Source organism: Clarias gariepinus, chromosome 18, assembly GCF_024256425.1.
Source record: "Clarias gariepinus isolate MV-2021 ecotype Netherlands chromosome 18, CGAR_prim_01v2, whole genome shotgun sequence".
NCBI classification, from domain to species: Eukaryota; Metazoa; Chordata; class Actinopteri; order Siluriformes; family Clariidae; genus Clarias; species Clarias gariepinus.
In genome coordinates this window covers 22281101-22425279 of record NC_071117.1, presented here as the reverse complement: position 1 = coordinate 22425279, position 144179 = coordinate 22281101, and the positions used below count along the sequence as shown (strand labels likewise).

At 38.4% G+C, this 144179-nt stretch overlaps 5 protein-coding genes across 5 annotated transcripts; 3 read left to right on the top strand and 2 right to left on the bottom strand.

Annotated features, from left to right (window-relative positions):
• Positions 1-52399: 52399 nt before the first annotated feature.
• On the top strand, positions 52400-59501 carry spry2 (sprouty RTK signaling antagonist 2). The gene is made up of 2 exons (XM_053476589.1): positions 52400-52628; positions 57364-59501. Exon 2 carries the CDS (start codon positions 57422-57424, stop codon positions 58400-58402), a length of 981 nt encoding a protein of 326 aa, XP_053332564.1. The 5' UTR covers positions 52400-52628; positions 57364-57421; the 3' UTR covers positions 58403-59501.
• Positions 59502-81200: 21699 nt separating this feature from the next.
• On the top strand, positions 81201-101323 carry ndfip2 (Nedd4 family interacting protein 2). Its single transcript, XM_053476828.1, has 8 exons — positions 81201-81474; positions 91469-91625; positions 93315-93445; positions 93589-93676; positions 93789-93913; positions 94909-94975; positions 95150-95255; positions 100303-101323. Exons 1-7 carry the CDS (start codon positions 81445-81447, stop codon positions 95251-95253), a joined length of 702 nt encoding a protein of 233 aa, XP_053332803.1. The 5' UTR covers positions 81201-81444; the 3' UTR covers positions 95254-95255; positions 100303-101323.
• Positions 101324-109392: 8069 nt separating this feature from the next.
• LOC128506833 (FERM domain-containing protein 7) lies at positions 109393-123958 on the bottom strand. Its single transcript, XM_053477431.1, has 12 exons — positions 123830-123958; positions 120891-120995; positions 119384-119426; positions 119166-119244; positions 117645-117742; positions 115916-116030; positions 115312-115459; positions 115111-115206; positions 114216-114379; positions 111276-111344; positions 110532-110607; positions 109393-110457 (listed from the first exon to the last, which is right to left on the bottom strand). Exons 1-12 carry the CDS (start codon positions 123956-123958, stop codon positions 109429-109431), a joined length of 2151 nt encoding a protein of 716 aa, XP_053333406.1. The 3' UTR covers positions 109393-109428.
• Positions 123959-126646: 2688 nt separating this feature from the next.
• cnpy3 (canopy FGF signaling regulator 3) lies at positions 126647-135288 on the bottom strand. Its single transcript, XM_053477718.1, has 6 exons — positions 135071-135288; positions 134702-134828; positions 134262-134358; positions 129656-129778; positions 128856-128973; positions 126647-127687 (listed from the first exon to the last, which is right to left on the bottom strand). The coding sequence occupies exons 1-6, from the start codon at positions 135168-135170 to the stop codon at positions 127434-127436; spliced, it is 819 nt and encodes a 272-aa protein (XP_053333693.1). The 5' UTR covers positions 135171-135288; the 3' UTR covers positions 126647-127433.
• Positions 135289-140578: 5290 nt separating this feature from the next.
• LOC128506685 (OX-2 membrane glycoprotein-like) lies at positions 140579-143633 on the top strand. Its single transcript, XM_053477250.1, has 5 exons — positions 140579-140711; positions 140882-141220; positions 142204-142497; positions 142633-142737; positions 143185-143633. Exons 1-5 carry the CDS (start codon positions 140672-140674, stop codon positions 143214-143216), a joined length of 810 nt encoding a protein of 269 aa, XP_053333225.1. The 5' UTR covers positions 140579-140671; the 3' UTR covers positions 143217-143633.
• Positions 143634-144179: the final 546 nt, after the last annotated feature.

The following is a 144179-nucleotide window of genomic DNA, read 5'->3' as shown; positions in this document are numbered from 1 at the left end:
AAAAATGTATATATTCAGAGTAAAGAAAATGTCTCAGAATATCACCAGCTCATCCATTATCTGTAATCCTAATTTTGACTGTCCCTTCCTGGTACACAGGTGTCTTGAAAATCAGGCTCTGAGCCATGCTTTCTCAGGAGATTGACTGAGAGGAATATTCAGTCCTACAGTATATGCCATTTGATGGCTCATACCAGCAAAGCAAAAATATGCCTGTGATTAAGCGAGAGGCTCGTCGCCATTAACTAAGCTTTAAGGAGCTGAAACTTTCATTCTCCTAAAAGGGATAGCAAGGTTTAAAGACACCTCACATTGCAGAATCTGCTTTCTCATTGCGGACTCAAAGTGATCCAGAGGCTTCCCAAAATTGGACAAACCCCTTAACAAAGCCCTCTCCAAAGCTTGACCTTCTCTTTGGCTTCCTCATCTTCAAGCTTGGCGAGCCCTGCCTGTTGATAAACCTCCACCTCCCGCTGCTACGTCTTGCAACCTTTGCACCAAATCTTCACTAACGTAACTCTCCTCCCCCAATGATTTACCACATTCCTTTTTACTGTTGCTTAAATAATTCACATCTTATTCTTCTCTCTGCTGTCTACATGTCTGTTTTCTGTCCTACCTTGCTACAACACTTTACAAGTGATTTAATATGCTTCAGCAAACAACAAGGTATTTAACCTTAACTGATGAACTACATGGCTTCTCATGTCTTAAACAACCATGTAGTGCAGTCACATAAAGGGTTCATTTTAAAAGGGCAGGAATTAAGCTGAGGATTGATTAAATGCACATGCGCCGTGAAATGTAGCCGATATGTTTTATTTGTTCCAATTACTGTGTTTTGGACTCTCACAAGATAATCGCGAGAGGAAGCCCGATGATGCAACAGGGTAATTGTCACGCTCTCAGCGCGCCGCGCTGATCAAAGACCGCTCTCGTCTGCTGACATTTCTCTTCTCACGCTGTCATGCTCTCCACCACGCTGGATTGTTTTCCCACGCTGTCATCTCTCCTCACACACCCCCGGACCGCCCCGCCAGCACACCGCTGGATTATTGTGTGTTTTTGCCTTAGTTTTCTCGCGTTCAAGTTCATGATTTCTTTTTCACGTTACCGACCACGCTTTGTCCCCGTTTTTGCCTCTCGCCTCACGCTTAGGATTTATTATCACACTCGGATTTAACGGCTTCAAACTTTCGCTTTCGTTTTTCGACTACGGCTCTGCTTAGTGTTTGTTTTGGCTCGTTGCCCCCGCTGATGGATTACACGGCTTTGGACTTCCGCTCTCGCCCCTCGACTACGACCCAGATTCGCCCTTCTACTTCGACACTGCTCCTTATCTCTTTGCTCTGCTCGCCCAACACCTCACAGAACCACCTGCCTCTCTGCACCTGGATCCATCTCTCCGCCTGCTCGTTCTCACCTCGTGACAGAATAATCCAGCCAGTTATGGATCCAGCAGAGTACGACAGGATGAGAGTGGCTCTGGAGAACCAGGGCACTCTTCTCGGGAAGCAGCAGCAAGAGCTCCTCACCACCAGGCAGACTCTCGCCAACATCACCACGGAGATGCAACATCTTCATCACCCTCCTTACAGGCAGAGCCCGAGAGTGGGGCACGGCCCTCTAGGAAGTTCGCTATCCATGTTGCCATGACTTTGGTGCCTTCTCCAAGGAGATGAAGATGGTTTTTGACCGTTCTCATATTGGCAGGGAAGCTGGGAGCAGGCTGTTGAGGCCTGCTGAGAATTTCGGACCCTCGCTGTCACCAGTGGGTGGAACAACAGGGCCCTATCTGACACCTTCCTCGAGGGTTTGTCGGACACAGTCAAGGACCAGCTGGTCTCTCAGGAGCTTCCTACCGACCTCAATGAACTCATGGACCTCGCCGGCCGGGTCGACGCGCGTCTCCATTCAAGGCAAGCCTCCAGAGGACTACTGTCTGCTCGGAGACCCTCCTTTCCCAGAACATCTCAAGAACCTCCTTCTCCGAGAGAGCCCAAGCAGGAAGGGCCTATGCGGCTAGTAGGACCTATATCTCCGAGGAGGAGAGACGGCGCCGCCGCCAGGAGGGAGCCTGTTTCTATTGCGGGTCCTCACGACATGCACTCAAGACCTGCCCATTAAAGAAGAGACGTCCTCTAGTCAGACTGGGAGCACTAGGAGGCTTTCCTCCAGATAGACTCCCAGAACCTCGTCCCCTACTCCCCGCTATGCTAATCGTCGGCGGCAAAGCTCATGGGATTCAGGCGCTCATCGACTCCGGTTCTGACCGTAACCTTATCAGCACCGCTACAGTCAGTAAGCTAGAGGTTCCCTGCGCTCCTGTTGAACCTCCACTCTCGGTTCAGGCCCTAGATGGCACTCCCCTACCCGCCATCACACGACGCACCCTCCCATTTACCCTAAGGACCTCAGGTAACCATTTTGAGGAGATCAGTCTGCTGGTCATTGATAGATCCCATGCCGCTGTGGTTCTTGGTTTGCCCTGGCTTCCCCTTCACTGTCCCCAGATTGACTGGACTAACCAGACCATCACGGGCTGGGGCTCCTCATGTTCCAGGTCTTGTCTTCTCTCTGCTCTTCCTTCTGCTCCAGCTAAGCCGGAGGACCCTCCGGACATCACCTTCCCTCCAAAGGGCCGTCTCTACTCCGCGACGCGCCAAGAGCAAGGAGCCATGAACGAGTACATCACGGGGGCCCTCGCCGCTGGCATCATCCGCCTCGTCCTCCTCACCCGCAGGTGCAGGGTTCTTCTTTGGCAAAAAAGAAAGACGGGTCCCTTCGCCCATGCATAGATTACAGAGGGCTCAATGAAATAACCGTTAGGAACCGTTACCCCTTACCACTCATGTCCACAGCCTTCAAGCTTCTCCAGGGAGCCACAATCTTCACTAAGTTAGACCTGCGCAATGCATATCATCTCGTCCATATTAGGGAGGGTGACAAGTGAAAGACCGCCTTCAATACCCCGACCGGGCATTATGAATACTTGGTAGTGCCTTTTGGACTCACCAATGCCCCCGCTATTTTCCAGAGCCTGATTAATGACGTACTCAGAGACTTTTTGAAACTCCATGTATTTGTCTATTTAGATGACATCCTAATCTTCTCTCACGACCTGGAGGAGCACCGGTGCCACGTTCGCCAAGTGTTACAGAGACTTCTCGAAAACAACTTATACATCAAGGCGGAGAAGTGCGAGTTCCACACGACAACTACCACCTTTCTAGGGTTTGTCATCTCCCCCTCGCAGCTGGAGATGGAACCGGCCAAGGTTCAGGCAGTCTCCAACTGGCCAAACCCAGCCTCGCGACGAGACCTCCAACGATTCCTTGGTTTTGCCAATTTCTACCGCCGGTTCATTCGAGGATACAGCTCTGTCGCCGCCCCATTAACCTCTCTGACTTCCTCCAAGACGCCCTTCTGTTGGAGTGAGGAGGCAGAGAGAGCCTTCGCCAAGCTCAAGAGAAGGTTCACCTCAGCTCCCATACTAATCATCCCCGACCCTTCCCGCCAATTCATAGTGGAGGTGGATGCATCAAACACCGGTGCTGGAGGGGTTCTGTCCCAAAGGTCGCCACAGGATAACAAGCTGCACCCCTGTTCCTTTTTTTCCCATCGTCTATCCCCGGCTGAGAGGAACTATGACGTGGGCGATCGAGAGCTACTAGCCATTAAGCTAGCGCTAGAGGAGTGGAGGCACTGGCTGGAGGGAACCGAGCTCCCGTTTCTAGTATGGACTGATCACAGGAACCTCGAATACCTACATAAGGCCAAGAGGCTTAATGCTTGACAGACTCGCTGGTCCCTTTTCTTTTCCCGGTTCAACTTTGTCCTGTCCTACCGACCAGGCTCCAAGAACACCAAGCCTGATGCTAGTAGCGAATAACATGGCTCCCATAGAGAGAACAGTCAGTGGATCACATTCCTGAACCCCCTCTCCCAGCATGCATAGCGCCATCCTGATAACCCTATCTGGTTCGCTATCTTAAGGGGGACGTCTGTAAAACTAAGAAACTCCACAAGGCCAGATGCTTTGAAGTAGACCCCGAAACCGAGGGTGTAAATTGGCGATCCAGTAAACAAAGAAGACAGTTTTACGGCTTCACCCCGAGCTGGGGGGGAAGAGGCCTCATCACACCTGGACACTCTCTTGACCTCCGGAAGACATGCCTTTCCATAAACAAAGGCATATGGCATGGACACTATTTTAAACATCTTTAAAGTGTGCCAGTAGGGCAAAACGTATTCACATATATTAACTCAGTTCCTTTTATTCCTGTGTATATGTTTAATTATTCTGCATAACTTTAAAGGTGTAATCAGCATTTACAAACCTTTTTATTAGATAAAGGAAGGAATGAGTGGGTAAGATATGTAACGTTTGGTGTCAATCTCAAGCTGGCTTTATTTCAAGAATGTTGGTAAACATAGGTAATTGGTAGCATGAACAGAGCTCATGCAAAATCACTTTTTATAAAGTATTAAAACTCCAACCGGATGGGTCACACGTGACAGCCAGAACACCTGGCTAATTTATGCATGGAAGGAGGAACCACGTGAGGCGTGGCTAAGCCCTGCAATCACATCCGATTGGATAAATCACCTGTGGGACGGACTGACCCCCAAGGGACAAAAACCCTCAGGAAGTCCACAGTGTAGAGAAGAAGAGAAGTTATCATCACAACTGCAACCTACAACATCTTCCAAGCAGCTCGGGCTTTCGCCCTTGCGGGCGCTGCGCCACCACTGCTGGCGTCATCCGCTCTTCAAGAACTCTCAACGAGACTTTGTGCCAGAACTCCAAAGTCCCGCAACGAAGAAAACCTCAGGAGAAGTGCCAGAGCGCAGCCATCGGTAACCAGGCAACCAACGCCTCACCGAAGGGCTTTCCCGACTGACGTCATCTCTACAACAGCGCACCAACCAATCAGCAACGCCGTGATTCCCTTCGCTGAAGGTGAACCAAAGGATGAGAACGAAACAAAACGCAAGTAAACAAACAAAGCTGCATACCTTGCTGAAGTTGGTGCTCGTTTCATAACCAAACCGTAAGATTAAACCCAAGACTCTGCTCTTGTGACTTTCGTTGATCTAGTAAACAGTACTAGAATAACTTCATTCATTTTCACTTGCCAAACTGTTTGTGTGTATGTGTGTGTGTGCGTGCGTTCAAGTAGTGTAGTTTTATGTATCGTAGATTAGTCAAATAAATCCTTGTTTCTTTATAAAGAACTGTTGTCTTGGTCATGTATTTTAAAGTCTAAACATTTGCCCAGATCTTGTTACCTTGCTCAAAATTGCTGAATACTAGATTTTGTGTTATAGCCATTGGCCATGTGATAACCAGAACTGGTAAGATACACTAAATTGTGCTAAACGCTGGACGGGTAGTCGATAAAGTGTACGTTATAAATTTTGATTCAATTAATCAAATTAAACCGAATCGTTAAAGATTCGATACAACTCTGACCCAGAGCTAAACATTACTTATTAATGATGAAAGATGCGTTGGCATTGTATCCACATTAAAATGTCTATATTTATTGGTGGACAATGCAACCGTCATTTGTTGTCTTTATTATGTAAACCCTACGTATTAATGATGAAGAATGCCTACGCTCCCAGGTCCTGGAATGGGGCCATGGCTCCAAGCTGTCCTGTCACCCAGGCTCTGCTCGGACACTCTTTATCCTTCAACAGCGCTTCTGGTGGCCTACAATGGTGAGGGACGTTTCCAGCTTTGTGGCTGCGACATCTGCACCCGCTGCAAACCCAACAACCGCCCACCGGCCGGCCTTCTTAGACCCTTACCCATACCTCATCGGCCCTGGTCGCACGTCTCGCTGGATTTCTTAACGGGCCTACCCTCATCTGATGGGAACACCTGTATCATGACCATCGTTGACCGTTTCTCCAAATCCGTCCACTTGGTTCCACTCCCCAAGCTTCCCTCCGCCAAGGAGACTGCTGAGCAGCTAATCCTTCATGTTTTCCGTCTCCACAGTCTCCCCTCTGACATAGTATCAAATAGTGGCCCTAAGTTCACCTCCCGCTTTTGGAGAGCCTTTTGTAAACTCATCGGGGCCACCCCTAGCCTGTCTTCCGGCTTTCATCCCCGGTCCAATGGCCAGACAGAATGCAAGAACCAAGCTATGGAAATCGCCCTCCGGTGTATGACCAACCAGGATGCTACTACCTGGAGCAAGTTCCTACCATGGATCGAGTACGCTCACAACTTTCTGCCGTCTGCCGCCACAGGGCTCTCCCCTTTCCAGTGCTGTTTAGGCTACCAACCACTGCTGTTTCCCTCTCAGGAGGAGGAGGTAGAGGTCCCCTTGGCGCAACATTTTGTCCGCCGCTGCAAGCGGACGTGGTTACGAGCCAGACGATCCCTACTGCAAGCGTCCAGATCGTACAAGAGACAGGCTGACCGCCACCGCTCCAAGACTCCCAGGTATCATGTGGGAGACAGAGTCATGCTCGCCACCAGGGACATCCCCCTAAGGACACTTTCACGCAAGCTCTCTCCACGTTTCATTGGCCCATTCACAATAACCAAGCTAACGAATCCATGCGCTGTCCGACTTTTACTCCCTTCATCCACGTGACGCATTCATCCCACCTTCCACGTGTCGCAGCTACGACACATTGCAAACTGTCCTCTAAGGACATCCGCTTTTGGACTTCCCCTCTCGCCCCTCGACTTCGACCCAGATTCGCCCTTCTACTGCGACACTGCTCCTTATCTCTTTGCTCTGCTCGCGCAACGCCTCACAGAACCACCTGCCTCTCTGCAACTGGATCCATCTGTCCGCCTGCGCGTTCTCACCTCGTGACAGTAATATTATTCCGTTTAAAGCGCAAGCAGGGAGAAGCAAGGAGGTGAAAAAAGCATGGTGGATCAGCGTGCCGTTTACATCGCCATATTGCAAATGGAGGTATCTCAGCAGAGATATGCAAAGACCTGAAAATACCGGTGTAGCGCAGCCAATTAAGGGGTTAGTTTATTTCTAAATATAAAGTGTTAAATAAAAAGTAAAACCACCAGGCCTTTTTAAACAACCTTAAATGGTTATTTTGTCCCTCGCACTTGTGGCGCGAGGGAAACCCAATGACCTATTGGGTCACGTGTGCCGGTATAAAGCCGGAACTGGCGTAACACTCGGGGTGGAGAGATGAAGTTGGCAGCGCTGCATTTGGGATTAGAGAGAGCGATTGATTGCGGTCACTGAGGATTATTGTTCCATGAGCGGATTAATCTTCATTGGACACATTCAATACCCATCTCGTTCCGTTTTCTCGTGCTCCCGGATTTACCATCTTAAACCAGTGAGACGGAGCCATCTCTTCCGTTCACCATTACACACTTACAATAACACAGACTTGGACTTTTATACATATGCACTCACACACACATGCATACACTACTGACATTGTTTATATTTGTATATATTTTGTATATATTTGTTATTGGTGCACCTTATTTGTTTGTTTGTCTGTTTAATACACTTTGGTTTGGTTTGGAACTTGTTGTCACGTGTCTTGTCTTGCTCTGCGCAACACCGGAAGTAAGTAATATTAGCCCGTATCTAATTTTAAGACCCCGTTTTAGTGTAATTAGCTCTAAAATAAAACCTGAGCATTACACCGGCAATGGGTGGATTATCATTCATTAGATATTCCCTATTATATTCATATTCACAGGACAGCAATCCCTCCAATATCATGCTCCCAGACTGTATATATGAACAGGTGAGGCTGATTCAGTGTCCTGCACCCCCACCCACTCATACAGTACTAACAATAAACTGAAACTAGGAATCGCATTACATTTGCCCAGTCTTCACAATTATATATATTTTAGTAAATATTGTTTTGATGCACCTTTTGGTTTTTTTTTTGGTTTTTTTGTACAATACTCTTTGAGTTTGTTTAATGGTCATTGTGTTTGTCATCTTTTCTCTTGAGTTAAAAGGAAAAGAAGAATAGAAGAATGCAGAAGATGCAAAAGAATAGAAGAATGCAACATCTGCACTAAAGATCCAAAAAAGATCTCAAATAGTGTAAACTCTCTTAATATTTTTTTTTTTTTTATCAGAGCGTTACAACCATGTCTGAAGACATATCTTGTGGTCGTGGCAAATATGTTATTCTGAGTCAAATTACTGGTCTGCATCAAGCACAGTAAGCAACTAAGGAGACTGCTGAAACTACAAAAATTTAATCAAGAACTGTAAAATACTTTATTAAAACCTTCAAGGAAGAAATGTGGTCAGAAAACATCCTGAATAAGCCTTATGGGAGATCTCTTAAAAATAAAAAAAAGAAATAGTGGAACTCCCGGAAATGTTTAATAATAAAAGTAAGAGCATTGCTAGAGCCACAATTCAAGAATCGGGACTCAAGAATATCCAATACTCAGAATTAGGTTGTATTAAGAAACCCACTTGAGGGAAGTGAGGGTAATCTAAACAAGTGTGTCAATTTACTTTGCAGCATAAAAAACAAACAATGTAGCATTGGAAAAATGTCATGTGGTCTGATGAGTCCAGATTTACCCTGTTCCAGAGTAATATGTGCAATAGGATAAGAAGAAAGGTGAATGGCATGAAATATCTATCATGCCAAGTGGCTTTTGTAGAAATCTGTCGAAGCATTTTTACTATCACGGGTTGCCTCTGTTGGTCTGTTCTAGGTGCAAAATGTGTCCAAAAATTACTACCTGTCCAGGGTGTACCCGGCTAATGCCCCAAGTCCCTCAAGATAGGGTCCAGGCCCACCACAAAATGAATAATGAAAGATATTGCATCGTAGGCACTAAATAAATGGGCAAAAACTGAATAGTAAAAATAGTATGAATAGTGAAAAAATAATAACATCTACAGCTAATTTCAAATAAAGACATTATCCAAATTATATAAGACCATTTTTATTATTTGCTAAATAATGTTTAATTTTTTTGCTTTATTTATTTTAACTGATTTGTTTAGATTTTTACAGTATGAGTAGGGTGTCTCGACCTGCCAAGCCACAGCTCCGCCATGATCACCTGAGCACTCTTATTATTACTTATTATTCCACGTTCCCAAACACTCCTTACATTTCACCGCCTCATTCTCTGCTCTCCACACACCAGTGTGTTATCACTAATTATCTCCCTTACCTATTTAAACCATACTCTGACACTACCACGTCGCCAGATTATTAAGTGCATTTCAAAGCCCTATTGTCCAGCATTTCTTTATGCCTTGCTTTCTTGATTCTGACCATGTTTTGTTTTTCCCAACCTCACTCTTGCCTCACATTTTGGATTCCCAAGCTCACGGATTTTTGTGTTATCAACCACTGGATTTGTTTGATGACTATGAACTTGGATCACAGACTCTCTCTTGTCTTTCTGGCTTTCGACCATAAATAATTTCTGCAAAACCAGTCACCAAGCTGCCTCTCACAGGCTGTCATTGCGGAGTTTAACCTCTCGCCGGCTCTCAGCGTTTCCGCATTCCTAAACGAGTCATGCTGCACACAAGGCTCTCTCGCTGCGCTTCCGCATTCTTGCCAGGATCACTCTGTACAACATCCCCCCATCAGGGGATGACTATATTCTCTCTCCTGCCCTGAGAGAAAAGCTATGAAACAATATATCAATGCATCACTTGCAGCAGGGATACTTTGCCCATCCTCCTCACCTGAAGGGGCAGGATTCTTTTTGTGGAGAGAAAAGCTAAGTCCCTCAGACCCTGCATTAACTACAGGGGACTAAACAAGATCACGGACAAGAATTGCTACCCTCTTTCACTAATGTCATCTGCCTTTGAACTACTTCAGGATGCCCATATGTCCACCAAACTTCACCAAACCTACCACCTGGTCAGAATAAGGGAGGGTAATGAGTGAAAGATACCCCCACTGGCCTGTTTGCCCTGTTCACCCTAACTAAATCCCCAGCAGTCTTCCAGGCATTCATCAATGACGTCCTCGGAGACTTTCTTAACGTCTTTGTTTTTGCATACCTCAATGACATCCTAATCTTCTCACGCTCTAAAAAGAAACCTAAACTTCACGTGTTTCAAGTCTTGCAACGAATGCTGGAGAACAAGCTGTATGTCAAGGCATAAAAATGCAAATTATTCTGCATCCCAACCTCCTTCCTAGGTTACTTTATCTCACCATCCAGCATCCAAATGGACCCCACCAAGGTGAAGACGCTCACTGACTGGCCACTACTATCATCCAGATGCAAACTTCAATGCTTCCTGGGATTTGCCAACTTTTATCGTTGTTCCATTAAGTATAACAGCATGATGGGTCCTCCACTTACAGCAGTAACTTCGACCAAGACCCCCTTTCATTGGAACCCCCTGGCAAACAATTCCTTCAAGGAGTTTAAGAGCCCTACAGTTTTTCGTAGAAGTAGGTGCTTCTGAGACCGGTGAAGGGCCCTTCATTTTGCAAAGATCGCCTAAGGACAACAGGTTTCACCCTTTCTCCTTCGTCTCTCACCAACTCCAACATCCCATAGAAACTTTGACACTGGGGACCGGGATCTCTTGGGAGTCAAACTGGCCCTTGAGAAATGGGCCAGTTTGACTGCCAAGAGATCTGGCTGGAGGGAGCAGAATACCCTTTTCTTGTATGGGCAGACCACAAGAATCTTGAGTATTTAAAGCCAAAAGACTTAATTCTCTGGTTTTTAGCTTGCAACCTTGCACTCAAAACCACCTTTAGGAAACTCTCGCCAAGGTTCATTGGTACATTCCCTCCCTTGAATCCTTCCTTGGTCCTGGTAAGAGCTGCAATTTTGGTGTAGCCCTGACTCAGTTGTCAACACCAAAACCATCTTTCTTGTGGAATGTTCCAAAACCTACCTACCAAAAGTATACAAAAGAAGGAAATCTGGTGAACTGGCAACAGGATCATGGGTGGCCAAAGCTTACTGATGCACATAGGGGAAAAGGCAGGTATAGTTAGATCCAATAGAACTGCTAAAGGAGTAGATACAAGTGGAAACTGTAGGTGTTAGCAAGGAAGGTTTAACAAGTTAACATAAGATCCATGAAGAAGAGAATTAACTTCTTTCATATAAAATAATTTCCTTATAAAGGGCTACTTTTATGATGAGGTTGTTGTGCATGTGTTTGTGTCTGAGTATGAGGCACAGAGCTCAACACTATTCAGTTTTTTAATAAGTGCTTGTGTATAATCACAACAACCACCTGTTGTCATGCACACTCAATCGGCGACCGGCACTAGGACCCGGAAGTAAAGCGGTCGCAAATCAGGAAGTATAAGAGGAGTAAACAAACCACGATTCAGCGCTCAGTCATTGAGTTCAGCCCATGTCGGTTCTGGTTGTCCATCATCAGTTCGTGAGTACTCACTTTATTTGGGTTTCGCTTTCTGATCTTGAGTGTGTTTATAGGACGCGGGTTAAATTTGTGTTTTTCCCTTGCTCCCCTTTTGTGAGAGTCCTTAGACTAACAAGCGTGGTTATCCTATCTACTCGCTCTCTTCCGCGTTTGGGTTCACCATCCACGCTACATTGGGCTAATCGCTAAAGCTAAGTCATCTGGTCGCCTAGGTTAGTTCATCCTGACACCTGTAAAAGAAATCCAGGGTTTTTTACCCAGGGGGTGGAGAATGATCGTCTCATTATAATCTCAAAGTGTAATAGTTTGGTTGCAGACTTGGGTGTCATTCTAATTTCACAAAGTCATCTTCTTCAATATAAGGAGGGTTGCTCTCTCCTCTTATAGTGCCAATGGTGTGAAGCACAACACAAGCCACTATGATGTTGCATGCCCTCTCTGGACTGACCCAGAGCCCAAGCAGACACTGAAACCTAGACTTGAAGATCCCTGTGGTCATCTCCACCTTGGCTCGTGTTCGGCTGTGAGCCATGTTTTAGCGTGGTTGAATCTGTGGTCAAGACATTAAATTAAGGCAGACAAGGGTATCCTCTGTCCCCCAGCAAGTAACCATTGTACTGTCCTGTAATGATTCAAGTGTACAATACAAATATAGTAAAAAGGAAAAAAAAAACATTGTATAAAGCAAAACATACCCTGCTGAAATGTCTGGCCTAGTGATGACTCGTTGAAAATTCATGCACAGATCCTGGCCATTATTAATGATGTGGGTTGCCTTACATATTACCTAAAGTTAGTGGGGAAAAAGTAATGAGTTTAATGATTTTAACAAGGCAAAAAATTAAGGACACAAAATTAAGTTGTTACCTGTACATTGATACTATGAATAGATTTCCTATTAACATGGTCTTCCTCATTTATTGAAGGAGCCTTAATAGGAATGTGGGTGCCATCAATGAACACAATTAAATTTGGAAACCCTGAAATAGAAAGTCATCTATGGAAGGATCAAGTGTGTGTATGCAGGATAAATACATGTATATAAATAGTATGACTACATATTAAATATGCGTCATCAATTTTACTGCAAAGGACAAACCTGCCACTCTGTGGAATTCCTCTAATAACATGCAGAAGTTTATGTTTAGGCAACTGTACACATGTGTGTAAGAAGTGTTTAAGTGCCAGACATACAGTTGCCTTTCCCACATGCTCTGCATCACATGCCCCACGTTGTACAAAAAATGCCCTGACGTCAAAAAACTAAGTGCTGTGCACAGAATGTTTTTTTTAAGTGCAGACCCGCCGTTTGTGACATTTGCAATATGCGGTTTTAAGAGATGTGTTAAGTAAATTAACGATTCCATTGAAAACCAATAACGCTCTTTCAAATAAGCATTAGGAAATGAAAAACATCAATTCGAGGTCTTATAATTCTCCCCCGGCGAAAAAAAAAACTTATAGAATTTGTGCCTCCACGCGATCATCATCAAAAGGGCCGTCATGCTCAATAACCTTTTGAAACAAACTTGCCCTGAAACATAACCTCCTACCGAGCAGGTTATCTTTTGAGAGTAAGTTGCTATTACATACATACCCAGAAAGTTACCTCAGTTTTTGGAACCAAAAGTGGTAACACTTTATTTTGATAGTCCATCTGTTGACACTCTACTAGTTACCAGTAGTCATTTAGTAGCATGTCAACAGTGCATCAGTTGACATTCAACAACATTGTTTCAACAGACAAGCAACATACAATCAACTAACTATCTGTAGATTATAAACTGCATTTTACTTTCTATTCTATATATTTTATAAAAAGTGCATGTTGACTGTCAGCATGTCTTTCTCAACAGGTTATTATCTAATAGTAACTACTCAGAATTAATCAGTTAATAGTCTACAGCCATGTCAACATATGATCAAGAGCATATATCTTTAATCAAGGGTCTCAAATTCATCAGATAACTAATTACTTAATCATCTCTTTTTTTATTTTCCCAAAATCACTAGTTTATTATCTGTTTATAGTCAACTAAACATTAGTTGCACATCTGTTGCTTGTGAACTAATGTACATTTTACGTTCAGCAGACTATTAGTAGGCATTCTCTACTAAGCATATGTAGATACATTTTAGGACTGTCCAATTAAAGTGAAAAACAGTTGATAACTGTAAAAAGTCAATAAGCTATCATACAGCCATCCATTAATAATATACAACAGATTTACCGTTTAAGATAAGAAGTCAGTACCAGATGATAAAATACAATAGACAAAACACTACAGGCAGGATATGAGAGAACGTTGTTTTATTAACAATATGTTAACACAAACCCATTGTTCACTAGGGTATCAGATCATAAAACAAAAAGAAAAACAATAAAATAAACATGCTGCACTGGCAGCACCATGTCACCGTATAGGGGTCACGCAACTTCACCATCAGCACACCAACATTTCACATTATGAAAAAATAAAAATTGCCTGTTTAACAATCAACTCAAAAATATCCTGCTAACATCCTGTTGCATACATTCAGTCTTTCTTGGCAGAAAAGGGGATGGGCTGTTTGTTGTTTTTCATTTCAATTATCTTTTCTGCCAGCTCACCAACTATTTTTTTCTGACAAATTTGTGCTAGCTCAGAAGTGTGTACAGTATTTACCCTTGAACTGGCTAAGGAGATTTTTGTCAGCTATGTAAATCTCTGCAATTGCTGCTGTCTTTCACATTTCTTGAAACGCGAGCTTTTCCTGAAAGCTATGGTCATCCTGAAGCTTCTTTGCACATGTTTGAGGACACGTCGATATCTTTTCACCACATCCGAGATTGAGGCAACTGAAAGAAAAAACAATGTGAAGAAATCACCAATGAGTTCTGTTTTGTGTCTTGTGTGGTGTCTTAGTTGCAGGGTGAGACACAGGGTGAGACTTAGTTGCACAGTGCTTCCCAAAAAGCTGCAACTTGGATGAAGGTGTTTATCTTAGATTTAGAACATTTATTGTATTTTATAGTAGGCAGTGTGAGAGCAGTCTGCCAATTAAGCCCATGCAAGACTATTTGCTGATTACTGGTTAAAAAACAAAGAAAGATAAAAACTAGTCAGGATATTCTTCATATTCAACTATTAATTACAGGTTCACCTCATCCAGACATAATAGGTAAGTGCAGACAAATTGTTTCTCTATTTACTTAATTCGAAACATTTTTAAGAAACCTGTAATAAAAATACAAGTTGAATGCAGATCGTCACTGATTGAAGAAAAACAAACAGCACAGAATTCAGAATTGACACATTGATTTCATGTAATTTAAAAGAGAGATCCAAGATGGCGGCGCGGCAGTAGCACGCAGCGGCCGCTCCGGAGCCAAAATGGTGCTACGTTGTTTACGTTTTGTGTGTAGCGCGTTTATTTTTCTATGTGTATGGATATCTTCGCAACTGGTGTCCGTACATACAACAGCCAGACACTTTTCAACCTAAATAACCCGGTTAATGATATCAACGATGAGCTGCGGGAAAAGCTACGCGACCTCAGCTTGCTGCGTGAACCAGGCCTCGAAGCCTCAGCATTGCCTGACTCGCGGTGGGGGCTTATGTGTTTACATCAACACGAAATGGTGCAAGAACTCTGTGCTAGTTTCTAGTTATTGCTCATTGCTAGTGGAGTTTGTGATTGTTAGATGCAGACCTTTTTATTTACCACGAGAATTCACCACTGTTTTCATTATCAGAGTGTACATTCCACCTAGCGCTAATGCAAAGGAAGCGCTATGGGAGCTGTATACAAAGATCAGTGAACTGCAAAATACACACCCGGATGGACTGTTTATTGTTGCTGGAGATTTCAACCATGCAAATCTCAAGTCAGTGCTTCCTAGATTCCATCAGTATCTGGACTTTGCAACGAGAGGGGAAAACACGCTGTATCTTGTTTACACAAACATCCCCGGCGCATATCGGGCAGAGCCCCGCCCCCACCTCAGCTACTCAGACCACATTTCTGTTATGCTAATTCCAGCATACAGACCACTCGTCAGGCGCTCAAAACCGGTTCTGAAGCAGGTGAAAACCTGGCCAGCAGGAGCCATCTCTGCTCTTCAGGACTGTTTCAAGAGCACTGACTGGAACATGTTTAGGGAGGCTGCAACTTACGGCGACTTCATTGCCTTGAAGAAGTACACGTCATCAGTGACCAGCTACATCAACAAGTGCACCGATGACGTCACTGTCTCCAAGAGCATCATCTCACGACCCAACCAGAAACCGCGGATTACTGCGGAAGTGCGTGCACTTCTGAGGACCAGAGACTCTGCCTTCAAAGCGGGAGACAAGGTGGCCCTCAGAACAGCAAGGGCCAAACTTTCTCGGGCCATCAGAGAGGCAAAGCGAGAATTGTGAGAATCCACAATTACTTCAGGCACAGCGTCGACACACGGCGCATGTGGCAGGGCTTACAAGCCATCACAAACTACAGGACGACATCACCTGCCTGTGACAGTGACGGCTCCCTCCCAGATGCGCTGAACAAATTTTATGCTCGGTTTGACAGGCAGAACGACGTGGCGGCGAGAAAGACCACCCCTTCTCCGAACGACCAGGTGCTGTGTCTCACTACGGCTGAGGTGAGGAAAACTCTACGCAGAGTCAACCCACGTAAAGCTGCTAGACCAGACAACATCCCAGGCACAGTGCTCAGAGAATGTGCTGAACAGCTGGCAGATGTTCTCACTGTCATCTTTAACATCTCTCTGAGCAGCGCCGTTGTTCCCACGTGCTTCAAGGCCACCACCATCGTCCCCGTGCCCAAGAAGTCTACTGTGTCCTGTCTCAATGACTACCGTCCCGTTGCACTCACACCCACCATCATGAAGTGCGTGGAGCGGCTCGTCATGAGACACATCAAGACCCTGCTGCCCTCCTTACTGGACCCACTGCAATTTGCGTACTGTCCTAACCGCTCAACGGACAACGCCATCTCCACTACACTACATCTTGCCCTTAGACACTTGGACAAGAAGGACACATATGTTCGAATGCTGTACATAGATTTCAGCTCAGCATTCATCACTATCATCCCCCAACAACTGATTGGGAAGCTGAACCTGTTGGGCCTGAACACCTCCTCTCTGCAACTGGATCCTGGACTTTCTGACCGGTAGGCCTCAGTCAGTACGGATCGGAAACTGCACCTCCAGCACCACCACACTGAGCACTGGGGCCCCAGTGTGCTCAGGCCCCTGCTGTTCACACTGCTGACTCACGACTGTGTAGCAACACACAATTCGAACCACATCATTAAGTTCGCTGATGACACGACCGTGGTGGGTCTCAATAGTAAGAACGACGAGTCAGCGTACAAAGAGGAAGTGCAGAGGCTAACGGACTGGTGTAAAGACAACAACCTGTCTCTAAATGTTGACAAGACAAAGGAGATGGTTGTTGACTTTAGGAGGACACGAGGTGACCATTTTCCGCTGAGCATCAACGGCTCCTCTGTGGGAATCGTCGAAAGCACCAAATTCCTGGGTGTCCACCTAGAGAAGGACCTCAGCTGGTCCCTCAACACCAGCTCCCTACACAAGAAAGCCCAACAGCGTCTCTTCTTTCTGAGAAGACTGAGAAAGGCCCAGCTTCCACCACCGATCCTGACCACCTTCTATAGAGGAACTATCGAGAGCATTCTGAGCGGCTGCATCACTGTCTGGTTTGGGAATTGTGCCATATCGGACCGCAAAACCCTACAGCGGATAGTGAGGACAGCGGAGAAGATCATCGATGTCTCTCTCCCCTCTATTCAAGACATCTACACCACACGCTGCATCCACAAAGCCACCAGCATTGTGGCTGATCGGACACACCCCTCTCACACACACTTCACACTCCTGCCATCTGGAAAAAGGTACCGAAGCATTTGGGCACACACATCCAGACTGTGCAACAGTTTTTTTCCACAAGCCATCCGTCTCCTCAACAAAAAGGGACTGGACTGATAAACACAAACACACACACACACACACACACACACACACAAACACAAACATTATCACACAGCTTAACTCAACTACCTCAAAATATTGGGACTGGACTGACTAATCAACACAAGTGCAGACACACTGACCTACACCACCAAATTATCGTACACACCAACTTGTAAATGCTTCACTGTTTATCTTTTGCACAATGATCATTACTGGACAAATTTTTGCACTAATTCCTCAATTCTGGCTGCTGTTTTTAAAGAATGTTTATGATTACCCACTACCTCAACACCATATTTTATGTTCTGTTATGTCGTGGTTGCGCACTGTCACTTCGTTGTTACTCTTGTTTGCACATTTGCACGTGCACTTTATGTTGTCTGTAAAAATAGTTATACTTAGCTAGTTAGTTTTTTGTTAATTTATGTTGTAATTTATGTTAGGTCTCTCTGTCCTGTCTCTGCTAGCCAGTTAACTAGGCCTCTTGGTTAGCTAGTTTAGTGTCTATGTTAATTTATGTTGTAAATTTATGTTGCATGTAGCACCTTGGTCCTGGAGGAACGTTGTTTCGTTTCACTGTGTACTAACTGTATATGGTTGTAATGACGTACTTGAACTTGAACTTGAGATGATAAGATTAATATTGGCGGATAGTGTATGAGCAGAATGTCTCAAATCCTAAACAAATACAGCATGTCTTAAGAGCCTACCATACCTCGCTCTCCTTTTCCACCTGACCTCTTTGCCTTTTTGTTTTCCTTTTTTCTTTTTTTGCTTCTCTTCTTGCCATTCTTCTTTTTATACTTCTTTTTCTTCTTTTCCTTATCTGAAGAGTCAGAGATAGAGCTGGAGCTGGAGTCAGTGCTGGAGTCAGAGCTTGAATCAGTGCTAGTGTCAGTGCTGGTGTCCATCATCATCTCCTGTGGCCCCTCATCTCCAGTGGTCATTATCTCAATGTTCCTGTAAAGTTTTTCTAAAGTTACGTAGTAGGAGAGGCGAGTTGCTCGGTCTGTCCGCTGTGCTTCGGTAAGCTTCTCTGGCGCCAGGAGAGACTCAGTCAAACACACACACACGTTGTCTGTCAGAAAGGTCTCTGTTTATTAACAGCAAAAGATGGGGTTTATATATGTTTGACCAAACGCCTGTGCCATAGACATATGTTACTACAAAGAACATGAACCATTGTAAATGTCCTGGTAAGATCCTGAAGAATCAAAGGAGAGGAAGATAGAGAGGTGTCCGTCCAGAGACAGATCACAAGATGTTGGCTCGAGTTAGGGGGAGAGGGGGAAGGAGACAGAGGGGAGAGAGAGAGAGAGGGGGGGAGAGAGACAGAGAGAGAGAATGGGAAGGTGAGCGTGGGAGCGTTCACACCTTAAGGAGCAGATGCAAGAGGAGACAGGAAGATAGCAACAGGAAAGATTTAACACATTAATATCAGATCTATGAGGAAGAGAGCAAGAGAGTAGAAATATCTCCTTTATATATATAAAATAATTCTAACAGTTGCCCCCTTAAATTCTAAAAGAATTTGTGAATGTCAATTAGTTAACATAGCAAGAGATATTAACGTGAAGAAGCAGAGATTCATAATTAGTAAAGTCAGCAAAGATGATAAGAAGGATAATAAAGAGAATAGATAGAACAGTTATAGAGAAGATCAGGATTAAATCACTTCTAGAATCACAATTAGAAATGAAATTAACAGTACATAGGTCATCAGGCGTTGGCACAAAATAAAATAAAATGTGGAAAAAGAGCTAATACAAAGTTGAACCTATATGTGTATGTGAAAAAGGTGAGAAGCGACGAGAGCCCCCTTTTGAGGTGTCTTCAGGACGTGTGTCGCTCCACTAGCCCCTCGGTGCGGGCTAGGAGATCTTGTGAAGTAGTGGTCGATTATCTCAAGCAGTCAGAGTTGTCTGCGGTGCCTTCTTCACACGGCTGGTGTGAATCCACTGTGGCTGTGAATCTGTGAGAACAGCTGTGCGAGTCACTGCAATTACAGTTGTAGGTGTACTGTAGGCAGCGTCCCCCACCTTCCTAGGATTCAAACCTTTTACCAGCACTGTATCACCTGGGATGAAAGAATGAGTAGGCTTGTCTGTAGGCAGAGGGAGAGAAGCAGAGACATTACCATGAACACTGTTCAGTTTTTCAATGAGTGCTTGCGTGTAATCGCCGACAATCACGTCCAGATCACCTGTAAGGGAAACACCAGGGTTACCTTTTACCCAGGGGGTGGGGAATGGTCGTCCCATTATAATCTCAAATGGTGAAAGTTTGGTTGTAGAATTGGGTGTCATTCTAATTTCACAAAGCACAGACGGTAACAGGTCAACCCAGTTCTTACCTGTATCCATCATGGCTTTGGTCAACCTATCTTTGATTGTTCTGTTCATCCTTTCTACCACACCAGAACTTTGGGGATGGTAGGGGATGTGAAATTTCCAATCAATGCTTAAAAATTTACACAATTTTTTGTGTCACTTTGAAGATGAAGGGCGTGCCCTTATCACTGTCAATAGATGTTGGAATACCATATCTAGGAATGATTTCTTTAGCCAGAATTTTAACTACTATTGTTGCATTTTCTTTAGAGCATGGAAATGCTTCTACCCATTTAGAAAATCTGTCCACAATTACAAGCATGTATTTAAGATTTCTGACGGGTGGCATGTGTGTAAAGTCAATTTGTAAACATTGAAATGGTGCAATAGGCATCGGCAAGGCATCATGTTTAACATGTTGTCCTTGTGTATTTGCGCGAGCACAGATCAAACAGGAATCTAAAAGAACAAGTGTAGCCTCTTTGATATTGCGAATGCAGAATCTGTCCTCGATCATACGGATTACCCCCCGTTTTGCGACATGTGAAATACCATGAAAATGTCGCACTAATAACGGGAGGACAGATGCTGGAAGAGCTATACGGCCAGTCTCATCCCGAATTAGCATATCGCTGCCAGGTGAACACTTACGGGAGGACCAAAAATGTAGATCTTCGGGTGATGAATGGGTTTGCAAGAAGGCTATGTCAATGTCAGATGACAAACTTGGGACGGAGACATGGGACGTCAGAGAGAATACTGTATCCCTACAAACCTGTGGGGACAAAGGTGCTTCTTTAGCGGCCCATTTAGCAACTTTATCAGCTAAACAGTTACCCAAAACCTCTTCAGAGTCACCAGATGCATGACCTTTGACCTTCACTATAGCCAATTGTGAGGGAAGCAAACTAGCTTGTAAAAGATCAGTTACAAGAGTAGCATGTGAAATAGGCTTTCCATCGGCTGATTTAAAACCTCGCGAAGCCCAAATCCTTCCGAAATCGTGTGCGACACCATAAGCATAACGTGAATCTGTAAAGATAGTAACAGGTTGATTTTTAAATAGTAGGCATGCACGAGTAAGAGCGGTAAGTTCAGCAGCTTGCGCTGAAAGAAAGGGCAAGGAATAAGCTTCTAATACAATATTGGGCAGTCGACAGATAGAATAGCCGCAATATGTCACATTAAAGAGCCATCAACATAAATATGGGTGCCATGCTCTAAAGGAGTGGTAGATAAATCGGAGCGTACTGCCGAGGTAGTGGTAATCTCATGCAAACAGTCATGATCATCCCAGTCTGGTTGGGTCTGATCGGGGCCACAGAGTGTCATGAGGCGGTGTAAGAGTACAAGAGTGTAAGAGTGTTGGGTGTTGATATTGGTTTAATAGTTAGATTATGTGTGGCACAAAGAATAGCTTCGTATCCTGAACGACGTTGAGCTGTCATGTGCTGTGTTTGAATATTATTAAGGATCGTTATAACTTGGTGAGAAGAGTGTAATACTAAGGGGTACGAGAGAACAATTTTTTCAGCATCCGTGACAATGAGAGCAGAGGCAGCCACCGCTCGCAGACAAGCAGGAAGTCCTGATGCTACAGGATCCAGGGTTTTAGATAAGTATGCAACTGGCCGATAAGACCCGCCGTGATCTTGGGCTAAGACCCCCGCTGCGACTCCCCCGCCTTCAAAAACATACAGGTGAAATGGCTTGCCATAATCAGGTAGACCCAATGCCGGAGCTGAACTTAGAGATTGCTTGAGGTAACAAAAAGAGTCCTTCATCTCAGATGTCCATGTGATTTTGTCTGGTTGAGTGGAGGAGCATGACTGTCGCAATATCTTGTCATAGTAGGAACAGTCAGGAATGAACTGCCTACAATAGTTTATAAGTCCAAGAAAGCTCATCATTGCTTGCTTTGTGGCAGGTGGACGAATCTCGACAACAGATTGAATGCGATCAGCAGATAATGTTCTTTGTCCCTGCGCGATTGTGAATCCCAGATAGGAGACCTGCAGTAAGCAAAATTGAAGCTTAGTGAGTGAAGCCTTGAATCCAACATCAGCCAGATGTGTCAGCATGCGCAGTGAATGTTTGCGACATAAGTCCTTAGTTTCAGCTGAGAGGAGGATGTCGTCCGCGTATAACAGAAGGCGGACGTTCTCAGGCAGGGTCAGGAAAGCCATGGCATCTCTTACAACAGAGGAGAACACAGCTGGAGAGTCTATAACCCTTGAGGAAGACGAGTCCAGGTCAGTTGTTGGTTTTTGAAGGTGAAAGCGAATATAGGCTGCGTCTGCTCACTGACAGGGACACTGAAAAAGGCAGAACACAAATCAACTACTGTAAAATATGAATGATTTGGAGGTATTAACGTCAAGATGGATGGGACTTCTGGAACAATAGGACTGGCAGGAATTACAATATCATTAATTTTGCGCAAATCTTGGGTAAATCTCCATCCTTTTCCACCTGCCTTTTGTATAGGATTAACAGGTGTATTGTATGGAAATTGGGTAGGAACTAGGACACCTTGTTGTATTAATGACAAAATCACTTTCTCAATGCCAGCCTCTTTATCTGGTGAAAGAGGGTATTGTTTACAATATACAGGTGTCAGTGTTTTAAGTCTTGCTGTGTATGGTGTAGTGCAAACTGTGCCCACTTCATTAGCATGAGTCGACCACAACCTCGGAGGTACAGAAGACAAGTAGGATGGGATGACAATAGATTCACCAGTAGAATCAACCTGTGGTATCACATCAGAGAACATAGTCAGATTATTAGGGGTCTTTAAAACAGTTTTGCCCTCTGCAAAAGATATAGAACAGCCTAATTTAGACAGTACATCTTGGCCTAGTAAATTGAACGGAGATGAGGGTATCACAACAAATCGATGACGGAAATGCAAATTTGGATCATCTGGGCTAGTTACAGGAAGTTGAAAAGTTTTAGGGCATGAAATTGGGACCCCATCAATCCCTACAGAGCTGATAGTCGATGCTGAAACAGGTCCATGGTACTGAGAACCACTAAAAGAAGAGCATGTACCTCCAGTATCTACCATAAAAGGATAAGGAGTACCATTGACATTTAACATTAAAATGGGTAGGTTTTGTGGATCCTTATTCAGTACCAAGGTCAACATACTCACTGTGGGGTTCTTGCTCTGTGGGCAGCCCTATGGGCGAAATTCCCATTGTGTTTTAACATGTGTAGGCCTGGTTCGGCTTATAGTACCTGATGGGGTGGTCTGATGCATTTGGTGAGCCTGTGAAGTAGAAGAGACATACCCATTTTCCATATCGTTCTTTTTTTGTCTACAGTCACGTGCCCAATGTCCTTCTGCCTTGCAATAATTGCATATTGTTTGTTTGCAATGCCGTTCCCAGTGCCCTGGTTTATTACAGCGTTTGCACCTGGCATGTTGTCGTGAACCATGATCATAAACAGCGGCAAGAGTTTGATTAGAGTTTCAGCTGCAGGTGGCGATAAAGGCACCTGCAGCATCCAGATCGCGCACCATCCGTCCCAGGATTTGAATGTCAGGTTCATTTCCGGTTCCTGCTAGAGAAATTTTGAGAGTTTTGGCAGAATCAGTGTTCATATTATTAACAAACGTAGTTTGAAATAGCTGTGTGAAATGTGGAGGAATATTATGACCAAAGGGAAGTCCTCCGTGTTCAGACCATGCAGTTTTAAATTGTTTTAATATAGTTTAATTCCTAAAACCTACTTCTGTCACGAATAGGTGACACAAAAGGTTGAATAAAATTCCAAATCCTTGATTATACATCCAATCATTAGGAGTAAGAGACTGTTTGGAACGACCATTACCCATTTTGTTAGTAAGTTACAGTTAGTAAACAAACCAAGCTTATCGAAGTTAAGCGGACACTTTAAGCTTTTTTTTTTTTTTTTTTATTACGGGTGGTGTGACGTTCGAACAGAGTGTATCAGAATCTATTTAAAACTGAAGAATACTGTAATTTATAAGTGTATTATCAAAATGTGCAATATCTCCGCGTTCCTGATACACTATCAGGAATATGGATTCTATTTCAAATCTCACGTGCCTCTACACCTTTGGAGATTATCCACACATTTATCAAATACCAGTATAGTGAATTAATAAGGCATTCGGCCAATCTACCCTGTTTCTGAGAACACTCTCAGAAAAATGAACCTCAGGTGCGCCGGGCTGAGTCCACACGCCTCTACGTCAGGGAGACAATAAAACTCATGCACCTCCCACGTGTATAACTGCAACTGCACGCCGCTCCCTGTTCCAAAGAACACTCTAAGGAATATGGCTATAACCAATTAATTTATTCATTTTCTAGCCACGCGCCTCTACGCCAGGGCCAGCTTATACACAAAGTGCACGCTACAAATGCCTCACTAAATTACTAATATTGTAATGAATAAATTACGTCAACAACAGAAGTTAGTGAACGTAAAACTTTTTAAAACACACCCGAAGTAGCGCGTCTCCTCTAACGGGACGCGGTTTGATGACGTAGGTACTTGCGACGACAGCGCTGTGTATGTTTTTAGCTTATTGCTAACAACACCGGTTCAGTTTCAGTTAAACACTTAGTTTTATCTATATCTTTCAATTAACCACATCCGCTACAGCCGCTGTAATTTAAATCAATAAATCAACGCGAGTAATGCCAAAAACAATGCGAGACAAAAACAAATTAACACGCATAAAGTATCTTTTTCCCAAAATATACCCCAAATATACGCCAATTTACTACGTAAAATGAACTATTGGTTCAAAAACTTTTCTGACCAAGGAAGGAAGTACAATAGCAAAAATAATGCTTAACTTACCTTCCTGGAGAGAAAAGGTTAGACGAGCCCCCAGATTGTAAAGTTTTTCTAAAGTTACGTAGTAGGAGAGGCGAGTTGCTCGGTCTGTCCGCTGTGCTTCGGTAAGCTTCTCTGGCGCCAGGAGAGACTCAGTCAAACACACACACACGTTGTCTGTCAGAAAGGTCTCTGTTTATTAACAGCAAAAGATGGGGTTTATATATGTTTGACCAAACGCCTGTGCCATAGACATATGTTACTACAAAGAACATGAACCATTGTAAATGTCCTGGTAAGATCCTGAAGAATCAAAGGAGAGGAAGATAGAGAGGAGTCCGTCCAGAGACAGATCACAAGATGTTGGCTCGAGTTAGGGGGAGAGGGGGAAGGAGACAGAGGGGAGAGAGAGAGAGAGGGGGGGAGAGAGACAGAGAGAGAGAATGGGAAGGTGAGCGTGGGAGCGTTCACACCTTAAGGAGCAGATGCAAGAGGAGACAGGAAGATAGCAACAGGAAAGATTTAACACATTAATATCAGATCTATGAGGAAGAGAGCAAGAGAGTAGAAATAACTCCTTTATATATATAAAATAATTCTAACAGTTCCCATCTGTCAAATAATAAAACAAACATTAATAAAGTTTAAAGCATAACTTTATCCTCAGCTCTGTGCCTATATATACACCACATACCATGTCCTTGAGAAGTCGTCCAAGTAAACCATGTTTACAGTATGTCTTCTCGCTAACCAGTAAGTCCACTCAATGAAGCAGAGCTGTTTTTTAAGACGTTCTTAGACCGATTCCCCCGCATACGCCAATTTTCCATCTTATATGTCTGCCACGCTCTCTCAATGTTTTGAGTGTGTAGTCCTGTTTGTGGATTTACATAATTCTGGCTGTAGTTGACTCTCACATGTTTGTAGCCCTCCTGGGAAAGGCAGGCATACGCTCTCCACTCATGACTTTCTCTTTTGACATGTTTTTTGATGATTGGAACAAGGGTCTCCTTGTTTCTTCTCTTGACAAGTCGAAGAATTGGACGTCTGCTTGCAGCTTTGATTCCAAGTATACCAAAAACCCATGTTCGCTTTCTCTTCCAGGTGTTACCAAAGCGTCCTCTTCCATACTATCAAAACAGTATGAACAGTGTTAGAAAATAATCTAAATAATCTCTTGACCCTGTGGAAATGTATTACTAGTCAGGAATAATTACATAATAATAGAAATTTTTTTACAGTCTGCATGTCACAACATCCGGCTCTGATTAGTAGCATAAAGGAATGGACAGATGCCAGTTTTATGAAGAAATTTTAAAGAATTTATTAATAAACTTAGCAATAAACGTCAAAAAAAGTTTTTAATTTATTTTTTACATTCACATGTGCAGTAGTTTTTATTTAACTATTTAACGTTTTAATTTAATCATTATTTAAGTTTTTTTTTATTATTATTATTTATCTGTTTGTAAGCACTGTGCAGTGTTAATGTTTAAACTGTGTATTTACAGTGTTAAATGTGGCTGACTGTCTCACTTTGAACTGTGCAGAGCTGTAGCTGAATAGTTAGGCCTACTGTACTATGCTACTGTATTTTAATGCTGGTCATTATAATGGTAATATTTTCCAATATTTTTGGAGGTGGTACTTGGTATAAAACATTTAAAAAACACTGATCTATCCTAAACTACAATGCACATACTGATGTCAATTCTTTTAGGTTCTAAAAATGTAACACATTTCATCAAGTGCATTGAACATTTAGATTACATTACCTTGCGTTTATGGCAGAACTTGCTCTCATCAATGCGAACAATGATATTAACTCCACCAACTTTCTGCTTCTTTTCCTTTCTGTGCTTTTTCAGGCTTTTTACACAAATTCTTCTGAGTTTCTTTGACATCATAGAAAGTGTTTCTGTGCTTTTTGCAATGCAATCTTGAAGCATGTCTACTTGCCGTAGATGTAAACCCTGTGCAAATCTACAAAGGATTAACAAAAATGATTATCATTAAAGAAGGACAGTATATTTTCACATTAAGATAGCATAATAACAAAGAATATAAATAGTAAACAAAATATAATTTGTATATTTTATTTTGGCCACTGGTTTTTTGACTGTTGACATGCTGCTGCTCAAATTCTAAACATTAAACATAAACATAAACATTAACATAAAAACACATTCTGTCAACTGTAACTGTCGTACAGAAGTAGCACTCAGTGCATCACAGACATCTCCACAATTATCTGTTAGAAGCCAGAACCTTTAAGAAATTTATAACTTAAAATTATGGTCATGTTGGGCCTCCGAGTGGCGCAGTGGTAAATTGCTCGCCCTATCATCCGGGGATCGCTGGTTCGATCCCCCGGAGGAAAGCACTAGCCACTCCTTCCGCGTGCGCGAGCTCACAGACGCCCCTGAATGGCTGTAGAGCCGTGATTAATGTGGGAGCACTCATCCCTCCCCTCTGAGAGAGCTCGGCCAATCAGCTCTCTATAGGTCTCCAGCTGTGAGAGGTAACAGCATCAACCCCATTCTGCACCCTGTCTACCAATATCAATCTTATCATCTCTCTTTTGAATAACATTAAATCAATGTGTAAATTCTGAATTCTGTGCTGTTTGTTTTTCTTCAATCAGTGACGATTTGCATTCAACTTGTATTTTTATTACAGGTTTCTTAAAAATGTTTCGAATAAAGTAAATAGAGAAACAATTTGTCTGCACTTACCTATTATGTCTGGATGAGGTGAACCTGTAATTAATAGTTAAATATGAAGAATATCCTGACTAGTTTTTATCTCTCTTTGTTTTTTAACCAGTAATCAGCAAATAGTCTTGCATGGGCTTAATTGGCAGACTGCTCTCACACTGCCTACTATAAAATACAATAAATGTTCTGAATCAAAGATAAACACCTTCATCCAAGTTGCAGCTTTTTGGGAAGCACTGTGCAACTAAGTCTCACCCTGTGTCTCACCCTGCAACTAAGACACCACACAAGACACAAAACAGAACTCATTGGTGATTTCTTCACATTGTTTTTTCTTTCAGTTGCCTCAATCTCGGATGTGGTAAAAAGATATCGGCGTGTCCTCAAACATGTGCAAAGAGGCTTCAGGATGACCACAGCTTTCAAGAAAGCTCGCGTTTTAAGAAATGCCGTGAAAGACACAGCAGCAATTACAGATATTTACATAGCTGACAAAAATCTCCTTAGCCAGTTCAAGGGTAAATACTGTACACACTTCTGAAACTAGCACAAATTTGTCAGAAAAAAATAGTTGGTGAGCTGGCAGAAAAGATAATTAAAATGAAAAACAACAAACAGCCCATCTCCTTTTCTGCCAAGAAAGACTGAATGTATGCAACAGAATGTTAGCAGGATATTTTTGAGTTGATTGTTAAACAGGCAAATTTTATTTTTCCATAATGTAAAATGTTGGTGTGCTGATGGTGAAGTTGCGTGACCCCTATACGGTGACATGGTGCTGCCAGTGCAGCATGTTTATTTATTGTTTTTCTTTTTGTTTTATGATCTGATACCCTAGTGAACAATGGGTTTGTGTTACCATATTGTTAATAAAACAACGTTCTCTCATATTCTGCCTGTAGTGTTTTGTCTATTGTATTTTATCATCTGGTACTGACTTCTTATCTTAAATGGTAAATCTGTTGTATATTATTAATGGATGGCTGTATGTGTTCTGTTGATAGCTTATTGACTTTCTACAGTTATCAACTGTTTTCACTTTAATTGGACAGTCCTAAAATGTATCTACATATGCTTAGTAGAGAATGCCTACTAATAGTCTGCTGAACGTAAACTGTACATTAGTTGATGTGCAACTAATGTTTAGTTGACTATCAACAGATAATAAACTATTTTGGGAAAATAAAAAAGAGATGATTAAGTAATTAGTTATCTGATCCATTTGAGACCCTTGATTAAAGATATATGCTCTTGATTATATGTTGACATGGCTGTAGACTATCAACTGATAGATTAATTCCGAGTAGTTAGATAATAACCTGTTGAGAAAGACATGCTGACAGTCAACATGCACTTTTTATAAAATCTATAGAATAGAAAGTGAAATGCAGTTTATAATTTACAGACAGTTAGTTGATTGTATGTTGCTTGTCTGTTGAAACAATGTTGTTGAATGTCAACTGATGCACTGTTGACATGCTACTAAATGACTACTGGTAACTAGTAAAATGTCAACAGATGAACTATCAAAATAAAGTGTTACCCCAAAAGTTGAGATTATCCACTAACTTACGCTTGTGGTGTGTGGTTAAATCCATCTCCAGTCATCTTCAGCTTTGGTTCTATACTGCTCCATGTTCCCTCAAAAAGGAGAAGATAAATCAAAAGTTGATCCTTGCTCTCCCTAGGTTACATGATTTCCTTAATGTACCTGCTACCGAACTAAGTCATCCATAAACTAACACATCTTAATACTTACCTTTGTGTGGAGTCCATCTTTGTTACAGAAAGGAAGAGAATAGAATTAACTTCTTTTATATAAAATAATTCCCTTATTATGGGAATATAACATATATACTTTCATGATGGTGATGAGGGTGCATGTGTTTGTGTGTAAGTATGAGGCACAGAGCTCAACTGGCTGCAGCTGCATTGCGACAAGTACACTGTAAAATCCAATTAGTAAACCTTACTTTAAAAAAGCATTGTTAGGTTTTAAAATGAAGAAGAATTGTGTGTCCAAGCTAAGAGAAGAAGAGTTATTCCGTGTTGTGTCCGCTGAACCTTGATACACTTACCGGTCTGAGCCCGAGCGACCGGGAGAGACAAACACACACACACGCAGGCATGATGTCTGAAGATCTCTGTTTATTCTCAGCAAAGAGAGCACATTTAAACGATGCTATGTCTCGAACATCAAAAGAACCAGTCATTAACATGTCGGTCATAGAGGGACCCGGAGACAGACAGGTGAGAGGACATACATTTGCATTTTCCTAATTAAACAAAAGGGTTCTTTGCATTAGTTTATAAAATTATTTCAAATATTCGCTTTAGGTTTTACAATTTTTAACATTATTAAAATAAAATACACACCATTCGAAAGTAAAATACTTATAACATAAAAAGACCCTGACCTGACTGTAACATCTTAAACAAAACTAATTTAATACTTCAAGCAATATCCACTGTCATAAATAATTGAAATGTATTGCATATCATCACCATTTTTACACATTTGTTAATGTTTCAGTTTAACAAGAGATCCTTAAATGACTGCAGTTTTGGTGGTAGTTTGTTCTGTCCCAAACCAAGCATTACTTTCTGGAAGAAGTTGAAAGTGCTTTTCATGTTTTTGGGGTAATCCAAATTCAAAGCATATGACAGGCCAAACAAGAGGCAAATTGCCTGTGGTAGATTCTGCAGATTGTCAATGACAATACCTCCCTCAACAATGATGGCAGTAAAAACTGGGTCATCAATGACAGTCAACACTCCAACAGGTACTTGTGCCAAGGCCTCATCAGCATCAGATGCCTGTAAAAAAAATTACAATATTACAACAGGGAAACATTGAAAAGGATGATTAATTGTCAGTTAACAATTAAACTGCTCATGCCTTTGTACATATCACATTTTGCATATTGCATGGCTGCCAATATGATTTTAATACCTCTAAAGAATATATAATAATAACGAGTCCTAGTTTTTGGTTGACACAGAAATCAGGGAGTATACTGGACTCACATTGTTTAATGAGTTATTGAGTTTTTTTGGTAAACTTATTTTCAATGGAGCACATTTGTGAAATTGATGATAAGTTATTTTTGGGGGGAAATAACCCTTTAAAATCTAACTGAGAACTTACAAAGCAGGTGTTGTAGAAGTTATTGACATCATCACCAAGCAAAACGGGCAGACCTTGGAGCATCAATGTGTGCTTTGCCATCACATCTGGTTTCTAAAAGTAGAAATATTAAAAACAAATGAAGATCATGTAGCATTCTAAAGTTACAGTACCAATCAGTTTGTTAAATTTGTATTAATTCTTCCAAAAAAAATTGTCATCAGTTGCTCAACCTGGTCATTCCACACTTGTAAGACCTTCAGATCACACCTTCACCTTAAGATTTTCACCTTAAGTTCACCTTCAGAACACAAATAAAGAAATAACAAAAATGAAATCTGAGAACTTTCTGTCCCTCCATATGCAGCCTTGACAACTAGCATGTTAAAGGCCCAGAAAGGTAGAAAATAAATAATTAGGGTACTACCCCATTCAAGGCCAAAAAAACTACCAAGATGACTGTTATAAAGCTATGAAATTTCTTTTGCACAAAGGAACCTTCCCTTCTGCATGACTTCAAGATGCAGGACTTATATTCAAGATGCATATTCACAAGAGTGAATATGCATCACTGAATGCGCCCCACGCCTGCATTGGGGTGTTCTTGTGAATACACAAGCCACAAGTGGCGCAGTAGATGAAAATGTAGATTTTTTTTGTTTTGTTTTCTTCTATTTTCTGCAAAATAGTACTCTTGTTGATTTATACCATTATAGTTAAACCACTGATGTCACATGGATTACTTTGTCAATGATCTTGGTACTTTTTTGGGCCATGAGCATAGTAGTACCTTTGCTGGTTTATGGGAGGGTCAGAAAGCTTTCTGATTTTATCACAAAAATATCTTACATTGAATTCCCAAGATAAATGAAGGTCCTACAGGTTTAGAACAACATGAGCCTGAGTAATTAATGACTGAATTTTCATTTTGGGGTGAATTAACCCTTAAAACCCTTTTTATTTCAAACAAGTGTAATTATCGTGAGTGTATCGGAAGTTCGTAGTCGATCGGAGGAGGAGGAAGCGCAACGTCCTCATAGTAGAGTGAAGGAAGGGGGAACTAAGCTCGTAGGGTGGCTCTCTGGCAGATCTAAGCTTAAAGCGTGGCTCTTTGGCAGATCTGAGCTCGTAGCGTGGCTCTCTGGCAGATCTGAGCTCGTAGCGTGGCTCTCTGGCAGATCTGAGCTCGTAGCGTGGCTCTCTGGCAGATCTGAGCTCATAGCATGGCTCTCTGAAAGGTTAACCTGGGTGAGCACTCTTTGGAGCTGTTTCACCTGCTCCCGCAGGGTTTGTATGCGCTCCAAATTTCTCTCTGCACACCACATATTGACATTCTTAGTCTGTTCACCTGCTCGCTGATACTTTTCATTTACCGCCTCCCATTGACACTCAGTTTGGTGTTCTTCTCCATCCTGGTCATCGTCATATTTAAACCTCCTAGTCCATACTTCGTGGTCGGTGTGGGGACTCACCTCAAGGTTCTTTGTGTCTAAACGGCGCATGTTGTATTGCGAGCTGGTGACCTTCGCAACTCTGCTGCACCTCTCGCTCACTTAATTCCATCTCTCTAACCTCTCTAGTGTCATTCCAAACTATGCATCTAAAGTAATATTTATTAAACACGATTTAGTATATTCTTTTTGTCATGTAGCTAATAGAAAGAAGGCTGAAGCTCATCTAACTGGAGGGGGCTCACCACCACCTCTCCTTACCCCATCTGCGTAAAACCTTGTTACTCGTAATCCGAGGTTCCACTGTACAAATGTAGAATTAAAATAAATTAAATCTTATTAGGATCAAATTTAAGCAAAGAAAACATTAACACAGTGAGCCTTTAGATTTTATCATGTGTATTTAAAAAAGCTACGCATGTAGTTTTTTTGTGAGCGCAATGTGAGCAGCTTTAATTATTGATAATTAATTAACTATTAAATAGTGGACATAAACAGGAAAAAGAACAATATAATTCTTTTTATTAATATTATCATGTTCTTTTGTTGTTTAGGTTCAGCATTGAATGGTCATTTGAAACTGAAGTGCTTCGTGTAGATTCATTGCACGAGTCATTTTATCATACAAAGATTATTACATTGTGCTCGGACCACTAAGCGTCTGTGGATTCCAAAATTTACGTTTTTACCGTTTTTTAATCACTGGAATGGAGGAGATAGAAAGTCTCTTTATCATAACATGCCTTGTATTGTTTTTAATTGCTCTATACACAACCCATCATTTTTAATGCTGTTTTACAAGGGTGAATACAAATGGAATAATTTTAATAGGTTTATTTATTTTTAAATAAAATCTAAGAAATAAAAAACATTGTAAAGTAATTAAAAACATGCATGTTATGATAAGAAAAGTATCATTCCAGGGATTAAAACGGTAACAATGTCAATTTTAGAATGTAATATCCAGAACATTTAAAATTTACACAAATTTAAGAAGAGGCCTGAAGCCACATCCATGATCCTCCCCAGTTGTGTCTGACATTGCAAAGCACACACAGTAACACTGCAAGAACAACTACCTAAAGTAAATAGAAATAAGAGGTCCTGAATAGACTGCAGAATATTATTTAGTACAACAAAATTCCTCTGCGCTCTAGAAAACGTTATGCGTGCGGTTAAGCGCTGATTAGACGATATAGGAAATTAAAGAGAAGAATTATAATGCCAGATCAAACTTTTTAAAAATAAAAAGTGTTTGCTGAAAAAAATGTTGTCACCAAAAATGTAACCGATGGGGACTCATGTCAATCAATCTGATATACAGTATGCTGGAGAAACTCCCAGGTGGGAAGACACTGCTTTGTGTAGTTAGCATTAAAGACAAAACTAAAAACATAAAATAAACACCAAGAAGTCTGGAACACAGAGTACAGGATGCATCACATAGCCGCGATATATTATACTATAACCATATTATACCTAAGATAGAAGTGTATTTTTTTTTTTTTTGTTAATTTAATGTTCTATTCTGAAGGTCTATTTTCATAGTTATTTCTATATTTAAATTTTGATGTCTTTAAATGTAATTTCTTTTATAATAACAATAAACCGATACAAACAGAAACTATATAACAGTTCACTCTTTGTACAAATAAAATCGTAGCGCTTCTTAAATTAGCTAGTCGAAATAATAAATTTTTTTACAAGCCCTTGAGCTGTTGTTGGTGCTTGTTTGGCCAGTCAGTTTTCTTGCTGTTTTCCTCGACGCATTCATAATCATTAGTCTACTTCTGCCAGTGCTGTGTTTCCCACGAGAGGTTGTGCACGCGCGGTCCACTACACAGCAAAAATGTTAGTATATTATGACTGAAATAAAGCGGCTCACATCGGCGTGCGTTTTGCACAGCGCCGCATAGACAGCGCTTATTTTACACGTATAAATGTGTTTACAAACACATTTATATGTGTTAAATAAGCGCTGTCTATGCAGCGCTGTGCGAAACGCACGCTGTACAAACACATTTATACGTGTTAAATAAGCGCTGTCCATGTGGCGCTGTGCGAAATGCACGCTGATGTGAGAGATTTCTCTGGAAAAGAGAAATCTCTTATAAATCTCTCATATCAATATGCGTTCATCTGACGTTAGATCAAAACTCGGCAAAGTGAAAGAGCGCACACGCGCACCACGGGTTCACGTGAACATTTTACATTCACTAAAAGGCTTATTCACAACCCCTTCCAGCCATTCACACACATGCATTGTGCTATGCTGTTGGTACACACTTTCACTTTTCATCTCCCCTTTGATAAAAAGGCTCCCGATATGAGGCGACACAAGCAGCTTTGTTTTACTTATAATATTTATCAATCATTAAGAGAAGTGACATATACTTGCTGATTAAACATTGCATTTTTTTCTTATTTGAAAACGCGCGATGTGAGCAGCTTTAATTATTAATAATTAAATAATAATTTAATGCTGGACATAAACAGCTAAAATCACGATGATTATTATTATAATAATAATTATTATTATTATGTTCTTTTGCTGTTTGAGTTCAGCATTGATCAAAAAGCCGCACGCGCAACTTACTTTCACTTTGAGTGTTTATTGTTTAGTGTATATTTAAAGCACATAAACACAATAAAACAATAAAGTTTTAGGCTAACATATCATTTTTGTAGTCTTTTTGCACACATGAGCGGGTGCGTTACCATAATAATAAGAATAATAACAATAATAAATTCTGAGCACTACTACTTCTACTAATAATAATAATGAATGGAAAACGCGCAGTTAAATAAGTATTATTATTGAAGGAGGGAAGAAAATGAAAAACAAAGATATATCAGTATTTACAGTTTGAGCTCGACACGTTTATGAGCTCTGTCGGTTAATGTCAATGGGACCCTAAGTGACATAACACATTTTCGGCTTCAGTAGACACACCATACTTCAGACTGAAACACGACTGCCCACTACAGGTAATGAAGGGCATTTTCTCGAAACGTGCGTTTTTAATGGCGACATCTGTAATAATGGGCGCCAATTCACCCGTTCATGAGCTGAGCATGCACAAAGTCTGCAGGCTGACGTTAGACAGAGACAACTGAACGCCGCATGCTCTGACAAGTTTTGCTTTTACATCTTCTATTTTTCTTCTTTTTCATTATTCTTCGGTGCACCGCTGCCTCTCATTGGTGCAGTAACGTCACTGCCTTCTTTGTTGCTACTTATGTGTTGCAAGTATACGTCACCAAAACTAGTAAAAAGGTAAACAGTTTTTTTCTCACTCTGCAATTAAGTGTAACTCAACAAAACCTCGTAGGAAGTATAGTTTTTTAAATTTTTGAGTAAAGTTTACTATTTATATGCGAGTCAGCAAAGCTATTGGAATTCACAGTGACAATTTATCACACTAATTTTTATTTATGATGTTGCTGTGGCCAACAGGGAAATCTCCCTGTTATCCCAATTAGCCACTCCAAAACTAACATTAAATCAAAGCTGTAATTTCACTGAATATACAAACCTATGTCCACATACTCATCTTTGCAGCTTTGCAGACCTGACACTTATTAATTGATCATCAAGCATTAAAATTGTCCAGGACACTGGGAGTTTGTGCGACGGTTAATAATGGACCTACTATCTCTCTCTTTTACACACCCACACACACACACCAGGGCCTGTTCTGGACCAGACCATATGGGGGGGCAGTCAGAAATGTGAAGGGGGCATCATGTGTACACATCATGTTCAAACACTGTTTTTTCCCCATGTGCTTATGCAGTAGTAACAGTATTGTCCTTGCTGAATTGTGTTGTTAGCTGCGTCCAAAGCCTGGAGAAGTGGATTGCACTTTGTCAGGCCTCTACCTTCAGACCTGTCCAACTTGGGTGTCCCACTTGAAGATTAAGCTCCTGCTGTCATCCTAGACGTTTTGTGCTGGCCCTTGATTGACTTCTACACCGGCGTTCGTTTGTCTCTGTCTAACGTCAGCCTGCAGCCAAATTGTAGTTTGTGTGTTAACCTGTGGGGGCAGTGTGTCGGGAACTGGATATGAAAGCCTGCCGCTACCGGGTTCACTCTCTGACTGCACAACGTCGGATTAAAGGAAGTTTTTTTTTTTGTGGTTTATGAAGAAATGCGAAAATTTCTGCGTAAGTTTTTTAACAATTATTTTTATTTGATTTTGCCTTTTTCCGCATTTCCTTATGTATAGCATGTAGGATCATGGGATATATCCAGTCCTCCGAAGCGTAAAATGAACGCGCAGAAAACTAACTAGAAGCGGTTTCCTTACGTTCGTTGGGTTTTAAGCGGCAAGAAAAAGCTGCATGCAACATTTTTTTTTAATGCCGTATAAACGCGCAGCCGGACAAACGCATGTCATCAAAGCCCGTGTGAACACTCTCATTGACTCCTATGTGTAGAAAACACTCGCCGCTTGATCCGCGCTCACCGGACGCTAGGAACGCAAAATAAACACTCGATTTTAACGCCCGTGTGAACAAGCCTTAGTCTATCCACTCCATGACCGCTGAAATCTAACACGACACTACGTTAGGCTACGTCTTGACTCATTTGCATACAGACAGTGATTAGATGTTTACGGAGGGCTCAGGGGAAGAGTGTGTGTATGTGTGTGTGCACGCACGTGCTGCAGCCTGTGAATGAATACACACAGCGGAGTGACAGATGTGAGGGAAATCTAATACCATATTGTGTTGTGTCCCTTTTTCGGCGGATTTTTCCGCTACCGCAGATCATTTTATCAACTTGTAATATATTCATTTTGTGAGTATATTAACATGTGCTTTCTCAACATTTCAAAATTTTTATTTGCGGGGGCAAGACATTTATTTAAGGGGGCGCATAAAACTACTACATACTACATAAAACGATGTAACAAAACTCTTTGACCCACTACAAAAAACACCTATTAAAAATATTTAATATATTATTCTCTTTTTGGTAAACTTGAATCTGCCTTAATCACATCATAAAAATAAGGGAATATTCTTCCAAATTACTGTATGCTATGTACAGTAGCTAAGCGCTTTCGTTATCTGTTTATGTTGCAGTTAATTTAGTGTTTTGTTTATTGTTTAAATAAAAAAAGTCTTTTACGTCTTTTAAATTAAAAAAAGTCTTTATATATGATAATGCTGTGTCTTACCTGGTTCCTTTACATGACAGTAATCTATAGACAATATATCCCTGGAATACAACCCAAAATAAAATTCATTGTATCACCCGTCTATAATTCATCATATAATCCATAGTATGTTTCACACACTTATAGTGTATACATGAACTGTCAACTGTGGGAACTTTTATAGACAGGTGTGTGCCTTTCCAAATTTTGTCCAATCAAATACCACGGTGAACTCCAATTAAGCTGTAGTAACACCTCAAGGATGATCAGGGGAGCCATGATGATCAGGGAAAACAGGATGTGCCTGAGCTCAATTTTGCAAGGGCTGTGAATACTTATGTACATGTGCTTTCTCAATTTTTTTTTTTGTAATAAATTTGCAAAAATCTTAAGTAAACATTTTTCATGTTGTCATTATGGGGTGCTGTGTGTAGAATTCTAAAAAAAAAAAAATTGAATCCCTTTTAGAATAAGGATGCGACTTAACAAAATGTGGAAAAAGTGATGCGCTGTGAATACTTTCCGGATGCACTGTTTATCTTTGAGCGGCACCCTTTCACACCCTGCACCCTTGTCTGCATGTGTGTTTGTGTTTTCATGCGAAATACATTACTCTCAGCACTAATCTGAAAACATACACTTCCACAAGAAGATTACCTGCACACATAGAGTACCCAACAAAGTTGAAACATTTTAACAATTTAAAATGTTTCAACTCTCAGCTGTGTTCGTGTTCCTGCTTTACCATAATGGAGAAAAATAACAAATAGAAGCAGACATGAATGATGTAAAAAAAAAAATTTAAAGTGTAATTTTGTGCTTGATCAGCAATAATATAAAAATAATTGGCAGTCTAGTAAAGAACTCCATATTTATTTATTTTTTTTAATAAAGTAAGCAACTTTATAACTGTTACGCTACCAGAGGTGAAAGGTAACAAACTATATTTACTGTACTTTGTTAATGTGTTATTTCACATATCTGTCTTTCACTTGAGTCATTTTAGAAGATACGTTTTACTGTGCTATATTTTACAACAAATATTTGTACTTTCCACTACACTACTTTTCTGCATGATGAAAGAAAACAATCATACAATCCACAAGCTTCTTAAATAAAACAATACCCATGTGGTGTTCTGTAAAATAAGCAGCAAGCATAGTTTGGTTAATTACGCTACTAATTAGTGGTTTGTTTAACACCACATTGGGGGAAAAAAAATAGCATTTTGCTCTGTGCTGATCTGTTCATGTTGCCTGGATACAGTGAATTGTTTTAAAAGTCACAGCATGTCTCTTTTCATCCTGTGAAGTCACTTTATATTCTCTCTGTCTTTTGAAAAAAAAAATGCTATGTTGCAGCTAGACTGGCAGACTGAAGACTTCATGAGTCATGAAGCCAAATAACTGTCTGCATGTGTGTGTGTGTGTGCATTTGTGGGAGAGAGAGAGCGATAGAGAGAGAGCATTTTCATTAAGCTAAGTCTCATATTAAACTGCATTTAATAAGCACAGCCCGTTCTGTGAGTGCACAAGTATCTTCAGCAGACATAAAACTAGTAAAAGCAACAGTATTAAAATGCAGCATTTTAGAAATCTCTTCTTAATTAGCCACTAAGAGCTAAATGTCTCGGGTTACTTTGCTTTAACCCTGTTCTTATATAACCTCAGTCAAGTGACGTCATCTGATAAAGTGCACCTGCAGGTTATACATAGGAGTGAACCAGAAACATAAAGGATGTCCAGTCACGCAAGCAGTGCGGCATTGGAGCACAGCATCTCCTTCCTGCTTTTTCAGGGAACAGGGTTACAGCAAAGTAACCCGAGACGTTTACTTTTAAAAGCTACACTCGATGCTGCGTGAAAACGCTATGGGAACGAGAATACCAAAGCCGCCGCACTGCAAGTGTCTGGAACCCCAGGGTTGTGTTGCGTGTGCGCACAATAGCCAAGGAGGTCTTAGACCTAGCTCTGGGAGGCTGACTCGAGGACCTGTTAGCCCGGAGTAGCATGAACATCTAAACTATAGAATCTAACAAATGTGTGCTGAGAGGACCAATCTGACGCATAACACAATTGATGAGGGCAATCCCCCTGGTCAAATGAGCCCTGATTCCTAGTGGCGAAGTGTGATCACGCGCCTCATAGGGTAGGGCAATAGCATCTCTCACCAGATGTGACAGCGTTTGGCATAAAAAAGGCTGCTCTGACTTACACTACTGGCTAGTGCGGTGGATGTAAATCTGAAAAGTGCGTACTGAGGACAGTAAGTGAAACCTTTCCTGCTCCGGAGCTGTAAAAGGCGGAGAACAGATGTTTCGAGGAAAACTGGGTGCATGGTCAAGAATAAAAATGGTTCGGGTGAGGATGCAGAATAGCTCTGACTAGCCCAGGGGCAAAGTCTGGGCAGGACGGGAAACTTGCAGCTCTCCAATTCTCTTGAAAGAAGTAACTATAAGAAAAAACATTTTAAGGGTCAGAAGCCAGACAGGCACTGATTCTAGTGGTTTGGAAGGAGTGTCAACCAGACCCCATCAGTCAAAACATGACAAGCCAAAATAGCGGCTACATACATTCTGAGGGTACTAGGGCATAAGCCGAAAGACAAATTTTCTTTCAGAACTCCAGCACTTGAAACAATTCGGTCTTAAATAAAGCCATCATTTCGAGGCAATTAATGTGCCACACGAGAAGATGAAAGCTCCCTTGGGCTGGACAGCCATCTAAGACCGCACTTGCAACGACAAAATGCACATAGAGTGGGACCCAAAGTCAGAAACCGGGGTCTGAACCACATAGAAAGGGTACAAAGCCCTTGGCGGGGGGATTGGCCCTGAGTAAAATCCTCTTTTTTTATATGAAAATATGCGTCTTTTTGGTTGATTGTCACAAACTAATCCCTTGTTTGGATTTGAGAACAATCGTTTTGACAGTATTTCAATATTTTAAAACTGTACTTTTTTAGATAGTGGTTGAACACACAGCGGTTTACTTTATATTTTGTGTTAATTATTTTTATGTATTTATTTTTTGGGGCTGTGGAATGAATTATTTTAAATTCCATTATTTTTAATAGGAAAATGTGCTTTGATTTACAAGTATTTTGGGATACGAGCCCCCTTCCCGAACGAATTATGCTCGTAATCCGAGGTTCCACTGTATATTTTTTTTATCCAGCTTCTGTGGCTAAACGAAAGACAATTGGTAGATCGCATGTATTACTTACCTGCAGTAACTCCTCGTTACCTGCAGAAGTGAGAGTATGGTCTTCCTGTCCATTCGCAAGAAGCGCAGAAACTTCCTTATCCGGTGAGAGCACGAGAGAAAGGGGGAATTTCATCTCGTGTACGTCTGCCAGATTGCACTGTTTAACCCAGGAATGCTCTGTGGCTCGCAGTTTCTCTTTAAAAAATGCGAGCCGCGCGGGAAGCACTCAAAACAACGGTGTGAAAATCGCGCTTCGAAAGAGCGGAGATGCGGATCTCCTAACAAACTCCACCATGAGTTAATACCGTTAAATTCGCTTGCACACATCACATGCAAACACAATACGGTTTTTACAAAATTGTTTTACTTTGTTCTGTACTGTATATTGTTCTGTTAACTGAACATTTCACTCTGTTATAGACAATTCATCTGAAGGTGCTGATTAAGCAGACTCCATAATACAACAGTGCTTTGAATTTTTTTTTCTTTTTACATTAAAGTACTGGTGAATTTTTTCACCTGAAAATCTGAAAATCATGACCCATAACTCACACTTACCGTGTACTGTACTGTATATATGAGTGTGCTGCTGCTGCTGCCATCTGCATGAAAATGAGTCCTGTTATACCTCTAAGGCACTTCACACCATTATGTTGGTTTATCTTCAGTCCGCCGTGACCACTGCAAAAATGATGCCTTTGAGTTTAAATTCAGGAAAAGACTTGAAGAGTTGTAAAGGTCAGCAGAGATAGTGTTTAATTTCCCAAAGTGACAGTATCCACTTCATCTCTCACTCTTTGTTTGGCCTTAAGTGCACTTTTACAAAGTTTGATGCCTTAATGGGGTTTTATGGGTAAAGGTAACATTATGACTCAGCAACATTTGAACCTTATTACTGAACAAAATCAAACTAAAAATTAAGCCAACCGAGTTTGTTCTATTACTATAAATAATTCATTCAGTCTGAGCATGTAAATATATAATAGCTAGTATCCACTGCTGTATTTTGCGTAAATTTATTATTTTTGTGTGTTTAGAAAAGAGAATTATTGCATTAACAATGTTTGTAAAATGTTTTGTCTAGTACATTTTTGAGCTGTAAGGTTTGACCTGAATTTATTCTCTGCTGGTAAGGTAGGATTTTTGTCTTTGTATTATTTGATATTTGTATTATTTGCTTAATACTGTGGGATCTAGTATTGTTGATTCTGTAGTGTTGTTGGAAGTTTCTGTTGTCCGATTTCTTCCTCTATTGTAGTTAATCAGTCATAGTTTTGTTTTAGGATTACAAGCATAATAAATTGTATTCTAAAACATAAGTTAAACGTAAATTAAAGCAAATTGCTTTATTTCCTATAGCAAATTGCTATAGGAAATAATAGAAATTTAAATTATTTGTTCGACAGCCCCAAAGAAATGAATACATAAAAATAATTAACACAAAATATAAGGTAAAAATAAAACAAATTAACCTGCACTTAACTTTAAAAAAAAGGTAAAAATAAATCCTGACAAATAAGTGTTTCCGTTTTTTGCGCTGTGGAGTGCATGTTACAGTATATATATGGATAAAATAATTATATATATAATATATATATATATAATTATTTTATCCATCATTTGACCATGGCTGGAAATAATAGCTGGAATGTGATGTGACGACTCGTACTTTCACTTTACAAAAGGCAGCATTTTAAACAAAAGGCTGAAAAACACAGTTGCACAGTATATACGATGCGACAGCGCGCTCAGTTACTGTAATCCCTCTTCTCACCTTTGATGTAGGTGTGAAGTTATCAAACCTCTTTCGCAGACGGGGGAATTTGCAGAATTGAGGTGTTTAAAACGATTTATGTATGTAACGACGTGGCTCGCTCAAGGGGCAGAGTCACACATAAACTGTTCAGAACGGGCTGGGTCGTGATACCGCGGCACTCGTGTGATCATTCGGTCGCACCGGTAAAAGGTGTCAGGGCCAAATACAAAGCGCGCTGAAGAAGACACAGGCAAAGCCCAAGCCTCGGTCTGTCCAGAACACCGGCGAGAAAGAGAGAGCAACACGCATCATTTTAGCGCGCGCTCTCAGGTTAAAGTGCACAAAGCACAAACTCTCTCTCTCTTCCTACTATAAATCCTCGGTAAAGGCATAAGACCCGAGAGCTTCCTAGTTTTTGTTTTAGTTTCCAGAAAAGGGTTTGTTCTTGCGTAGATGACGGAGCCCTATTTTGTGTTTTCAGTTTTCTTTTGGTTTCCTTTTAAGTTTCGTAATTAATAATCCCACGCTATCTCCAAACAGAAATGTCTTCCCCTGTCTGTCAGAAGCACTCATAACTCCTATTTCACTGACCACCTCTAAAGCCCTACGTCAGGGCTCTTATAATCAGTAAAACATCTCTTGGTGCGGATCTCTACACCGCACCCCGTAACAATATAATTAGGAGAAAAATGTAAATTAAGAATGTTTTGAAACATAATGCAGTAACTCTTTATTTATTTAAACACGGTAAAGATGTTAATGTTTTTTACATTCCTTTATTCGTCCTTTTTGTTTGCGCTTAGTTTTTACTGTTTTCCATATACATACAACGTTTGGACAACAATGTCCCGGAAGTGATATTAAATAAGGAAAATACACAATTTTGTTTCAATACAGTTTTATTAAATATAAAATATTTTCATGTTTTGCTGGCGAAATAAATTTAAGGAAGAAACGTCTGCTCGGTCTTGTTCATTTGTTTTAAAACCCTTAATTCTGTGAATTCCCCCATCTGCGAAACCGGTTTGATAACTTCACACCTTTCACGAATGTAAGGTAAGAAGAGGCATTACAGTAACTGGGGGGTTCTGTGGGTGTCACATCGGAGCGCGCTGTCTCTTTGTATTCAGCAAATAGACTAAAACAAAATCACGTTTGCTTCAGCATTGGAAATATTGTATTAGGCAACTTTATTAAAGATTATTCACTTTTGTATTCTTTGAATTCGTCTTTTTGCACACACGCGGGCATCTTTAAATTTGAACAGAAAATAATAATGGGCTGGTAGGAACATTATTTTTCATATAAAAAGTAGTGACTAGGTAATGTCCCAATAGATGTCAGGGTTTTGGAAGTGTTTTTTTTTTTTTAAACAACCAATCAATGTTGAGATAAGAAACCAATAGGGAAGAGCAGAGTTGAGCAATGGGGGCTGAGGTGTGAATGTCTCCTGACAAAATCCTTGAGTGGATTATTTGCCATGGCAAGGAATTCCTCAGCAAGATATTGTTACGAATTGTATACGAATTGGTATCAATCCAGAAGTATCCTAGCTTGGTGGAATTTGATGTATATGTTTAGTGGTACTTGTAGATACTCCCGAAAATTAGTGGTGCATACAGGAGTTTCCTAATACAGATACACCTCTTTTTATGCAGTGAGAGAGCATCTTGATGGGAAACATCATGACCTAGTTCAGAAACAGCACCATGCTGGAGAGACAAGCTTCACAGAGGGTGGTGGGATCAGCTGAGCTCATTATCCGCACCAAGCTCCTGTGCTGGACCAAGGCCAGGAAGATCGTGATGGACCTCAGCCACCCCAGCAATGGACTGTTCTTTTTGATGAAGTCAGGAAAGCGATTCTGCTACCTGAAAACTTATACAGAAAGACTGAGGAGGAGCTTCTTCCCGCAGGCGATACAGTCTCTTAATCAGTACACCATACAGTAATGATTAATTTTGCACATCCACAAATATGTTTCTTGAACTTACTCTGGACATTCTGAACATTTATTTACACTCATTGACACTAGTAATTACTGCACACTTGCACATTCATGGACATTTCTGATACAAAAAGCCATTTTAAATATTACACATTCAGGCCTATTTGCACAACCCCTGGACATTCCTATTTATATACAACTTCATTCACATACAAAAATTTCATAAATTCTATATTTTCTATATTGTACAGCTAGGTTTTTCTTATTCATCTTATATTGTTCTTATGTTTTTCATATTTTGTATATTTTGTCTTGCACAAACATTTTATTCTTTCTTAGTTAAATTTAATTCTATTTTCTTTTTCATGTTCATTTTCTCATAATAGTCTTATATCTTAAGGTCACGGGCAGTTGTCTAAGCATTTCACTGCATATCGTATTGTGTATGACTGCGTATGTGACAAATGAAATTTAAATTTGAAATGTTATATATGTAAATGAGTCAAACCCCCACATAACCAAGCTACTGTTGGGCCGTTAACAGCTCCCAAACAAAGTCTTACTCTACGTGCCGCCTATGTACACCCTCAGGCATACTAACCTTGACTCAACACCGTGAATTGGAGATACGTCCAACAACTTGTACTAGGCACAGTCAAACATAACAACACATTCAGAAAGTGCTTAACGTAGATACCTTGCAAGAACAAATCACTGCCGCAATATTTGGAAAACCTGGAAGTATATAGCATTGCCGTTACAATATAAAGAAAAAAGCCACGCCGCCGCCTGCGTCACTTCCGAGTTCTTATACTCTCATTGGTTCTCACGGGAATCACCATTGTGCTGGGAACAAAGATTGGGCAATGTCCGATCCCAGGACCTGAAAGACAAGTCCTAGACAAGAGCAAGTAAGGTTTGCGATGTGTGCGGAAAATGATAGATGATTGTCCACAGTTACCCCAAGATTTCAGGCAGTGGCTGCTGGAGTGAGCTGATTGTTGTCCAGGGATATAACAAGGTCTTGACCTGTGGATGAATCAACAGGGATGAACAGCAATTCAGTTTTACTCAAATTGAGCTTCATCTGATGATCTGCCAACCAGGATGAGATATCTGCCAGACAACCTGAGATCCGGGTGGAAACCTGAGTGTCGGAGGAGGGAAAGTAAAGAATAACAATGGTATGAAAATCCATGTGATGTTATGACCTTACCAAAAGACCAGGTATAGAGGGGGAACAGAAGAGGACCAAGTAATGAGCCCTGTGGGACACCAGTAGAGAGTCTGTGTGGAGCAGATTTAAATCCCCTCGATGTCACCTCATATGACCTCATCTTCTAGGTAGGAAGCAAACCATTGCTGTTCTACAGATTCCAAGGCTTGTAAGAATAGATAATAGAATCTTGTGGTTTGTAGTTCCATTTCATTGTGTCAAATGCAGCTGATGGGTCCAGGAGGACAAGGACAGATGATAGTTTAGTTGGTTTAGAGGACAGAGAGCATAGGAGATCCATAGATAAGGAGAGAGAGGAGAGGAAAGTCTAGTGGTAGAGAGAAAAAGTCTGGGTCTGGGAGGGATGATAGAGTGCTTGAAGACACAGAGGAAGGGGAGACAAGATTGTTCTTCTGGAAGGTTCTCTGAAGGCTTTTTTTTACTGTCTTTCACTCATTTTGCATTTGGCTAGGGTCAGTGTCTCTACTAGTAGCATTAGGCGATATGTGGACCCTATAGAAGTTGCACAGGCAGTCCAACTCCTATTGAATGACACATTAATATGTGCAATTGCCAGAAGATTTTCTGTGTCTCCCAGCAGTCTCAAGAGCATGGAAGAAATTTCAGGAGACTGAAATTCTAGGAGAGCTGAAGAGATCACAGAAGGGACTTAACCCATCTGCAGGGCTGTCGGAAAGTATCCGCTCCTTTGTGCAAGGAGGAACAGGATGAACACTGCCAGAGCACTACAAAATGAGCCGCAGCAGGCCACTGGTGTCTATGAACAACAGAGAAACTGAAACAGACTTCATGAGACTTCAACATCCTCTAGTGGGCCATATGCTCACTCCCCGGAGCTCCCGGAGCACCGTGGAGCTCAATTGGCATTTGGAGAACACCAGAATTTGCAGGTCTAATATTATGTTTATAATACAGGTTAATAATACCATACATACTTGTGCCTTTGAATTCAGCCCTTTGTAGGTTGATCAATTTAATTTGCATCAAACGTTGTTGCATCCTTTTGTTGCTAGGGTTAGGACACAAGTTCATATCATAGACAGATATAGATATCCAGCATGTTTTTTTTTCTTTTTCCCATTGATACCAAAGTGTTCATCCTATACAGTATTGTGCAGGTTTCCATTGTGGGCATGACTCTTTTTGGGGGCATGACTCTACAAGGTTTTAAGAAAATTTCACAGTATTCTTTGAGTGCTGTGGGTATACTGTACTGTGGCTGTCCCATTAAAAAAAAAAAAATTTTACCTGCCAGATTTCTATATCTTATCTGTCATATGTGCTTAATTAGAATATAAATATATAGCAGAGATCCATCTCAATTTAGCTCCAAATTTCTCACATTACCATTTAGACAGGCAGACACAGAGGCATTCAGAATACTAGGCAGACAGGCATTCTCCACCTTGCATATGCAGACACATGACGTGTTTACATTCAAATTCAAATTTTATTTGTCCCATACACAGTCATACACAATACGATATGCAGTAAACTAGTTAAAATAATGTATGTATGTCACATCTGTACCACCACGGTCCTGGGAAACAAGATCTGGGTCTCCGGACTACTGAGCTGCAGCTTTGTCTCCCCCTAGTGTGTGAACGAAGTATGTCTTCCAATCACTAATGATTTGCACCTGTGTCTCTCCCCTGAGTGTCTCTACTTAAACCAGTCGAACCCGTAGAGTTTTGTCTGTTCACCGTTGTCACCACGTTTGTTTATGTCTCCTAACCCGCGGTGTATGCATGTGTCCTCCTCAGGACTGAACAGAGTCTGCAGCGTCGGGGTAAGGCCTGTAGATACAGGCATTTCTGATCAAGGTCAAGGACATCAGACACGTTTGCCATGAATCTCATGTGACTTCTGTTATGCTTTTGGAACTAATCTCCTGTGCTTGTGTGTGTGTGTGTGCTCGCCTGCAGACCCAGCCTGAGGGGGCTAACGAGGAGCAAGTTTTGGTTTTTGTTCTTTGAGTTTCATTTTGTATGTTTTCTTTATTTTTTCAAGTGACTTTAATTAAGAAAAGAGTATAAAGAAAAAAAGAAAAGAAAACTGAAACAATATCTTTACAAAATACCTGCGTTTGCGTCCTTTGAATACCCTTGAATCATGACAGATGAACTGACCTTCATGGACGCAGCAGGAGTACCCCTGCCGGACGAAAATGCGCGCCTCCACAGCTACCTGCGCGACCAGCAGCAGGAGATAGACAGCTTGGCGCGAGCCCTGCAGCGTGAGCCAACACGCAGCATCAAAACTACCTCCGGTTGTTCCGCAGGCACCTGGCGCACCGGCAATTTCACATCCCGCCCCTCCAGAAAGGTACGGAGGTGACCCAGAGGGTTGCAGTCGTTTTTTGCTTGCTTGCGAACTTTATATTTAGCAGAATTCCCGAACATGACTGAATCTCAGAGAGTGAGCTTTATTACCCATCAATCTCACCGGGAGAGCTCTGGACTGGGCTATGGCCGTGTGTAACACTGGAGGCGCCACAACCACCAGGTATCGACGCTTCATCGAGGCCCTTCGTGCAGTCTTCGACCACTCAGACCTGTGGAAAACTGGAGAACAGCAGCTGCTGAGGATAAGACACGGTAACACGCCTGTGGCAGCGTATGCGGTAAAGTTCTGGCTGCCGAAAGCGGGTGGTGTGACAAAAGCTTGCTGGCTTGGTTTCTAGATGGACTGAACTCCGAGATTCAGACGCTGAGTTTTCACTGGAAGAATTTATCACCTTAGCGATAAAACTTGACCAGCATCTGCGCAGTTATTAGCAGTTTGCTAACTGTAGCAACAAACTCTCACATTTCTCAGGCCAGTAGGCGACCTCCAGCAGCCTCTGTAGAGTCTTCATCCGCCCTAGATGACCACTGAGAGGGTTGTTGTGGGCGTACTGCAGATACTGAGGACGCAGAGATGTTGGGATGACCAGCTGAAGGAGATTCACCCAGCCTGTTTGGGATCTGACGATACAGGAACTGATTAATTATACGATAATGTATTTTTTCCACGTCAGGTTTTAACCTTGCCTCTCTCCACAGTGTCTGAAGCATCTCATCCGGCTTTTGGGTCTTCTCCAGTTCCTCCCAATCACAGGGAGATCATTGCCCTTATACGGCCAAAGGGGCATTCATGGTTTCTCCCTCCCAGCATCGTGACAGGGAGTCAGGTACGATGTTACATTGTCCCTTTCGGTATTAAACCACGAATTCAAACACCTGTACCCATCGTGTAAGGCGCGAGGAGGGGTTTGGATGATTAAAAGCCCAAGTCAAAGCAGCATGGTCCATAATGATAGTAAAAGCTTTTCCCACCAGGTACTGACGCCACTTCTCCACCACCCACACTACTGCCAGACACTCCTTTTTTGATGCCGAATACCTGGTTTCGGGTCCGTGCAGCAGCCGGGAGGCGTAGGCGATCACATGTTCCCCATCATCATGATCTTGGGTGAGCACCGCACCTAGGCCGATGTTGCTGGCGTCTGTCTGTACCTTGAAGGGACGGCTAAAGTCTGGAGCTGTTAAAACCGGTGTGTGTTGCAGAGCCGCTCTCAGATCTTCGAAGGCTGACTGGCATTCAGGGCCCCATTCAGGGCATTCTTGGCTCCTTTCTTCTTCAGGGCGTGCAAAGGAGCAGCACGCTCTGAGAAGTGGGGTATGAACCGGTGGTACCAACCAGCCAGCCCTAGGAAGCGTTGTAGCTCCTTCAGGTTGCAGGGAACAGGGTAAGTTTGGATTGCTGCTACTTTGGCTTCTTCTGTTTTTATGCCTTCTGCTGATATGACATGTCCTAAAAAGGAGGAAGTAGTCTGACAGAGGTTACATTTTTTCAGATTGAGAGTGAGACCAGCAGCATTGAGGAGCGAAAAACCTGTCGGAGGTGATCAAGATGAGCAATGGTGTCCTTTGAATAGACAACAATGTCATCTATGTAGACAAAACAAAACCTTCCGATTGCTTCAGCTAAAACGGAGGTCATGAGTCTTTGAAATGTCGCTCCTGCATTCTTTAGGCCGAAGAGAAGACCGAGGAACTCGTACTGGTTGTTCTTGGTAACGAAGGCTGTCTTGGGGATGCTATCTGGGTCCAGTATCTGCTGCGCAGATCCAGAGAGCTGAATATAGAGGCCCCGTAGAGCGCTTCCAGGATTTCGTGGACCTGGGGCATAGGGAAGCCGTCCAGCAGTGTTTTGCTTATGAGGGCCCTGAAGTCCACACAGAAGCGGGTCCCTCCTCCCTTTTTTCCCACCAGTATGACCGGAGCGGCCCAGGGCAAGGTAGATGGCCTGATGATACCGGCCTCTAGCATCTTGGTGACCTCCTCCTCTACAATCTGCTGTTTGTGGACAGGAATAGGGTAAGCCCTTTTCTTGACTGGTCTCTCATCCGTGGTATATATGTGGTGAGTTAAAACCTTGGTATGGCCAATTTTGTCGGTACATACAGTTGGCCATTCTAATAACAACTCCTGCAACTGATATTTGTTTTCTTCAGACAGGGAGGCGTTGCTTACCAGGCTGGAGATGGCAGAGTTGGTGACATCAGACACTTGGGGCAATGGATTGGCCACATACAGAGAGACGTGCTTTGCGGGTGGTTTGGAAGTTGGAGGGTGTGGGCAGCTACTAGGAGGGAGAGGATGAGGAGTGGTGGTAGCGACCGGATGTGCACTCATTATAGCTTTTAACTGTGAGTCTCGCCTCTTCATGCACTCCACCATAGAAAGGCCTACGTTGTTTAGCTGCTCCTCACCATGCTCTTTCGCCACCTGGACATTCTCCAGTTTTATGTTGGTAGCTTAATACCTCTGTGTTGTGGATGCGTTGCAGCTCATTCACCCGATCCGACAGCTCCTCCATTCGCCTTGTGAGCTTGTCTTCCAGCGCCTGCAGAGCCACCTCTATCTGACCGAAGCAGGCTGCTAGCACCATGGAAATGAAGCTTTGGTCGTCTTTAGCGTCGACGGGAGGAGGAGGTGGAGGTTGCTCTACCCCATCGTCACCTTGTGGGCCCTCGTCCTGAATGGGCTCACGAAGCGTCACGAAAAGGCCTGCTGTGAAGTCATGAGCTACCGACCCTTCCTCAGCTTGTGCATCGGACTCGGCCATGACTAGCCCCAATTTACCTTTAAAAACAGAATGTTTAACCAAACCCTGAGTGATGTTTTGTAGAGTGTAAAATAGAGTAAGAGAAGGCTGGATAGGTAACAGCTAACAGCACCAATAACCATGCATGAACGAACAGCAATAACAACACGTAAATGTAAAATACACACAATATGTATAAACTCTGATGGCCCCACGTTGGGTGCCACTGTAACAAACTCGCTACTGTTATTAAAACAATAATTAGCCGTTAACAGAAATCAGGGAATAGGATAAAGACCACCAGAGACAACGATATATAATCAAAGTGAATTTACATTTATTGTTGTGCTGTACAGAATACCATTCACACGCGCCGGCCACTCACACCACACACCCACTCAGTCCGTGCTCGTGTAAAGAGTCCTTTCTCTGAATCAAAAAGTTCCTTAAAAGTAAAATGATAGAACCAGGGGACGTCCCGCTCCGGGTCCGATGTCCCTGCCGTAAGCGACGTCCTTCCAACGATTGCGCCGGAGCAGCCGAGCCCATGGCACCGTGTGCACTCTGCCGCTGACGTGTTCAATTCCAGGGGATAGCCGACACTCCAGCTCCCAGGCAACACACAGACACAGAACAACAGGATAAAGAAACAAAAACCCTCCTGCATGATCACAGCAGGAGGAACGCCATGGGTTCAAAACATAAACATACAATATACGCCTCGGCGTGCTTTGCACAAATAAGATAAATATATATTAAAACCCATGTACTCACATGCGCTTTGGACAAAAATATCCCGCACTCAGGTTTAGGCTTTAGCATTAGCTTTCAGCTATTAGCATTTGGCTTGAGGCTATGGAATGGCTGCTGTTACCTAGGCCCAGTCTCTCTTCCTCTTTAATTAAAATTACATAATTAGCGGCTGTAGCCCCCCCGCTGGCGGGGAGCCCGTAACTAGGCAACCGCCTGTTACACCGGGAGATAGGTGGTCTCGTAGTGTCTTGCATTGAAATCTTCTGCAATGACCTGGTTACTGCATTCACCAGACATCAACAGACAATTTTTAACCACTCCTCACATGTGATTAGTGTGTAAACTGCTAATAACTGCTTTATAAGTGGTCAGAAACTTGTAAATAACTCATGAAAGAATAAAGTTACGTTAAAACCAAGCACATCACTGTTTTTCTTGTGAAATTCCCAATAAGTTTGATGTGTCATATGACCCTCTTCAAATTGAAAAAACAAAAGTTGGATCCAAAATGGCCGACTTCAAAATGGCCACCATGGTCACCACCCATCTTGAAAAGTTTTCCCCCTCACATATACTAATGTGCCACAAACAGGAAGTTAATATCACCAACCATTCCCAAAGAATCCATATAAATGGCCCACCCTGTATTTAAATAATAAAAAAAATTTAATCATGGGTATGACAAGTTTGTACTAATCACAGTTTAAAGTTATTGTAATACAGGAACTATGCAATACATTTAAAAATGAAAGACTGTATGTACAGTAATATTCCTGCCTCGTGGTCTGCCGCATGGAGTTTGCATGTTTCCTCTGGGTACTCCTGGGTATTGCCCAGAAGATAAGAGTTAGGGGTCTATTTATTGAAAATGTAACGTTTTATTTTATTCCTGATCAAAAGAATGAAATTAACTAAATGAATTTAAAAAAGATTTGTTCACCGAGTCACCAAAATGATTCAAACTTCCCATCACTAGAACACCTTTGGCCTCCACGGTTCCTAGATGGATGGATGAAACTACGCACGATTTGGAATTGTAATATGCACCACTAGAGGGCAATCTCTCTCTCTCTCTCTCTCTCTCTCACACACACACACACACACACACACACAGAGTGTGAGAGAAAGAGAGAGAGAGCTCTGAGTTGCCAGGTTGGATATTTTTAACATCGCCTGACAAAAAAAATGGCTGTCGACTGGTTAATAAAAATTCTGTTGTTAAAGTAATTAATATTTCCCTTGAAGTTTAGAACAGGATCACATTTCCGGGTCATAGTTGAAACCCTTCGCGTTTGGATTAACATTATTTTCTGGCGATGTGCTTTCTGGCGATGTGGCAATCCCCTGTGCCTGTGCGCGCGCGGACCGGATGCGTTACATCCTGCGGGACAAAGAGCTGCTCTGTCGTCTCACCCCCAACACCCCCCCCCCTCCCCATCCCCACACACACAAACACACGCACACACGCGCGAGCGCGTGTTTCTTTCCTGCACTTGGACTTGGGCCGCCATTTGTAACATTTTACAGCTCCAGCTGTTTTTAAATAAAAAGTGATTAAAAACACAGACATCTAGTTACTCTGCTTTGTGCTAGAGGATGTATTAAACTTTCTACTTTGGACACGCACGCACATACGAACGAACACACACACGGGCTTGGTGTGTTGAAATTACGGTAAGTTTTTAAAGTTCTATATTTAAGCATGTCTTTCGTTATAAACAATTAAAACAGCTGTTTTTGTGATATTAGCATTAAAATGATTCCGTCAAGATTTTTTTAGAAATAAAAAACCCTCCGCGCGCTTAATTCTGACACGAGTAAAAGATCGCAGGAGTGTGTGCGCGCGCGTGTGTGTGCGTGCGCGCGCGTAGAGATGGGAAGTTTAGCCTGAATAGTTGAATGAGTATTCATGAACACGTCGCAGTGCATTATGGGTGTTATGATTATTATTTGTGTGGATTTTTAACATAGAATGTAAGAGCAGTTCCACAGAGTGGATCTATGTCTGCTTATTTGTCTCTTTGCCTGCCTGTTTGTCCCTCTTTCTGACCCACTGACTGTACACAGAGGACATTCTGTTCCTCTATCTCTTTTGGAAGAGTCTGAGCATCTGCCTCTTTATATCTCTGTCTCAATGACTATCTTTCTTCTGTCTGACAGAATGCATGTCTCTTGGTCTGTCTCTCTCTGTTTCTGTCTGGTTGACAGGCGGTCTCTCTCTCCCTCTCTCTGTCTCTTTCTGTATGTCTGTGTAATAAATATATAGATGGATAATGATGTCAGTGATGCGGCATGGATATAATGCTACTGCAGATATCCTCTCCCATCTCCTAAGGGGCTCCAGGGGCTAGGGTTTAATTCTAATTCTAAGCTCATATTACTGTCTGTACAAAGTTTCATGTGTTCACACTAACTCATAATAATAAGCCATATTAGTAAGTCACAATAATATATCAAACTTACACCCTACTATAAAGATAATAAATTAACTTATAATATATATATTTTTTAAAATTCTTGACTAGAATTCTAGCAGGTAAAACTAACATAAAAGTCTACCCATAGAAAAGGATGCAATGGGCCTTAAAACTCAACATAAAAAGCAGTTTTTGAAAGTATACTTACTTAAAACATGCTTATTAATAGTAACAGTGATAATAACACAAGTCATGCTTTTCCCACCAACAGCTTTTAACAAAAACAAACACTTAAGTACACTCTTTCAATGAGAGCAAGGTAGTGAGTGACAGTGAAGTAAAAGTATAACTGTAGAGTGAAACTTAGCAATTAACAGCAATCCTCGTGAGTTATACAGTTGATCGCCTACCTAGTGAATAAATGGTAAACTAGTGAATGAAAGATTGACCTAGCAAGTAATATCTAAACTAGCAAGAGCAATGTAAGTGAAAGGAAAATTAATGAGTTTAAGGAAAGCTAATGAAAGGTAATTTAGAAAGTGAAAGATATATAGTAAAGATGTATAAGATAATAAATTAAATAAATAAAAGCTAACTATGCGAGTGCAAACCTAGTGACTGACAGCATGTCTAGCAGGTAACTACTAAACTTGCCAGTTTAAGATAAATGAAAGTTTAAAAAGGCAAGTGAAAGATACTGTAACAGGGTGAATGTTAACCTAGATAGTAAAAGTAAATGTCAGACCACCAGACTCATTAGACCATATGACTTTTTTCCATTGCTCCACAATCCAATCTTTACACTACCTTACATCACCTAGCAAATTGCAGCCTTTTTAATGATCAGCCTCACTAACAAGTTTTTCTAAAACAAAAAATGTATAGTGAATGTTTTACTTTTAACAAATGCATATGTCCATATGTTAATTAATCTAAAGATAAATCTAAATATTTGTATTTACAATATAAGTAATTTAACAGTAAGATGTTTTATTTTGTTGATTTCTAATGCTGTGCGCAGCATGTTACTTTTTGATAAAATGTTGATTTGATCTTTGACTAAAGATATGATCCCTATTTTCTCTATCGAGAAAGAAGGGTTCACCTAGCTGTGCAAAAATGTAACAGTGCAGTCTATAGCAAATAGTACACACAGTGTGTGTTTTTTTATACATACAGGAGTCCAACAAGAATTCAAATGTTAATTCATTCTGTAGATAATTTTGTGAGAAAAAAAATATTCCTATATTTTGTAGCACTCTCCTAGCACTTGTAATCTCACTTCTGGGGCACTCTTGGGCACTCCCCAAAGTCGCTCCACTGTTTCTTGCTGATCTCATGGACCCTGGACGACGACAGCTATGTTGCCTTTAAAGAAATTGTGAAGAAATTCTTTGCTGTGTTACTTTAAATACACTATGCGGTACTTATAATTTTCTCATAACTTGCTCATGATGCTCTCACCTAGTTATCCTCATAGTTGCGGGCTGCACATTAAGCAATCTCCATCACTCCTCGTTCCCGTACAAGCGCGCCTTATTCTAGACAAGATTGGCAGATACTCCTCATTCTCGCCATATGCTCACCATACATTCGCTGAGAACTCATTCTTCTCATTAAAGTTCTTCTCAAATCCACACACCCACCCTTTCCAGATCTCAAGGTTGCCAGTTTTCTATAACTGACTAACGCATAATAGTAAGTCATTATAATAAATAAAAACTTACACCCTACTAGAAAGAAGCAAATTGCCAAAAAAATAGTATTGGGCAAAAAGTTCAAGTAAAACATTTCTTGGAAGATAGAACTAAGATAAAAGTCTACCTATAGAAAAGAATGCAATGGGCCTTTAAACTCAACAAAAATGCAGATTTTTTAAAAATTGGAATTACTTCGCATCAATACTTAAGGCAAATAATTATTCTTGTTATTTTCTCAATAAGCATTTTAATTAAACTGAAAATATTTAAAATGTCCTATTAAGACTAAGACATTTACATGTATTTTTAATGCCTTTTTTTAAATGCAAAGCATGTTTGACAGGATTGGTTTTCTTTTAATGAAATACTTGGAAGAATACTAGGGAAAAAATCTTTTTCACAATTTATTAAATAATTTTATTAAAAAAAAGGAATTGAGGCAAAAAAAAGATGACACAGTGAATAAAATATGACCTTGAGTTAACGATAGCCTAGCAAATGAAGGATGACATCGAACATGAAGGATAATATATCAAATGTAAGATAACATGGACACAAAGAATAAAATAATGAGTGAAATATAGTAAACAACAATGAATTGGAATGATGAGTAACAATAGTATAAAAAGTAAAAAGTAATTTTATGAGTGAAAGATAAACTGGAGAATGAAAGATAACTTTGTGAATAAAGGATAACTCCTTTATTCATGATAAAAGGTAACATAGCTAATGAAATATACAGACCTAATAGGTAAAGGAGATAACCTGAAGAGTGAAAGAGAAGCTAAGAAGAGAAAGGTAACGGACTGAATGAAAGATGACATACACCGTGGAAGGAATTTTCTATTAAGGAGTAATAGAAAATGCAACTAGTAATGGATCCTTTAGAGAGTAAAAGATAATTAAATGATTGAAATTCATTTAAACTTAGTAAAGGTGCTTTTAAACTATGGACTTGACACACCTGAGTAAACTTGACCTCGAAAGTCTTGTTGTTTGTATAATGTGAACACTCTGTACTGTGTCAGGGCACAGATCAGCATACTATGTTAAGTTTCAAGTCCACTAGTGGTATGAAGTACAGTGTTGCGCTCTCAGGCACGGTTCAATTTAAATATCAAACCCAGCCTTTTCTATATGTAAGTGGACAGCTGGTTATATCTGGATATCATCAATGCAATGTCTTCTCAGCCATGGCTAATAAACTAAGAAGACAGGTGAAAGGGACAGTTTCCTCTAAGATATACTTAATAGTAGGCATAGCATGAAGGTTGAATTCTTTGTACTCTTCTCTTTGTGTTTATTAGTGAGTCATAAACCACCTAGATGCATACTGCCACCTTCTGTGTCACATGTGCACACTGGTGGTACTAATGTCAAAGCTGGCCACCAGGGAAAAGGGTGCTGGCTAGGCTAGATTTCACTTAGGCAGGTGCAATCATACCCAGGCACTGTACAAAGCAAACGCGCCTAGTGTGAAAGCACCCTCCCTAAGTGAAATCTAGCCTAGCCAGGCAAAGCTAACAAGGCAAACAGGGCTACTGTGTAAGTCTGTAATTGGCTGGTTGCTACATGGGGTATCTCAAGTGCAGTCTCAAAATGAAGGCTGCTAATTAAGTGTGCTCTTTAGAATGTTAGGTCACACCTAATGTAGAATTATATGGATAGTCTCAGAACATGTGAGATCAAAACATTAACATCTGATTAAAACATTTTCTACAAATTGTATATGGCATTCTCAGTATATTAATTAAAAGTTTTGTGTACATCATCACTAATATTAGGTGAAGACGGAAAGAGCGAAAGCCATTAACGGTGGTGGGAGAGCAGTGCACAAAGAACCCTGTGTGTGCATGTGTCCTCAGTATTTGCATGAATTTGTTTATTCGCCTCTTCTGTTTGCTTCTGTTCATACAGACATTTTTCTGTACATTAAAAATCAGCTTAACTTAAGCAATAGATCCTGAAACAACAACTTGACTCAGGCTAATTTGTCTTTTTGTGTAAAAAGTATGTTTTTCTCACTAATTGTGGCCAAGAACTGTCAATTCAGTTTACAATTTTAATCTTTCAGAAAATGTTTTTTTTTATCAGAAAAATTGTTAATAATGTTGAGGCTTTAATGCTGCCACTGTTCTTGTGCAGGATTTGTTTTTGAGTGAAATAGATACCAGGCAAGCTTCTCTCATTTACATCCCTATGCTGATTAGTCAGCTTCTGTTGGTTACAGTCATGCTGATTTGCATGTACAGGGACAATGACATTGCATTTATTGCTCTGTTCCCCCTGCAGGACTTTCAGATGTGTTCACTTCGCTCCCGAGTGCTTCACATCCTCTTATTGAGCAACAATGGAGCCAAGAGCCCAGGACAGCGGCAGTGGCCTTCTCTCGCTCCACCAGATCCAAGCTGTCCACTCCTGCAACGAATACACAGAGAGTCCCATGACCTGGCCACGCCCACAAATGCCTGACCCCACCCCAGAGGAAGGTGCTGTGCCTGGTCCAGATGATCAAACTCAGGATTCTTCAAATTCACCTCAGAGTGCTCAGAGGTCCACTGACACTGGACCATCCTTGGAGCATGGGACTGTGGAACACAGTGGTGAAACTGTAGTAAAGGAACAGGCAGAAAAATGCGAACAGGACGTGGAGAAGGGACTAACTCAGGAGCTCAGCTTCCAGGAAAATGTTGGCAAAAATTTGTCAGCAGTAGAGGAACAAACGAACACTGAATCAAAACAGGAAGTGTTAGACTTGAGTGGAAGTTCTGTCCCAGAACAGACAAGTCTAGGATCTGTAGGTGAACTAGATGTTGCAATACAGGAGCAACCCAAGAGCTGCGACTCAAAACAGGAAGAGACAAAGCTGCTGGGAAATGCTTCCACAGATCAAAAGCATTTAAAATTGGAGCCAAAACAGGAAATGACAAAGCAACACAACAGAAAGCACCCAAGCCCATGTGATCGCTGCAATCGCTGCAAGTGCAAGGACTGCACTGCTGCCACGCCTCTTCCATCTTGCTGGATGTGTGGGCATCGCTGCCTGTGCTCAGCCGAAGCACTAGTGGAGTATACCACATGTGTGTGCTGCCTTAAAGCGTTGCTCTACCACTGCTCCAGTGATGATGAGGACTCCAGTGCTGATGCCCCGTTTTCCTGTCAGGAGTCCCGACGGTGTACACGATGGAGTATGGCAGCAGCCATGGCATTCGTCCTGCCGTGCCTACTGTGCTATGGCCCCGCTCGAGGCTGCCTGGCTCTCTGTCAACTTTGCCATGACCGCCGGACCCATTGCAGATGCAAGAGTCAACATGTGGCACACCAGTTATGATTTTGTTGTTGTTGTTGTTGTTATCCACAGATGGAGGTGAGGTTTTTAATGTTTGTTGTCTGTGTCAATTTTTTAATTAACCTATGTGGCCATGTGACTTATACTTTTTTAGTTAAGACTTAATATTATTCAGTTGTCACTCGTTATTTTTAACTTATTTGTGATTGTTAATGACTTTCAGCACTGTAGATTAAGCTTGTTTTCTTGTTCGTTTTTTGCTGACACAATGTAGTTTTGACACTGTAATGGGAAGCAGTGAAACTCAGTGGTTCCCTTTGACACATGACTGGTTATTTTTAACTCAGGAATTTTTTTTTTTTTTTTATTTATTCTATTTGCCTCTTGAATCTAATGTTTTTTAATTCAGAGATGTGAATCTTTTTAAGGGTTTGCATTTTGCTGGTTTATTCATTTTTTTTAAGCTAAAGTAAAAGTACCAGCAATATATAAATATATAACCAGTAAATATAACCAGCAATAACGAATTTTACACATTTTACAAATTACACCTATTGGTAAATTAGTGATTTGATAATGTTCTTAGAGATGGCTTTATTTTTTATAAATTTGAGCTGTGAAAGTGTCATGTCTTACCTGGAATCCTCAACAGATCTTTATATATACCACATTTCTGGTGCATTTCTATTTGTAAAATTGTACAGTGGATTTTTATTTTATTTTTAAGGATTTTTTTTGCAAACAAATATTTATTTTACAGAGAAACAAGTCATACTAACATCGAGAAATATAAATGGTGTAAATAATGCAAATAAGATTGGCATTTGTAAAACTTATATTCATATAGTGAATATAAAAAATATTAACATTGTTTAAATTGAACCACTTTGTTTTCTCAAGATCCTTTTCTTTTGCTGCTTTCTTAACATATAATTAAAAGGATGGATTGTGGAGTATAGTTGCATTTTGTTGCTGAGATTACCTCTTGGGTCAGGTTTCAGAGAACAAAATAGCCAATAAAACACTTGGTACATGCACAGCCACACATATGAACACTGTGGTGGTTTTATCTCTTATTACTAACTGATTCACATTGATGTGAGTTATGGAAAATAAAACAGTTGTGATCTGCTTTAATTGACACTAATGTCATAGACTCTGTGTGCTGTGTTAGGTGTTAATTAAATTATTGCCAGTGTGTAAGGATACAACCTAATCTTTAACAAATATTTATGAACTTGGGAAGTGGTGTCACTTTTTCTAGAACACAGCCTGTTGGCTTTAAACGGCATAATTTATGGTAGGCTTCTGGTAGGTTGATGTAAGGTCTAACCTTTCCTTACATGTTGGTCCACAGCCAAAATAATTCCAGCAACATTGCTACAAATCTCACTGAATAAAAGACATTTCAAACCAGAAGCCTTGACAAATTACATGTTCTATCCTAAATGAGAGAATACTCAGCGGTGTAATGAATTCATTTGGCAAACATGAAAGCTAAACAATGAGCCATCTATCTCACCCAGTCAAACACAAAGTGTACCTGTGCAGTTTTCCCTTCCTTGTGGTAATAAAGGATAATGAGTAGGTTTTATACAACAGTAGGTTTGACTTGCTTCATCTATACAATACACAATGAACGTGACATCCAATTTATGTAAACAAGCAATTAACACCTTTCAGTTAGTTATAAACCTCCAAACTACAATATACTTTCAGTACTTACTGGGTAACAAAGCTCCTTTTTATGTGAGGCCAACAAAAGTATGATGCACATTAGGAAAGATGCACACTCCAAAAAAACACAAGCATTTGTTAATGTATTATTAGTTTTATTAGTTAATATATGTTTTATTAGTTACTTTATATATTCATTGATTAACCATAACATTAACACCACCCTCCTAATACAGTGGAACCTTGGATTACGAGTATAATTCCAAAACACTTGTAAATCAAATCGAATTTTATCATAAGAAATAATGGAAACTCAAACTATTCATTCCATAGCCCAAAGAAATAAATACATAAAAATAATTAACACAAAATATGAAGTGAAAATAAAACAGATTAACCCGACAGATAACTATATCCGTTTGTGCGTACAGGTGCTGTGTATGTGTGTTTGTTTGTGTTTGTGTGTGAAGCTAAAGTAGGAGCCCCACCCCCTTTTACTCTTTTCGTCTTACACAGTTACTCTTCCTACACTCTTTCTACACACACACACACACACACGGAAACACTATTTTATCATCAAAATAAACAAGAAATCTCTAATGACACTCGAATGAGCGACACACTAACGGAATCACTACTATAAAGTAAAAATAAAACAAATTAACCTGCACTTTACCTTTAAAAAGACAGAGCAGCGTTTTTGTTTAGAGCAGAGAGAAAGAGAGAGAGTGTGTGTGTGTGTGTGTGTGTTTATGTCTGTGAAGGCGAAAGTAGGAGGGGTGCGTGTGTGTTTGTGTGTTTGTGTGTGTGGCACGGTGTGCACACAGAAACAAAGAGCAGGCTGATTCAGAGAGAGAAAATAGATTTTTAACCTTGTAAACTTGTTTTTGCTTTACACATGCTGCACTGTACACTCATGCATACACATAATAAAATATGTTTTACGCACACACATGGTCACAGTGTTATAGTAAACACACGTGCCTGAATGTTGATTATACCAGTAAGAGACGCGCACAAAGACCCAGCAGGGGAGACGATTACCCACAATTCTGCAGTGGAAGAGAGAGAAAATCCGTTGGCTCAGCTGTGATCACGTGATGCTGGGTGTCAAAAAAAGAAGCGCATGCGTGATAAATGTACTTGTAAACCAAGATTTGCTCATTTTTCAAGCCAAAATTTATTTTAAAAATCTTTGCTCATCTAGTGGAACACTCGCAAACCGCGTTACTCGCAATACGAGGTTTTACTGTAATGTGTACCAAAATGGTTCTGGTATGTTGAGGCACGGACTCCACAAGACCCCTGATGGTCTCCTGTGGTATCTGGCGTCATTATTTAATGGCACAGTACATTTAATTGGGTTGAGGTCCGGACTTTAACTGGGCCATGTTGAGGCACAGGACCAAATTTAAATTATTTAATGGCACAGTACATTTAAATTGGGTTGAGGTCTGGACTTTGACTGGGCCATTCTAAAACCTTGGTACTTTTATTTTTCAGCCATCCAGATGTAGATTTACTGCTGTGCTTCAGATCATTGTCCTATTGGATGACCCAATGTCGGCCAATCTTTAGCTGTCCGATAGATTTAATGACTGCAAGGTGCAGAGGTCCTGTAGCTGCAAAACTGAGGCTGCAAAAAGTATGTTAAATGTTCCCTAGCAGCAAAAGGGGGATGACATGGACTTTAACGTTTAACATACTTAGTGAGGCCTATCAAAGTTTTAAAGAGCTTGTTCATTTTTTTGCCCTCAATACAACTTCAACGTCAAGGACGATCTGCTTACTTGCTGCCTAATATATACCATCCCTTGACAGGTGCCAGTGTAATTAGATAAACAATGTTATTTATTTCGCCAGTCAGTGGTTTTAATGCCATGGCTCATCAGTTTACAGTTCTGTGAAGTTTTCCCCCCTTCTTTTTTGTGTATTTGTTACACTTACACGTTCATATAATCAAATTTAGATGACAAAAATTAATATTTTACAACATAAAAAAACAAGTAAATGCAAAATGCACTTTATAAAGGATTATTTATTTCTTAAGGAGAGAAAGTTGTCTAAACCTTCCTGGCCCTATGTGAAAATGTAAATGCCCCCTAAACCTATTAAATGGTTGTGCCAGCCTCAATCGTTTGCCATAACTGGGTCTTTCACATTACTGTGACCCAGTATTATTGGCCCAATAACACTCTTGTTAATTTAGCCACATTGCAAGGTTTAACCTGTTTAAGGTCCTGCCACAGCATCTCAATCGGATTTAAGTCCACACTTTAATTAGGCCACTTCAAAACCTTCTTTGAGCTATTCAAAAGGGGACTTGCTGGTGTAGATCACCATCTGTCCTCGGATACAGAATGTGGTTTCACGGCTAGTTTTCAACCTTTTTAGGTTCTCCTACACCACCCACTTCTCTGCTCCCTCTATTTGCTTCCTGTAGCTGAGCAAATCAAATTCAAAACACTGATGCTTTTCTATAAAGCTAAAAACGGCCCAACACCCACTAAACTCTTAGCTCTATCACTGCACCACATTCCCCCCGATAAAGCACTGCTCGACTGGTCCCACCATCTTTTAGGGATCGAGGAAGAAAAATCACAGTTAATTTATGATTTAGCATTTAGCATTACTTTTTTACATAGGGCCAATTAAGTTTGGAAAGCTTTTTTCCCTTAATAAATTAAGTCATCATTTAACTGCATTTTGTATTTACTCAGGCTATCTTTGTGTAATATTAAAATTTGCTTGATGATCTCAATTGTTTAAGTGTGACAAATATACAAAGAAATAATAAAATCAGGCACTGTAAATCTTGTTTGTTCACTTCTCAGGGCCAATCACATTATTTTTGCAGCATTACATTTAAAATGGCGATAATGGAAATGGTCATTAGGTTTAGGAATATAGACATGCACTAACTTTCTCTTCATCTTACGATCTATGGTTATATTTAATGTTGTGAAACGTACACAAAACAAGTAAGTTCCTATTCTTGCTTAAATCATATTGATTACAAATTGTTGTTCCCTTACCAGCCTTTTCTCTCTCTTGTGAACCTATTATTATTATTATTATTATTATTATTATTATTATTTTGAGATATTACATCTTTGTCCATAGCTTTACCTATGTCTGTTACAAATGCCTTAAAGAATCCTTTCATAAATGTTAAATTCTGATCAGAGTGTAAAATTAAACAATGCCAAAATGCTGACATTGACTTCCAAATTAGCTAAAAGTCAGTACACAGAATTTGGAACCACATTTTGTTGACCACTGTATAAGAGAGGCAACTTCATGTTTGTGTTTTGTTAACAACATGCTGCCAGCTGTGTTGAGTGTTTTACGATTTCCATCACAGAAAAGTGAACTTTAAAGACAATGACAAAAAACTAACAAGCAAACACAATGCCCAGTCAAAACAAAACATTTTGGAAGTTATATTTTTATTTTTTAGGAAGCATAAGGAATGCACTGTGGCAGTGGAATTATGTAATCTTGTCTGATAAGTCCAGATTTACCCTGTTCCAGAGTGGTGGGTGCATCAGGATAAGAAAAGAGGCAGATGAAGCAGGCCAGGGGTAGCTCAGTGGTTAAGGCATTTTTACCCAAAATCATCAATACAAGATCTAGAAATGTTATGAGATTGCATAAGCTTATTGTAACAATGCTACAGCAATGCATACCATTGTGGCTAATGTGACCTGTGGATAATTCATACCTTGATTAAATAGCCAGCATATATATTTCAAGTAGAAGAAGAACAACAACAACTACAATAATAATAATAATAATAATAATAATAATAATAATAATTGTTGTTGTTGTTGTTGTTGTTATTATTATTATTATTATTATTATTATTATTATTATTATTATAAAATGTATTGACACGTTTCTTGAAATCTACTCTACAGCAAAATGGAGATCTGGATAAAAAAAAATAAAAGAAATTAAAAACTTTCTTTAGTAGAAGCAAAAAAAACATGATACCAGGAAGTAGCAGGTAACATGCAATTATGTGCACACATTTCTGAGAAAGTGAAGGCTATGTGTTTAAGTTATTTCCTGTTAAACTTAACCACACTCACACTCACTTACTTACACACACACACGCACGCACACACACAATTATGTAGACACAGACTATTGTCCTTGTTAGCATGTGATTAATTAAACATTTTATTACAGTCTGTGTTTTCAAAAATTAGGGACGTATAGTAAAAACGCACATTATCAGTAAAAATAAAAATCCTTCAAAAGCATCCATCTGATGTAAAACTACTTAGTATGTATATATGTGCCACTCTCTCTCTTTAATTTTTCTGCATTTATGTGCAGTGTGTGTGTGTGTGTGTGTGTGTGTATGTCTGTCTGTCTACCTATATGTGACAGTGTGCATGCACATACCTGCTAATTGAGGGGTAAGATGATGAATTTAATGGAACAAAAGAAATGTTATTCTTATTTATTCTAATTTATATTATTAATATAAATCTAGTGGCTAGAAAAAATAGGACAAACTGAAATATGTTTTCTGTAAGAATAATTCCCAGTGTTTAATACACTGTAGGATGGAAACTTATACTTGGAAACGCAAACCTAAGAAAAAAGAAAAGAAAATAATTCTTTGATTTTTGGAGGCTGAACATCCAATCAACACTTAGGCTGGAAGAATGGAAGGATATCATTACAGAAATTTGCCAAATACCAAACGGATGTACAAAATTGGCATTGTGAACTATGACCACATTTCTGTGTTGTCTTTACATAACAAGACATTCTAAATATAATTTAAAAATGAAAGGTTAAATGTACAGTACATAAAAATGGTACAATGATTTAAAATTAAAACACACTAAATATTTGCAAATATATAAAACATAAAATTTTACTAATTTTTGATCCCTGATCAATATGGCTAGTGCAAACTTTGTATATATGCTATGCTTCATTAGTCTGTTGATGGGTTCACATTTCCAAAAAACTTTGTCCAATCATAAAAGAGAAGTGTTTATTAGTGAAGTCATACACAGGAATACAACTGTGGGTGGTTTTTGCCACTGACAGGCAAAAACCACCCACTGACTAACAAATAAAATCTACTCACGAGTGGGCCGAAACTGCCCTCACGAGTACAGACATGCTGCATGCAAGTGCTGCTGAAAGCCCTCACAAAAACGAGTGTGTGCGCATGGGTTAAATTTGTTTTGTGTATGTCCTTCTAAATCCTTGCAGGATTTTCCCATTTGCATTTTTTTAGCATCATATTTTTTCTTTTACTTTTCTTTAGCAGTTGAAATACAAGTGTAAAGAGATTTCTGCTAAGGAAAAAAGTTGGGAAAAAATTTAGGTACAGTAGGTACTCAACCGTAATAATGGTTTTACCGTCGCGCCTCACGGCGGCAGCATTTGGGTTTGTGAGTTTGCTGGCTTTTACCGCTGAGTGGCGCTATATAATCATAGACTGATGCCTCAGGCATCAGTTCATTCTCTCAAGAATTAATGAGCCGTGCTCCGTTAGAGCTGCACGTAGTAGCGGATAAAATCAAGTGAAACATTGTTGTTAAATGAATTCATAATCACAGTACTAAAATTACAAAACAAATTTAGAATTCAAATTAAATTAAATCTTATTAGGATCAAATTTAAGCGAAGTAAACATTAAACATCACACAGTGAGCCTTTAGATTTCATCATGTGTAATTAGAAAAGCTACGCGTGTATTGTAGGGTTTTGTGTCATAGTATATTTTGTTTTCTTTAAATTTGTAGTAAATTTATTAACTGAAATAAATGTCCATAAAATTAAAACATTGTCAGAATGTTGTACTGCGTCAGCAGATGTCGGTCATTCAGCCCCGCTTGTGTTTTTGCGTTATTATAAGAATAAAATGCTGTAGGCTGTTATGATCATCATAATTTTCCTTAATAATAAATAATGACCCCCGTTGCGCTGTACCACCACTGGCAAAACCTTATAAAATAGAAGTTAAACATTAAACGAATTTACAATCTACAGATTTAGAATTTAAATTAAATATGGGTGTTTTTACTTGCATCGAATTTAAGCAAAGTAAATGTATACTTTTATATCTAGACTTTAGATTATATCATGTGTAACACTAACGTATAACCAGAAAACTCTCTGGGAAACGTTATGCATGCGGTTGAGTGCTGATTAGACTACGTAGGAAATTAAAGAGGAGGATCACGATGCTTAACATCCCGGAGCCCAAACCTTATTTAAATTAAATTAACAAATATTTTAAGTAAATAACAATAGCCAACGTTTAGAAAAGCATTTTCATTCAGTCTATAAAAAATAATCCTGCATCTATTTTAGGTGTGCCAGCTGCCACTGTTCTTAAACGACTCTTTATCGGAGTAAATCATTCAGTAACAAGCTACATGTAAAAATCCCTATAAAGGTGTTTCCCTTATTCCTGGGAAACCAGGGTGTAAATTCTGATGACACCAAAGCCATAGGTGTCTGGAAGTCAAAAGAAAATTTGTCCATGCTTGCGAATGAGGCAGACTATAGTACAAAGAGACATAGCTTTTATAAAATAGTGTGCACTGCTAGGTACTGTAGGTCATGTTTATTTTTGCTGTTCTTAACAACCAATTGAATGACTTTCTAAATAAGTTCATATGGAAGCATTATTACTGTTCATAAAGTTTGTACTACTGCTTCTACCCAAATAGATGAATAATATTATTGAGGATTATTATGAGGATTATTTCTATTATATTTTTTGCTTACCAGCCACTTTATTAAGAACATCCATAACTGTGTAAACCTGAATTTAAGCAATAACCTAATTAAAAATATAGAAAAATATAGAAAGTTATATCCTGTTACAGCATTGATGTACAAAAAAAAAAACATGTCAGCATGCACAGCACATCAAATCTTTAACAATCAACAACAGAAGACTGCAATGGATTCCACTCATCTCAATCAAGAACAGGAATATGAAGCTGTAAAGGACACAGACTCAATGACAGTTAAAGATGTGAACAAAATCTCCCGCAACTAATTGGATAACTGCATAAATTGTGCTTTTGCATGGCGGCTGTTGCTTTATGTCATAAGCACTGTCTGAGTTTATCCCTGTTCCTCTTGTCACAAAGGCCTCCTTTATGTTCAAGTCCCCATGATATTTCAAGCATACTACACAAATCCACATCCACACGCCCACACTACAGACATATACACACAAAGGAGTTTTGTTTGCTGGTGCTGGAAACCACAGTTGGAAAAATACAGCCATTTTATCACACAAGTCATTTGAATGATGAAAATCAGATATATGAAGTCAAGTTCCTCCAAAGCTGTAATGTTTGCATGTGGTGTTTCCTTGTGGATATATGTGTGTGTGAGCACACGCATGACGCTAACATCTCTGTTAAACTGCATTGTGTCAGTGTAGGGTTTATCTGCTTGTTAGCTTTACTTTGACTCCGCATCCCCACATTCAGTGGCGGACTGGGACCAAAAAGTGGACCTGGACTTTCTGGCCCACAGCAGCCCACATCATAATACATTGGCTCATTAATGTAGAGATACATTTTTAACACCAGTTACTAGTATAAAAATATAACACAATACAGAAATCAATGCTATTTAAACATAATTTTTAAAATATCACTGAAAATATATTGGGTCATATTAGTAAAACAAAGAAACAAAGGAAAGGACATCAAGAAAAACAACATAAATTTAACGTTTAAATTTGTGTTAAAACGATAAACACAATATTTTAAAAAGAACGGCAATCAAACTGAACAGGTAAGCTAAAATACAGTCAGTAGCAGCAGTAGCTCTCGCTAGTAAACTAGTTACTTATTTAAATTATTATGGTAGTCAATATTAATTCAAAATTATGCTGAGAAACATTATTTTGAATTAATATTGACTATTATAATAATTACTAGCTACTGCTGCTACTGATTTTATTCAGTTTGATTGTGTTTCTTTTCACTCGGCTCTGGTAGATCAGGGGAGAGGTGTTGGTCATCATCAGCAGGCACCGGTTCATCATCACTCACCCTGCTGCACTTATATCTTACACTGATGAGTGGTATATCTTACATTGCATCACGATGATACCCCCTGCGAAACGTTCATGATATCTCACAAACAAAAAGGCCAGTTTGTCTTTTTCTCATAAAGTGTTTAGGTGAAATTCCACCCATACAAATGTGACAAATATGCAAAGAAAAAAATCTGAAAGGGGCAAATACATTTCCATGGCACTGCACATGTAGTCAGATTGTTCCACTGGGATGAAACTTTGGCAGGTGGAGTTATAGCACTTTCAAAATCATACTCAGTTTACACTGATATGAATAACTTTAAATGATAAATGTTTTTTAACACCCTTGTGACTCAATAAGAGACAATTCAAAGAATATTTTCTAACAGCCTGTAAATGATACATTTTGGCAATATTGTCTTGCATCTTTTGAAATAAATAAATAAATAAATCACAATAATGTCTCATAATGTCTCATTGTCCCAGAATGTCTAATTTTGCTGTCAAACTGTTTATAAGCCTCCTGGGTCTCTGTCAGACTGGTGCTAGTGGTTACTGAAAATATTGTCCTTAAATGTAGTTTTATATGTTCTTTGTCTTATTGTTCTTTACTTTGTTTCTTTGTTTTACAAATATGACCCAATATATGTTCAGTTTTAATATTTTTTTTTTACTTTTTTTGTGTTATATTTTTATACTAGTATGTGGTTTTAAAAATTAATCTCCACTTTAATGAGCCAGTGTATTATGATGTGGGATGTGGTCCGCTGCTGGATCCAGCCTCGCTGTCCCTGACCAGTTCTAGCCAGAATCTGTTCATTTGAAGCATTTCACAGGATTTACCTCAAAAGATTTTTCCTTGTTTCACATGACTTTTAGCTCCACCTTTTCTTTTTGAATTTGCTAAAAGAAATTAGCTGTATCCAGAAAGCATCAACATATGCGTAAAAAAGAGATGCAATATTATGTTTTCCGTAATTTTTTACATATTTGCGTACTGACTGGGCCACCCCACATTGGCCAGCGGCCCACTGGAAAAACTCCCTGTGCTCCAGATTGCCTGTCCGCCACTGCCCACATTTATTACTGATCTGTAACAGGAAAGATTTTACACATACTTAGTTTAAAATATTTTCACTTTTTTTACAAAAAAAGAAAAATTCTGAGAAGAGCTGTTTAGTAATGTCATCTTTAGATAAATAAATCTTTAGATCTCCTTTAAAGAGATTATTTTAAATTAACTGAAAATAATAATAATAATAATAATAATAATAATAATAATAATAATAATAAACAATATTTTTATATTGTATTATATATAATATATTTTATTATATTTTTATATAATATTATAATTTAATTTGCTTAACAGAAACATGGATCAGATCAAAATGTTTAGCTACCAGTTACAGATTAACAGTTTGACTGCAAAATTTGATAAATGCCATTTTCTTGTGCTATTAACTTTTTTTTTTTTTACATAAGATTGTCTATCCCAAAGCCTTTTTTCATTTTTCTTCCTGAAAATCGCTGTGTATTCTTCATTCATCATTCCGACATCATCATTATCAGTTTACATACTTTATATCACAGTACACATATATTACATGATTCATATAGGTTTACTTTCACTTCAATCTAGTTATCCATTTGAATATTGTATATACAGTGGAACCGAGTTGAGAGTATTCAGATCCCCTTAAATTTTTCCTTTTTTGTTATATTGCAGCCATTTGCTAAAATTATTTAAGTTCATTTTTTCCTTATTAATGTACACACAGCACCCGATTTTGGCAGAAAAACACAGGATTTTCTTTACATTTTTGCAAATTTATTAAAAAACAAAACTGAAATATAACATGGGCCTAAGTATTTAGACCCCTTGCTTAGTATTTTGTAGAAGCACCCTTTTAAACTAATACAGCCATGAGTTATTTGGGGAAAGATGCAACAAGTTTTTCCCACCTGGATTTGGGGATCCTCTCCAGTTCTGTCAGGTTGGATGGTAAACGTTGGTGGACAGCCATTTTTAGGTCTCTCCAGAGAAGCTCAATTGCCCCAAAAGTCAGGGCACTGGCTGGGCCATTCAAGAACAGTTACAGAGTTGTTGTGAAGCCACTCCTTTGTTATTTTAGCTGTGTGCTTAGGGTCATTGTCTTGTTGAAAGGTAAACCGAGTCTGAGGTCATGAGCACTGACCACCCTGGAGAAGGTTTTCATCCGGGATATCCCTGTACTTGGCCGTATTCATCTTTCCCTACATTGCAACCAGTCATCTTGTCCTGCAGCTGAAAAACACCCCCACAGCATGATGCTACCACCACCATGCTGCCAGCCCAGAGAATCTTATTTTCTGGATCTTACATCTTGGATTCCTTCAGGTGATTTTTAAAGTGTCTTGCACTGTGAAGAAGCTTCCGTCGGGCCACTTTGCCATAAAGCCCCAACTGGTGGAGGGCTGTAGTGATGGTTGACTTTCTAAAACTTTCTCCCATCTTCCGACTGCATCTCTGAAACTCAGCCACAGTAATCTTTGGGTTCTTCTTAACCTCTCTCACCAAGGCTCTTTTCCCCCGATAGCTCAGTTTGGCTGGACAGCCAGCTCTAGGAAAGGTTCTTGTCATTCCAAACATCTTCCATTTAAGGATTATGGGGGCCACTGTTTTTGTAATTGTGGCAAGATCTGTGCCTTGCCACAATTCTGTCTCTGAGCTCTTCAGGAAGTTCCTTTGACCTCATGATTCTCATTTGCTCTGACATGCATTGTGAGCTGTAAGGACTTACTGTATATAGACAGGTGTGTGGCTTTTTTAATCAATTCTAATCAGTATAATCAAACACAGCTGGACTCAAATGAAGGTGTAGAACCATTTCAAGGACGATCAGAAGAAAATTAACAGCACCTGATTTAAATAAATGTGGCCCATGTGATATTTCAGTTTTTCTTTTTTAATACATCTGCAAAAATGTCAAGTATTAATGGGTGCTGTGTGTATATTAATGAGGGAAAAAAATTTACTTAAATGATTTTAGCAAATGGCTGCAATATAACTAAGAGTGAAAAAAGTTAGGGTGACTGAATAATTTACGTACTGTATAACAATATAACAGTCTAACAATATAGTTTTTTTAATTAGATAAAAAGGACATTGAGATGCTGATCCTGCAAGGAGGGGATTTAGTGTGATCAAATGTATTCCACAGAACAAAATGGCATCATGCTGTTTATTTGGCATTGAGACGAATCATTTCTGTTCTGTTAATAACATAGTTCACAAACTAAGTTGTAAAACCATCGTCTATATTGAAAAAGAAGTTGTTAACTAAGCTTTACACATAGCAGATATTGTACACTAAAGGAATTTAACTCAAACCACTGTTTTACTATTGAGAAAGAACAATGTATTTGCGCTTTGTTAATTATGGTAATAATGTCCTTTATAAAGTCCTTTATATACAGTATATATGCTTAATGGTGATGTAGAGGTGAGCACTGTGGCCTCACACCTTCCTGTTCTTCCCGTGCTTTGGAAAGGTGTACTTTTTCATTAACTATGTATATCACTTATCCTGTACAAGGTGGTGGGACACTTGATGCCTATCTTGTTCAACTTTTTTGTTTTAAAGTGTACAACTGATGAAATTATAGTCAGAGTAAAGAAAGCAAAATACTATGCATTGTTCATGGACAGGTTGCCAAACTTTCAGAGAGCAGGCACACACTCACACCTACACTCACACATTTATATAATAATATACACTATTGTATACCCTGGTTTATTCTAATTTGCACATCTCTTCAGCCTGGTAGGAACCAGTTAATGAAATCACCTTTTTTGTTCACAGGGAGAACGTAAACTATAATACTGACACTACAGATCATCTAGACATTGACTGTGGGGAATTTTGAATTAAATGCTGATGTCTCAGAGACATATTCCCAAATTGCAAACTCTCTCCATGCTACTGTACAGTATGTCTTACCAATGTACCTTTAAATATTCGGTAGACATATTACCTTCTGCTTTCCAAACATAATCTGGGGTGCAATTTCGATTCAGTACTGACAAACAAGCACAGGTATACAGTAGATCAGCTAAGTCAAAATTTGCTCTTAAAGTTAACCACTGAAAAGATGTTTACTTGCAATTGTCTGGCAATGCAACTTACCTTTGGTGACATTGGTAGATAGATGGATGGATGGATGGATGGATGGATGGATGGATGGATAGATAGATAGATAGATAGATAGATAGATAGATAGATAGATAGATAGATAGATAGATAGATTGATTGATTGATTGATTGATTCTTCCCGTGCTTAGTAGGGTTCCTTAGGATGCTCCCAAAAACAATCAGATATGGTTAAATGGCTATTCAGGCTACCTGCAGCCGTGAACAGAATATGCAGTATAGAGAACTGCTCTTGACAAGGGCTACTGTCTTCTTGTAAATTCAGCACATTGGTCTTGTAATTCCTTCAGGAAATATAAATGGATATTTTTTAATTCACTTATTCTTAAATGCCTAGTGTTTAGAAGGAACATTTCTTTTCTTGCAGTTGGCTAGTTTTCAGCACACCATTTCCACTCTTCCGGTATAAACATATGTAAATTCTTTAATGCAAATGACTACACCATTGCTGCTTGCAAAGGATGATGGAAAATGGTTGATAAGAATGCACGGCTGGTTGTAAAACCATCCTTAATATGCGACAGAAATGTTGCTATAGTGATGCTATTACAGCTGCTGTGTTTAGACCTGGTAAAAGATGACAAGGAAAGCTGCATCTCTTAAAAAAAAGTGCAAAATCTTTGTGATTAAAAACTCATCTAGTATGCAGATGGTTTAAATAGTGTTAGCACCCGGATGCGGACAGAAGTCTGCTTATTGACTCCCCCTGAAATATAGACACATGATGTATGACATACTGTACAGACTACAACATCACTGTTCTGAATATTTTCTTAAAAAACCAAGACTGATTTAAGCAATGTAAATAAAGTGCTATAACATGCTCAAAATGCCAAAGTGTGAAGAGTTACAATAAGATGTTCAGCTGTGTTTTTCATCAAAATGTTCATGTTCCTGACAATTTTTTTTGCAACTAAAGGTAAGATTCCACTTGTATGCCTAGATTAAAGTGGAATATGTTAATTATTACGGGATGTTATCGTTATATATTTTAATAACGCACTGAGATTATGGTTGTGCAAAGATTAACATAGATATACACAGATTGTATTGTTCCTTTTTAAGCTGCTTTTACATGGCCAGTGGTGGTTTGTAATTGTTTTGTCCAGCTTTCTTTGCTTCAAAAAATAAGCTTTCATCTTGGTTAAGGATGTTTTTCCATCAGGGACTTGGGGCAAAATTTGGTTTTATTGTAGAATCACTTTATTGTAGTGTTGTATTACTGACAGTAAGTGTGCTTTCACTGTTTGGTCGCTATTCAGTGTCCACTTTGAACAATATCTGTCCATTAACTTTACTATCTATAAACATCTCTCAAATAAAATTAAATCTTATGTAATTAGATAAAATAAAATTTTCACAACAACTGTCATGCCAAAGACTTAAAGGCATACACAGATGTGTGGATTCTAATTTTTTTTACAGATTTGGTAACTGTAACTGTATTTGCATTTGTAATGCATAGAGGCATCTGTAATTTTGGTGGAGAATTTGAAGCATATATCATGTATAAGCAACCCTTGCCTTAGTAGTATAAAATAAAATTGAGATCCATTTTCCTGATTAACAAGGAGCAAGGTAGAATGTACAGTGGGGCAAAAAAGTATTTAGTCAGCCACCAACTGTGCAAGTTCTCCCACTTAAAAAGATGAGAGAGGCTTTTTATTTTCATCATTGGTATACCTCAACTATGAGAGAAATAAGGAAAAAATCCAGAAAATCACACTGTAGGATTTTTAAAGAATCTATTTGCAAATTATGGTGGAAAATAAGTATTTGGTCACCTACAAACAACAAGATTTCTGTCTCTCACAGGCCTGTAACTTCTTCTTTAAGAGGTTCCTCTGTCCTCCACTCGTTACCTGTATTAATGGCATCGGTTATCAGTATAAAAGACACCTGTCCACAACCTCAAACAGTCACACTCCAAACTTTACTATGGCCAAGACCAAAGATCTGTCAAAGGACACCAGAAACAAAATTGTAGACCTGCACCAGGCTGGCAAGACTGTGGGAGCAGTTATTAGAAAATGAAAGACATAAAAAATCACATTGTAGGATTGTTAAAGAATTTATTTGCAAATTATGGTGGAAAATTACGAAAGCGCATTGCATTCACAAAAGAAAAAAATCTCAGGAATTATGTCATAATTATGACTTACTATCTCATATTTATGACTTACTATCTCATAATTATGAGATAAGGGGAGGCAGTTTGTGAAAGGGGGCATTTTAGCGCATGACATCGGAAACGAAAGTTACTGCATCCTTTTGCTCGGAAACGAGAATTAAAGCCAGCTTGGATGCATTTTAAATGCATGATTTTGTATCCATGAAGCATTCCATATTGGTTTTGTTACGTGGAGTGTTATGGAGAGCCGCACCACGAAATGTTATGATGTGTATAAGAGCCCTAACGCAGGTCTTTAGAGGGAATTAATGAAATAGAAGTTGTTGTTAGAGTGCTTATGATACACACGGGAAGACCTTATCGTTTGGAGATAGCGGGGGATTATTACAGTAATTAGGAACTTAAACGGAAACAAAATTAAAACTGAAAACACAAAATGAACAGAGCTCCGCCGTACGCAAGAACGGACGGAAAAAAAACGTTCGCCCTTACAGAGGATTTATAAGAGAGAGAGAGGGGTTTGTGTCTTTTTTTGTACTTTTATACTCTACTTAACCTGAGTGCGCGCGCTGGACTGATGCGTGCTGGCCTCCTTTTCTCTTTCCCCGGCGTCTCAGACAGGCTGGGGCTTTGCCTCTGTCTCTGAACAGCACACTTTCTCTGTCTGTCTGTCTGTCTTTTTTTAGCGGACATGCCCGTTCAGACTATTGCAGAGTATTTATGCATGGTTCTACCCCTACTTATCTGCTCCTGAAGGAAGAGAGCCACTTCGAGAAGGACAGAATGTGCTTTCCTCCTGAACAGTCCTAAGCAGATACAGCACCTGTGCAGTGTTGACATACTAATGATAATATCATCCAAATTATCCAATGACATTAATATCTACCAGTATCAGGATCTTATCATTATGACTTATTATCTCATAATTTTGAGATAATAAGTCATAGTTATGAGATATTAAGTCATAATTATGACATAAGTCCCGCGATTTTTTTCTTTTGTGAATGCAATGCGCTTCTGTAGAGAAAATAAGTATTTGGTCAATAACAAAATTTAATCTCAATACTTTGTTATATACACTATGTTGGCCATGACAGAGGTCAAACGTTTTTTATAAGTCTTCCCAAGGTTTTCACATAATGTTGCTGGTATTTTGGCCCATTGCTCCATGCAAATCTCCTCCTCCAGAGCAGTGATGTTTTGGGGCTATCGCTGGGCAACACAGACTTTCAAAGATTGCAAAGATTTTCTATGGGGTTGAGATATATATTGAGAGTGTGTTACTGATGGTTGCCTTTGTTACTTTGGTCCCAGCCCTCTGCAGGTTATTTATTAGGTCCCCATGTGTGATTCTGGTTTTTTTGCTCACAGTTCTTGTGATCTTTTTGACCCCATGGGGTGAGATCTTGCATGGAGCCCCAGCTCGAGGGAGATTATCAGTGGTCTTGTATGTCTTCCATTTTCTAATAACTGCTCCCACAGTTGATTTCTTCACACCAAGCTGTTTACTTATTGCAGATTCAGTCTTGCCAGCCTGGTGCAGGTCTACAATTTTGTTTCTGGTGTCCTTTGACAGCTCTTTGGTCTTGGCCATAGTAAAGTTTGGAGTGTGACTGTTTGAGGTTGTGGACAGGTGTCTTTTATACTTATAACAAATGCTATTAATACAGGTAATGAGTGGAGGACAGAGGAACCTCTTAAAGAAGAAGTTACAGGTCTGTGAGGGACAGAAATCTTGTTGTTTGTAGGTGACCAAATACTTATTTTCCACCATAATTTGCAAATAAATTCTTTAAAAATCCTAGAGTGTAATTTTATGGATATTTTTTTTCTTATTTTGTCTCTCATAGTTGAGGTATACCTATGCTGAAAATTGCAGGCCTCTCTAATCTTTTTAAGTGGGAGAACTTGCACAATTGGTGGCTGACTAAATACTTTTTTTGCCCCTCTGTGTGTGACAAAGATTCATATCTCTTTTGTTTTGTATGACTGAAATCATCTTTAGAACCTAGCTAAATTGCAGCAATACAGAAAAGCAGCAGCAATACTTAATATTTATATTAATACTATTTAAGACAAGCTTAAACAAATGTTCCCCAACAGGAAAAGGCACAGGAAAAGGAAGCAGAGACATTGAAATGGATCAGCCAATTAATGATCTGAATGTGTCTAATGAAATGTATGAATGTTGTTTCACCTAACCAAATAACTTTCTAAAGTTCACAGCATTTTTAAAGGCAGCAACAGACAAGAAGGATTTTGTTTGGCTAACTTTTTCACATGTATCTCTAATCAGAAACATTAATGATTCATATGCAGACACATATCTTCCATAGTGAAAGACACATAATGAAGTGCTAGTAACCTCTCTTTTGGGCTACTGTATATGTAAAGTACATACATTTATTCACACCTTGCCACATAAACATATAGTATTTGAAATGTATTCGATTAAGCTTGGTATCTTAAATATTTACACCTAAAGTACAAGTAGATTAGTAACACTTGAGGTCTTTTACTCTTTCCCTGTTAAGCGTGGAGAGAGATGTTTGGCTTCAAGTTCTAGGTGATGGCCTGCTAAACCTTTAAATGGAGGCTTGGAGCTCAGAGCTCTGTTTCACTTAAACAGTTTATTCACAAAGACAGGGAGTTCATTCTCAGTTCCTATAGTTTAACAGAGCAAAATGCATCATAAAGACACAAGGGAGCATCTTTTCTCATTTTCATAGTTCTTCATTCTCATAGTTTTCTTTTTTTTTTTACATTTTACATTCAGAAGTCACCTAATTAGTAGTATATAAGTATATGATTTAATAGCTGGTAGATCCACCTATTATTTACTGTATGATTTAAGATGTCTCTCATATCCTCCTGAGATTCATTACTCATTCATACTCCAGCAATTCGTTTTTATCCTCTGTGGGGGACATGATACTGTGGTTTTTATTTCAAACACCATGCATGCAGTGTCCTAATGTACTGGAATGAGTGCATACTGGGCTTTCTATTTATGTCACACAAGTGGGGGTGTGGCCAACAGATCACCTATTCTGTCTTTTTAAGTTGGCAGAGATTGCAGCAAGCACATTCTATGGCAGTAAGAATTATTTTTTTATTTATCTTTAATTAATTATTTTTGAACACAGCATGTAGTTATTTTTTCTTATGATATTGTTTTTATTTGTGAAGGTGTAAACTACATTATATTACAATTTTTTAAAGGGGCATGTTAATTTTAAGCCTTTCAAAATACATATTTTACTCCATGTTCTTTGTATGGGACAGTGAGACTTGCTTTTTACCCATTTTTAACCCTTGCCCTGTCTCAAATACCCTAAGTTTCATATGTATTGGGCAGCAAAGACAATGGTGCCCATTACTGCCAATGCAATAACCAGAGACAGATTTTTTAAACTTTGCCAGTCCATCAAATGACCTTTGCCATCCTGGATGACCAGAAAAAAGAGAATGCTCTTTGGAAGGTCAAGTCTCTTTTAAACATTTCAAGACAAGCAGGTGGGGATTGGAAGAAATGCTGTTGTTTGCATGGCAGGGTCACTTGAAGATTGCACCTATTCCTACACCGGTATTTGACTTCTATCAAAGTGCTGGATCGCTTAAAGGAAATTGCTCTCCTGGCAACAGGGACTATTATGTAGAATCGAATCGAATCTTTTTTAGATCTGTAAGTCTTAAATGTCCAGTGACAAGAAGCTTCAGCAACAGGAGAGAGACGCATCAGAGATGATAGTCAGGAAACCCTCAGAAATTGCTATAACAAAAAGGCTGGACAACAAGAAAGGTCCTTTGGCATCTTACATCTATGGAATAGAGCCTTAGGATATCTGCCCAAGATGGTCAACAAAAGATAAGCGCAATGTTACTGCATCCATACATGTTGTTGTGACAGAGTTGGGCGGAATGGGCGGAATGGACCACATGATCAGCCTCTATCCAATGTCAAGAAGCACAAGGAAATGGACTGTCCGCACTATCCTATGTTGCTTTGATCTGGCTGCCACAAACAGTTGGATCCAGTACAGATCAGACCACCAGGCCTCTGGGAAACTGGCAAAAGACCAGACTTTTTGTATACATATGTATCATATTAGGGCCCAAGCGTTATGACGTCTGCATTATGTATTCATAGTGTGTAAAGAGCCCTATGGTTTTCCTAGGATTTTTTTTTTTGACAATTTTGGGCATATTGGGGGTATCAACATGCTCAAAAACTTATGAAAATTGGCAGACATGGCAGAAAGTCTGGGCCCTGGGCATGGCCCGGGGCCCTCAAATAGATTTTGCTCCATAGCTCATACACAGTTGCGTGAATGCACGCAAAACCTGGTACACATTGACAGCTCATTGAGCTAAACAAATTTCACATTGCATGTCATAGGCTTAACTTAACAGGAAGTCAGTTATTTTGTTTGCCAAAATGCACCCGAAGGATATCAATAAACTCTTCCAAGGGAATTATGCAATCGACACCAAACCGGGCCTATGTGATCTAAAGACACTGAGAAAGCAAAATTGCAGAGGGATTTTTGATATCTCAAACGGATCAGCTGTAACGATGCCTTAAGCATACACAGAAAAGTGGTTAAGAAACAGCTGTGGAACATCATATTCATGATTCATGATCATGAGTGACATCATGTTCAGTGACATCACATTAAGCGACATCATAGCTTTGCTCAGGTGGTAATGGCGCAGGGTGCTTGAGCCCACTCATTGTTGCCTCCTACTACATTACTTATTATATTATATAATAATTATATAACTATATTATATATTACTAAATAGAACTAAAACAGTTTAGAAGAAAAAAAACTTAGACTTATGTTATATTAAAAAAATGTAAATATGAAAACTTTTTTCTTTCGGGTCTCAGGAGGATATAATTGTGGAGGAATTTTGCCCTATTCTTCTTTTCAAGATTGCTTCAGTTTTGGGGGGAATTTGCATATGCACAGCTCGTATAAATTCCCCTAAAGGAGAAAATCACAGGTCAAGTTGAAATAGCCAGCAGACCGCTTTATAAATGTGCTCGCCAACTGGCCCATTTCCATTGACAATTTCAAACTCACTGTCTCAGTCAGTCGTACCATCAAGGGGTAAAGAAGCCACATTTTTGTTCACATCATTCTCCAGTGCCTTCATCAAAACACAAAAATCTTCTTTTGAACTTTTTTGACCACACAAAGAACATAATTATCACCCTTTTTTTTCTTATATTATCTTAGTTTCTTCCTACTATTAACTCTGGCTTTCTCATTAAATAAATAAATGTAAATTTTATATACAAAATGTATAAATTTTTCTAAAGCTTTTCTGTGACAATGTTCATTGATAAAAACAGCAAAAAATATACTCAGCAAAAAAAGAAACGTCCCTTTTTCAGGACTGTGTATTTCAAAAATAATGTTGTGAAAATCCAAATAACATTACAGAACTTCATTTTAAAGGGTTTAAACAATGTTTTCCATGCATGTTCAATTAACCATAATCAATTAATTAACATGCACCTGTGGAATGGTCGTTAAGACCTTAACAGCTTACAGAAAGAAGGCATTTAAGGTCACAGTTCTAAAAACGCAGGACACTAAAGAGACTTGTCTACCGACTGTGAAAAACACCCAAAGAAAGATGCCCAGGGTCCCTGCTCCTCTGCGTGAACGTGCATTAGGCATGCTGTAGGGAGGCATGAGGACTGCTGATGTGGCTAGGGCAATAAATTGCCATGTCCGCACTGTGAGACGCCTAAGACAGCGCTACAGGGACACACCAGGAACACACAATCCCTGAATCAGTGCTCAGACTGTCCGCAATAGGCAGTCCATGAGGAGGAGATGCACTGCAGTACTTCAAGCAGCTGGTGGCCACACCAGATACTGACTGGTACTTTTGATTTTGAGCCTCCCTTCATTCAGGGACACATTGTGAAACCTTTTTAGTTTATGTCTTATGGTGTTGACTCTTTTAGTGTTCATACAAATATTTACACATTAGGTTTACTGAAAGTAAAAACAGTCAGAGGACGTTTCTTTTTTTTTTTTGCTGAGTATATGTGTAATTTTTGTTTCATTTTTCCATTGTTCTCCATTTTATGCATTCTTAATATAAATTATATTTTATATTCACCTGGTGATGCCATAAAAATATATATCTTCTTTAAAAAATTAGAAGGACTATTCTGATGAAAGTCTACTCTATTGTCTTCCTGCTTTATAAATAGCCTAGTTTATAATTTTATAAATTATCATGCTAAAGCTTTTTTTTTTATTGCAATAAATTGAAACAACACACCATAAAATAGACAACACAGAATAATTACGGTAAAATACACATAAATTACAGTAATTAGGAAAGTAGGGAAAGTATTAATAATATGAGAGTACAAAATAAAGGAAAAAGACATAAGAGGATAAAGTTATGAGATATAAACAGTGGGAGAGATATATTACCAAGAGACACACTTTTTTTTAATTAAAAAACAAGTTTGTTGTTCTTTGTACTAAATGGTTAGTTTTAGAGATTTAAGAAGTGAGTTCATTTCTATAATAAATAGGGGGAAAGACAGTTGTGCCTTTTGCAAACTTTTATTATAAATGAAGAATTTTAATTTAAACTAAATAAACTACGTGTCCGAGTGGTTTATTTTCCGAACGTTCATGATCACGATAAAGCAACGAATGTGCAAAGAATTCCACGACGCCATCTGGCGACTCCTGACACGTCTGAGCACACGTTAAGGTTCTTCCTTCTGAAAAGAGTTGGCAACATTTTCTCTACTTTGCTTTGAAATCTGGCAACCCCACTCCTACTCGCTGTGTGGTTTTTCCGTTGTGAAAAGAGACGAATGTCTTCGGTAGTTTAAACTGGATTGTTGTAAATGAGATAAATATACAACGTTTCTTTTTTTAGCAGAACTATTCCGTTAGCTGGTTATATATACCGACAACGAAAGTTATACAGTGTGTTTTATTATATATAAATTTATTATTGATTTGTCTAGTAACGGCTGTGAGAAAGAAAAATGGAGTCGGCTGTTAGCCGCTATCAAGTGGTAAGTCGTCTAGCGAAACTTACTAACCACACGTTTTTAATAATTATTACAAATCATTTAAGCATACGAATGATGTGTTTGTTTGTGTTTCGTGTTGTTCGCTAGCCTTTAAATATCCGTCGGGTCGTGTTGTTTCCAGATAGCACAGCTGCTAAAGTCACTAGCTGAATCTCATACTGTGGTTATCTAGTGCATTACGTAGGAGTGACCGATATTTCGCTCCGTATTTAGGGCAAATATTAATAGAAATGTTAATAGGAACGAGTGCCATAGAATCGTATTTATTTGTTTGTAAAATCCATTATATTATTAATCCTAAGGTATTGCCCATGTGTGCTGTGTGTATTTAAGTTGCGATTCGGCCACTTCCGCGTTCCAGATCGCACGGCCTTCTGCATAGAGTAACATAATAATAATAATAATAATATAAATGTTATTATTATACAAGTTAATTGAAAATCTCTACTGTCTAAATAGTTGAGTAGAATATGCTCTAAAGAGGTATTTGTTAAAACACTGCATGGTCCTTCCAGGTGATTGATAGACTAATGAAATTAGTGTAATAGTTGTGTAGTAGAGTTAGTGCACATTTATTTGATTATAGAGTAAAATGTTTACACACTTCAGGAAAAGGAAAAACTTCTAGTTATATTTTACTACAAAATATATTGTTATATGTGATATATTTTAATAATAAAATATATTATGATAATACTATTATAGTGTTAATGATGTGTATATATATATATATACAGTGGTGTGAAAAACTATTTGCCCCCTTCCTGATTTCTTATTCTTTTGCATGTTTGTCACACTTAAATGTTTCTGATCATCAAACACATTTAACTATTAGTCAAAGATAACACAAGTAAACACAAAATGCAGTTTTTAAATTATGGTTTTTATTATTTAGGGAGAAAAAAAATCCAAACTTACATGGCCCTGTGTGAAAAAGTAATTGCCCCCTGAACCTAATAACTGATTGGGCCACCCTTAGCAGCAATAACTGCAATCAAGTGTTTGCGATAACTTGCAACGAGTCTTTTACAGAGCTCTGGAGGAATTTTGGCCCACTCATCTTTGCAGAATTGTTGTAATTCAGCTTTATTTGAGAGTTTTCTAGCATGAACCGCCTTTTTAAGGTCATGCCACAACATCTCAATAGGATTCAGGTCAGGACTTTGACTGGGCCACTCCAAAGTCTTCATTTTGTTTTTCTTCAGCCATTCAGAGGTGGATTTGCTGGTGTGTTTTGGGTCATTGTCCTGCTGCAGCACCCAAGATCGCTTCAGCTTGAGTTGACGAACAGATGGCCGGACATTCTCCTTCAGGATTTTTTGGTAGACAATAGAATTCATGGTTCCATCTATCACAGCAAGCCTTCCAGGTCCTGAAGCAGCAAAACAACCCCAGACCATCACACTACCACCCCCATATTTTACTGTTGGTATGATGTTCTTTTTCTGAAATGCTGTGTTACTTTTACGCCAGATGTAACGGGACACGCACCTTCCAAAAAGTTCAACTTTTGTCTCGTCGGTCCACAAGGTATTTTCCCAAAAGTCTTGGCAATCATTGAGATGTTTTTTAGCAAAATTGAGACGAGCCTTGATGTTCTTTTTGCTTAAGTGGTTTGCGCCTTGGAAATCTGCCATGCAGGCCGTTTTTGCCCAGTCTCTTTCTTTTGGTGGAGTCGTGAACACTGACCTTAATTGAGGCAAGTGAGGCCTGCAGTTCTTTAGTTGTTGTCCTGGGGTCTTTTGTGGCCTCTCGGATGAGTTGTCTCTGCGCTCTTGGGGTAATTTTGGTCGGCTGGCCACTCCTGGGAAGGTTCACCACTGTTCCATGTTTTTGCCATTTGTGGATGATGGCTCTCACTGTGGTTCGCTGAAGTCCCAAAGCTTTAGAAATGGCTTTATAACCTTTACCAGACTGATAGATCTCAATTACTTTTGTTCTAATTTTTTTCTGAATTTCTTTGGATCTTGGCATAATGTCTAGCTTTTGAGGTGCTTTTGGTCTACTTCTCTGTGTCAGGTAGCTCCTATTTAAGTGATTTTTTGATTGAAACAGGTGTGGCAGTAATCAGGCCTGGGGGTGACTACAGAAATTGAACTTTTAACTGTGATAAACCACAGTTAAGTTATTTTTTAACAAGGGGGGGCAATTACTTTTTCACACAGAGCCATGTAGATTTGAAGTTTTTTTTCTCCCTTAATAACATAATCTTCATTTAAAAACTGCATTTTGTGTTCAATTATGTTATCTTTGACTAATAGTTAACGGTTTTTGATGAGCAGAAACATTTAAGTGTGACAAACATGCAAAAGAATAAGAAATCAGGAAGGGGGCAAATAGTTTTTCACACCACTGTATATATATATATATATATATACATACATACACAGACACACAAGTTAGTTAAAAAAAGGAAGTATAATGTATATGTTTGTGTGTATTATTGGAATAGGTGTGTTTAGATATGTACTGTACATGTTGGAGTGTACTGGAGTGTACTGATGGATTGATGCAGTGTGACACTTTAGACACATTCAGATCATTAATTGGCTGATCCATTTTAATGTCTGTGCTTCCTTTGCCTGTGCCTTTTCCTGTTGGGGAACATTTGTTTAAGCTTGTCTTAAATAGTATTAATATAAATATTAAGTATTGCTGCTGCTTTTCTGTATTGCTGCAATTTAGCTAGGTTCTAAACATGATTTCAGTCATACAAAACAAAAGAGATATGAATCTTTGTCTCACAATGGGGCGAAAAAGTATTTAGTCAGCCACCAACTATGCTAATTCTCCCACTTAAAAAGATGAGAGAGGCCTGCAATTTTCATCATAGGTATACCTCAACTATGAGAGACAAAATAAAAAATATATCCAGAAAATCACACTGTAGGATTTTTAAAGAATTTATTTGCAAATTATGGTGGAAAATAAGTATTTGGTCACCTACAAACAAGCAGGGGGGTTGGGGGGGGGGGGGGGGGGGGGGGGTCAATGAACTGCTGAGAGCTGGGACCAAAGTAACAAAGGCTACCATAAAGTAACACATTGCACCGCCAGGGACTCATATCCTGCAATGCCAGGCGTGTCCCCCTGTTTAAGCCAGAATAGAACTTTGTATTTAGAGGAGAAAAAATGCTGCAAAAGCATCCAAAGAACACCATACCTCCACCATACCATATCTGAAGCATGGGAGTGGAAACATAATGCTTTGGGGCTGTTTTTCTGCACAGAGACCAGGACTGTGTAAAGAAAAGAAAGAATAGCGCCATGTATCGTAAGATTTTGAGTGAAAACCTCCTTGAATCAACAAGGGCATTAAAGATGAAATGTGACTGGGTCTTTCAGCGTGACAATGATCCCACACACACACACCGGGCAACGAAGGAGTGGCTTCGTAAGAAGAATTTCCAGGCCCTGGAGTGGCTTAGCTAGTCTCCAGATCTCAACCCCATAGGAAATCTTTGGAGGGAGTAAAAAGTCTGTGCCCAGCGAAAGCCGCAAAACATCACTGCTCTAGAGGAGATTTGCATTGAGGAATGGGCCAAAATACCAGCAACAGTGTGTGAAAACCTTGTGAAGACTTACAGAAAATGTTTGACCTCTGTCATTGCCAACATAGGGTTTATAACAAAGTATTAAGATTAAATTTTGTTATTGACCAAATACTTATTTTCTACCATAATTTGGAAATAAATTCTTTAAAAATCCTACAATGTGATTTTTGGGATTTTTTCTTTTCTGGTCTCTCATAGTTGAGGAATAACTATGATGAAAATTACAGGCCTCTTCCATGTTTTTCATCTTTTAAGTTGGGAAACTTGCACAGTTGGGGTGTGTGTGTATATGTATATATGTTATAATGTGTGTGTGTGTGTGTGTATATATATATATATATATATATATATATATATATATATATATATAAATATAAAATCAGGGCATGACATTAACTTTTTTGCTCACTGGCCAATGTGGCTAGTGGATTTCCGGAGTCACTAGCCATTCGGCCTTTTTACTAGCCACAATTTTGTTATCAGAAAATGGCTGTTTTTTTTTCTTCACCCTGATATGTTAATATTTGTTATATCTAGATTTACTTATAAATGACAGCATACACTGTATCACTAAAGTAGTAGTCAAGTATTCAATACTATTAAGATAGCTCCCAATATAAAAACATGCAAACATGAACAGTATATTCAGTTTATTGAACTTAAATTCAAGCCTCTTACGACATTAATTGAAAACTCAACATTTATCATTTTAGTATGTTATTATGTGTACTATTATCAGGTATTATTATTCATTATATATTATTATATCAGAATTCTGAGTTAAAACAATGGACTCTGGTCTATCTTCTTGTGTTGATTCTTTATAGTGTAAGGTAATTCAATCAATTGATAAATTTTCTATCATTCAACATGAAATCTAAATAGATTTTAACAGTGATTACTTTTTTATATAATCTGTAAATAACCTATGCGAAAGGGGCAAACATTCTCATCCTGTTGAGAAGCAATAGCTCTTTAAGGAAATGATGCACAAACACACACACCAAACAGGAAGTAAAAATGTGTGTGTGTGACTTAGTGTTGGGAAGTTCGAATCATTTTAGTGACTCGGTTCTTTGAATCTCGTTCATCAAATTGAACGAATCTTTTTTTTAGTCATTTCGTTCATTTGATCAGAAATAAATTAAAATGTTGCATTTTCAATAAAAATTGAGGGAAATTTAGAAGTGTGGTACCGTGTGGTTGGGTGGGTGTGTTTAACTGTTAAAGATCTGCAATCCTGTTGATGTAAAATCTGGCACTTTTAAACTTATGTTTTAAATAATATATTAATCTAATAAAATGTACCTTGCCATGGTAAACAGATAATGGTAAATACGTCTACATACACAAATTTTAGCTTTAGTTCCAGTTATGAAAATCTTACAGTGCAACAAAGGACATATTATAATAAACAGAATGAGAAGCTCACCATCATATCTTCCAGTCTGAGTCATTCGTTGTTTTAAATCTATTGCACCGCATAGCGTCTGGAGTCACGTGACATATGGAGGTTTTGCAATGCTTTGCGCATGCTGCCCAATAGAAAATGAACGAATCACTCTCTGAGATACTCGTTCATCTGAGTCATGTTAAAGATTCGTTCAAAAAGAACGAATCGTTCATAAACGACCCATCACTAGTGTGTGTGTATGTGTGTGTGTGTGTGTGCAATGCATGTGTGAACATGTGTAGAGAGAGGCATTAAATGTCCTCATTACATACATGCACGTTTTATGCACGTAACATTACGTAGCAATGCGTAGTCAGATGCCTTTAGAGAAAACTACAACAAAAATATATTGTCACACCAAAGAATAAACTACCCGCCAAAGTGGCTAGTGAGACTACCCTCTAGTGGCTAGTAATTACCCGTCACCGCCGAATTTTACCCGCATTTGGCGGGTATGCGGGTGCCAATGTTAAGCCCTAATATATATATATATGTTTGTTGGACCACTGTGTATGTGTGTGTGTGTATATATATATACACACATACACAGCGGTCCAACAAACATAGTCTTGGTACTAGTAACGCAATTGGCTATAAACACTATAAAAGTAAAAGTATTATGTTCTATGACCTTGTTCTTTAGAATCATGCCGATGGATTCATGTAAAAAAAAAAAAAAAAAACTAAGTGTCCGACATCTTTTCACCTCGCTCCTTTAGAGGGCTATTATTTTTACTTTTATCTCCATCATTATTGGTTGGTGCTTCTTAGCAGTACCAGCATTATCGTCACTGCTTTCGCTCACACACTTGCTTTCAGACATCCTGGGATGCACTCTGCATGTGACAATGTATGCTGGACAGGTGATCTAACTTTACGCGATTGAATATACGCAAATGCATGTTATCTTCAAAGGTTCATACCTCGAATGTTTGTATGTAGGGGCCTAACTGTATATGGTATTAATATTGTAGATAAACCTGATTTAGTTTATAATCTTTGCCAATTTTAATTAATAATTTACATCTTTTTTTAATATAAAAAAACTCATTTTTATCACTTTGTGTATTGTTCTAATGTTTGACTTGATTTATGAATTGTGACCCCATATTACACAGTAGTAAGGTGTGTTGGAGTGTGAATATGGTTGAAAGAATCAATCGTGGTTGTTAGTCATTTCACTAGAGAAATCTACCATTGAGCCACCGGTGCCCTAAACAGTTAAAAGGATCAATCTTAATTTAAAATAAATATTACTAAAAATAGCTTTTTGGTTAAATCTTGAGGTTGGGGTAATGTCTGTGTTGACTCTGGAATGTCTCCCCACATGTCTACATGGGATTCCCTACTTGTTCGAGGTTAGGGGGTAACCCCTTTTTAATGTAATAGGCTTTAAAAGATGTTGTGTGGAATTTTAAGGCATCAAAAATACTGACAGTGGTGTGTCTTTGACTTGTGTGGAAGTGACGTTTTTGAACAAGTTGCTTTTAGATTCTTATCAGTTTTCTGAGAAGCGTTGCTGACTGACTGATAAACTGATTAAGCCTTTAAGTCTGTCATCATCAAATGCAAAAGTGTGACGAGGGAAATTTAGAAGTGTGGTACCGTGTGGTTGGGTGGGTGTGTTTTACAGTTAAAGATCTGCAATCCTGTTGATGTAAAATCTGGCACTTTTAAACTGATGTTTTAAATAATATATTAATATAATAAAATTTACCTAGCCATGGTAAACAGATAATGGTAAATAGAGCATGAGAACAAGTCATAAAACAGGCCAAAAATCAACATGTTCCAGAAGTGTCACATTTTATTACAATGTAATCTTTTCAAAATGCTAAACTACATTAGGATGATTAAAAACACAATGTTCTACCCAATGGCAGATACACACAATGAGTGTCATACAAATGGTACTCAACTGGAATAATGGCGATTATCGATTATTAAATTAACCAGTCAACATATTCACAAAATAATGGCCCAAGTCACAGTTTCTCTGCATTCTTGCTTTACTGCTTAATGCTCATAAATACCATTTTGCATTCTCAGTTCTCAGCACCTTGCATTTATTTTTAATTATACTGCTGTCAGCTTTTGCTCTCCTCATGCTCTTCATTAAATGCGCTGATTAAGTGATTGAGCTGTAGGACGATTCTGTAGCTCCTGGTCATAATATTTTTGGTTTGCTTCATTTATTAGTTGTGAAATACAGTACATTGCCTGAAAAAAAAAAAAAAAAAAAAAAGCTTGCACTCAGTAATATTTCATTTGACCACTTTTGAGTTCTGAGTACAGTGAGCAATGTGGCAGCTGGGTAATATGTGGAAATGATTGCTAATGCTCCCATAACCACTTTTTAACATTTTAAATCCTGAAACATGACTCATCAGGGCAGATAGAATTCATTAATGGGATCACCTGATCATTGACTACATTCATAGATAGTCAGCTGACTTCATTTTATTGTTACATAACTTTGCTAAGACTACAATCAACTAATTGTAAAGTCCGATCATGATCAATATTGTTTTATTTTTCAACTTTTCTTCAGGACAGTTAATTGTTAAGCATTTTTCCAGATTTTAATAATGCATTGGGCAGGTTGTACTACAATTTAAATAATCTCATTTGTTGTTTTCTTTGCTTGCCTTCTGAAGGAATGTTGTCTATAGAATATACACTGGGCTTACATCACATAAGGCTAAGACTACAAGTACGGGTTCCAGTATGAGTGTGGATGAGTGCTTCTTCTGCCTGTAATGTTAACCCTAAATCTGAGATTAAATAAACCATTAATTCAAAGTGTAAGAGACTCCTAAAAATCCACTACAGGATTGTTGAATTTAATACTATTTATATTTAATATGTTTTGTGTGCTTAGTAAAGTTTTATTGGGAAATTTCTGTGGTGATTTCTGGTTTTTAAAATGGTAGGCTATGCCTTGGCATTTGCTTCTAGGTATTAAAATCTTGCCTCATATCAAAAAAACATTGTTTTGTACTGGACTGTGGCAATGTGTTATTTCATCATTACATGTTGGCTATAAAGTCCTAAAGGTCAGCTTGGGTTGTGTTTCATACTACTTGTATTACATAAACATTCAGTACACAGTACTTTACTTGAGCTCTGCTGAGGTTAATGACCCGTGATGATGCATATTGAGGAATAGGGTGCAGTGGTATGTTGCCATAGTATTGCTTTTTAATTACATTCTCACAGAAATAGACAAGTTGAAGCTATTTCAATAATTTTATACAAACTAGTCAGCTCTAGTGACGGTACAAAAAGTGCTGATGGAGGGTTGAGAAAATGTCCCTGTATTATGTGTTTTAATACCACGTTTCTCTGGTAACAGTTCCCGCAGTGTGGTGTGATCTACACTGTTTACAAACTTTATCAGCGAAGACGTCATGTGTTTCCTTGAGCTAGAAAATCAACCTTGTGTCTGTATTTGCTGTTCACTGAGCGTTCCTTTTAGCAACAGTAGCATTAATACAGATCTCAAGATACAAACCTAAAGGATGAGCAAAGGTCAGATAATCCCAGTAATTCTAATTAAGTCCTAGTTATAGTTGAAGTTGGAAGTTTACATACACTTTGTTTAAAGTCAAAGCTAAGTTTTTATCATCAGTGTTGTTTTGGACATCTACTTCATGCCTGACAATTGAGGTGTACCTGTGGGTGTATTTTAAGGCGTACATTCAAACTAAGTGTTTGACATCATGGGAAAATTAAAAGAAATTAGCTGAGACCTCAGAAAAAAAGTCGAACTCCACAAGTCTAGGTCATCCTTGGGAGCTATTACCAATTTCTTGCAGCTACCATGTTCATCTCCAGCAATACTACACAAGTATAAACATCATGGGACCATTATGTCATCATATTGCTTACGTAGGAGACATGTACTTTGGGGCAAATGTAGTAATCAATTCCAGAACATTAGAAAGAGACCTTGTGAAGACACTAAAGGAAACGGGTACAAAAGTATCCACAGTAAAACATAACCCGAAATTGACATAATCTAAAAGGATGTTCAGCAAGTAAGAAGCCACTGCTCCAAAACAGTCATGAAAAGCCAGACTGCTGCATATGGGAACAAAGATCTTACTAAAGCAAAGAAAAAGATCTAAATCTTAAAGCAAATTAATGTAAAACATCATGAGGAAGGAAGGTTGTGTGGATAATTGAGGCAGCATCTCAAGACATCAGTTAAAGCTTGTTTGGAAATGGGTCTTCCAAGTAAAAAAGGTCTACCCAAAATATTTTACCTACATGAAATAAGTAAAAAATATTACTATTTGGCAATATTACCAAATAGTAACTAAGTGTAGAGTGCTGTGAAAAAAAATATTTTAAAATTTTAAGCTTATTTGTCACACAACTGCTAAATTAAAACAATTATGCATAGAAGAGTGGGCCAAAATTCCTCCACAGTGATGTAAAAGACTCATTGCCAGCAAACGCTTGACTGCCATTGTTGTAAGGATGGCACAACCAGTTATTAGGTTTAGGGGGCAGTTACTTTTTCACGTAGGGTCAGGCAGTTTTGAAGCTTTTTTCACTTAATAAATGTGAAATCAAACTTTGTTTTTTTTGTGTAATATTAAAATCACTCATTTATTTTTATTTTTTTAAACTTATGTTAACTTCTGAATCACTGAGAATGGGATGAAAGAAATAAAAGCAGAAATCATTCTTAAAATATTTTTTATGTAAGAATTTGTGAAAAACTGAACTTAAATCTGTTATGAAGTGTATGTAAACTTCAGCGCTAACTATTGTACTAGTTCTGACTCCATGGAAGCTTCCAGAGAGCACAGTATTTTATGAAAATATAGGAGTATTACACTATATTATACTCTTTTATACTTTTAGTGTCTAACGAGCCTGATGTATACCTTTTTAAAACCTTAAAAAGTTTTCAACATTTCTTGATGTTTGTGATTCAAATAGTTATCATTCTTCTCAGTTGCACAATGAGGATGACCCCTCTGAAAGCCTTGCAGAAGAGCCTTCCACTTCCTGCCAGGCTGCTGCTGCTAGCAACCCTGTTGTGATGGCACCAGATGGCGAGGTTCCACCCCCCTCTTATGCCAGTTTGGCATTAGGAGCTACAGCCACTCCAGGTATGCTTTCAAGACTATTTACAACATTTAGCCTTACAGCGACTTTAATTTGTCTTATTTATACAACTGAGCAGTTGAGGGTTAAGAACTTCCGACACACTATACAGACTCTCTTAAATACAAATGTATTTTGTGAACATTATTAAATTTAGTTGTTTTTTTAAGTAATTTAGTTTTTGATAAATTCAGGTAAGCAGTCAAATAATTAAGTTAATAACTATTGTATGGTTTGTGAGGGTGCAGGGCTCATGGCTGGCAGGCTATGCTGGAGGGATTCTGAGGAGTGTTTTCAGGTCCACAGCTGAGAGAAGTGGAGGTGGTGGCAGGAGCTTTTTTCTGGAACCTCAGAAATAAACAACAGTAGTGTGCCAGGATCTATGTGCCTGTCTTTGTGCATACCTTCTTATCATATCTGTGCATTTCATCTTTTGCCAGCTTTGGCAGGGGCATGAAAGCCAGTAAAGAGACATGTGATGGGAGTGGGGTCGGTCATTGACACACTGCCCAGTTATTATATATATTCTTAATCCAACGTTCCCAAAAAAATCTGTGTTTTTTTGATTAAATAAACAGTTTGCAGAATACCTACTATGACGTTTGGTGCTGAGAATATGGTTTTGTCCCTTTGTACCTTTAAATGCTTCCTTTATGGCTTTAAACATTAATTTTAGCCTTCTATGCTAAGATGTTTACCATACATGACTACTGAGTGACAAAACCACATTGCTGATGTAGAAAGCCATACTATCAGCGCTGCTCTCAAGGCCTTACAAAAAGTTTGGATGTGTTTTACATGGTCATCGTACATTATACATTATAAATTTCACTTTCTTATTATCTAGAACCGGTAACTAAAGGGGACTACAATGCAAGCATAAACCTCAGCATATATAAAAAAAAAAAAAATTCTTAAAGTTGTTACAATAAACGCTACTTGTGAAGTTTTTTTCTATACTTTATTGCTACCCTATTTAATCCTTTAATCCTTTTGGGCCAAGACTTTTTTTTTTGTTTTTGTTTTTTCACCCCTTAAAAAAAAAAAAAAGAGAGCGAGAGTGTGGGTTTTGACCATTTCAGAATTGTTGTGGTTCTTGTCTAATATTGCGGAAGGGAAACAAACATTAAAAGATTTTATTTCACATTATTATTTGTCCTTTTTTATTGTCAGGAAGCCAGGGTTCCATGTGTAACTAATTTAGAGGAGGTGAGATGTATGGAAGGGAATGGGCATTCTAGGTGGTGTCAATTAATATTAGAGAGTACAAAACGTCTGTGCAAATTATTTTCTCTTTTTTGGTCCATTGGTCAACCTCACTATTTAATTTTTTTTTTATCTTTTTTTTTGGCAGTTTTGGAATGTTTTTAAGTTTTGTTTTTAAGTTTTTTGACAGTTTGGTAAGGGCGCACATTTGGTGTTAACATAGAGTTAGGTGGTGTATAATAATTACTTATTTTAAACATGTAAACACAACTATTTGATGTTGACTGTTGCAGACTTTTGAATTTATGAAACATGATGCTCAGGAACAGTGAAATTCTCCCCCTATTCCTTGAGTGTATTGTGTGAGTGGGGAGTTTTTTAATGTTCGGTGGAATATAAAAGACTCTTTACAGTTTTCTGTGGAACACTGTGACCTACTTCAGGTCTTGAAAGTGTGTGTGTGTGCGTGCGTGTGTGTTCGTCAACAGAGCATGTGTTTCAAGGGGATTTTCCCATTCCACCCCCCTACAGCGTGGCCACATCACTTCCGACCTATGATGAGGTTGAGAAAGCCAAAGCAGCTGAACTTGCAGCGTCAACTGGGGACAGCATATCTCGAGTGAGACACAACTAGTCTAACACACACACAGACAGATAGACAGCTGGAAAGACAGACAGACACTCACAATTAAAACACATTTAACCCAATATTTTCTATCTCTGTCTTCTTCCCATCTTTCTTTTTCTGTCTTTATCTCTCAGGATGAGGATTTTCCTCCACGAGATGATTTCAGTGATGTTGATCAACTGCGTGTTGGAAATGATGGCATCTTTATGCTGGCCTTTTTCAGTAAGTTTGTGTGCATCTGTGTGTACATGTTTATCTGCTTACTCATGGGGTGGATTTGTGGGTGTGTGCATGTGCTGTATTTTTTGCTCACTTTGTTTGTGTGTGTGTACAGTGGCCTTCCTGTTCAACTGGATTGGCTTCTGCTTGTCCTTCTGTCTGACTAACACCATTGCCGGACGTTATGGAGCAATTTGTGGATTTGGACTGTCACTCATCAAGTGGATCCTCATCGTCAGGGTAAAACACACACAACACACACGATTCAATACAAACAGGAAAAGATTTTAACGTTTTAAAAAAATATGTTTGTGAGTTTGCTAAGAAACATGCACCATGTTTATATTGACATGAAGTGAGTGTTACAGAAAAAAATCTGTATCCTCTACAAGTCACTACATCTCTCACCAATGAGAAAGTAAGAAGTGAAAAAAAAACTATTAATCAAGAGCCATGTAAGGCCTATTCTTCGTTAAATTAACAATTTTTTCCCCTTATAGTGTGTGTTACATTTGTACATATATACATGAATCAGCCATAACATTATGACTAGTGGCAGATAAAGTAAATACCATTTATTACCAGCAAACTCGTGATGGAAAGATGGGCACCCAAGGCTCACCTGTACCCGCAGGTTCCAAAGGCCTGCCCATCTGGTCTGAACACACAGAAAAGCCAGTGCTGTCAGTGCCCTAGTGGGCCTAGAACACCCAGTGCATCACAGTCCACTCTGCATGTGCCCCACACGGCAAAGAGCCAAAGACTGCCGACCCAGACTCCCTAGGTCCCAATCTGATCGAGCACTTCACTGCATATTAAGCATTTCACTGCATATCGTACTGTGTATGTGACAAATTAAATTTTAATTTGATTTGGGAAGTTCAATCCATGCAGGCCCCACCCCGCAACCCACAGCACCCAAAGGATTCACTGCAAATATCCTGGTCCTAGACACCACATCACACTCTCAGAGGTCTTGTGGAGCCATTTCCTGAAGGGTCAGAGTCACTCCAATGGTATAAAGGGACAATTCACAATATTCTGCATAATGTTGTATGTTGTAATATTATGGCTGATTGGTGTATATGTAGGGAAAATATACTCAAATGAAACCCAGAGTGAGCCACAGTAGAAAGCGTTTAAGTCATGTTTGTACTGAATACCCATATTGCACTGCTCTGTGAGGTGTTTTCAGAAAATAAAAATGTTTATGGGGTGTGTTTTTGTTTTTTCAGTTTTCTGATTATTTCACCGGGTACTTTAATGGACAGTACTGGCTGTGGTGGATATTTCTGGTTCTGGGTAATTTATTGTTGATGTTTCTTGTTTTTTTTCTTTTCGTTTCTTATTTTATCATTTAGTAGGCAGATAATGTGAACATTAAACATATTAATATTGTATATATAAACAAAGACTTAATGAGGTGGACTTCTCATGCGGTGACCTAACTGTTTGTGTGTGTGCATGCCTCTGCAGGTCTCCTGCTGTTCTTTAAAGGTTTCGTGAACTACCTGAAGGTAAGGAATATGTCTGAGGCCATCGCCAGCACACAGAGGGCTCGCTTCTTCTTTCTCTACTAAAGGTTTGTATTTACACTCACGCGGGCAAACACATACATATTCATTGCTTTTATTTTGATTTGAATAAAAGGAATGATATTTGCATTAGAGCATAGTGCATCTAAGGCCTGCAAGTCTAGCTTAACATTGTAATAGTACAGACAGGGCTCGCAAAATCGCTTGCCCGACGTCCCGGGACTATTGTGTCTTCCAGTCGGGCTACCAAAATCTGGCTCAGCCCTGCCCCTCGGGGTCATCATAGGAAGGAAAAATATATATTAATGCTTTTGCATTCTTTCGCAAATGTACCTGGGTAATTGTCATTTTTGGGCATCGATAAGCCACGGTCATTATGTGAAATATTAAAATCACGTTTAAATTCGCGCTTATTTTTTTACTTTCACTTTGCGATCGCTCTTTCGATCTGTATATAGAGAGCAGCAGTACTGATTGCTCAGTGACCGATTAATTGCGCACCTGTTCTTCTGACATTGTCTTATCACTCATTAGCTTACTATTCACATGTGACAAGTGAAATCTCCTGCAGGAAGCCTAAACCTGTGATAGAGGTTGATTGCACAGAAAAAAGTGTGTGCATGTGTAAAAATTTATGCAGGTATTTTAGTTCTGCTGAGCCAAATAAGACAGATCAGGGTAAAGAAGTTGTAGCGCTCAGGTTTTATTTTAGAGCTAATTACACTAAAACGGGGTCCTAAATCTAGATACGGGCTAATATTACTTACTTCCGGTGTTGCGCAATCTTCGAGATGGGTATTAAATGCGTCCAATGAAGATTAATCCGCTCATGGAACAATAATCCTCAATCCTGACCGCAATCAATCGCTCTCTCTCTAATCCCAAAAGCACTGCTGCCAACTTCATCTCTCCACCGTGAGTCCTATGTTGGTTCCGGCTTTATACCGGCAACCATGACCTGATAGGTCATCGGGGTTCCCTCGCGGCACAACTGCGCATGCGCGCGAGAGCTTAACCCTGGAACAAAACAGTCTTTTTGGGGAACAAAATAACCCATAGCAGGGTTGCTAATAAGACCCGGTGGTTTTATTGTTATTTACCATCTTATTTGGCCTTTAAAAACATATGTGGCTGCGCTACAAAGTGACAGCCAACGAAAGCCTACCACAAAGCGGAAAAGTTATGACAAATCAGACTATGAGGCAAAAAGAAAGCGCAATTTTTTGGTTTCATGGACAAAAGAATTTCTTTGGCTGGAATATGACAAGCTAAATAACATAATGTTCTGCCTGGTGTCGCAAGTTTCCCTCAATTTCTGATTTCAAAAGCGCCTTTGTTACTGGGACCAGTAATTTTAGGTAAGACAGCATCAGAACCCATGAGAAATCTCTGCATTACAAGACATGCATTGGTGCTCAATCTTTCATCTTTTCCAGAACAAACACCAATTGCAAAAAACATACTAAAAATAAACCAAGCACAACGAAGTCCTGAAAAAGCTGTTTAGAACAGCATACTATGTTGTAAAGAGTGAACTACAATTTAGCAGTCTTGCAAACTTTAAAAAGCAACGTCGAGTTGCACTTATTCATCTGTGACTTCAGTGGAAACTTTAGATTCAGAATCTGCCACAGACTGATTCATGTTCTACACAGTTTTTACAAATTCAAAGAAATTTCCTTTAAATTAGAATCAAATATTCCTTCACAATATTATACGTTAAAAATAATCTCTTTTTTTATCTGGGCTACTTAAATTTATTTTGGGCTACCAAAAACTGAAGCGTGCCTGCATGAAGGACTACCAGGGATTTTGAAATTTAAGACGTGAAAAGGGTAATAGTTACAAGTTGTCTTTTCTTCACTCGAAGCAACAATAATTCGTGACATTTTAGATTAGTGTTTTAGATTAGTGTTAGGGCTTGGCTATACTTTTACTAAAAAAAAAAAAAATGCTAAATGGGATTTAGATGACAATACTGTATATACACTTTCCCTACAAAAGTATAGAAATTACATGACCTTTTTCCATTCTTTCCCCTGTATGTACACTCATGGATATTGGAGAAACATTAGGAAATGTTAAAATTAGGATTTCCAGACCTGGAAAAGTTCTGGAAAATAAACAATACTGCAAAGTTTCGGAAGGCATGGAATGTTTTAATTTATTAGTGTTTAATCAATTTCAAGTAATTAGTTTAAATCAACTTGTGTGTGTATGTTTAATAGGGCTGTAACTAGTGACTATTATTTTGGTTGAATAATCTATTGCTAATTAAAATAAGTAATTGTGAGATTACTTAAAAAATAAGATTGTGATTTCCGAAATTACTAAATGGCTTTTTTTAAGCATGTGCTAACTCATGGTAAAGAAAATGAAGGTAAATTAATAGTTGTAAAATAAAAACTAATTTTGTCTTGCACTCCTGGCAAGAGCTTCATGAGACCAAGTTTTATAATGGTGCTTGATGGGTTTTGCAAATACACTTGACAATACTGTTCTTGCAAGAACTATTCCAGAAAAGCTGACTTCTGTGACTTAAAATAGCAACTGACTGTTGTTGTTGTTACATGATTATCTAATTTCATACGTTATTTAATAGTTTTGAACTACCCAGTATTGTTGTAGAATGTAGAATAGAAATGTTCTAAAATCACTAGATGAAAACTAAGAAATTTGCAAGAGGTCCCAAACTTTTGAGCATAACCTAAAAGTTTGTTTGGAGTCGTGTTTGAACACAAATGATGATCCCACTAAGTGCACGGCAGCTGGGATTGCATGTCGCTGCAAAATGCTGTGGTAGAAGCTGGGAAATGTGCCATCATTTTTAACTAAGTCACCAGCAAAGCACCCCCACACCTTTACTCCCCATCATTCATGCTTTACAGTGCGAACCGCACATTCAGGAACCATCTGTTCACCTCTTTACATCAACAAAGACATGGTGATTAGAGCCACATATCTTAAATTTGGACCCATCAGATCCAAGGATCGTTTTCCAAACCAATCTCTTTTGCTTGTTTTTCATCCGAAGTAAAGGTTTCTTTTTCTCTGAACAGCAGATGTTGAAATATGTCTGCTCCTTGAACTCTGAGAAGCATTTCAGCAAGGGGGCCAGGGGTAGCTCAGTGGTTAAGGCATTGGACTACGGTTCGGAAGATCCCAGGTTCAAACCCCACAACCACCAAGTTGCCACTGTTGGGCCCTTGAGCAAGGCCCTTAACCCTCAATGCTCAGATGTATAATGAGATAAAAATGTAAGTCGCTCTGGATAAGAGCGTCTGCCAAATGCTTAAATGTAAATGTAATTTCGGTGGGCTCTAATTTGAGGTGCTGTAAATTGCCAGTTCCAGAAGTTGGTCATTCTAATAAACTTATTCTCCGAAGCAAAAGTAGTTCTTGGTCTTCTTCTCCTGTGATGGTCCTCATGAGAGCCAGATTCATCATAGTGTTTGATGGTTTTTTTCAACTGAGATTTTTTTTGGATTGACTGACCTTCATTTTTCTAAAATAATGATGGACTGTCTTTATTGTAATTTGTTCCAAAGCAGATTCGTATTCTAAAACACTTGTAAACCAAATAAAATTTTTCCATAAGAAATAATTGAAACTCTAATTACTCGTTCCACCACCCAAAAAAATAAATGCACAAAAATAATTAACACAAAATATAAAGTAAAAATAAAACAAAGTAACCTGCACTTTAACTTAAAAAAGAAAAAGATTAATCCAGACAAATAAGTGTTTCCATTTGTGCGCGCAGGCGCTGTGTGTGTGTGTGTGTGTGTGTGTGTGTGTGTGTGCGCGTGTGTGAATCTAAAGTAAGCCCGCTTCCCTCTTCTCGACTTACACACACCCTTCCTCCACTCTTTTAACACACGCACACCCATGGAAACACTGTTTTATCAGAAAATAAACAAGAAATCTCTCGATTAAGCAACACACTAACAGAATCACTGCTTTAAAGTAAAACTAAAACAAATTAACCAGCACTTTACACAGCAGTGTTTCCGTGTTGAGCAGAAAGAAAGTGTTTGAGTGTGTGTGAGTGTCTGAGTGTCTGAGTGTCTGAGTGTCTGAGTGTGTCTGAGTGTGTCTGAGTGTGTCTGAGTGTGTCTGAGTGTGTGTGAGTGTGTGTGAGTGTGTGTGAGTGTGTGTGAGTGTGTGTGAGTGTGTGTGAGTGTGTGTGAGTGTGTATGTATGTATGTGTGTATGTATGTGTGTGTGTGTGAGGCACGGTGTCCAATGACGCGCACATACATACACACACCCACACATAAAGAGCAGGCTCAGCCATGAGCAGTGGATTTAAAATGGATTTTTAACCTCTCTAATGAGACTTGCTTTATATGCGCGCTGTACACACACGCATACAGACACAAAATAAAATGTTTTACACGCATGGTCACATGTGTATTGTAATAAACAGTACACATGTGCACAGATGTTGATTATACCAGTAAGAGATGAGCTCGAAGACCCAGCAGGGAAGACAATTGCCCACAATTCCACAGCGCAAGAGAGAGAAAAACCGTTGGCTCAGTGATCACGTGACGCTTGGTGTCAAAACACATGCGTGATATTTGGCACTCGTAGACTTGTTCGTTTTCGTTTTCCAAATCAGAATTTATTAAAAATCTTTCCTTGTCATGCAGAACATTCGCAAACAGTGTTACTCACAATTCAAGGTTTTACTGTATGAATAAATACGTTTGACTGTTAGTGTGTACAAATAAATACAGTATATGTTTAGCACAAGTGTATAGAATACTACATAAGCCATTTCAGACATGCACCCTTTTTCTTACATCTTACTGATGTTCAAGTGGAGGGACCTATGTCTGAATGTGCTCATTCAATAAAAAAACATAAATCTAGTAATTGGAATAGGTCAGCTCTAGTAACTTTTACCTTTTTTATTTCTACTGAATGAAAATTTGTAATAAGTGAAGCCTTTAAATATGCAACCTGTGCCTGACTGTTTACCTACGTTTGACATCCTAAAGTTTTCAACAATTAGTTTATTTCATTCTCTACCTTTTTCCTTCTTTGTATTTCTGTCTCTCTTTCTCTACTTTTTTAAATATTTTTCAGGATCAGTTCCATACGAACATTCCACCTGCTGATTTGTAACTTGTTGAACATCAACATAAACAGGAAGTGGATGCAATGCGAAGGGACATGAAGAAAAAGAGCACAGAGAGAGGACAATAAGGAGCTCTGCAAAAAGCTTATTAAAGCCACTTGAGGTTAATCAAATCCTCATTTATCTGTGTTTTTTTCCCTAAAATTTTATGTAGATTAATAAGAAAGTTTGCTAGTCTGGGAAAATATTTACTGTTGAATGACGATCTACAAACTGCACGGAGCTAAAAAAAAAAAAATAATAATAATGAACAAAAAACACTCAAAAATATGCAGCCAAGATGTCCTATGCAATTTTATTAATTTATATGTAAACAGTAATTTGTAGATCAATTAGCACTTTTTTGTGAAGAGTGGAATTAAGGACCTTGGCAACTTTTATTGCAGTATTAACCTGTGCGTCATAATTTAATTGTTTAAATAATGATAGTCAAACTTCATGCTAATGTATGCTATTTTTTGCACATTTTCTGATGTTTCTGATGCTGTGTGCTTAATTGTATTGAAGAGCTTGTGGGATTTTTTTTTTATTTAACTGTGTTGTGATTATTTACAGTACATGCAACAGCCAGTCAAATGGAGAGGATTTAAAAAAGGTCCTCCTGTTTATTTTACTGCTACAATTATAACCCTGTTTACTTTAATGAACTGTTTGTTTAGCTAATTAATACTCCCAGGTTAAATTATAAATTAGAATTGTTAAGACTGGAAGTGCAATTCCTAAATGTTTCTTTTTTTTCTTATTAGATTTATATCAATTAAGTCACAAGGTGTAAATTTCCTTAAACTGTGAACAGGCATTTGATTGGTGTAGAAAATGTAAACCGCTTGAATGCGGCAACTGTTTGATCAGCAATAGTGGCTAATTATAACATAGCTCAGTGCATGGTTATAACAAGCAGCTGCACAATATAAAACTGGAAAAAAAATAATAAAACCTGGAAAAATGCTTACAAACTGTTTACATTTACTTTCATTGTCTGGTTTTCCCTTTAAAGAATACCTTATGTATGTTATCTTGGAGCATGTCAAAAAAGGCTGTTAATTAACTGATTATCTAAATCAGGTGTGCTGGGAGCTCATACTACAGTACAGGACAGGGGGTGACCTAGGACCATGGTTAAGAACCAGTAATGATATGTGTACTGCAGAGTCCTTAGTGTCATTTTTATTAATTTCCTATTCCTGGGAACATCCCAAGAATGGAAGACCAAAAATGACTCCTGCTGCAAAGTCAAGGATACAAGGAAAAATACATTCAGAATTACCAACCTCTAAATTTGCCAATTAACAACAACTCAGATTAGACTTAACATGAACGCTTCCCAGAGATCAAGTTCTCTTTTTTAAAGAAAATAAAAAATACCATTAAATTAAAATGTTTGATTATAAGGGCTGGGAATATTGACATATTTGGAATATCTGATTTATTACAATACAAAAGCTTCACGATTTGTGTTGAATGATCTCGTGATATGTATGTATTGTGTGATTTTAAGGGACTTTAATGTTGACATTACTTCATGCTTCCTGGTTTCACATTGTGGTGTCCTTACTTTATTAAAGCTTTGTTTTCTATAGTTGCAAAACAGCTGCAAGATAAAGCATTTGTTATTACTATTTCATTATTTGTTGCTTTTTCTTTAGTTTTCATGTTTTAATAGTTATCTGTCTTTGCCATAGATTCTGTGTGCTTGATTTTTATAATTTTTTTCAGTTAATGTTTAATAAACTTAGTCTGCATTTACACCGTGCCTCACCCTCGATTCATGTCACTTTACGCCAGCAGCTTTACTTTTTTTTTTTTTTTTTTGCATTTAAGACGTATAGAATATATGACTAATATATGGCAATATGACTTAGATATGGCGTTATATTCAAGATTCATTTGACACTGGGGCTTTTTTGCACAGATAATTTCGGTCACTAAAACTTTCTACAAGTGAGTTTTTATGCAGTCACTTAAAGGAGCAGCCTTGTGCTCACTTTGATTGGCACAGTTTAGTTGAACCACTTGGATGCCTGTCACTGCTACTGTAGATTTTTCACAGATCTGAATATTGAAAAAGGAACAAGCGCTACCTAAGAAGCAAAAAAATAAATAAATGTCCCCCATGCCTTTGATTTACATCAATGTTATATACGTGAATAGATGCACTTGCATCTGTCATCTTAATCAACCAGCCCAATAGATTAGTGATGGGTCGTTGATGAACGATTAGTTCTTTTTGAACAAATCTTTAACATGACGCAGATAAACGAGTCGTCTCGGAGAGTGATTTGTTCATTTTCTATTGGGCGCGCATGCGCAAAGCATTGCAAAACCTCGGTATGTTATATACAGGAAACCGTATTGAACGATTCTCAGCAATAAGTCTTCAAGTCTCGAGTCATTTGTTTCTTTGACATGTGACTCCTATAGACGCTATGCAGTGCAATAGATTTAAAAGAACGACAACTTAGATTGGAAGATATGAGAGGGGAGCTACTCATTCTGTTTATTATAATATGTCCTTGGTTGCATTGTAATATTTTCATAACTGGAACTATAGCCAAAATTTGTACATGTAGGCATATTGGGGGTATTTTATTGAAAACTTATCATTTTAATCTATTTCTGATCTAAAGAAACTCAAAAAAAAATTCATTTTGACGAACGAGATTCAAAGATCAGAGTCACTAAAATGATTTGAACTTCCCATTACTGCTGTAGACGTATTTTATTGAAGTTATTTATTTAGGTTCATATTGCAACATTCCAGATGGAAGAAAATATAAATCCTTTTATCCCTTAATAGTTCAGATGTTAGGCAGATGAGCTGGTCAGAATTTTATTTTTGTACAAAAGTTAATTGATGTATGTGTCCTGGGGTATGTTGTGCATTGTATTGTAGCTCCTTAGATGCAAAGCAAATTTATGAACAGTTGGGTCCTCAGGTTCTGTGGTTGCTGGCTTGCATTTGAGGCACAGTTAACATTCAACCAATTACAGATGAGACTAAATTCTTCATCAAAATTCTGCAATAATAACATTTTGTTGAAAAAGATGGGAAGTATATTGTATCATAAAATATTCATGACACCGTATTAGCAAATTTGTGCTAAACTCCATTAAAAACACACATTTACCCATTTATAGAAGAGACCAAATATTTGTAACCAATTATAGTGCAGTTTATGTATTTAACAAATAGGCAGAAGGTTTGTTTGTTTGTTTTAAAAAATTAATCAGACTTTTGCCCTGAGGAATGTGCACTTACAATATGTATGAACAGTGCTATCTGGGCTGTTGTATGAAAAATAAATAATAATAATACATGTGTAAAGCTTAATAACTCAGAAAACATGATCAACGGTGAAAGTACAGACATTGGACCAAAAGCATAGTACGTGTAAACAACTCGAAATGAGAGAGAAAGAGATTCTATGCAAAGTTACCAACATAGAAACAATATCTTTCTGAGTTCCCATATATTTGTTATTATTTTTAGTTATTTTAGCAAAGTTGAACAAAGGAGTGTTAGAGCCTCTGAAGAGATATCATTACCAACTCTAGCAAACATTTTGGGAGTGCTTACAATCTTGAATTTAGGAAGGCATTGTGAATCGCCAGGCAAAAAAAAAGGAAAACTCACTAATATTCTGTTGGATTGACTTTTGCTTTGATTATGGATTTTTTTTAAAAAAAAGGACATGCATTCTCCATGGCATAGTTTAGATAATTTTATGCAATGCGACAACATTTATTTTCATCCAGAGTCTCATTAATTTCTCCCCAAGTTGTAGTAGGAGAGTTGGAACCCTCTGCCCTCCAGACCTGTCTGACTAATCCTGGTGCCCCACTTCTGGCTAGTGAACCACCTGCTGAGAAACCCGAAAGAGACTCTATTTTAAGGAATGTGAAATTAGCTAGGGGCACCAACGGCTCTAATTAGTCCATTAGTTTGACTAACAGACAGACAGACAGACGGGGCCCAGTTTTCTCAGAAAGAATATCTGAATTTTTGCATAGATGTTTTGCATTTGCTGATCAGTCCAGTTTGTCATCCAACAGTAGCCCTAGGTATGTGTCTCCTCACCACAATGTTAACATCCTCAGTAGTAACATGACCAGTAGTAGTGTTGACCCAGTCTGACGAAAGTCTATCACCATCACTTAGAGGTGTTCAGCTGGAAATAATTTGACCTGCAGCAGGTCAAAAAATCCTACACAAATACTCCCCCTAATGTCCATTCCCGATACACCCCAAAATAGCAGTGTCATTAGAGAACAACTTTTTTTTTGGCAACTGACAAGACTCTGAGCTGTATTTGATGTCAGAAGTGTACAGAGTGAACAGGAAGGAGGAAAATACTCCTAACTATGGTCTCAGAGGTGCGGTCACTCATCCTGACATACTGTGGTCTCCTTGGAGGTAGTCTGTAATCATTGTCCCACGTGCATATCAGTCAGCTTGGGGCTAAATAGGAGTTAGGAGGATGGTGTTTAAAGCACTAGAGAAATCAAATAATATGATCCTCAGCACCCGTTCCTTTGTCGTGGTGAGAGTAGGCCTGATGGAGCAGGTATAAGATGGAGGAGGTATAGGATCAACACAAACTCTCTCAGTAGGGAAATTGCAGGAGATCCAGTGCAGTTCTAAAGAGATAGCAGTTGCTTAAAGGTCTCCATGATCAACACTACTGTCCTAAAATTATTGAGGTCCTTAAAGAGAGGCCATTGGCAGTGTATAGTACTTCAGTTCGGGGGCCCCCACTTTTTTTACTGGCACCCTCACCCACTGCTGCCTACCTGGATGATGTCTTGATCCACTCCTAAAGTTGGTAGGCCACCTGGGGAAAGTGCTGGAGTAGCTCAGACAAACCTTACCTCACATAAGCATATGTTTTATTCTTTTGAATTATTCTTATTTAAACCATGAAAAAAAAACACTTAGATCTATGTTAGGAACAAATGCATGCAAATTTTTCAGCGCCCTGGCATAACATTTACGTGAAATTGCCATAATAATGAGGATGGATTGATTTATTGATTGTTTTTATCTCATATCTAACTGTTGATCATTATTCCAGTCTAGTAGTTGGTGGTAATATACCTGGAAGTTGGCTGTCAATGGCCCAAAACCCTAAGGAAGGCTTTTACTATTTATTTTTTACGGAGCAATAAGCTAAGAATTTTGTTTATAAACAACCAATTTGTGGATCTGATTTTACAAAAATTTCTAGCAATTATTGCATTAACCCAGACCCAATAACCCACAGATATACACACTAGCATGTCCACTAGTTTGTTTGTTTTTCTATCTGCCCATGTAAGGAGCAGAGTACTTAACTGCCCTTGGAAGACAAAATAATTCTACTTTATCTTTTATTATATTATTTATATTCTTAATTAAATGTGACACAAACATGCTTCGTGACATGACAAGAAGTAAGTCCCTTTTCTGCCTGTTGGTGCCCCTAGACTGCCACAGTTAGTTTAATGGAACTATTTTACTGTACATATCCCCTGCACTGCTCTACAATAGACGCTTGCTCTAAGATATATCAGAGTTTAAACCAGCCACCCGCTTAATCTTTTGGCTCCTTATAATTATTAAGATGTTGCCCCTTTTTGACATGGGTATAAGCTATCAGCAGTCATACTTTGATGCAAAATAGTGGCAATAATTGTTTGCTTGCATACTGGTTTTAAAATGTGTCATGATTTGTTGTCACACATCAGTTTTTGTTAATTTTGTTGTTCATTTATGTTGTATGTAGCACCTTGGTCCTGGAGGAATGTTGTTTCGTTTCACTGTGTACTAGACTGTACAGTGGAACATTGGATTACGAGCACAATTCCTTCCGGAAGTGGGCTCGTATTCCAAAACACTTTTTTCCATAAGTAATAATGAAAACTCAAATTATTCGTTCCACAACCCAAGAAAATAAATACATACAAATAAAAAAAATTAACCTGCACTTTACCTTTAAAAAAAAGTAAAAATAAATCTAGACAGATAAGTGTTTCTGTTTATGCGTGCAGGTGCTGTGTGTGTGTGTGTGTGTGTGTGTGTGTGTGTGTGTAAAGTAAGAGGGGAAATCAGCCTTCCCCTTCTCATTTAACACAGTAAACCTTTCTTCTCTCTTATTTAATTTCTACACAAACACATACACACACGATAAGAGAAAGACTGTTTTGTCGGAAAAATTAGCAAGAAACATCGCTTACAAAAAAGATGGACTTCCTTGAAGGATACGGCACTATTGACTGATAGTGCCTTATCCTTCAAGGATAGATGCCGTACTGTAAGCACTGTGCAAGTGATTATGAAGGGGATCGTTGTAGGACTAAAATAATGAGTGATATTTATTTTACGAATCATGCACACCTTAATGCACCATACTTTCTTGTGGAAAAAATACTGAACATTCAGAAACTAAGTAATACAATAATTTATTGTACAAAAAAGAGAAAATATAGAAGATACAGAAAGTAGAAACATAGAACTTAAAAAATTCATAGACAGCACTGTGGATATAGGACGCTTTTTGTATTGTGTGATGTGTCAGTTGTTATACTGTTTTTGAAACTATTTGAAATCTATGACGACCAGGTGCCCCCACCACTGCTACTACCCTCTATCTTACAAATTCTAATATATTGTCCTAGCACCTTTACCTTTAAATATGGCATGCAGTGTGTTGGCCAATTCATATGTGAAAATTATTCTGCATGCCCACAAACAACTCATTCACAGTTTTCTCCCCTTCTTACACGTTCATTGCTCTGGAATAGGGAAAATCTGGACTCATTAACCACTTTATCTTTCCATTGCTCCAAAGTCCAATCATTTGCATGCTCCCTATCAACCTCACGTCTTTTTTCCAATAAGGCTTAGTAACAAGTGTTTTTCTTTTTTTCGCCACACTTTAAGTCCCAGTCTTATGAGTCCTTTGAGTCACATGTGGAAATGCTCTAACGTTCACTATTATACATAGCAGTGATTTATATATTATGATAAAAAAGCATTTAAGTTACATCCAATCACAGCCACTGAGACCTCTAGTGGCTAGAGCTGCTACTGATATGCATGGGTAGCATGATTAACAGTATATATATATATATACTCAGCATAAAAGGAACGTCCTCTGACTTTCAACTGTTTTTACTTTCAGTAAACTTAATGTGTAAATATTTGTATGAACACTTAAAGAGTCAACACCATAAGACATAAACTAAAAATGTTTCACAATGTGTCCCTAAATGAAGGGAGGCTCAAAATCAACCTACAGTATTGCGGACAGTCTGAGCACTGATGGAGGGATTGTGTGTTCCTGGTGTGACTCGGGCAGTTGTTGTGGCCATCCTGTACCTGTCACGCAGGTGTGATATATATATATATATATATATATATATATATATATATATATATATATCACATAGGCATATATATATATAGGCTCACATGTAGTGTATTGATTTTGGTAGGAATTTAAAATTTCCTATTTATTCATATTGACTTGTTCCCTATTAAAATTATAGAATTAAGTATCATTAAGTGTATTTAAATTTTAATCCCAGAAAATCTTATCACAATTATCACAAATACAGTATATAAACTGATAGCATTTTAATTCCGCACAATAACACAATAACAGAAATAGGGAAAATTGAAAAAATAACATGATGATAAATGATAAAATATATGCAACACTTTATAGTCAACATATCAAAATGTCAGTTAATACCAGTTAAATTCATACATAAAACTCACATCACAACTCAAAAACTAAGTCACATGGGATTTAGCCAAAGTAATAAATCTCCACATCACCAAACCATTGGTATAGGTCAAATTCAAATTCAAATTTTATTTGTCACATACACAGTCATACACAGTACGATATGCAGTGAAAGTGGATTTAGGGGGATTATGTTTATACTAGTTCTGTTGGTATGTGTATATTGATCTCAGTTGTGATATGGTCAATAGCTAAAGTCATATTTTAATGATGTATAGTTTGTCATGTTTCAGTCATTAGACTTATTAACAAATTTTGTCCTAATTTAATCAAAGGTATTTTAGTCACACTTTATTTTAATAACTTTTTACTGGTATTAGATTTATGCGAACAATGTCATGACTAGATAAAAAATCATAAATAAAAGATCATTCATTTACTGTAAGTCGTTTATTTTTTTTTAAGTTTCACGTAAATTTCTTTTTTTTTCATCAAAGGAAAATATACCTTTCACCATTTTTTTCATGTTCAAGACACCACATAAAATTATTGTAAATATATATTTATTATAATATTTTCACTAACAAAATAAATACTACGTTCTTCATTTTGTTGCTTAGTGTGGATTTCACTTCAGAGCTCTGAAATTCCAAGGCAAATGGTATTTCATGTAGACCCTTACCCTGACATTCTCTTTCCCTGATTGTGTTTTTGTCTACTCCTCTGTTACCCATTTTCCTAAGTTCCATCTAATCATGCCCATTTAGGGAACCTGATATGGGGGTTTGGATTGAGTAGCCCGTTATGTTTACTTTCTCCATTGTTTAGTCTGTATTTCATGTTTTGATGTAGTTATTGCCATTGTTTCCACAGTCTCTGATTTCTTTTAGGTCCTTTCCACCTTGGACCAGGGATAGGATGGCTTCCAGAAGAAAAGAAACTACTGCAATTTTGATTATGCTTCACCCATTGTAACAGCACAGATTTGGGATAACTTGGACAGCACTGCCATTCTCAATAATGTTTATAATCCTTTCTTCATGAATGGCATATAAAAGATTTATTCAGTTTAGTAATGTATGGAAAATGGTGGAAATCATGACTGAACATTGTGGAAATCATGACTGGACTCATCAGTAACATAGTAGACATGGTTTCTAAGTGTTAGTAGGTTTATACTGTATGTAATTTTATAATCTGTATTATTGATCATATCTATTAATTGGATTAAACAATGTCAATGTAACACAGGCCAAAAAGTATCAGGTGAGTATTTCATTCTTAGAAGGCTGAAATGAATATTTTCCACTTTTTTATTGTGTTTCGGACACCTTACCAAGAGTCATACTACAGCTTCATTACCTTGATGGCAGTAAGAGCAGTATTTTCCCCATCACTCTGAGTGCACTCATCTTCTTCCTCATCTTCACCCTCTTCTTCATCTAATTGTAGGCTTCCAGATGAAAAACGCATGCGTGCTAATGGACCAGAATGTACAACTTTTCCTACAGCAGGACAGTAACATGGATAAAAGAGTTCAGAGTCGGAGTCACTGTAACTGCTTGTGCCAAGCACACATAAAGATGTGGGTCTTTCTGGTAAAGGGGTGGGGCTTAGTGGAAGGTAGGTTGGCCTAGTTGGAACCCTGTGTTGTGACAGGTGGGGATAATACCCCAGAGGCCGATATTCTGAAGCATAAGCCGTGGCTGAAGAAGTTAGTGCAGGTCTCTGATACTTCATATCTGGTTGGCTTGAGGCTCGACAAGGTAATGGGCTCTGAAAGGAAGAGTCATCACTGTAGTGTCCTGCTTCTATTCTTCCTACATGGTGCCTTCTATTTAACCCCACCCCCAGTGGTCCTCCTGACTGGGGGCACAGTCTAGATTCAGCCAATCCAATCCCAGAGAGGTGAAGCCTTTCTAGATGATGCTGCCGTCGTGGTGGAGACAAAGAGGAAGCAGGTGAAATGGAGTGTCCAGTTTGCCCTGGCAAACATTTCATGGGCTTAAAACTTTGATGAGCTTGTGTGAGGCGGTCTAAGGAAGATGATGTGGGGTCCTGTAGCAAGAAAGGGTAAGTTGCCAAAGGGAAAGCTGGTAGAACTTGATGGAATTGCAGGTGGGGACTGTTGGGATAGAGTAGAACCAGGTGCTGAGAGCTAGGGGACTGGTGTCTCCTTGCGCCAGGCCTCTGAGAGCTTCTGCCATGACGCTCTGCCCCTGATGTGGACATGGAACGTGGTTTTGAAGATGCAACCCTGCTTGATTTGGCAGACAGCCTTGACAAGGGACAGGACCGGTCAAGCCCTTCAGCAAATACATTTGCGGCATGCTTTGATACATCAAGGTGTTGGCATTGATAGGCTTGCTCATAAAGCTGCAAAACACATAATTTTTTTTAGGTATTCTGAAACATACAAAAGGGGTTATCTGATTTCTTTAAATATGTACCTGTTTGGATACATCAGTGAGCAAGTCTGGGGATGACTTGCATTGCCGAGAATCATGGGCAAGCTTACACATGGACCTTAAAATGATAAATACAAAATAAAAGATATTTATAAGCCCCAATTTTTATGAATGTACCAGACTAAGAAGTGATTTACTGGATGGATGGATGGATGGATGGATGGATGGATGGTTACTCACTTACTTACTCACTTACTTACTTATCTACTTACTCACTCACTCACTCAGCCTGGCCAAAAAAAAGGTACACACTATAAGACTTAGTTTAAATGCTTTTATTTTGATTTCTGAAATATGCCCATCAGGGAAGAAAATATTTAGTAAATTCAGAAAATTGATGTCACACGATGGTTTAGCACTATGCTTCCAGGTTTTAATAATGTATTGGACAATTCTTTTAAATCCTTATTTTTTTTGTGGTTGTTGTTTGTTAGTTTCTTGATACAGACCAATAATTTGGCCTTTTCCTTTCTAATTTCTTTTAGTTTAATTTTTAATTTTTTGTTTTTTTATTGTTTGTTGTTGTTTTTTCTTTTTTGGCCAGGCAGGCACTATAATAGGGTTATAATCAATAAATATCTCTGCAGTACTAATCTCTGAGTGTATTAATTGTACATCTGCAGTATTTTGTAGAAGGAGATATACAATAAACAATTATTAGTTGTAAAATATAAACACTGAATATTAAACTGAGTTTTGCCAAACTAAATCACAATTTTTTTTTACCTCTCAAATGGTACTTGTTTGTTCTCCCCAGAGCCAACACACTGTAAGAGTTGCCTTTGTGTTCTGCCACTGAACAAAGACAAGATTCACAGTCATTACCCATACCAAGAAGTTTATTCAAGTGTACTAACAGTATACTTCTTTTAAACTTAAAAATATGTAAGTATGCATTTATTTTATTTTATATAATTATCAGAGATATAATTACTAAAAATAGACTTAAGTACACTTGGCAAAAACTGACAAGTATATAGAAGTATACCCTGGCATATAGTTGTATGGAGAGGATGATTAAGTGTGTTTGCCTTATGTCATCTTCTGGTGTTTGTCCACTGTGTTTTATTCAGTCCAGAGTCAAAGCAGCCGTCTACCAGAAGACTGTGTTTGGTTATGCACATATTAAACATACAAATTGTGTGTGTGTGTGTGTGTGTGTGTGTGTGTGTGTGTGTGTGTGTGTGTGTGTGTGTGAGAGAGAGAGAGAGAGAGAGAGAGAGACAAATGTGTGTTCATTTTGTACTTTGTAGTCTATTTGAACAGTTCAGTCGTGAATTGATGTTATTGAAGTAAGAAGAATAAATGCCACTGTGACAGTATTTCCTCATGTATTTCCTGATGGTGAAGTTAAGGGCTACAATGCAGGACTTCTGATACCCAAAGCAAACCACTGCAAAGGAGACCATGTGAAAAGAAATTTTTTTGCTTTTATTTAGTTAAATAATTAGTTGGATATAAGGTTCCTTTCCCGTCTTAACAGGAGAGAAAATTGTAGAAAGGTCATTTTAAAACCTGTTTATGGCCAGCCAGGAATTGATTTTGGAGAGGCTACAGGACACAAATTCTAACCTCAGCCTTCCTAGATCAAGTCTGGCTTTTGTCAGGTGACTAAATCAGTCTCTCAAATCGTTTTGGCTCATTGAGGGTTTTGGGCATTCGCTTATGCACAGCTCTCTAAGAGTTCCACTACAGCATTCAGTTGGTTGACAAGGCTTAGACAAGGCTGTTCTAAAACCGGGGCCTTTTTTTCAGCCATTCTAAGTAAATTTACTTGTCTTCTTAGGTTGATTGGCCTGTTGCATGATTTTAAACAATTTTAATAATAATAATAATTAATAATTATTAAATAATAAATTTCAAACAAGCTCTAGCTGTCAGACAGATGGCTTTACATTGGACAGATCACACATGATGAAGATGAGAGACCAGGTCTCTACTGAGCTTACTGCTGCCGCAGCCACAAACTCTACACCCTATATACCCACAACTGTGTTATATAACCACAACTGTGGTATTCTCACTAGCTGCAAGAGAAATGCAAACAGAATTAAAACCAGACACATCACCTTACCAGACGACCTCAAAAAACAGATTCGACATACTGAACACAGATACCCCTCAAAATCCCCCTACAAATCAGAGGACACTATAGTCCAGTTGACACACACTGGGGTCCTGAAGGCTCTGAAGCAAGCTAACCCCTGCAAAGCAGTAGGACATGACGGCATATCATCAAGCATGCTAAAAGCCAGAGTTGAGCAGCTTACAGGTGTGTACACAGTACGGGTCCCAACTCCCACTTGTAATTGGATTCTGGACTCCCATGGACAGATTACACATGATGAAGATGAGAGACTAGGTCTCTACTGAGCTTACAATCAGCACAGGAATATTAGAGGGCTGCTGCCGCAGCCACAAATACCCACATCCTACACCCTCTATACCCACAACTGTGACACCACCCAAGACAATACAAATTTTTAAATATGCAGATAAAAAAAAGACAAATCAAATATGGGGATTAGTCCTGTTACAGTGAACTGGTCAAACATTCTTGTCTATGAAGAACAAAATAACTTCATTCTCAGCATAGGCAAGACCAAATAAATAATAATGGACCCCCTGCTGCCTCTCAACCTCAAAGGTAGAGAGTGCTGATAGTCATAGGTTTCTGGGCCTTCACATGACAGAAAGCCTGAGCAAGACCAAAACACCATCGCTACAGTGAAAAGGGGCCCAGTAATGGCTGTACTTCATTAGTCCGCTAAAGAAGGGTGGACTCAACCATCACACCCTCTTCCAGGGGACTGAGGACTTTTAGAGAGAGCATTCTCACGTGTGGCATCACTGTCTGGTTAGGAAACACCACCTACACAGAACAAATGACTCCAATGAGTCGTAAAGTTTGCAGAGAGGATGATTATATCTGACCTACCCTCCATAGACACTTTATACACACAACGCTGCAGGAAAAACGCTGGTGCCACCCTGTGCAACTCCAACACCCTACCCCGCCACCCCCAACATGTCCTAATGTCTTTTTTGGGGGGAGGGGGGGGAGTTCTAACAATCTGGTTTTGCAATCTCTCTGATTGATCTTTTTTGTATTGTCATTCTTCTCATGGCCACTCTCACTTGCATAGACACCTCTTTGGGCCTCCTTTTGCAAATATAACACTCAGAACCACCTCCAGGTTTTTTTTTATCTGCTTAATTCATCCTGGACCACGAGCTCAGTGGTTAGGCATTGGACTATGGTTTGGAAGATCCCAGGTTCAAACCCCACAACCACCAAATTGCCACTGTCGGGCCCTTGAGCAAGGCCCTTAACCCTCAACTGCTCAGATGTGTAATGAGATTAAAAAAAAATGTAAGTCAAGAGCGTCTGACAAATGCCTAAATGTAAATGGAGTAACAATTGTTTAGGCCACACCTCCTCATGCAATTGCTTGTCACCCATTTGTTGCATTATTTATTAGCTCCCACAAATGGGATGTGTGCATGACAATGGATGTAATTACTGAATAGTTAATGCCACACTTCTTTTTTCATTTCAGTTCCAAGGTGGTGGTGTACAGAGGCCCAATGCCAAAAAAAAGTAATTGTTTAAAAATGTATGGACTGATTTTTACCACTGTCTGTGTCTGACTGTTCTGACTGTACCTGTATCTGAAGCTGGATCCCTTCCTGCAAAATAGTGTCTTTTGAGCTGGCTTGGGTTCCTCAGCTAGACGAAAGAAGGCATGATACTCCACACACATCTTCCAGAAAGTTTTACAAATATCTCTGCTTGCCATGGTGAATTCAACCATGTCCCTCCGTGAAGGCTGTTACACACAGATATGCATGAATCAAGGGAGCATACTGTAACTTGAAACAAATTATATCATTTCTAAAATTTAAAACATAAAAAAGAACAAAACAGGAAATATACTGTGTATATTTATCAAGCATGTAAAATGTAAGTAATATATCTCCTACAATGTGATACTGTTTTGTTCATTTTAGAATTTGATACCTTGTGCTCTTTTTTTTTTTTGTATTTTTTAGCTGTTGTTTTTTTACTACTGGAGTGTCTTGTCTGCTTTAGTGTCATTGGCTCACCCACCACACCCTCTATGAGCCCTTCATTCTAGTTGCTGCAGTGGCTCAAAATTGTTTACTAAAAGATAAGCTCAGATTAAGACTGATCAGGAGTACCAGGCTTTTTTGATTACATGAAAAAAATATTTAAGTGAAGTATTTAAGTGCAGCTGATTCACTGGGTTCGTTCTAGCATTAAGAGATGTATAGATGTATATTAGATGTATTTCTAAATTTAAAATACACCTTCTGCATTATGATTGGTTAAAAGAATTTGGCAGTACAGTATACATATTATGAATAAAATAAATAAACAAATAAATAAATAATTGGATCATAAGGAAGAAAGATTATCTAAAAATAATCTGCAATAATGAAGCAACACCCAAGACATCAGCCAACTGTGAGCAACTGGATCTTCCAGAAACACCTGGCAGAGTTACAGTTACATCACTTCCATCAGCAGCAAGCTTACCCCAGCCTCTGTATGTAGTTTGATGAGAAAATTCCTCCTCTTGAAACTCAACTTGCGGATCTTGGCCCAGCTGAAGGTGTTGATTTTTGTGTTACCCTTAGAAGAGGGAAGAGTCATGTCTAGTATTAAAACACATTTAATAACAGCTGTTGAAAAGAAATTAATCTGTGTTAATGATTTGTACTGATTTATGGTTGTTACTTGAAATACTAGTACACCCATGTGGGTCACAGCCAGATTGATCCTCATGCCTTCTCCGTCGTGAGCAGGATGGGGTCGGATGCCATACATATCTAATTTCCTGGCAACCTCCAGCAAATGCACATCTGACAGAGCTGGGCTGTGACCTCTGCTCACAGAGAATTAAGAATTGTAAATAAAATATATTTAATTATCCCATATGTATGACATAGTTGCAGAAATATTTAATTGCTGGTCTTAGCCTCAGCTTGAGGTCTTGTTTTGATTCTGTAAAGATTGTGCCTATTGGTAATTGCTCAGTATAAATAATATTGTACTATTAAGATTTTATGTAAAACATTTGGGGCTCATGGGACAGTTGAATCTTTGTAATCTAACAAGTTTCATTATTAAATGAATTGTAAAAGCATTTTAAGCTGTGGTATAACACTTTAAACCATTTCCCACAGTTATAGGTGTATTTTCATGCTGTTTTCATCTGACAGTGACTGTGATGGTGTTCCCATTCTGTGATTTCTTTTTAAATATGTCCAAGTACAGTATCTGTCTTGTTTACTTACATCTGCACATATGAATGATCAGTGCTGTATGTGAGGATGTGCACCTGTGTTTCTTATGAAATCGAATAATCTTGTGGTCCAGGTACTCCTGATTTGGCACATATTGATTAAGCTCTAAGTGGTGCGCATCAAACTCTTCATTGTAATCCCCAATTTCTGCTGCAGAAAAACAGGCAAAGAATTAAGTGAAAGATTGAATATTTGTTTTACTGCCAGCACCTACATTTTGTTTTGTAACATATGTCTCTTTAATATTTCACTATGACACTTATTAATATGACTTACCATGCTAACAAATTAATTCTTTTTTTATACCAATTACAGTTGTATGCAATACTTTGGGCACCATGATAAAATGGAATTGAATGATAAAATGTTGTCCGATAGTCAAATTGAAAGACGCAAACATAACCTCTTCACCAAACTCACTCACTCATCTTCTATACCGCTTTATTCTGTATTCAGGGTTGTGGGAAGCCTGGAGCCTATCCTAGGAGACTTAGGGCACAAAGCAGGGTACGCCCTGGACAGGGTGCCAATCCATCCTAGGGCACACACATACAGTACATACACGCTATGGGCAATTTGGGAATGCCAATTAGCTTAATCTTCAGGTTTTTGGACTGTGGAAGGAAACCGGCGTACCCAAAGAAAACCCACCAAGCACAGGGACAAAAATGCAAACTCCACGCACACAGAGGTGGGAATCGAACCCAAACCCTGGAGGTACAAGGCGACAGTGCTAACCACTATACCATGTGCCGCCCCTGCACCAAAATATACTTTAAAAATACATTGTATGCAAATATTTATATATAATTTATATTTTATGACCTTAAAAATACTAAATCATGGTTTGGACACCTCCTGCTAAGTAATTACCAGATAACATGACAATGTGACATCTATTGGCAGATGTCACAGGTTGCAAATGCTATTGTAACCAGTTGGAAGACCATTTATTGGTGTTTAAATGAGTTTTCACCCACTTACCCTTGTATTTAAGTCCAAGGTACATTATATGGAAAAAGGTTTGTGGACACCTGATTCTTCCACCAATATTTTACCACATCCTTAACCAATAGGTTGCCACAAAGTTTGAAGGATAGGGTGTTTTTTTTAATATAACATTACAATTTCCCTCCACTGAAACTAAGAGCTCGAAAACGGTTTAACATGACAATGTCCCACGAACAAAGTGACAGTCATGGAGACATGGCTTGCTAAGTGAAAGAAAAAGAATACTGAATTTTTGTTTCCAAAGTCAGATTAGTATTTGAAATGTTTCCATAAAAGTATGATGAATAAGGACCAGTATATGGTGAAGAACATGAAGAAATTGTAACTAAATTAGGCTTTTATTGTTTTTTCAACTATATACAGTTTAGTATGCAGTGAAACATAAAAACATAAATTAACAACATAAATCAACAAACATAACTACATAACTAAGAAACCTAATTAGTTGAGTAGCTGAGACAAGACATATTGACATTTTAAGTCAACAGAAAAACTGTCTACATCCTATACAAACGAGACAACATAAAGTGCATGTGCAAATGTGCAAACAAATGTGCAAACAAATGTGCAAATGTGTTCTCTTATGATTTGCTATAAAATATATTGTCTATAAATTATGCAATCAATATATTGGCTGCTCCACTGTATCCTCTAAAGTCAAACATGATTTAGTGCATGGTGATTATTAGTGTACAGTAGGTCAAGTTTTTTTTTTCTTTTCTTTTTTTTCACATATTGAATAAAAGGACTTACCTTGCAATATATGAGAGACCAAGAGTGCAGCACTGTTGTCATTACATGTAAGGCTTCCATTGGACAAATCTTGCTTGATTTGCAGGGCAAATAGATACCTATAAAAATTAAATATAAATAAAGTGAGCTGTGTTTCTTATAATCTGTGACCAAATAATGAAATATAATAATTATAATAATAACCTTACCTGTTATACTGAATTTACAGTACCTCCTAACACACAGTTTAACCACAAGTCGATCCCTGCTATCTGATATCAGCCGAATGAGGATGGGTTCCTCCCAAGGTTTCTTTCTATTGTTTACCCTGGAGTTTTTCTATGCCGCTGTCACCCTCAGTTTGCTCATAAGAAGCAAGCTGCATTGCGACTATGACCATATTAATTTGAAACTTCAAACATGCAACTTATGGATATAACCATAGTTCTATAATAATCATGTATCCATGGGGAAAACACTCTTGTACAATGGCCTGTTATTATTGCCATGGGTTTGTTGCCCATTGGTGATCACCCCTACTCCTGTGTATTACAACTCTATCAAATTAGTTCTAACATTAAATAGCCATTGTATGTTTGAACTAGCACTGTAAGGTATGGTCTAGATATGGAAAGGAAAAATCTACAGGACCAGTGGCTGACCCACTTTGATGGACTTTCCTATCAATATCTTGATGTTCCTTTTTATCTGTTTCTGTATGGCCCAAGTGTCCTCGCTGCCCTCATACATTCTCTTTGCTCCATAGCATTTTGCCTGATATTGCATGCATTTTGTCTTATTTTCTCTGAACAACTTTGTTATTATCTGATTGCTCCTATGAATATAAATAGTGATATATTGTTTAATAGTGATTAATGATTGTATAATTAAACTTGAAGCAAATATTGTAATTTTTTCTGTCCTGCGTGTAAATACTTTTACTGCCCTCTGGGATTAAGTATCCAGGGCCTCAATAACGGGATGATCCTTTTATGTCTGGAATAAAAAGTATGAGATATGAATCAAGTAAAAAAGGGGCCCAATGAGAACATTTATATAAAGGGCTCAGAGGTTAGTGCTGTGTCCCTGCTATGAGCTGCTAGAGAGCATGTAGGTGATTTGGCTAGTGGGTAAGGAAAGCCCCTATTTAATTTTTTCTGTTTGACAATGACAATGCCAGGGAATTGTGCCCCTTATGCTTGATTGCATAAAACATTGGGTAAACCAGTGTCCATATTTTTTTTTACTTAACTTGAGCTGAGAAATAAAACAAATTTAGATCAAAATAGTCCTCAAGATGAAATTCAGCTGCACAACTTCAATCCTGGAGACCCAGGGTCCAGCCATGTTTAGTGATTTTCCTATTTTTGGGAACTCCTCCTAAACCTGGTGGTAAACTATAAAATTTAATCAACTGTTACAGAACAGAATTAGGAAATAATTAAAATGTGTTAAAGTTCAGCACCCCTGCACTAGGATTTGTTTTCTAATAAAAGCATTCAGCACATTCAGCTCTGCTACTGTAAGCTGTTTAAGCTTTACCTGGTCAGGCCTTTTTGCAGCTGGCCTGGGTCAGGTGGAAAAAACTTCACGATAAAGCGGAATGCCAGCTCACTGGTGTCTAAATAAAAATACAAGAGTAAACAATTTGTAATTTTGTATTTACATTTTACTGGCTTGATAAATGAAACACACACACACACACACACACACATACACACATACAGAGTATATAAAACTATACTGTACCACGTACTCACTTTTGATTTGTTTTCCCAGTGGCTTTAGAAGTTCAAGCCACACCTATAAGATAAAAATAGTTTATAATTTGCATTTAAAATTGAAAGAAAATACAAATTAGAAAGTTTTTACTACTACACATAACAAAATAGTCCCAGTTTGAATTTAACATCCCTCATATATTAAAAGATATTTTCCTCATTAATTTTATTTTTTTTTTAATTGAGGGTGTCTCGTTCAAAATAATAATAATAAAATATTTATTTCAAAAATTTAATTATATTTTTAACTTTTTTAATCATTTAAATTGACACCTTTAAAATAAATATGAAAAAATAGTTGTTTTCTATATATATGTTGTTCTTATTCATTAGTTTACAACCAAGAAATGCATAATAATATGTATAATGTGTGTGTGATATTTATAACAAGCATTCAGTTAACAGGTAAATGTGATGTTTTTGAAGAAAATATTTAAAATAAATATTAATAGATATGGAATTTACATTCCTGACAAACCTGACTTTTAGAAAGAAATTAGAAAAAATAAGTCACAGACTCTATATAGCTCACTTAGGTGTGGGTAAAATGGAACAAGTAGTGCACTGAAGATAAAAGATAAACTGCAAGACAGTGGAGAGATGAAAAAGAGAAGAGAAAGTGAGAAAGAAAAAGAAGGAACAAAAGGAGGCTATTGGAGGAAAGCAAAGCAGAGAAAAAAACATGTTCCTTCCAAAGTGTGGATATCGTCAACTAGACTTCTTTTTTTCAATGTTTTCTGTGGATTTATGGTGGTGTCAACAGGGATTTTCAGATAGCAGAGATATATTTGTGGTCAAACTGTGGTAGAAGGCTGAAAGTTTAGTATAACAGAAAAGATTATTATTATTATTATTATTATTATTATTATTATTATCATTATCATCATCATCATCATCATCATCATCATCATCATTATTATTATTATGACATCAGAGAATATGTGAAATTATTAAACTAAACTGTAAAAGAAACCATGTGCATTTTTAACCTGGAAGTGAAAGTGGTTTTGATAAATAATAATAATAATAATCATATTTTTTCTGTTATAAGGACTATGTAAAGAATCTTAATGTTTTACATAAATGTCACTTATTTTGGATCAAACATCATGCTTTAATTGCCTGGGCTCTTTCTATGTTTGGAAGACCACATGTTTTGGACTTCCGTAGAATTCTGTTGGACTTCTTAGATCTTTCTTTAGATAGTGGCAAGGCCTTGAAGGTAATTGTATGCACATTTGAAAACATGACTATCACTATAATTGATATTGAAATTCAAATAGTGAGATTTCAAGTTTTCTGATGATCAACTGCATTGCCATTTTTTTCAGCTGCTTCTCGATTTAATGAGTTGTCAATTTACAGTACATACTATCAAAACCAACCTAATATAAACAGTGTTAATTACAGTAAAAATGCCATATTCATGTTGCCACAACATTTTAATAAACAAAAATCCATGCTGGGAGTTAAGCACATGACTCACATAGTTGCCATTATGGTGACGGAATTCCAGGCCAAAGTACTCTTTCTCCAGGAGCTTAAGGTGTCCACACACCTTGTTGAAAAAGTCACAGCCCAGAATTTGTTGCTGAAAAATCATGATAGTAATAAGGATAGGATTATAGTAATGCACACAGTAGCCACTTATCTTTGTTGAAAAGTGATCTATGTTATAAATTGATCTATATTTTGCAATAATGCTTGCTTGACCATTAGGTACAAACACCCATTAAGCATATCACTTGAATGACCAAAAACTCCAGCTTAAAAGAATAATGTGCTTCTTGTTATTAGAAGATTTTCAATGGTCAGGATAGATTACTGTAGGCTTCAAGGTGAGCCGCCAGTTCTTGAAGTTAGGACAAATTGTGATGGCTAAATGATTGGGCCAATGCATCTCCAACACAGTAGATGGCTACTGCCAGTAAGCAGTGGTTTTACAATAACTTAGGAAAAATAGCCCAACGGTCATGAGAACCTTACGCTCACTAACGTGCATTGGGAGCAAAGTTTATGCAAACGGAGAGCTACTGTGGCAAAGAAAAAGGTTATGGCTGCCCCTGTCCACTGGTCCATGTACATCGCTTACCTCTTACTATGTGCAGTACACCATTTAACAAGAGGCAGCGTGATACCCTGGGCAATGTTCCGCTGGGAGATTTTGGGTCCTGGTACTCTAACGCCTACCTCAACATTGGTGCAGACCAATTTCACCCTTTCGTGGCAACAGTCTCTCCTAATAGCAGTGTCCTTTTTCAGCAGGAGTATGTGCCCTGACACACTGTGAAAATTATTTATTAATAAACGTAAAAAAGAGTGGTGTGTGCTAAACAAACACCTCTACATGGAAGTCACGCTTTGCAACTTACAGGATGTAATGCATCTGTTGTAAATGTCTTGAAGCCTCAAATAAGCCTTTATCTGTCAAATATTAATTCCTAAGCAGTTAATATTTTATTAGCATATCTTTGATTATTAGTAAGTTGGAGTCAGATTCTTCTCCATCAGCTCACTTTAGTCTTTTCCACAGTAAGTTGGATGAATATTTGTTCACGAAATTCTAATGAAATTTAATCATTAGGAAATTGGTCTCTGAACTTTCTCATTTAAACCAAGTCAGGAGAGACTGCCCACACACAGTCATGTCTGCAAGAGTGATGCACAAACCCTCATTTAGGCAGCATTAAAAATATAGGCTAATTATCTGATCAGTCATGTGTGTGTGTGAGTGTGTGTGTGTGTGTGTGTGTGTGTGTGTGTGTGTGTGTGTGTGTGTGTGAGCGTGTGTGTGAGAGAGAAAGAGAGAGAGAGAGAGAGAGAGAGAAAGAGAGAGAGAAAGATTTTGGAAGAGGGGGAAAGGAAATCTTCCTGACTCTATATTTACTGTGACAAAAAATGGATAGAACATTGCTATTATCTTGTCAGAGGCCATACTAGGGAAAGATACAGAGGAGATAGTTTAAGAAAAAAGCCATGAAGGCTTAAAGAAGTAAAGAAAGGTCATTTCATTTGCAAATAAAAGACGTCACCTCTTTTATAATTATAAGCAGATTCTTGATGTAAACATGACAACTGAAAAATGACTGGAATATCCAACAGGACAATCAGCCGAATATCCGCTACAAGCCTAATAAAGAAATGAAAAATCAGAATGTGGTGATATCTACCAAAAGAGGTGATACTGACTTAATAGGTGACCCAAACCTGTTTTAAAGTAAGTGTGCTCTAAAATAGACATTTTATAAATTAATTGCTGCATTGGATGTGTTTTCCTTAAACTAAAAATCAATAAAATATTTGGGTGCAAAACTCTTGCCTGGTGTTGGTAACAAAACATCAGAGATGATCTGATCTGTCACACAGAATTTTCCCAGATTGAATTTGACAAATTTAACTTTTTAATACACTGGAATATTTTAAACCTTGTGCTGTCAGGATGACCCCCAAATGTGTAAACTATTTAACAAAGCTCAATTTTATATCAAAAGCAATTAGTGATGAGGTTTAAAGCAAACTTGGTGTTCTTTTCATTCATTTGACATGAATTACATTTTTGACTTGACATTAGATAGGGTAGATGACAAAAATAATTTATTGGATGGTGAAAAAAAATACAACAAAGACTATATAAAAGGTTTTTTTTTTACCTTGTGTATCTATTCTAAAGATCATGTTTTTTTTTTTTTTTTTTGCTCTTCCATGTTTTTTCTGATCATATATTTAGCCTGAGGTGTTATTGAAGGGCTGTCAGAATTCGGAAATGGGCCATGTTGAGTGAAGGCCAAGAAATTTCCCTCCATGCTTCAACATGCATAATGCCTACTCTCTGCATGTCTCTTGTCCTCTCAGTCACTCTAACTAAAAGGTTTCCTTTTTTAGTGACATGGCCATCTCTCTCCCTATGTGTAAGTGCAAAATATAACCTGAGGCATCTTACCAAATACAAGACATGCAGTCTGTGGTACATTAATGTAATGCAGAACAGTGCTAAACCTGGAGTTTATTTTATCTGTTAAAGCCATGTGAGTTTTGCTACAGCTTATTACAAGGGATTGAATGTAAATGCACACATTTTCCTCCAAATTAAAGTAATATTGATGACAATATTTTAAAAATTAAATATGATAGAAGTCAAATCTGTCACATTGTCTTTGGTCCCCTGACATGATCAGAAGACATATGACAGTTGAAGTACATGGAGGAAATTTAGAGGATTCAGAAACAGAACACTTTTGCATCAGTAAAGTAAATAAATGTACATTGCATTTCAATAAAAGGAATTAAAAAGCTTAGTTAAAGAAAATTGATTGAGACCAGCAAATTATATTTTTTTACTTTTTTTATCTTACCGAATGTTTTCACATGTTTTTTCATGGGGTAAAATGAAAACACAGAAATCCACAGAGTTATACAGTATTTTACCTCGACCTCGAAAACTCGCTCGCTGTCGTCTAGGAAAAGGACTCGGAGACACAGGGTCGCTTCTCTGGGTTTGTGCTGCTGTGCGCCGCCTTTAGCCTGCACCTTCACCAACTCCGATCTGTCTGCCATCTCTCACTGTTCACTGAGCGACTCCGATCTACAGCCCATCTCTCATGTCCGCTCAGGAAAGCGTTCATTGCGGGATGTGAATCACATCTCCGGCGCGTGAGGCGCGCGCGCTGGCACATCCTCTCGCGAACCCCTCGTAATTACGTCACACGTCAAAAACAGCACCATAAGAGAGTGGGTTTATTAAAATTCAGGTTAGTTAAAAAAAAAAAGTCTTTAAATGAAATATTTAAACTAGGATTTGCTATTAACTCGCTGCAGTCTTTATACTCCACTGGTTTCTAGAGGTCATGTCCTGCTTTATTACCATCTACTGTACATCTATAGGGGGGATAGAGGTATATTGGGGAGATTAGTAACATTTACAGTAAAGTAAAACTTTTTTCCCACTGATATTTGGAAATCATACTTTTGTTGGAGTAAATGTGTGTTATACATAACATGGCGTAAGTAAGAAGGGGTCGCCACAGCGAATCATCTGCCTCCATCTAACACTATCCTCTGCTTCCTCTTCTCTCACACCAACTAACCTTATGTCCTCTCTCACCGCATCCATAAATCTCCTCTTTGGTCTTCCTCTAGACCTCCTGCCTGGCAGTTCCAGCCTCAGCATACTTTTACAAATTTACAGTCTCTCCTCTAAACATGTCCAAACCACCTCAATCTGGCCTCTCTGACTTTATCTCCAAAACATCTAACATGGGTTGTCCCTCAGATGGACTCATTCATGGATCCTATCCATCCTTGTCTCTAAGCAATAGAGCATCACTGGCCTTGTACACATTTCCTTCCTTTCATTCTCGCTGATGTCTGTGTTTCTTTCTAGCTCTCCCTTTTAGTTACACTGTCATAGTTAATTCTCTGGAGTCCCTGCTTTCACTCTGCACTAAATATACAGTACATTTACCTCATACATTATGTGACTGTGACCATACCGTACTCCTTTTCTTTCTATCTTTCCCTCTCCCTGTCTCTTTCTGTCGAGCTACACATGTTGCTCCTGAGCTGCCAGTGAACCAGACCCCCTCTGCCCTCTGGACTGACTCGTCCTGGTGCCCCACTTCTCATTTGAGATGCCATTGCTTGGATGCCCCATGTTGTCTGCTTGTGGTGACTAGGGATGGTTCCACTTTGCATGAAGATGGTCCTGGCCTGAGCTGATGCAGACAGCTGTTTTCTGAGGACTTGTGATTGCAGTCACTTAATAGTTGAGGACTGGAGTTTCCTACAGTCTACCTGAGCCTCCAGTAACAAACTGGAACCATATTATCTATTAATTACAGTTATATTGTTATATTGAACCGCCAACCGTTTAACAAACACAGTATGACTACAGTTTCACCCACATGAGGATGGGTTTCCTTTTGAGTCTGGTTCCTCTCAAGGTTTCTTCCTATTGCCATCTCAGAAAGTTTTTTCTTGCCACTGTTGCTCTCATCTTGCTTATCAGTGACAATCTAATCATTTTGATTCACACACATTTTACATATTTCATACAAATCTCCATAATTTGCTTTTGATTGCGTAAAGCTGCTTCGTGACAATGACAATTGGTAAAAGCGCTATACAAATAAAATTAAATTAAATTGAATTGATAACTCTTATCACCCAACACACCTGGTAATTTTTTCCCACCCTTTCCAACCTGCTTGAACATGCCACTTCACCTCCTTTCCACACTCTCCGCTTGCTCTGGACTGTTGACCCCAAGTACTTAAAGGGAGGCTATTCCAGTTTGGAAATTTTAGTCTATACAGTCCCAGTCCATAAACTATGTACAGTATATATAGTATAGTTGGCTTGTCTGTACAAGATATTTGCAAAAAAAAAAAAAAAAAAGAAAGAAAAACAATTTGGGAGAATATGAGTTCTTCTGGTAACTTTGTCACACGCGCTCCTTTTTTTGTTGTTGAAAAATTCAAATCCCAGGAGTGTACATTAGGTTTTTTGTTTCCATCTGAAAACTAGTCTGTCTTGTACTATTTCTATTTTTAATTTTTTTTTTACAGCCATGCATATATTCTCCTGTAATGTTTTTATGTATTAATTTTTAAGTTATATATGGAAATACTGAATGATTTTGTACATAATTATCCAGACATGATAAACATATATAACAAAATTGTAACAGTACTGTATAACTGTCCATACATTTAAAAAAAAGGGAGAAATTTAATCATGTGAATGGGTTTTCCCCAGTCACTGCATATTTCTAATTAAAAAGTCTGAATGTTAAGAAAATTTTTGTTTTGACTTATTAATTTGTCATGCATATAAGACACAATAGGTCATAAGATGTAGTTGAAAGTTTGGTTCTTTCTGTTTGTAATAATAGTATACCAAAATACTCAAATTAATTTATGTCTTTAGGCCAGATGTTATTTATTTAGGCTAATGGCAATATTGCACAAAGTGTACTGGACAATCCTCTTGATTTCACAATCACAGTAGGGTTATAACTTCAACCTGCAATGATTATTATTTAATAATTTTAAAAGCCAATACTCTATAGTATTTTAATAATGTAATATATGCAATAAATATTTTTAATTACATTTAGTAATTTTTCTTTTTTTATATCTTTATTTATTTATATGTTTGTCCCATTTACTCTACATGTTTTAATGATCTAAAGCTACTGATTGTGGGCGCAAGTTTACCATCTTACATCATAAAAACATACCATGCAATTGTCCAGTTATTTTTATTGCATATCAAAAACACAAGCTGGCTTCTCCAAATAAGACATTATTCACCAATTTCAAATGCAGTAGAATCACAGCCTGCAAAAATGCAATATTTGTAACAATTTTCCCCCTAAAATACAACACAATTTTGCTCTTTAGCAGTAGCAGCATTTTACACCCAATCATAGACTTTAAAAATACATCACAAATCATACAAAATAACACTTGCACACGAATACATATAGAAATATTACTGACCTGAAAATCTGATTGCATTGTGATAGTTTTTCAGTCCACAGCACAAGGATAAGCATTAAATTATAACTAAAATATGTATCTCTACTAAACATTTCAAATAGAAAGAAGATTTATAGTAAGCTGTAAGGAAATGTAGGAGGAAACCCAACTGCTCTTATATGCAACAATTAAAAAAGATCTAAATTCATATTGAAACACAATGTTTTAAATCATTTATCCATCATTATCACTTCAGCAATTAACGGGGACAAATTACCATGCTTAATAGTCTCTTAATGTTCATCATGGCATTCTGTTGTGAAATACAAAACAAACCTAAATAAACTGAAGAAAAACACTGGCATAATCAAGGTGGGGGGGGCGGGGGGGATGGGGGTTGTGGTCCTTCATTAGCTTATTACCGTGTTACACACTTTTTCATTCTTTCACATTTCAGAAGTTTTAACACAATTTATGGCAAACCCCACATACAGTAGATGTTCAGCAGACATGAGATGCAAGGACCAAAAGAAGCTCTAAATGAAGTTAGATCAGAGTTCAGTTCTATCCTGATGAAGAGGAACGCTCCTTTGTATGTCCTCGTCTGATGAAAGTCCCCCCTCTTCAATTTTCTGTTTGTCACTGTGTTCATCATGCAGCTTACTTTTCTTTTTCTTTAACTTCTTCTCCCTGTTCTGATTATGCTCACCACCTTTAGCCTTCTTTTTGCTTTTCTTTTTCTTTTTGACTTGTTTGGTGGCACCAGGGTCTCCTTTCCTCCCAGCCCAGCTTTCTTTTAGACATGCTTCATTTAAACAAAAAGAGAGACACATACTTTAAATGAGCATATAAACAGACTTGTCATTTATCTATTTTCATTTTTTCACATTTTCACATGAAATTAGATGTTAGTTCTAATAATATTGTCTACTGTGTGTCTACAAGAAAACCACTTGTTAGTGAGACTAATCAGGAAAAAAAGGCTTCACTTTGCTTGAAAGCCTAAAGATTGCACTTTGGAGCAATGGAAAAAGGTCAGTCCAGATTGACCCTATTCCAGGGCAATGAGTGTGTCAGGGTAAAAAAGGAAGTGCATAAACGATGCACCCATTTATGTACTTCCTTGCTGATCCAACTAACCAACTGAAGCAACACCACATCATAACACTGCCTCCAGAGGCTTGTACAGTGGCCTCTATGCCTATAGCCTGATGTGCTGCTTCAGTTGGTCAGTTGGATCAGCAACGATATGGGGCAATAAAATGAAGTCAGCTGACAACCTGAATGTACTGAATAACAAAAGGTAGATATGTGGAGTTTTTAGTAAAAAAACAACAACATTTTTTAAACTAAACTAAAAATGAGCATGCTACTTCTAAGAAGGAAATAACTAGTGCACATCTGTGCTTCACAGATAGGCAACAAAAAAATATCAGCCTTGTCTCAGCTGGTTTCCTCAAATATTTTCTCTCAAATATTTTCCCCACGCAACATCACTGGACTTTACACAGGATTTTTAAAACAATGCCATTAAACATGCACACCATAATCAAAGTTAAGGCAGGCTAAAGAGTGCGCAACTTTTTGTTGGCCAGGAAACATAAAATCCCCTATACACTGACACTCATGCAGTCCAAAATTGGAACTCTTGTCCTTCCTGTTAAGGTTAATAATTGTTACGACTGAATACTGGCAGAATGACGTCACATGTGAAAGAAGAAGTCAGAGTTGTACTACATGGACTTTGGGTATACAGGACTGGTGTGTATATCTTAAAGGAGAAGTTGATCAAGATCTAAAATTTTAGTGCATGGGTAATTTAAGAAAAGACTTATTTTCAATGCCTGATCCGACACCTAGTCCCCTGTTGCCTTACTACTGAAAGCCTACTTTAGTTTAAAATAGATTGGGTGTTGCATGCATGCACATAATGATTTATATGAATGTAGAACTCTTTATGCGCTGTTACATACATGTGTCTTGTCCTTTCAGAACGTGGTTCTCGCAAAGGTATGTCGTCAGGTCTTCCTCCTGGTTGCCTTTATACCAGTCTTCAATAATATCTTCATACTGCTCAACCATCACATCACACTAAAGAAAGGACGAAAACAGTCCAAAAAAAAAAAAAAAAAAAAACAGAGTCCCATTAGAGCACTAAATGATGGAATAGTCATGGCATACAGCTACACATGCTTATTTATTCAATTGATGTTCATATCAAACACCAGAAAAGGGAAAAACATGATCTGTGATTTTAACCATGCCATGGTTGTTGACAACAGTCCCTAAAGTGCTGAGACTAATGCTGGACAAAAAAATTCCCTGTGAGCAGAGGGATTTTCAGACTCACCAAAACTTACCAACTGAAGACGATAAAAAGAACTGGTGTTTTTTTTTTTTTGTTTTTTATCTGTTCACTTTGGTTGAGTCACTGCTCACAAAGTCCTTAAATTGTTGTTCCTGGCTGATAGGAGAGCAAAAGATTGCATCCATTTGCTAGGTGCAAGACATTGCATCCATTTGGATTAGCAGTTTAAAATACTCAAATCAGGCCGTGTGGTACCAGTAACTATGCCACAGTTAATCTCGGAGAGATCACATTTCATCCAAACTGTTGTTTGATGTGAATATTACATTTGATGTGAAACTGTTGTTTGATGTAATGAAACTCTTGACCCTTTATCTGCATGGTCTTGTATCCTGTGCTACTGATTTTAATGTGCTTGTGTACAAGCTTGCTCCTATTACAAACATACCTTCGTTTTACACATACCTGTTTCTTGAGGTCAGATACTTCAGCACTTGTCTCGTTCCACAGCTCATAAGGAATGTCCATGACCACCTTCACTCCTTTGTGGACTAGGTTATGCAAGGTGGAAAATGTCTCAGACATTCCCTACGCATGGAGAAAGAGAGAATCAAACTGTAGTAAACATTTAAATGCATGTTATTAATCACACCCCACTTGACTTTCAAGTTTGATTTTAAAATGTAATATTAACTATCCATGTAAAGAAAGTACAGTGGTTACTCAATCGGAATGTAGGTTCTACCGTCGCCGCGCTCGGCGGTACCGTTTGGCTTTGTGCGTTTGCTGGCTTTTACCGCTGAGTGGCGCTATATAACTACAGGCTGACGCCTCATGCCTTAGTTCATTCTCTGCTGGATTAATGAGACACGGAGTTTTAGAACTGCACGTAGTAGCGGATAAAATCAAGTAAAACATTGTAGTTAAACAAATTTATAATCCCAGAACTAAAATTACAAAACTTTACAGAACTTAAATTAAATCTTATTAGGATCAAATTTAAACAAAATAAATGGTAATATGATAAATGGCTGTTATGATCTGTAATGGGTTCGACCCATGTTGCACGGGCGGCACCATAAAGCCAGACATGAGGCGAGGTCTTACGGGAAAAGGGTAATTAATTTAGGTAAAATGGGGAAGGAAAGTGTTGAAGGAGGGAGAAAGGAAAGAATGGGATAAAGGTTGTGCATGTGCAGCTCCGGCACACTGGCATGCGGTGCACGCCACACTGGCATGCGGGCACACAGCTGACGATAAGTGTTGGTTCGCGAAGTGGCAGAACTGAGCACGCGGAGGCAGCGCTTCTCCCGCTGTCGATGGCCGGCGCGAGTCCTCGCTGATGTAAAAACTTAACACAAAGGTCACAAATATTGCAAGTAAATAACAATACCCTACGTTTAAAAAAGCATTTTTATTTAGATTATAAAAAATAATCCTGCATCTATTTTAGGTGTTCCAGCTGCCACTGTTCTAGAATTCAAATTAAATCAAATCTTATTAGGATCAAATTTTAGCACAATAAATGTTAACACAGTGAGCCTCTAAATTTTATCACTTGTAATTAGAAAAGAAGCGTGTAGGGTTTTGTGTCATCTTATTTTTTGTGTTTTTTAAATTTATAGTATATTTATTAACTGAAATAAATGACCATAAAATTAAAACAGTGTTAGGACGTTCTACTGCGTCAGCAGATGTCGGTCTTTCAGCCCCGCTTGTGTTTTTGCGTTATTATAAGAATGAAATGCAGTAGACTGTTATGATTTGTAACGGGTTCGACCCATGTTACTCAAACAACTCAGTTCAGATGTAAGTAAATGGATAGAAAGTAAATGTCTGTGCTGTTTGGGGGAGGGACGTGTTAATGATTTGGTCGGCTCTGTGTGTGTGTGAGAGAGAGAGAGGGGTGTCGCGGTGGTTGATTATTCAGTGAAACAAAGGCTCAGCTTAAAAATGTTAGGCACATCAGTCACTTAACCCCCAATAAAAGGTATTTAGTTGTAATATAACAGATGCGCACTAAATACCAAACCTAAACCAGGCACAAGTTTTAATAAAACAAGATAGCCCCCATACCTGTTTTTTTTTTATAAAAATACCAAAGAAGATTATTGTGTATAGACTGATTAAAAACAATGCAATTTACGCTATTATAAGGAAAATCTCAAGTTCTTCCATTCCAAGGATTAAAAAGGCAACAATGTCAACTTTAGAATCTAGAATCCAGAAGATTAAAATTACACAAATTTAAATAACTTAAAGTCAGCCTCAGATTCAAGAGGTTTTTAAAGTGAGGAGAAGTGCATTTCAGTTCCTCTGAATGTATAGGTGAGAACAGCCGATTCACACCTGGGGAGGGTGGATAATTTGTATTTGAATGTTGTCTGGCATTGTAAAGCACTATAGTGACACTAAAAGAACAACCCAGGATTAATAGGAATTATTATACTGCATAATTATTATTTAGCACAAAAAAATTCCTCGCGCTCTGGAAAACTATGCGTGCGGTTGAGCGCCGATTAGAATTTAGAATTTGGTTTTTATTTAGACTATAAAAAATAACCTGCGTCTATTTTTAGGCGTGCCAGCTGCCACTTTTTAGTTAGAATTTTTCAATACAAAACTTATAATGCCCACATGACATGACGGAATAAGGCACGGCTGGTGATGATTGGGGTTTGTTGGGTTACAGTGGATTTTACTACGCGGTGTGAGTGCAATGGCCATCCGTCTGCTCGCGCTGACTCTGCTCTCCGCGGATGGCCGTACCGCCCCCCTCCCACCTCTCGCTCCTTTGAAGTCCCTGGGGCGCGTTCCATTTGCCCTGCTTGCATGCCGCACTTCCGCGTTGTTGCACGCGCGTTGCATACACAGTGCGTAGTAAAATCCACTTTAACCCAACAAACCCCGAGTATTTTTTAGCGCGGGGTGCAAGCCCGGGCAACGATAGCAACGATAGCTCACCAGTCATGTGTAATTCTGCGGTCCCGCTGCTTCACATGTCTAAAGGGAAGGACGCCTAACTAGTGAGCGAGGAGCGATATTGATTTGGGCGCATGCCGTGACAGGCTGAAAAAACTGTTGTCAGATTAATGTGCAAAAACTATATCATAAAACTATATAAGACTACATGGCCTTTATAAGACTTAACTTTTATTTAAGCGCACTCACAATAACGAAAAAACTTAATGATTTTGTAAGTGTTGTGATTTTGTAAGTGTTGTAAGCTGCGCTGTTCTGTATTGTTTTTGGTGAACTTGAGCGCGTCAGAAAATGAACGCAAACGTTTTTTTAAATGGTCAGAGTCAGTCTGCTTGCTGTTTTCTCGACGCATCCATAATCAAACTTCATGGAAAACTTCATGAGTGCTGATTTAGACTATGGAGTAAATTAAAGAGGAGAATCACGATGCCAAATCGAAGTTTCATTTAAATTAAATTAACAAATATTATAAGTAAAAAAAACAATAGTCCACGTTAAGAAACCGTTTAGAAATTCTTTCCGACATGAGTTGGCCCGGTGTTATGCGCAGAGCGCCGGGAGATTTCCTGAAGCTCAGAAATCGCGGGGCATTTTTTCTAAATAGACGCTATCTTTAATAACTGATGGAGGTTTTGAGCTGTATACACACGCATTCCTGCCTAAACAACTCTTAAAACTACACCTGTGACACAATAAACAGTGATATTTCGAACATTCTGCAGGCTGATATTTGGAGAAACGGAAGAATAATGAATAAACCAGTTGTTGGGTCAAAATAACCCAACCAGGTGTTCATTTGTAAACTACATCTCATATGAGCCAACATGAGCAACCCAACAATGTGTTTAAAGTACCTGAAATAATCCAGAACTTAAATAACAATAAACAGATACAGAGATACGCTGTATAACAGTCACTATTGTATTTATTGCAACGAGCGAAAATGTCACTTTGCGCCACCTGGCGGCCATTTTACGAATGACTTTGAAATGCAACTGATTTATTTTGGCCGCTGATGTTTTTACACGGCGGTGAGCGCGACGGTAATAACCATTCCAATTGATCAACTACTGTACAACTGTACAAATGAAGCCCACTTTAGTAACTAAAAAAGTGAAAATTTACTAATATATGTTTTACTTCCAGTCGAAATGTTAAATACCCTTTTAAATGAGGAAATAAATAAATGTGATTTATACCAGCATAACATTTAGTGTCGCAGGTGTTCCAGATTTTCCTGCACAATCACAAGTAACAACAGTAGGCAATTTTTTGATGCCAATAATAAAAAAAATACAAACTTTTGTACCACATCTCCTTGTTGGCTGTTTTCAGAAAATTGTCTTGTTAATTTAGCTTATGGATGAATTATTGTTGTTTGATTTTTTATTCATAGATTCAAATTCAAATATATTTTGCTTTTCTTCATGCTGAAAATACAGCAGGGATACAAAATTCTGCTTTCTAATTCAAGCTTTTTTTCCATTTCCATTTTTTCCCTCTTCACATTCTGCATGCAGAAAAACTCTTTAATTAATTAAAAATAGTTGTTAACTATCGTTATGAGTTGTGAGTTATGGTTTCAGCCCCAGCCCAGCTCCAGGGGCGCCTATACTGAGCGACTGAGTGCAGTCTTAGCTAGTGATTTCTACTGTGAATTTATTTTTATTTTTTTCACCAAGTGTTTAAGTAATAACATTAATGCTTTTTCCCAACCATTTCTCCCACAAAGGTTCAGCATCATCCTTTCAAGTTTTAATTTTTTTTGTCAGTTAGTGTGTACATAGTGCTCCTTCATATGAAGGAGTTCTATGTATACACTAACTGCCAAAAAAAGTTATTGATTGTGTATACCCTTGTTGTGTATCTAGCTTTCCTGCATGCTCACTGTCTCTCTGTTTATCTCTCCATGTCCCTTATCAGCACACTTGGGCTTTCATTGAGAAAATTTGATCACTCAGTGAAATTACTGCACATGCAAAAATGGCTTTCTTCACTCACGGCTAAACCGCATGTTTCTACAGAGAGAAAAGTGTAAGAAAAGACTGGAATAAAAATCGGTGAAAACTGTAAGCCCCGTATCCCTAACCTTTGCAAAGCGGTTGCTGCCATCCCTCTCTTTGTGTAAATTGTACTGCAGGATTCCTGAACATACACTTTCCATTACCTCTATGAACCGGATGTCCCTGGAAGACACAAACATGCACACACACACAGAGAAAGACTTTTACAATCCTTCATTTTACACTCACTCACCCCTATATTATACATACGGCATATAATACAATAAAACCAGGGTGACTCTTTAAATAAATACATAAATAAATGAGCATTTATATAAATATGTTTGAAATATAAACATTGACTATTTATAAGAGCATAGTTGAGGTTATTCTACTGATTAAGGTCTGGTATAAAAAAAAGAAAGGATGGGGAAGAAAGAGAGAGAGAGAGACTGTGTGTGTGTGTGTGTGTGCGTGTCTTCCACAGTTTATTAAGAGAACAGTTGTAAGGACACTTTACACTTACGACTTGACATATTTGATCGGGGGCGCGCCTTTATCATCCAGGAACCTGTAGTTGGTCTCTATCACTTCTTTGGTTTTCCCCGTCTCTTCTAATTTGGATTTCATCTCAATACTCAAAAACTTACACACTGTAAAATAAAAACAAACAAAGGCAACAGATGTAGTTACAGATCAGCTTTAAATAACTCGTGTGTTCAGTTAAAGGGGAAGCAGTGTGTGTGTGTGTGTGTGTGTGTGCAGCCTGATCTCACTTCTCCTTTTGTACACTGTTCTGTTCAGCGCAGTCTCCCCTCAGTATCTTTTTATTCAAGCTAACACAGAGAAGAAACAGTAGAAAGGCTTTAATAAGACCGGACCAGATCAAACCCACCTTCACATTTATTCGGTAACTGCACCCAGTCATCGTCTTCACTTTTACGCGCCGCTTGTGTGTCCACGAAAACTAACGCTATAAAAAGAAACGCGATCATTTCCAGCACGGTGTTATTACGGCGTGTTAATATTCAGTACATTCGTTTGAAATGCAAACAGCATCAATAACGTTGCTGTCATCGGTTCCTATCGAGACCCTGTTTCTGCAGGATTCACTTCCGCTCTAGCTCTGTCCAAGGGCGGACCAGCCGCACAATCCAACCAATCAAAACAGGCGAAGTGGCAACGCACAGCCAGTAGAAAATTGCATTTGAACTAAGACCCTCCCCCTTAAACATCACATATATCGGAGTCTATTCCTTTTAAATCTCGCGAGAATCTGTGAGAGCAGAGCAGCATCCCCAACAGACATGGATACAAGTTAGTCGTTTATTTTAACTAGTCCGAGTGTTTGTTAAAATAGTTTAAATGTTAAAGATAAAAATAATCTGATCATCTTTTAATCTAATCAGATTAGAATTTAATTATTACATATTATAATTATTGTTATTTTAGGTTGAAGCCCACATACGTCTGTCTTTCTGTACAGCAAAACCCTCGATCTAACTTATTAATACAAAAAAATCACATTCTGTAAGGTTGAGTATTTTACGCCCTGTTTACTCGGAGATAATCTGAGACTGAATCACAGATGAAAAATCGAAAAAGTAGATCAGATATTGGTGAAGTTTCGCCCACAGTTAGATTCATGCACAGTAGGTGTAAAAACTCGCAGTTTATAATCTTCATAACTTCACTTCTATTCAACGATTTGATTTAATTTATTGTGTAGGACTGGCAAAGTCTCGTTCTGTTCTGTCCAGCCGGTTTTACGTGATGCTGTGAAATATTTGGCCATACAGACATATGGACAGACAGACAGAAATGTTACGTAAAGATATAATTGAAAAGCAAGTTCTGACCAATGTACAGACAAGGAAACCTTTCTTTTATTTATATAAATAGGCTTTATTGTAAAGTGCCTAAAATATCCGCGCAAAAAAACAGATTATACCAAGGGTATAGGACAAGGACAGCTAGCTAAACACAACAGTTATGCGGTAAAGGGTAAATTGCCCCTGTGTTTGTGCGTGGAGTTTGCATGTTCTTCCTGTGCTTGTTGAGTTTCCTCCATGTACTCCGGTTTCCGCTCACAGTCCAAAGACATGCAGATTAGGCTAATTAGCATGGGAATGAACTTGTGCTTTTGATATACTCCTCCTAGGGAATTTATATGACGTCAGCCGTGACGATGACCTAAACTTTTTTAAGAAAAGTGGTTAATAACTTTCTGTGTGACATTATATTGAGTGATATTATATTTATGCACAGCACCTTCTTGTTTTCCTAAGGATTTTATTTTTTTATTTTTTCACATTTTTTTATTGGAATTTTTGGTGGTTTTAGCATGCTCAAAAATTGTCAGCCAGGTTGGAATCTGCTGCCATTAGGATGCGTGAATGTTGCATGGCCCGTGATTTTGCTGCATAGCTCATACACACTTGCAGTTAATCACACAAACCTCTGTACACATTTAGAGCTCATTGAGTCGAAAAAGTGTCGCACTGTATGTCCTGGGCTCAACTCAACAGGAGGCCAGTAATTTGGTGTCGTTTGCAAAAATGCACCCGATTGATTTTTATATATTTCTACTGGTTGATCGCCACCAAACTGGGCCGATGTGATCTAAAGACACTGAGGATGCAAAATTGTAGAGGGAGACATGAGTGACGCTTTCAGTGACATCACGTATAGTGACATCATGTTCAGTGACATCATAGCGTGATGCTTTTTTTCCAGCATCTGCGGCCTATTCTACACACGTACCCATCAAAAATGTTAACACTCACACACAAACACACACACACACGCAGACACACAAACACACACACATACACACACACACACACACCAGCTTTTTGGAGGTCTTGACATAAAACTCCCCCTATTCAATGTGCACAACACAAATGTTTAACACTCACACACTCGCATCTCTGACTCTCAAACACACACGCACACACACGTACATGCACACACAGACTTGACATGACAAATATTTAGGGCCCAAGCTGACATCAACTCTATTACATCATATTCTGTGAAATATGCAAGTTGTGTGGTGCACCCGGGCGGCGATGGCTTTTTGGAGGTCTCAACACCCTCAGATACCACACAGGTTGTGTGGTGCACCTGGAGACGATTGTGCAATGTGCTTGGGCCTGCTCATTGTTGTTGCAACTATATTTTAAACTTTTATTTATAAAAATTTTCAAAAAATAAATTTTATCCAATTTTTCCGCATGTACAGAAAGCATAAGTTAGAATAAAAATTTTAATATACGGTAGTCGCAGTATATTTTCAGTTAAATTTTAATGTGCTTGTTCATGCTTAAATTTAGTGCACCATGCTCTCTCTCTCTCTCTCTCTCTCTCTCTCTCTCACAATCTTAAACAAAACTTTTTGCCCCCTTTTTTTGTGCTTTTAGGCTCATGTATGTTTGAACTTTATCTCTTGTGTGCACTCAATATCATAAAGCTACACATGCTCAACTGTGCCACTATTCCAGCAATGAGACTAGAGTAGGGGCAATATCAGCCAATCACTCTGCTATTCTCTGCTTATGTATGGGTCAGGTATAAGACCCTGCTTCAACCTGTCCAGTCAAACCATTTTCTCCAAAATAAGATGGGTTTGTACAATATGGTGCAGTGTAGCACTGCTTAATACACATTACTTTAGCAATGATTACAGTGCAAAAAATATAAAAGCTTATTGCCTACAAAGAAGAAGTCACAATAACTGCTAAATTAATGCTTTCACTAAGAGCATGCATAAAGTTTTACAGGATACAATTTTTATGGGAGTAAAAACTCCCATTATTTCTCTATACAATCATCTGCTACACTAATGCATGTGTCCCAGGTTTCACTAGTGCTTGGATACCATCAAGATTAAACTTTTTTTACAGTACACTGGAATCATAATCAGACTGCCTGTTTCAAGTCTGAAATGCTGGCCTCCCAGGAACTCCTTTAATGACCCAAATATGTGAAAACTGAGTATGTGGCAATAATTTCCAGACGAGTTCCTGTAGTGTGCAACACTATTCACTAAAATAATTTCTGGAAGTTTGGACACACTTTTTATTTAATTTATTTATCTTTTTTTAATTTTTTTTATTGTATACAATACTCAAAGCATCCAGAATATTAAATAATACCCTCCAAACAGATGATGTTTAGAAGTGTTGAGATGTGTCTGCTACCTGAGCTCTGTGAAGCATTTTTGTAGGCTTTAAATGGAGGTTCTGTTAATTAGTGATTTCTGGGACAAGTCATTTCTGCCGTGATCCTCAAGAGAACCAGTGTAACCATAATGTTTGATGATTTTTGCAACTTCATTTAAAGATAAATGTCAGTTATTACAGAAACTTAAAAAAATACATATCTTAAAAAAAATGATTGACTATCGCTTTTTATTAATTACAAGTCCATATGTTATTTTATAGCTTTGTAGTTTTAGTACTGTTTTACTTTGTTGTGTTGTGTTTGCCATCATACCACTAGAGGTCATTCATTACACTTTTGCAGAAAAAGGCCAAAAACAATATGCTTTGTCACAGAAATGTTAGCAACTGTGTTAGGATGACAGATGAAAAAAAGAATTGTGTGAACGAGGATAAACTGAAAGTGAACTGATCAGCTTACATTAATAAAAGCATTTAGTCCAGTACTTTTAATAAATTAGTGACACAGAATATTGATATTGTATCTGTAACTTCACCAGCTACATGACTTAAACTTAGCCTTTGGGTAATAAAGTTTATAGTTCTGAAAAGGAGGAAAGGAAAAGACTTAGGAACATGGAGTACTGTTCTGCAAGGTATAGATCATGACTGGGTGTGAAATAAACTGTTTACAAGGATTAAACGCTCACACTTGAAAGCAACAACAGTTAACTACAACAAACGCAAGAAACTGTGATCCACAACTAATTCACAAACTAAACAGAAACAAACCTGAGTGATTCCACCTTGGCCCCTAGGCTGAGCTGTGCTAGTGTTAGCAATTTTAACAATCATGTTAAAAGGATAAGTATTTAATTACATTTCCATTGCAATGTTGTACCAAAATTCCAGCACTCCCCATATAGAAAACCCTACTTTATTCTTGCCCCTTAAAGTGCAGTATTTTTTTTATCACATACTTATATTTGGTTATAGCACATGTAAAGAACTTATGAATGTGTATATTTGATACCCTGGTGTGAAGTGGTATAACATTTAGAATGCACCTCTGTCCACTGTGAAAACACTGTATTCAATAAACATGTACTTTTTCTGTCACTTCCTTAAGTTTCTTTTTTGGTAAATTAGCATTAATCATACCATACCATCTGATTGGGAAGTCAAATAAATAAGTGGATTACGGTTTGTTTGTGGTTTTAACAGTTGCTAAAGCCACATGGGTAGTCCAGTACACAAGGTCCTTCCAGTCATGCCAGATCTCTGTTCGCTTCCCTTAAACACTGGTCAAAAGTGGGTGGTGGTTTTAACGTAGGTGTCTGTCATATTGAGCTCGTGATTACTGTCTTAAGAAAGGTGATGTTTTTGGTTGTTACTGACACAACTGATGTTGACATATTATTGCTTGGAAAGTACTGTTTAATACAGTAATATACCACTATAAATCACTGAACAAACTTCCATATAAATTCCCCTCACAAGACAACATCATTTATTTGGCCTCTAGTGTGAACAGTGGGGAATAACACAGAAGCACTATTAGTTTCAGTTCTTCCATCTTTCTCTCTTTTTCACACACATAGACACACGCATGCAAGCAAACGCACACTTTCTCTGGATAATATGTTTCATGATCTCAGCAATGCTAACGTATAGTATTTGTCCTTAGTTTTCCATGTTGTTGCATTGTTATAAAATTACAGTAAAGTAATGTAAGGTATGTATTGTCTGGTATGAAACCAACTGGCAATAGCGTTATATGCCAATTATCAAGACCTCAAAGAGCTATGTTTTAGAAATGCTTAGCAGAACCGATCTATCAAATACATACATTTTTATATTTTTAGCACTTTATTGCACTTTTTTTTATCAGAATTAAAAAATCCCTCTCCATGTGTACTGTAGCTCCCTGGTAAACTAGTAGCTGGTCGCTCCATGTTACCAGTGGCACACGGGGTAGAGTTGTCATCTAGCAGCTTCACGAGTCCAGATTCAATGTGAGTCCATGTGGGTTTCCCAGGCTTCCAAGTTAAATCTCCTATACATGGAACATGCAGACAACATTTCCTTGTTTTTTATGGTAATACTGTCAGCTACATTGTAACAAAGCTTCCTGGTACTGTATCTTCCTGGTAGTTACCCAGGTATATGTAAAGGTAATGTGATGACACACAGAGAGAGAGAGAGCATCTTTAGCTGGGATTTTCCTCACAGCTGGGAAGTATCCCTGAGTCACTGCTTTCACTTTTGTTCTTATATAATGCTCAGAGCGTTAGGTTCACATTAGTTTTAATGCGCTTGAAAGAAGAGACACGATGCTGGATTACTTAGTTGTCTTAAACCTGCTTACATTAGGTATTTATACTTTTATAGACCTACATGTTTTTGTATATCAACGAATTGCTGACATTGGAACGTTATTATCATTTATTATTATTATTATTATTATTAATAATAATAATATTATGTAACAGAAGCAAATGAGTTTTTTTTAACAATCATGGTAATGATGCTGTACTTCACAGTTTGCTCCGCGGGGATAGTGAGTGATGAGCGCGTGGAGGCGTCGCTCGGGGAGGACGCGACGTTAACGTGTGCGCTTCCTGGCGCTGACGGAGTGAAGCAGGTCATATGGCAGAGAAGAGAAGGAGAAACGCTGCGAAGCATAGTGTCGTTCACCGAGCGCTCGAAACCCCACGTGGACGACGCGTTCGCGGGCAAAGTTAACGTCACCGTGGCGTCAATACAACGGACAACTATCGTGATCAAGAACGTGACTTTCGCGGATGAAGCCTGCTATGTCTGCACCTTCAGTGTGTACCCGTCCGGAACCGAGAGGAAGACAGCATGTCTGACTGTCCAAGGTAATGTGGATGATTTTAATACTATGGATAAATTAAAAACTTCATCAAAGGGTACGGTTACTTACTATATTATTACTAGGGGAGTCAGCAAAACAAACAAACAAACAAAAAAACAACAATGGACACTGTACACTGGCTGACCCTGCACTCTGACCCCAGCCTAATTACAAGAAGCTGGGATATAAAAAGAATTAAAAATTTCACTGTCCAGTGATGTATATACCGTATGACGAATAAAGGCTGGACTTAAACATGTATAAACAGTATAATATAGCGGGACCCACACTTCAACAGTTGCCCTTTTTAAAAACTATGATTTAATTATGTGTATTATGTTTCCTCTAAACATTTTGCACAATCATTAATGCTATCATGTGACTGTCAGAAGAAAGGCATAGGTTTTTCATGTCGAAGTGTGTATACATTTTTTTGACCCCTATAAAATCTATGGTGTAAATACTCAATGCAATAATAATAATAATAATAATAATGTTTAAATGTTTTACCCTCAAATATAAATAAACATAAATTAACAAAAACTTGACGAACCTTACAAATAATAAAACTGTTGTCTGATCATCCTAATATAGTTTAATGAATATTATAATAATATATGGTTATATGATGGTACATACAGATCAAATATAAAGGGGAGCACTGCTTCTTCAGTATATTATTTGTCAGTAGATGGAGCTTATCAAGTTCTACAAATCAGAACTTCTATAGTAGTAGCCATGTAACTTTAAGTTGCTATAACAATAATGTAAGATATTTTACTTTTGCTTTATGTATCATACTTCATTTCTCTTCAGAAATCATAACATATGTCACTAAATAATTCATTGGTATTGCTGTGAAGAAAAACTGGATATACTGTTGTAGATGTTCTTTTTCCTTGATTAAAGATCTCTTGCCATTATAAGCACAATTTTTTAAATAAAAAAAACAGAACATCTGTTAATAACCTTATTATCTGTGTGCAGGTTTATCAAAAATATCATCACAAGTTCTAAGTAAATCTAAGGAGGAGGACACTGTTGTCTCTTGCTCAGCCACTGGGAAACCTACCCCAGTGATCAGTTGGTGGTCTGAAGAGAATGAACCGAGCAATTACTCATCAAACACAGATACAGAACAGAATGAGGACGGCACGGTCACAACTACAAGCAATCTCACAATTCCACAGTCACAATTCAGTAAAAAAGTAAAATGTGTGGCTAAAAGTGGCAGTATAGAATGGAGTGAAAACATTTCTGTGGAGAAACAGATGGATGGAGGTAAGGGCAACACTCAAAACATTTGAAATGTATGCATGAGCATTTTTTTGCTAATAAAAGAATCTGTGTGCATTGGTTTCCATCCATTAGGAATCTTTTCAATTTAAATCACTTGAATTTTTTGCCCTTTTTCAGAGTCTCCAACTGCATCCAGATATTATGTCTGTTCTGTTATCGTCGTAATCATCTGTGTTGTTCTTGCCAGTTGTATTGGTTTTCTTTTTCACCAGAGGAGGAAAAGTAAGTAGGCATGTTTGTTTCTCACCAAAAAATTTTTTTCTTTAGTAATCATGGTCATTGAAAGCTAAAATAGATTTAAATAGATCTTAATTAAAGCATTAAAAACCTGGAGCAAACCTTCTGAAAAATTTAGTTGATGATCTATATTTCTAAACCTGAATCAAAATTTTGTTTGCTGGATCGGTCTGATAGCTATACCCAACATATTCCATGTATGTTAAGGTTTGACAAGGCAGTAGCTTGTATACACGAGGGTGCATGTGTATTTGCTAGGTTGAATGAGGACTGATTGGAAAAAAAAATCTTTCTGAGCTGTAATTTAAACTGAACGTGTTTAGCAAACGATTTTTAGCCAAACGTGACCTGTTTGTTTACACACTATAATGTATTTTACCATGAAAAGTCTTTTAATTGTTTATTTATTGATTTTTTTTAATTTTTTTACAGAAAATCCAAAACACCTTATTGAAGATGTTTGATATATATGGACAAAGTATTCTTCAGTATAGTAATGCAGTCTGGAACAGATTGTATACCACTTTGGACTTTGAAGCTTTCCCACATTCCCAAACTTTTTGTCAACCTGTCTGAAACCGAAATTTTAGACAGTTCTAATAGTACCTTTTAAAATTTCCTCTTTAGTAGTTTAGTGATTTCTTCCCCTGCTGATTCCTATTAAACTGTGACATAACATAATAAACTGTGATGACCACCTCCTCTTTCTAGGACCAAATGTGGGAAAGCGGGAAAGCCCCTTTAAAAGCACTTTATAAAAAAGAAAGCATTCAGTATGCATGTTTGTTTACAGATGATTATTTTTGTTGGTAAATTATTATTTAAATGTATTTAAGTCTAAATTTATTTAAATAAATAAAGCTTGTTGTTAATGTTTGTAATATATGTGATCTCTTTTATTAAAGCATGTGTTCAGATGACATTAGATCATAAGTTTTTGCACAAACCTTTGTCAGTTTAGGTAACGTCATCTGCCATTTCTTTATTGTCATTTAATGTCATTTTATGTTGTTGGTAATAATTATATATATTTAATTTGCACAAACCTTTGTCAGTTTAATATGACCTGCCATTTCACTTTATTGTTATTTTATGTAATTATTTTATGTTAAGTTGTTGGTAAGATTATTTTTTTAATAAAACTGATGTGTTTAAATCTTTTGGACCCCACTGTGTACATGCCAACATCAGAGCAAGTGATAGGACTATTCACAGATAAAACAGTAAACAATAAACTACAGTAACACCTTCTCAGGCCATCTAAATGGGCTTTTCTAGCAGGCACAACATCAGTGTTTAAGTGATGCCCTCAAACAAAAATTGGGCTTGAGGGCTTGTGTGATTTTATAAGCCCTCTCAATGCTTCACATTGTGTGTTTACATAACTTTTGTGCCTATCTCAGGAAAGATAGGAGGCAGGATGATGA

What these genes read in the sequence shown, in the direction of transcription:
- spry2 (XM_053476589.1), top strand. Translation starts at nt 57,422, where the DNA reads ATGGAGCCAAGAGCCCAGGACAGCGGCAGTGGCCTTCTCTCGCTCCAC.
- ndfip2 (XM_053476828.1), top strand. Translation starts at nt 81,445, where the DNA reads ATGGAGTCGGCTGTTAGCCGCTATCAAGTG. An exon ending in CTGTTAGCCGCTATCAAGTG is followed by an intron (nt 81,475 to 91,468) that starts GTAAGTCGTCTA and finishes CATTCTTCTCAG; the next exon opens with TTGCACAATGAGGATGACCC. An exon ending in AGGAGCTACAGCCACTCCAG is followed by an intron (nt 91,626 to 93,314) that starts GTATGCTTTCAA and finishes GTTCGTCAACAG; the next exon opens with AGCATGTGTTTCAAGGGGAT.
- LOC128506833 (XM_053477431.1), bottom strand. Translation starts at nt 123,958, where the DNA reads ATGGCAGACAGATCGGAGTTGGTGAAGGTGCAGGCTAAAGGCGGCGCA. An exon ending in ACTGGGAAAACAAATCAAAA is followed by an intron (nt 119,245 to 119,383) that starts GTGAGTACGTGG and finishes ATTTTTATTTAG; the next exon opens with ACACCAGTGAGCTGGCATTC. An exon ending in GGATCCAGCTTCAGATACAG is followed by an intron (nt 111,345 to 114,215) that starts GTACAGTCAGAA and finishes GTCTTTGTTCAG; the next exon opens with TGGCAGAACACAAAGGCAAC.
- cnpy3 (XM_053477718.1), bottom strand. Translation starts at nt 135,170, where the DNA reads ATGATCGCGTTTCTTTTTATAGCGTTAGTTTTCGTGGACACACAAGCG. An exon ending in GCAGCAACCGCTTTGCAAAG is followed by an intron (nt 129,779 to 134,261) that starts GTTAGGGATACG and finishes CTCCATGCGTAG; the next exon opens with GGAATGTCTGAGACATTTTC. An exon ending in TATCTGACCTCAAGAAACAG is followed by an intron (nt 128,974 to 129,655) that starts GTATGTGTAAAA and finishes TCCTTTCTTTAG; the next exon opens with TGTGATGTGATGGTTGAGCA.
- LOC128506685 (XM_053477250.1), top strand. Translation starts at nt 140,672, where the DNA reads ATGCTGGATTACTTAGTTGTCTTAAACCTGCTTACATTAG. An exon ending in CTTAAACCTGCTTACATTAG is followed by an intron (nt 140,712 to 140,881) that starts GTATTTATACTT and finishes TGTACTTCACAG; the next exon opens with TTTGCTCCGCGGGGATAGTG. An exon ending in AGCATGTCTGACTGTCCAAG is followed by an intron (nt 141,221 to 142,203) that starts GTAATGTGGATG and finishes ATCTGTGTGCAG; the next exon opens with GTTTATCAAAAATATCATCA.